The sequence below is a fragment of the Podarcis pityusensis genome, assembly GCF_964106645.2.
Source record: "Podarcis pityusensis genome assembly, chromosome: 9".
NCBI lineage: Eukaryota > Metazoa > Chordata > Lepidosauria > Squamata > Lacertidae > Podarcis > Podarcis pityusensis.
This window is the reverse complement of record NC_138034.1, coordinates 66,380,212-66,524,390: the sequence shown is the minus strand read 5'-3', so window position 1 is coordinate 66,524,390 and position 144,179 is coordinate 66,380,212. Positions and strand designations below refer to the sequence as shown.

The 144,179-nt window shown below is 43.7% G+C and overlaps 2 protein-coding genes and 1 long non-coding RNA gene across 6 annotated transcripts; 2 read left to right on the top strand and 1 right to left on the bottom strand.

Annotated features, from left to right (window-relative positions):
* Nucleotides 1–27,724: 27,724 nt before the first annotated feature.
* BMP2K (BMP2 inducible kinase) lies at nucleotides 27,725–71,689 on the top strand. 4 transcript variants are annotated; one of them, XM_081020711.1, is made up of 16 exons: nucleotides 27,725–28,254; nucleotides 39,473–39,591; nucleotides 41,757–41,862; nucleotides 42,236–42,378; nucleotides 43,949–44,070; nucleotides 45,016–45,097; nucleotides 45,834–45,966; nucleotides 48,237–48,340; nucleotides 49,587–49,666; nucleotides 52,536–52,693; nucleotides 53,333–53,514; nucleotides 54,033–54,125; nucleotides 56,580–56,752; nucleotides 56,987–57,144; nucleotides 61,057–61,170; nucleotides 65,547–71,689. In XM_081020711.1, the coding sequence occupies exons 1-16, from the start codon at nucleotides 28,065–28,067 to the stop codon at nucleotides 66,971–66,973; spliced, it is 3,384 nt and encodes a 1,127-aa protein (XP_080876837.1). In that variant the 5' UTR covers nucleotides 27,725–28,064; the 3' UTR covers nucleotides 66,974–71,689. The 4 variants fall into 4 exon arrangements, with proteins under 4 accessions (XP_080876837.1, XP_080876835.1, XP_080876836.1 ...); XM_081020709.1 differs by having other exon boundaries at nucleotides 56,571–56,752; XM_081020710.1 differs by having other exon boundaries at nucleotides 27,727–28,254; nucleotides 56,577–56,752.
* A 770-nt stretch (nucleotides 71,690–72,459) lies between these two features.
* Nucleotides 72,460–84,098, bottom strand: PAQR3 (progestin and adipoQ receptor family member 3). The gene is made up of 7 exons (XM_081021154.1): nucleotides 83,949–84,098; nucleotides 82,035–82,297; nucleotides 81,267–81,429; nucleotides 80,034–80,189; nucleotides 78,357–78,554; nucleotides 76,680–76,770; nucleotides 72,460–76,146 (listed from the first exon to the last, which is right to left on the bottom strand). Exons 2-7 carry the CDS (start codon nucleotides 82,217–82,219, stop codon nucleotides 76,007–76,009), a joined length of 933 nt encoding a protein of 310 aa, XP_080877280.1. The 5' UTR covers nucleotides 82,220–82,297; nucleotides 83,949–84,098; the 3' UTR covers nucleotides 72,460–76,006.
* Nucleotides 84,099–97,722: 13,624 nt separating this feature from the next.
* On the top strand, nucleotides 97,723–108,006 carry LOC308485496. Its single transcript, XR_013990571.1, has 2 exons — nucleotides 97,723–97,775; nucleotides 107,144–108,006. It is a non-coding gene; the product is annotated as an uncharacterized lncRNA (long non-coding RNA).
* Nucleotides 108,007–144,179: the final 36,173 nt, after the last annotated feature.

The following is a 144,179-nucleotide window of genomic DNA, read 5'->3' as shown; positions in this document are numbered from 1 at the left end:
ACTGCTTCTGCCTTTAACTTTCCTTGGTTTCGAACGCTAGCTAATGAAATGGTCCACGGAGTTTTCTTGGCAGGGATACTGGAGTGGCTTGCTAGTTCCTGCTCCAGGTGGATCACGTTTGGTCAAAACTCTCCACTATGACCTGTCCATCTTGGGTGGCCCTGCACAGCATAGCTCATAGCTTCTCTGAGTTATTCAAGCCCCTTCGCCACGGCAAGGCAGTGAGAGCTGGACCATAAAGAAGGCTGATTGTCGAAGAACTGATGCTTTTGAATGATGGTGCTGGAAGAGACTCTTGAGAGTCCCATGGACTGCAAGAAGATCAAACCTCTCCATTCTGAAGGAAATCAGCCCTGAGTGCTCACTGGAAGGACAGATCCTGAAGCTGAGGCTCCAAGACTTTGGCCACTTCATGAGAAGAGAAGACTCCCTGGAAAAGACCCTGATGTTGGGAAAGATGGAGGGCACAAGGAGAAGGGGACGACAGAGGACGAGATGGTTGGACAGTGTTCTCGAAGCTACCAGCATGAGTTTGACCAAACTGCGGGAGGCAGTGGAAGACAGGAGTGCCTGGCATGCTCTGGTCCATGGGGTCACGAAGAGCTGGAAACGACTAAACAACAACAACAACAATGAAAGGGTATTACTTAACCCTCAGCCCTACAGCCCTACACCAGGCATGCTGAATCTCAGGTGCAGGGGCCACATGCAGCCCTCCATGCCTCTCTATGTGGCCCTTGAAATCCTCCCAGGCCATGCCCCTCCCTGGTCCTTCTTTCACACCGCAAGCATTTTGACCTGCGGAACTCCCTGCTGGGGAAATCTAGCTGGCTTCATCCTTTCTTGCCATCTTTAGATATTTGCTTATTCTCCAAGGCTTTCTATGAATAGAGCTTTAGGCTTCATCCATGCTTCCCTTTGTGCAACATTTCCAGGCACAGGTTTGAAATTTAAAGCTCCATGTCTGAGGGGTTTTGTTTGTCTGTCTGTTTTGGTTTTTTGTCCCAGTGCTTTCTCTGGGAGAACCCGCTTTTTACCACTGAATTGGAGCAACCAGCAACTGGGTTTTCTGCAGACTGAGGTTTGCTCCAAGTCAAAACACAGGTTTTCCAGGGGGAAGTGCTGAGACAAACAACAACGTGCTCAGATGTGGAGCTTAAAAGCACAGACCCGTGCCTAGAAAATGCAGCACAAAAGGAAGTCTGGATGATGAGGGTGATATATTTATACCCCACCCATCTGACTGGGTTTCCCCTGCCACTCTGGGCGGCTCCCAACAGAATATTAAAAACACTATAAAACATCAAACATAAAAAACTTCCCTAAACAGGGAATGAGCCCTTGCCGTCTCTGCGCTGACTTGTAGATACTGTTTTAAAACCTTTCTCATGATCCAAATATCTCTGGTGAGCCTTTAATTATTGTTCCTAAACCCTAGGAATGAATAAATATTAGGATTTTGATTAATTGGGATATGGATTAAAGTGCAGAACTGTGCCATACAGGGAATTCAGGAGGCTCCTGGGCTGGCTTATGCAAACCAGCCCGGCCAAGATAGAGCCATTAAGGGAACAATTGCTGGGCCATTGAAGAGAGGAATCTTTTAGCGGGGGGGGGGGGTGAGATGTTACCAAGGTGATAGATGGAGCATATGTTTGAGGGGACAGGAAAAGGGAGTTGGGAAGCAAGGGGTTTTCTGGGAAGAAGGAGGAAGAAGGGGTGAGATTCATCTTGGCCAGTGAGAGGGAATGTTGCCTGCAATGCCACGGGCCATGCTGTAAGCTCTGGTCATAAGTGTACCAACCAAGCACGTACATAGATGGGCACAGGAAGACCGACCTGAAACCATTTCTGATTCCCAAACTGTCCCAATGTTTTCTCTGCAAGGTCAAAGGAAAATGGAAAAGCCTCCCCATTGTCTTTTCCTTCACAAATCCTGTCTTAAGGGTATGTCTGTGTTTGAATAGGGTGAGCCTGTGACCTGAGTATTTATCATTACTAAGTATTTATCATTACAAAAGACTGGCCAGGCTCCCCAGGGTATCCAATCAAGTAAGCAGGCAATCCAATCAAGTGACCATTAAACAGGTAACCTGTCAGAGGAGACAAACAAGTCACTCAGATTTCTGTTTTAGACCACCTTTTCTGTGATGTAGGTATGATGTATCTGGGGGGTGGTGGTCTTGAGCTACACCCTTGAGCTCCAGGGCAGGGAATTTAAAATGTCTATATAAGGCCTTGCATGCCATTGTTCTAGGTTCCTCCTCCTTTCCTGCATGTGAGGGGAGCACCCTGTGGCAACAGATCAATAAAGATCAGGCTTACCAGCTGCTTTGCTTCTCAATATTCTCTGGTTGGCCTCTGTTATTTTCTCCTACCAATAGAGAACCTACATAAGGATTCTATATGGGCTCTTGGATACCCCATAAGGGGAAAAAGGGCAGATTTTTGTTTACAACAACTCCCTCCATGCAGACTGAAAGTGTAAATAGGTGAATAAACCATATTTCTTAAAGCACGACAGTCTCCGCAGTGTACAGTATGTGCCTGGGACCCCATGGGACTGCCACTGTTTGGCAGACAGAGGGACAGGCCCCTGGCTTTTGTAACATTATTATTTCCTGTTGTTTTTACTCTCTTTTAAGCCAGCTTGAAAAGATACTAGCTTGAAAGGAAGGGTGTATATGAATAAAATACTAAATAATGCATATGTTTCTCAACAAGACAGATAGCACCACACACACACACACACACACACACACAACTATAAATAGCAACAAATTACTCCATTTTGCCTAAGTCTTTCATAGGTGCTGTGCGTCCACTTATACAACATTGCCACCCTACTCTGCTGGGTTTCCGACCCACCCACCCATGGCAGCCACCTCGCAGTTGGCTTCTCGTCTGTATTCCATCTGGCTTTGAGAAATACAGCACCTCGTGGGCCTGTCAGGATGGAGCCCTCTGCCAGCTCAGTCAGACGGGTGGCTTTGCCAAAGGAGCAGAAGAGAATCAATGAGATTTCCAGAGCCCGTGCAAGTCTGCCTTACGCACAGATTGGAACTCCCCATCCAGAGGGCAAAACGCCACGGTGTCTTGTGCCATTTCCCTGGAAAGGAAAACAGCTTGTCTAGCACGGCTGCTACGCAGCATCTGGGGGGGGGGGCGCGGAATAGAGAGGGAGAGATGGTCTATGTCTGTGCTCTGTGTGAAGCACAACCAGCAAAGCTGCTCTTTTTATATTGTCCAGGTCCGGAACGCCCAAGTCCTCCAGCAAACACATGCATACGTTGTTTGCAGTTTTCCATTTTTAGCAGAAAGCTTGTGCTGTTAATTCTGGTCTGCATTGCTGTGCATCAGGAACAAACTGCATAGCGCAGGACTTCCGGGGTGGCGCCATCGGCAATGGCGGATTCCCTCTGAACTGGAGGGACCAGCTCCACGGGAAACGGGTCTTTACCGCTACGGCGAAGCGGGGACCCACTCAAAAATCACAGGCGGATGAAGCCTGTGACCATGGGACTCGGCGGGCACCCTTAGCGCCCCCCCAACTCGCTAAGGAACCCACTAACGGGCTCCGAAGTGAAGAGGGGGAAGTGGTGCGGTGCTGTGAGTCAACTGCTATTTCCGTGGAGCGAAGCCGCATAGCCGTTGCCGGAGAGCGCTGCCTTTTTCCTGGGACAATTTGGACTTTAAAATAAGCACCCGTGAGTACTTAGACTTTGAACAACTGGACATTAAATAAGGACTTGCGAGAGAAAAGAATTAGATCTTAAAAACCTATTTTAATTCGGTACGGAACGGGAAGGTCTAAACAGGAAGTCAGCCTTCCGTTCTTTTGTAAACAGAATAAAGCAAAGACAACATAAACTAGAGCTCAGAAAATCGCCTTTAAAGGATTGGATTTCATCATTTAAAATTGTGGAACCCCCCCTTCGACAGCAGGAGAAGGGGGGGGGGATCTTTTTCGGACTGTTTAAAGTGAGTTTAAAGTAAAGTAACTTTCCTCCGTCCTGATCCTGGAGAGGGGTGTCAGGACTGACGTTTGAAGTTCATTGACCAGAGACAAGCATTTTTGACAGATAGCTAAAAGAAGAGAAACATAGTGATTCCACTGTTTCCCTTCGCATTTTAAAGGAACAAATATTGACAAAGTATCTCAAAAAGGGAAACTTTGTTGCAAGAACAAATAGAAGTTTTCCCCCTGGAGGGAGACTGTGAAACTGTAACCAACTCCAGGGAACCGGCAGCTGTTACAGATTACAATCGTGGGAACAGGCATTTGACCTTGCAGGACAATGTACTCAGAAGCTTTGTTGTGTGCTTTCTATAAAACAAATGCCCTACTGGAACAGTTACATGAGAAGGTGAATTGGATGGCGACTTCGACTAGAAATTTTGAACAGGCAGTGGGAAATTTTGAACAGACAGTGGGAAAATATGTGGAGCCCACTCAGGAATTAAATCAGGAGTGTGTCCTGACAGAACAGGCCCAACAGGAATATGAGTTTTCGGATTTGACAAATGAACTTGGAAAAAGCCAGATTTGGAAAGAAAAAGTTTGGTTTGGCTTGGAAATGGGGGGCTGGATTGACCCCCCTATGCTGGGATGTTTGGACTTTTCAAATCTGGCAATGGGCCGTGAGATGTTTGGGATTGTGGGGGCTCTTAATTTTGGAGGGCCTTTGAAACATGCTTTTAAATATCATATGGAATTCAGTGTTGAATATGGAAAAGGAGCTGATCTGTCGAGAAGGGCTAAAAACATTGCCAAGCTGGAGTTACCACGAGCAGGAGACAAGGGAAAATACAGTTACAAATATGAAGAAGAGCTGCGGAAGGGACATGGAAGAGACTTGAGGGCCTCGGATATAAGGTTGCCAGGTTAATGGGCTAGATCGACGGGATAATAAGGACTGACAAAACCCGGAACCAGGAGGAAGGGACGTTGGATGAAGATTGGACCTCTTTGTATCTCTTTTTTCTACCATTAGAACTGTTTTATAAAATTGATGAATGTTAGAAAAATGTTGGAATGAAATTACTTGGCTTTAGTAAAGATGTTTAAAGAATTATGAAAGAATATTATGGTTATGAGAAGTTGGTAAGGATAAGATTTAAGTTTTAAGCTTTAAGGTTTATTTTATTATAGAAAGATAAGTTTAAAACAGTTTAGGGCAATGTAATGACAGAATATTTTGAAAAATGGAAAGGATTTGCTGGGATAATTAATAACTAGGATACAAAGAAAGGGAGGAGGAGGAGGTCAAAGAAAGAAGGCACTGACAGTTGAGGATTTGAAAATAATGAATTTGTTTTTAAATGTTTTTAATTGTTTGTGATGTATTTTTGTATTTTTCTTTTTTTTGTCACTTTTTTATTTTTGAATTTGTATTCATATGATTGGAAGGGGTTTTTTTTTCTTTTTCTACTTTGTTAACTATTTTTATTTTGTACTTTCTTCTGCCTTTTGTTTTATTTTGTAACACTTTGAAAATTTCAATAAATATCTTATTAAAAACAAAAAACAAACTGCATAGCGCAAGCCTTTCAAGAATAGCTGAGGCCACCATTATTTGAGGCTAGGATGGTGTAATGGTTGGAATGTCAAGTTGACAGCTGTGGAACTGGGAGCCCAGGGTGAGAATCTCTGCTCAGACGTGAAGATCATGGCTACCTTCCCAGGTTGACAAGCCCCACCTGCCCCTCACTCCCTTCTTCTTTTTTGTAAGTATTATTTTCTTAAAGTAATAATAATACAACTAAAAAATGTGCACCCCATCCCCGAGACCATTATTCATCATAGTCAGCCAACTTTCCAAAAATGTAACACTTCTTGAGATGGTTTGACCCCTTTCTGTTTTAACAATACAAATTCCGCAAATATTTTCCCTATTTCCTCAAAGTCATTTCTCTTCCATATTCCCTATCTTCCTTTAACATCACACGCCAATTTGTCATTATCGCTGTATCACACACTACTTTGTGCCATTCTTCTATTTGATATCCACCTTGCTTTCTTCATTTCCTAGCTATGAGGAAACTCTTGCTGCTGTCAACAAATTTGTGAGTTACCGTATTTTTCGCTCTATAAGATGCACCAGACCATAAGACACACCTAGTTTTTGGAGGAGGAAAACAAGAAAAAAAATATTCTGAATCCCAGAAGCCAGAACTGCAAGAGGGATCTGGCTTCTAGGATAGCCTCTTGCTGTTCTGGCTTCTGGGATAGCCACGTGAAGCCTCTCCCAGGCAGCGGGATGAAGGCTGTGTGCGGCTAAGCTGCTCTCTGTCCCTTCTCCCACCTCCCGCAAAAGCCAGCCAAGAGCTGCACACTCTTTAAAGGGAGTGAGGCTCTTGCAGACTTTCCTATGAGGTGGGAGAAGGACAGCCCATCAGTGACTTTAAAGAGCGTGTGGCTCTTGGCTGGCTTTTGTGGGAGGTGGGGGAAGGGACAGAGAGCAGCTTAGCCGCGCGGAGCCTCTTCCGGGCAGGGGGAGCCTTCATCCCCTACCTCCCGCAAAAGCCAGCCAAGAGCCGTGCGTTCTTTAAAGGGAGCGCGGCTCTTACAGGCTTTTTGGGGAGGTGGGGGAAGTGACAGAGCCGCACGCTGTTCTGGCTTCTGGCTTAGCCACGCAGCCTGCATTCGCTCCATAAGACGCACACACATTTCCCCTTACTTTTTAGGAGGGAAAAAGTGCATCTTATAGAGCAAAAAATATGGTAAGTCCATCCTAGTTCCTTCTCCGGAATGTGCAGTAAGCACCTGACCATTCGACCCCCTATTGGTCTCATCTGCTCAATCCGCCACAGCCTGTCTTTGCAGGCAGCCTGTGCTTAACCACTGTAATAGATGCATCTGGGTCTTATGCACCAATAATGGGAGGAACATAAGAAGTGTAGACCAGCAATCAGTTTATACAGCAAGAAAAAGTTACAGGTGTGTATGGGCTGTTGGCAGGCAGGCATCAGGCCTAAACATTACATACTAGAAAAACAACAACAACTTGATTGTCATTTTGAAAACAGCTTTACATGCTTTAAATTTTCTGCCATACTCCTGACAATCAGTGCTTGACTGTTTCACTACGCATGTTGTGCCCTATTTTCTGTGAGGTATATGACACTCACCCAGATTTATAACGAATATGAATATTCATGGCAATGCAATCTGCCTTGCCACCTGTCAGACCATTGTTTTCTCGTTCTGCTTTTCACTTGATGGCAATTTCACAGTTTCAGTGCATATTTTCTCTCCAGTTTCTTTTTTCAGAACATTCAGAAATCAATTTATAATGTTGAGCCAGCAAGAAATTTGGAAGAAGTGTGACTGCGTGCCACAGACCATTGACCCCACCTGCTTATCGCAAGTATTTTTTTTTATTAATTTCATTTCTATACCACTTCACATTTTTAAGAAAAATTCTCAAAGTAGTTTGCAACACATTGAAACATAATATAAAACAATCCAGAATAAAACATTACTGAAGAGAGTCGACCATAAAGTATACATTCAAAGTAACATAATTAACAGGAAACTAAAATATTATTTGAAAAGATTTCAAAACAAAGCATTATGAAGGAGATTGACTACAGAATGCGTATCTTGAACATTTCAAAATAAAACATTACTAAAGCAAGTCGAACCTAAAATTCACATTTAAAACAGTATTGCTATATATATATATCTATATCTATATATATATATATATCACATAAAAATTAAATGCCAGATGCCAGGGGAAAGGTAGGGGCAGGATTGTCAACTTGGTGCTAAATACTGACCATTAGACTTAGTTATAAAACTATATTTTTATATAATCCTGTCAAATTCTGTTTCTGTAAGAGACCTGATCACACACCCTTGAGAACTGGAGAGTCAAGATAGGACATGTTCCACAGTGCAGAGCTATGAGCCTTACAAGAGGACTAGAGAGACAGGTGCTGTGCTCATGCCTGGCTTTCACTGAGCAATTGAAGCACCAAGTTGACAAGATGCCTTCCATACAGACTGAGAAGTGCTCTGGTCAGATTAATACGGCTGCTTTTCAGGTACAGGAGACCCTCTTTTGGTAAGGAAAATGTCATATATGTTTCTATATTATACAGTAATGCATATTTGACGCTCACCATTTCTCATTGTCGGTTTCCTTGTGAAGAGAAAGCCAGAGATTTAAGATGATACTTAATGAAACTTTTTCTAGCACACAATTTGCTTGCAAAGGGACAGGGTGAGCAGAGGGGAAGCAAGCAGGCAGACAGACAGTCCCAGTACAACATCTATCCAGCACCCCAACATTCTGCCAAGCTGCAGCTGCAGCCACAAACATCCCAGAAGGGAGAAGGCTTGGGGTAGCCACTTGTCTTTTTTAAAAAATAAATAAATAAAATACAATTGCATAATAGGAATTAAAGAGCCAACTCTAGTGTCTCGAATACCTTTTGACCCAATCACTCAACCATGGGGATGGCTGAGGTGTGACTGGCTGGGTGCTGGTTAATTTCCTCTCCCTTTCCCAGTTTAACGGCCCACCACAACCTCCTATTTACCTTATGGGACAAAACATACAGCTGGCAGTAGAATGCCTACATGTTTTGCCCAGTGTGGGCAAATGGTAGTCTTGGGGAATGGGAGATTTTGATGGGAAAATAATTCAAGAAGGAAGGGTCGCTCCCAGAACTACAACCTCCTTCTGAACTAGGTACTCTATTGCTGCTATTTACTTTTTAAAATTTTGGAAAGATCCTATTTGTGCATCTCCCCACATCACCAGTACTTTGATATTTGGCAATAGCAATAGACCAGGGAATACGTATGGGTGGGCAGGGGGCTTCCAGACTGCCAATATTTTCAGGTGGGATTCAATCACATACTGGCAAATTCAGGTTTTGCAATTCAAGTTGATGTGGAGGTGTTGTGCAACAAACCCACCTTCCCAAAAGATCAAACTTTTTGTGATAAGGAAAGGGACAAGGAACTGCACAGGTAAGCTGCAAACCAATCATCATGCATGCTCAATAAACAAGACATTTGGAAGCAACTTGTGCATTCTCTAAAACAGACACTATTTGAAAAAATCAACAAGTTCATCAGGAGGGCGTTGAAGGCAAAACAACAGCTTCCATTGTGACCTGCAGAACTATGTCAGCCAGGAACCAGAGTCACTCGTGGCATCTTCATAAACTCACAAAACACCATGTGTAAATAATTGTGCAACTTGACAACCTGCTTATTTTTAAAATTTAAAATAATGAGCGCTTGTTTAAAAATCCAAAAAGGCAATTCAGAGCTCTCCTCTTGATGTTGAAGGAGAAGGCACAGAGCCCACCCATGTAGTGCAGAATGAGGAGGGGGGTGGGCTGAGTTAGGGAGAGTTTAGGGTGGGAAAAGAAAAAAAAATCTACCATACCCAATTCCTCCTCCCCTTTCCCATTCCAGTCCACTCTCAATCCCATCAGAGATCACACTCACATATTTCTCTTTTGTGGAATGTATGCAGAAACTAGATCATGCCCCCCTTCCTTTTAAGGCTGAGGTCTGGGAAACATTTGAACTGAAGGACACAAGTCTTGTAAGACTCACAGCTCAGTGATAGAATCATAGAAACACAGAATTATAGAAGAAGAAGAAGAAGAAGAAGAAGAAGAGGAGGAGGAGGAGGAGTTTGGATTTGATATCCCGCTTTATCACTACCTGAAGGAGTCTCAAAGTGGCTAACATTCTCTTTTCCCTTCCTCCCCCACAACAAATACTCTGTGAGGTGAGTAGGGCTGAGAGACTTCAGGCAGAAGTGTGACTAGCCCAAGGTCACCCAGCAGCTGCATGTGGAGGAGCAGGGAAGCGAACCCGGTTCACCAGATTACGAGTCTACCACTCTTAACCACTACACCACACTGGCTCTATAGAGTTGGAAGGGACCCCAAGGGTCATCCAGTCCAAGCCCCTGCAATGCAGGAATCTCAGCTTAAGCATCCTTGACAGATGGCCATCCAACCGCTGCTTAGAAAAAGAGCACATGCTATGCCTGCACAAGGCCAAGTCCATGGACACTAACGTTAACGGATCTCACAAAGCAAATAGAGAGAGACCTCCGACTGGGAATTCTGTAGCTAGGCACTGTCAACCAGCCTGCTCCAACCTGGTGCCATCCAGATGCAGTTAATAGAATCAGAACTGTAGAGTTGGAAGGGGTCACAAGAGCCATCTACCCCAATTCCCTGCAATGCAGGAACCTTTTCCCCAATGTGGGGCTGGACCCTATAACCCTGAACTACAACTCCTGTCATCGCTAACCATGCTGCTTGGAGCTAATGGAAGTGATGGATGAGGTTCCAAACATCTGGAGAACATATTAAGAGCCCTGCTGGGTCAGGCCAGTGGCCCATTGAGTCCAGAATCCTGTTCTCGCAGTGGCCAACTAGATGCTTATGGGAAACCAGCAAGCAGGTCTTGAGCAGAAGAACACTCTTCCCTCCTGTGGTTTCGGGCAACTTGCATTTCGAAGCCTTGCTGCCTCTGACCATCGAGGCTGACCACAGCCATCATGTCTAGTAGCCATTGACAACCTTATTAATGGTACCTGGTTGGCAAATATTTCGGCAGGCACCGTATTTTTCGCTCCATAAGATGCACCTGACCATAAGACACACCTAGTTTTTAGAGGAGGAAAACAAGAAAAAAAATATTCTGAACGAAACAGTGGATGTCTGATTTTTGTGGTTCATGCTGTGGCCACAGACATGATATGTGATTTGACGGTGAGTTTGGGGTAAAGGTAAAGATACCCCTGCCCGTCAGGGCCAGCTGTGACCGACTCTAGGGTTGCGTGCTCATCTCGCTCAAGAGGCCGGGAGCCGGCGCTGTCCGAAGACACTTCCGGGTCACATGGCCAGCATGACGAAGCTGCATCTGGCGAGCCAGCACCAGCGCCACACACGGAAACACCGTTTACCTTCCTGCTAGAAAGCGGTCCCTATTTATCTACTTGCACTTAGGGGTGCTTTTGAACCGCTAGGTGGGCAGGAGCTGGGACCGAACGACAGGAGCTCACCCCACCGCGGGGATTTGAACCACCGACCTTTCGATCAGCAAGTCCTAGGCTCTGTGGTTTAACCCACAGCGCCACCCGTGTCTGAGTTTGGGGTAGCCCAATGCAAAAATCCTGAGAATCCATGTGGATCCGTGCTTTGAAATCCTGGAGAGCCTCTGCCAGCCAGTGTAGGCAACAGTGAGCCAGCGGGAGCAATGGTCTGACTCAGCTTAAGGCTGCTGCTTCCTGTATTCTTCCTATGCTTGACAAAGTCTTGGTTGCTATCACTCTAGCAGGACTCCAAGCATCAAAATGTGCAAGGCAAGCAGGAAGGGAAGAAGTCCCAGAGAACAGTTTGGCCACAAATTTGGGAGACAGAAGAAAACAGCTGCAAGTAATTCAGGAAGAGAGAGAGAGAGAGAGAGAGAGAGAGAGAGAGAGAGAGGCCCATGCCAACCAAATTGCAAGCACAGCTGATGATGAGAAGCCTGTGTCCCAGGAGACTTCCTTATGACTCACGACGACCAACCAGGAATGGAGACGTGTAACTACACCAGCTTTGTGATTCCCAGCAGTACCCCATTTCCAGGCAAAACAAAACCTTGGCTTATTATAAGCTCGTGAGGCACCTGTCGAGAAGAACACTGAGAATCTGAGGCTGGGGTGTGCACCCCAACAGTGTGAGAAAGGAGAGCTTTGGGGATCCTTCTCAGTGGACGTCACCAAAACTCACCCAAAAAGCCCTGCAGGATTTTGGTTGTTTGGCAATCCTGCTCCGAAGATTTTGCAAGGCATGTTCTTTTCTTTGGGGGAATTGATTTTGCTTTAAAGCTGAGCATTGTCTGTCCACCCCATTCCTCCACCCCCTTGCCTAGGAATGACGCTACATCAGAGTCTTTCCCTGGGGCATTTTATCCCAGGAACATGGTGGAACAGTGAAGCTGCCACTTCAACTAGCAGTAAGACTTAAAAAACCATAAAAATAAAAGGAACAGGGAGAGAAACCCAGGCACTTGAACAATTCTCCGGCTCTCAGAAAAGCTTCTGAATATATTTTCCGCTTGCTTTGTGGGGGCTAAATGGTCCTGAGAAAGTCGTGTGTGGTATTCAGCCCAGTTTTAATACAAATACGTTGAGAAATAAATGTATTTCATGCTATGAAGCTTAACGTCTCATGAAGTGGCAGGGGAGGACCATTTGCATAACAAAATACCGTATTTTTCGCTCTATAAGATGCACCAGACCAAAAGACGCACCTAGTTTTTGGAGGAGGAAAACAAGGAATCTCAGAAGCCAGAACAGCAAGAGGGATTGCTGCGCAGTGAAAGCAGCAATCCCTCTTGCTGTTCTGGCTTCTGTGATAGCTGCGCAGCCTGCATTCGCTCCATAAGATGCACACACATTTCCCCTTACTTTTTAGGAAGGAAAAAGTGAGTCTTATAGAGCAAAAAATACGGTACATTTCTGGCTCCACAGTACAGCTTGGAGCAGCCTTCTCCAACCACCAGATGTTGGATCAGGGCCCCCATCACCCCTGACTATTGGCCATGCCGTCTGGGGCTGAGGGAAATGGAGTGGGGAACATCTGGAAGTCACCTCCAGTTTGCCTGAAGGGTAACTTCCTGTCAGGACTGCATCTGCATTTTAACGAGGACTTAAGTACCTGGCTGTACAATAAGTATACCTTATTTACATAATAGTCAAGATTATATCGTTAGAAACCTCATTAGAGACTTGTTATGCAACACATTCCAATGCTGACGGTTAATTGTGGGTATTTGCCAGTAATGATGTGTTCTCTTGTTTCCTTCCTTTCTCCTTTAACAGAAGCAGCAAGGTTTGTTTTCTAGACTCCCTCTTTCCCTTGCCATGAATGTCTTGTTTTAATCATTGAAAACCTGATCACTAACCAGTTTAGTGGGAAAGTAACACATCATTCAGCTCTCTGTAGCTACTCATTAGCTCAAAAATGGTTTGGGAAACAAAATTTCCTACGCGGATGTGTGGGAATTTATCATTCACTTGTTTATTTAAGGTATTGATCCATCCAGATTTTCAGGCAAATCTTACATAAAAAAAGGAAGAATTAAAATCTAATACAGGGGATGCTAACCTTTTCCAGTGGGAATGGAAGGCCACTGAGTGGGAAATGGTGGTTTTAAATAGCAGCAGAGGATTGAATAAAGCATGGAGGTGAAAAAGTGGCAATTTTAAAAATGGCAGAGGTCTGAGTAGAGTGAGCAGGTGGTGATATTGTGTGAGGGAAGTGGAAGTTTAAAACAAGGTTTGAGTACAGTGAGAAGCTGGTTTGGAAAGGCTCTGTTGTGTTAGCTTTTTGGTGTTTGTTGGCTTCTGCGCTGTCCCTATCTCTGCTATTTCTCCTTGTTAAACCTGGTTTGTCTCCTTAAAAAAATACACATTCCTCAGTGCCTATACACCTCTGCTTTACTCCAATTTTGTCATTGTTTTATCAGCCACTATTTTCCTTTCAGTGTCCATTCCTTCCTGCTGTACTCAGACCTCTCCCTCTTCCATTACTCACCTTCCCAATGTGAGAAAGATAACAGACGTGAAATCCTCAAATATTCCATAGTACATACATACAATGTATTTCACTTCTGGTACCATGTGTTGTCTTCAGCATAAAGTTTTGGATTCAATTTAGTGATTTAGAAGCGATAATTTATTAGCAAGCAAACACCCAGGTATGTCCCCTTGCCATCATCTGAACTGAACATTCTCCAAATTAACAGGCTAGCTCTTAATATTATTTTCATCTTAAATATACAGTGACATGTATCATCATTGGCGGAGGGAGTTGTGCAAAGGGGTGGTCAGAATAGGAGAGAGGGCAAGGCATGGAAATGGGGTTGGTCTGTGTGCAAGGAGAGCAGAAAAAAGGAGGAAGGAGGAGGAAAAGGGAGGTGAAGGTGATAACTCCAAATCATGGACTGAGTACCTGCCAGGAAACATTTAATATTCTACAGATGGGAGATTAATATACATGTATTTGTGGACCAGCTCCAGTGGTTATTTCACAAATGATTGGGACTGATCGGTGCTGTGATTTATTGAAAAATGCATGCCAGTCCTCAAAAATCCTTTGGCTTACATTTTCTGCCTTATATCAAGTCAGCAGGACTTGTTTCAGCAGGATGTGCTGGGGATTGGAATGCCCAGGTGTTTACATAATCACCTGCTGCCTTTGCTGTTCCTAAGGAGACAATCAGGAAGTTAATAGGCTAGGTAAGAAGAGACTTTCATGTGGCCTTTGGCCAAGGTTGAAAGATAAAGGTGGAAATTGTGTTGGAACTGCACAGTTAAATAAAAGAAAACAAGTTTATGAGTGCAGTTCTGCCGTAATCTGTCTAAGGCTACTGTTGGGGACGAAGTGCTTTGGGTTCCTGAAAGCATGTATATTCTGAGCCAGAATTCTGCAAAACTTGTGACCTTAATACTTAGGGCTGCCAAGTAAGTAGAAATAAACCAGTCTACCCTGCTCCTGTGAGTGAAATATAGAGATCAGCACAACACAGGGATAAGCATTCGGGGATTCAGATAACCTCTCCCACTCCAATAGAAGGCAGAAGGTTTGAGCAGGATTGTAAGGCCACTGTGGGCACAGGAGGCCTCTGGGACGGGACTGTATTTGGGGCTGTATAATTTGGTGCCAAAGGCAAGTTCTGCTGGGTTTGATTCAGCTGGGGAGTTCCCAATTGGCATTCCCAAGTGGAGCTGATTCCAGACCCTCCAAGTGTCCCTAATTTCCAGAGACAGTCCCGGATTTACAGAAACCGTTCCAATTTCTGATTTGATCCCAAGAAAGTCCTGCTTTTCCTTAGGATGTCCCTATTTTCATCAAAGAAGTGTTGGAGGGTGTAGAATAGGACATCACTACTGGATAAATGTTGGAGGGTATGTGATTCCTGCCCAAAAGCCAAGATTCAAGACAGTGCTTATCAGCTGAGTAATGATGGCTTCAAGCACTGCTGGGATCAACTAAACTCAGAGTTTCTGATCAGCTGATTGGCAGTAACTTCAAGATTGCTCGGATTGGGGGCACTTCAGAGTCCTGGTTGGAGAGAGATCCTGGAGAGCCACTGTCAGTCAGTGTAGACAATATTCAGCTAGATGGACTAATGGACTGAGTTTATATCAGGCAACTTGCTATTTAGCTATTCCTTAAAAAAATAAAATCAAATCTCAGTTTTGAAAAACACAACACAGCTAGCAAAACAAGATTAAGGCTAGGAGTAAAACCTTTTAGATTCAATTAGCCTCCCTTCTGAGCAGACACACATAGAATTGCACTTTGAGAGAATAACCAATTTCTACGAATGACAAACAAACTAACACAACAGCAGAACGAAGATAATAGCACACTTAAAACAGCCCATGCACATCACCATGCAGTAATGAATGAAAAGGGAAGGGCCATTAGAGCTGGAAAGCAATGAATATAGAGGTCAGAAGATCCCCAAAGCTTTCTTGAAAGATCCCAGATTTTATCTGGCTGTTGAGGGCTCTCCAAGTTGGGAGCAGGCAGGCCTGCCTGGGGCACACTTTCCAAAGAGATGGTACCACTAGTAAATAGGCCCTGCTTCTAATGGAAACCCAATTAATTTAAGTTGCCTTAGGCACCTGCCGCATAAGCTCAGGTGTTTAACAGAATGCACAGGGCCCGGAGCTCCCCTGTACTATATTGCTTCGTGTTTTGTGGCAACATTTCCCATCCTCTGCTTTTACAGCTTAGAAGGGAAAGAATTGCCAGCAAATGCACTTTGCTTTTCAGCCTGCGAACTCTCCTACTCCAGTTCTTGGGATCTTCTGCTTTTTGCTTGTAAGTTGCTGTGGGCAGAGCATGTATACTTTTGGTGAAATGTTCATGTGTTGCATAAATCAATAATATATTTAAAGGTGTCAGTATGACAACATCCAAGTGACAATTTTCCTGAACTATGGGTTGAAGACAGTTCCGGTGCCAGGTTTTGTGGGGCCCATAGAAAGGGATATTTGGCCCACACTCTTTAACTTAGAAAATGTGGTGCCTGAAAGCTTGGGAATCCCTTCTGATTTTCTTGGGATGCTGTGCGGTTGCTGTTGGGGCAGTAGGTTCCTCATTCTTCTTGAGTTCCCAATAAATTCATGATCTCACTCATCTCTGGAACAGGCCTTGATAGGAGGAGCTGTAACTAAGTAAAGAAACAGGTAGTTCTGCATGCAGAAGGCACCAGATTTGACTCAATATTTCCACTAAAATGGACCATGGGAAACAGGGATAGGAAAGACCTCTGCTAGTCAAAATTGCATTAGTGACATGAGCCAATAGTCTGAAGTGGAAGATTAATATTTTCCACTATGCTAAGGAGACAATGGATGTATTAGTTGTTGCTGTTGTTTTCAAAATGCTTCATTTCTCCACTTCTCCACAACAGAAAAAATGATTTATTATTATTTTTTTACTAGCCAGGAAGCATTATTATTACAGTGTCTTTTGGTAAATTTAGGTCATTTGGATAACAAAGATTTCCGTGGACATTTTAAGTTTAACTGTATCAGAATAGTGTTTCATGTTGAAGTTTTTGTATTTAACAGTCAAAACACAGAGCTCTGTCCATTCCTTGCCACCTTGTTACTCACTCACTTCCCAAGGAAATGAGTTAATATGCTTGATGGCTTTGAAGATGAAAGGGGCTATAGAAGTGTTTGGTGTCATTATGTAGCTGACACCCTGTTCTAAACAGTGATGGGTTGAACCACAGCTCCTTGGGGATTGATGAAGGATAAAGAATTGCTGATGGCACAGCAGGCTGAAGCGAAGCCATGGCTATTATAAAGTGAAACAAGAATAAATAGTAGGCACGGTTTTAAAACTGAATGGTGTGTATGTGTGATTTTACTGGCTGGTCCTGGCTTTTCTAGGTATCCTTTAAACATGCATCCAGTCCAGAATTAAACTTTTAAAAGCCTGCTTTAACCAATAGTTAAGGCTGACTAGATTATACAGGTATGTGCATCCTTTGATACCTGGCCCAGAATGCAGCAGCCTGCCTTTCAATGGGAGTAGGGCAGTAGAGGTGCATTAGCACTGGTTTTCATTTCCACTGGCTTTTTCAAGTCTCTCAGGGACAATTCAGTGCTCTGGTTTGAACATATAGCACTTTAAATGGGCTAGGTTTCACATTTTGCAGAATTTACCTGTTTCCCAGCTGTAGCATAGTTTACAGATCAGCAAGCTTTAATGTCTCTGGCTTTGATCTCACCTTAGCTAGGAAATCATTTGATGTCAGTATTAGGGCTGGGTGAGAAATTCGACTGATTTTGAAGTTGAACCTGCCAAACCCACACTTTCTCACACAAGATGTGAGCTGAAACATAGCTGTCCTTTGAAATTTGCCTGCCTCTGAATTTTGCAATGCAGTTCTGCTGCCAGGGAATGTGTACACAGAAACGATGCGATATTTTCTGACCTGGCCAAATTCTGACCTTGATATTATAGGAGTGCATAGCTCAGAACTTTCTTCTTGTCGGCTTCCTTTCCATGGAGAAGGTCCCAGTTTCAACTCTGACGCTTCCAGGATCAAGTAGTCAGTTATGTGGAAGACCTTTGTAGGGAGACTTTGGAGAACAGCTGCAAGCCAGAATATGCAATATTGGGATGGATGGACTTATAGTCTGACCTGGTAACGGCCAGTTTCCTATGCTTCAAGTTACATAGAACAGAAACATGGAAAATAACACCAAACACACACACCAGAGATCTCTCTTTTACATGGCTTTATAAACTTCAATATATCATCATTTAGAAATTAGGCAATAATAGATGGGGAGCAGCTGTCAGCACAGCAATGCTAACTCCTTAGCTAAATCACTGTGGAACCTCTAGAGGCCATGACTAAAAAATAACTCCTCCATAGAATTACTGTTGCCAAGTACTTGCATCCCACAGGAACCAGCATCAATGTGTTCCCCAGGTTCCAGTCCACATCTGTCCTCCTTGTGATTAATAACTATAAAAAGTATTTCCCAAGTGGCTAGACAGCCAAGCGAGTACAGAGGGTCTCTTCCCTTAATAAAATGATCACAAGTAACTTGCAGTAATTCAGTATACCACGCTGAAGACGGTCAAAAGGTAGCAGAGCTAGTAGCAACCAGAGCGTCATTGCCTTCCTGTGCACATCCTATAAATACCTAAGTAAAAAGGTGTTTTTTTAAAAAAAAGCACTTGGGGTTGCAAAAACCCAGCTAGCTTGCCACAGGACTAAAGCCTTTGCCTTAGAGTCCCAGCTACACTCCTGGTTTGAGGCCTCCCTTACATCATGCTTGCTTTGTGCAATGTGAGCTGGATGCTTATTTCGTTTACAGATGGGAAACTGAAATTGACAGATAATTTGTCTGCAAAGCCCATTGAGTATGCCTGCTTGCTATGATGTAATTTGAAGTAAGCCTGGGCTCTTGTCTCTTGGACCACACTGGATCTTTAACATTATGCTCCCGACATGAGCAAAAACCGTAGGACTCCTGTGTGTTTCGTTAGTTGCCGCAGTAAAAGTAAACATTTGATGTGGAGGCTGGTAACTGTAACTGAAACTGTACATAAGCCAGGGACATCAGCAAAAGAGCTAAAGAAGGAACATTTGATAAGCTAAGGGAGAGTGGATTGCACCATTTTTGTTCTTTGTGATTGTATAAAAGTTATTTCTCAGAACACAAAGAGAAAATGCAGAAGAATGCACATTGGTATATGCTTATTTGCAGAAAAAGTAGCTTTGCAGAACTGAGGTACTGTATATGAAGGAAACTATTCTCCCTAACTCTGTATGGGACTCTAGAATAAAAGAGAATAGTTTAAATTAAGGAACACGTGTGATTAATTCATAATGCTCATTTTTTCCTATGGCAGTAACTCAAGTTGTGCACCATCCAGTTCCCCTCTTGTGGCAAGGAAGCAGGTGGATCACACCCCATCTCTGGAGATCCTTTCAGCAGCTGCAACATTTCAACCAACCAGCCTGGAAGTCTCCTTGTAAGAGCAATTGTGAAATTTTCAGTTTATCAAAAAACAAAAGTGTGATGTAACACACGTTTCTTTCCAGCAATCTTGGGTCACTGAGCCTGACACTGATGAAATTTTGTTTCCTAGGAATAAGTTCTAGTTGCAGAAGGGGGAAAAAGGGTAAGTTATTTTAAACAACTCAAGACTACACATTAAATATAAACATCACAGATAAGATCCATAATGAAGACAGATGGTCTTAGTTTTTAATCAATGTTTATATTCCCCTTATAAATTCCAAGTACTTTATTGATGCTGTTTAGAAAAATGTTGCTTTTTTCTGATTGAAACTCACAAGGATAGTTATCCAAACTGTTACAACGTTGGCTGGTATATTTATTGGCAGGAATACCAAGACTATTACAGCAAAACTGGGACTTGAGGGAAATGTACATTTCCCCCCTTCCTCTAATGAAATCTAAGGATTCTTGTATTTTGTTGGCACTAGAACTGGTGCTTTCCCCATCACTAACTGCAGCATGGGGTAGGTAATGTTCATTGGGATCACAGGTGGGCTGGGAAGGGTTAAATCCTCCCAACTAGGGTTGCCATATGTCCTCTTTTTCCAGGACACACCCTCTTTTTCATGATGAGAGTCATCATAGAGATCCATAGTCAAAAGTGTAAGTCGGCAAATGTGTCCTCTGTTTTGCCCGTCAAAATATGGCAACCCTGAGAACTGCACATATAATTAGTTTTTTTAAACTCCTGACATGACTGCAAGTTACACACATAATATAATGTGGGAATGGGCCCTATGTTACATTAAAAAAATTTAAGTGGAAGAAGTCCCATTGACTGTTATGGAAAATATTCACATATTCCTGCCACCAGTGCTTGTGCTATGCATATGTTATTGACAGTTTTGGGGATCTGATATACCACCAAAATGGAAGCAGCATTCAATAGGCAATCAAAGACAATTTAAAAAATATTCTGATATGGGAATTTTGTAATTCCAAATATGATAGCAGTAGAAGTTTCATAGTCTAAATATCTTCGCTGAGGGACTTCCGGGTCAGCGCCATCGGTGAATGGCGGAGTTCCTCCGATCGGAGGAACGGGCTCCGTGGAAACTGGGTCTTCCCACCGCGGCGAAGGTGGGGACCCGCTAGAAATCCCAGGCGGAGGAAGCCTGGGAACGTGGGGTTCGGCAGGGCACCAGGAGCGCCCCCCCACTCACCGGGAACCTCATTTTGGGGCGCCGGAGCGAAGTGGGGCGAGTGGCGCGGTGCTGCGAACTGATTGCTATTTTCACGGAATGAAGCCGCACAGCCATTGCCGGAGAGCGCTTACATTTTCCTGTGGACAATTGGATTTAAAACAAGTACCCGTGAGTAGAAACGGAAAATTGGATTAAGAAATATCTCAATTCGGCATCAAAGCCGGAAGGTTCAAAACAGGAAGTCCGCCTTCTGCTTTTTGTATATAGACTAAAGCAAAAATTTTGTAAGCTAAAGCCTGAAAAGCTGTTTAAAAAGTCTAAATTTCCTTCATTTAGAATTACTGAAACCCCCTTGGAAGCAGAAGAAAAGGGGGAGGGACTTTGTTCAACCCTAGCAGGAGAGGGAGTGAAGAAGGATAAGTTTCCACCATCTCTAACCTGGGAACGGGGTGTCAGAGACAGAAATCGTTGGAGAGGTTCATCGACTGTGAATGGAATACTTTGACAGATAGTTAAAGAAGAGAAACAAACTGATTCCAATGTTGCCTTTTGCATTCTAAAGAAACAAAATATCTGAAAAATATCTGAAAAATGAAAGTAATTTTCCTTTGTTGGACTTGCCTTAAAAAAAAAATGGATACAAATAGAAATTGTCTCCTCTAGAGGGAACTTGTTAAATTGTTGCTGCAGCATACTTGAAGACTCAACAGCTGTGAGATTAAGATCTTGGGATCAGTCTCTTCTGACCTTGACTAAAGATGAGCTGGGAGGAAGATTGGGTGCTTGCTCTATGCAAGACAAGTGCCTTGCTGGAACAGATGCACGAGAAGATGGATTTGATGAATGAGAAAATGGATTTGATGACTGTTGTGGTTAAGAACTGTGGACAAACAGGGAACATTGATACAGAAATCATTCAGGGACCAACTCATGAACCTGTACTGTCTGGGCAAGTGCAGAAGATAATGGAGGAGGATGCGGTTGCACCTCAAATAATACAAATGGAGAGACCCGAGGCCCTACAGGAGCATAAGCCGCTGTCATTGAAGATTGAAGTTGGAGTGGGCCAGGGGGAGTTTGGAGCTGAGGAGGTTCCTAACTTTGGAGAGATCTGGAAATATGCTTTTAAATACTTTTTGGATTATATCGATGACTGTGGGAAGTGGGACTGTGGGGAATGGGCGGGTTTGATGAAGAGTGATGGAGACAATTTTGGGTTGGAATTCCCCAGAGACCTACTCCACAATGAGAAAGGAAAGAAATTAAGAAAGAGACCAACAAAAGACAAGGAAAAGGGCAAGTATAAACAAGAAGAAGAAGAACTGCAGAAGGGACATGGAAGAGATTTAAGGGCCTCGGACATAAGGCTTCCAGGTTGATGGACTAGATGGAATAGACAGTAAGGACTGACACGATCCGAGACCAGGAAGAAGAGACGTTGGATGAAGATTGGAAAAAAAATTATAAATAAAAACTTTCTATTTAGGGAATTAGCTTAAAATTGATGAATATTAGGGAAAATGTTGGAATGAAACTATATGACTCTAGCAGAAATGATACCAGGAGTTATGTATATTTGAAAACTAAGATTTAAGTTTTAAGGTATTTTAGGGTAAGATAAGGTTAAATAAACTAAGGTAATTTGAATAACAGAATATGGGGAAAGATGGAAAGGATTTGTTGAGCTAATTATTAGGTTAAATTGTTAAGATAAATTTTGTAACAAAAATTGAGAAAGATGGAAAGAATTTGCTGAAATAACTAATTGAACTAGAATGCAAGAAGGATAGAACTTTTTTTATGTATGCCACAACAGCAGCAAGAATACTCATTGCAAAGTATTGGAAGACACAAGATTTACCCACTTTGGAAGAATGGCAGATGAAGCTGATGGACTATATGGAACTGGCAGAAATGACTGGCAGAATCCGAGACCAGGGAGAAGAGTCGGTGGAAGAAGATTGGAAGAAATTCAAAGACTACCTACAGAAATATTGTAAAATTAATGAATGTTAGAATGATGTTGGATAGAAATTAAATGGTTTCCAGCTGTAATGCTTTAAGGGAATATGAAAAATGGGTTGTTAATAGGTAAAAATCTAACGTTACTATTTTAAGACCAAAGATTAGGATAAATAAAGAGGGTAAGGATTTGCTGAACCAACAAATTGAACTGGAATACAAAAAAGGGACGTATTAGGAGGTCCGGGAAACAAGCTAAGGAAAAATAAGTAATGGAAAAACTGAGTGGTTTTTAATCATTTTTATTTTGTATTTTCTTTTTCATTTTTATATTGTAATTTTGTATCTTCTTTTTCTTTTTCTTTTTCATATTGTAATTTTCTGAAAATCTTAATAAATATCTTATTAAAAAAAATAGAATGCAAGAAGGGAGGTGTGAGGAGGTCAATGAAACAAGCAAATGGAAGTTATAGATATGTAATTTGGGATTTGTGTTTTTTTTTGTCTTCCTTTTTCATCTTTTTGCTATACTGTTGTATTGGTTTCTCCGTTTTTTTCCTTTTTTATGTATTATTGTGTTGTTTTTTGTTTTTTCTTTATTTTCTATAATTCTGAAACTACTAATAAATATTATTTTTTAAAAAATAAAAAAAATAAATATCTTCACTGAGATGGGCCTGTGGTGGATATTAGTAACCTATTAACATCTGATCCTATAACCCTTGTGTATCAGATTTTAAACTGAAGATTTGGCTTCTTCCAGTCTTATGGTACTTTTCAACAAATGCGGGAAAATATTAAGCCAGCTCCTGTGGTCCCTGCTTCAATAAACCAATTTTCAAACCTTTATGATTCGATAATGTGCAAATCAGCTAAGAAAGAATAGTCCACCAGGGTCTTAGAAAGCAAAAAAGGAATAAAAATTTCTATTGAAAAGCAAGGTTGATTACCAAAGGCAGCTTTGGGCTTCTCTCGGTGCTGAAATTCAAACAGTGCCAACATCTGAGAAATTGTTAATTATGGTTTTTATTATTATAACAATATTTTAACAACCGGTGTTTCACAACCTGCCTGGAGATCACACTTCCTGTCTGTATTTGGTAAGACTTTCCTGATCTAGCTTTGCAAGATTTTAATGTTAATTTCCGTGATACCAATCTATGGACCCATATACCAGTAGATAAATCCTGACATAGAGAAACTAATTACAAGCTGCTGTGTGATAAGGCCCCAGGGGAAGATGCGATTCCTGGAAAGGTACCCTATAGCCTCCATTCTGATTATTCAATTCTCAGAAGACCATCACTTATGTAGCCAAAATGGCAACAGTCACAGGAGGGGAGTCTCTTTGGAAATCTCTCTCCCCCTGCACCAGTAACAGTCCAAAGAGCACGTTCAGTAGCTATGCAACACTGTTTACAACAGGGATTGGGGAACTTTGCGTCCAGTGGCCTAACACAGGGGACAGCAAACTTTTTCAGCAGGGGGCTGGTCCACTGTTCCTCAGACCTTGTGGGGGGCCAGGCTATATTTGAAATTAAAATTAAAAAGTGAATGAATTCTACTCTTGTAAAAAATACCAGACAGGCCTCACAAATAACCCAGAGATGCATTTTAAATAAAAGGACACATTCTACTCATGTAAAAACACGCTGATTCCCGGACCGTCCACAGGCCGGATTTAGAAGGTGATTGGGCCGGATCCGGCCCCCGGGCCTTAGTTTGCCTACCCATGGCCTAACACGATGCTCCAGGCTTCTCCGTCTGACCTTGAAGACTCTACCCATGCCACCCTCCTTCACCTGCTCTGCTCCCCACCCACTCTTAACCCCCCAATAGCAAAACAGTGGCAGCGATCATCCCGATTCTCAGCCCAAAACTGCATCTGAGAAAGGCCTTCAATGTAAAGTAGCATCCTGTCAGGTACACAGGTTCGGGGTGGGAAGAGACATGGCTGTTTCCACCAGTGAACTGCATGGCAGTGTGGTCAGTCATGCTTCCCTCTGCAATGCACCTGGTAGGATGCTACGCCATGCAGGGTGAAACCCTTACTTTGCTCAAGGTCTGTTGGGTTGATGAGGGCTCTTCGCTTTCAAAGCCTTTGGAGTGGCATCAAATCCATCTTGGTTCCTGGTGCCAGTGGACCTCCTGGAATGGCAGAGATCTTGGGCAAGCAAGCTGGAGCCATCTCTCTAAAGCAGGGGTGTCCAAACTTTTCCGGTTTTACACCAAAGTTGTTGAATTTTTGGGGGGATTGAAATAAACTGTTCCCCTGGGCCGGACTTTGAACATACCTTCTCTAAAGGCATTGACGGAGGATAACACGACATACAGATTGTTTAAATGTAACCATGGCTCCCAGGTTTAAGATTATACTGATTTGGCAAGTATTTCTCCTCTTGGGTATGACTTGAGTATTATGGTTCCTGTTTTTAAAGGGAGGGCAATAGGAAGCTACCTACCAATTACAGATTGATAATTTTGATTAACACAGCTGTAAAACTGTATGCAAAGTAGTTGAGAGAACTTGAGAACTGGGCAATAAGAAATTGCATTTTTAATGAGGCGGCTGGAGTAAGAAGAGGCTTCTCCCCAGTGGATTAATGTTCTGTGCTCAACCACAAGAAGAAGAAGAAGAGTTTGGATTTGATATCCCGCCTTTCACTCCCTTTAAGGAGTCTCAAAGCGGCTAACATTCTCCTTTCCCTTCCTCCCCCACAACAAACACTCTGTGAGGTGAGTGGGGCTGAGAGACTTCAAAGAAGTGTGACTGGCCCAAGGTCACCCAGCAGCTGCATGTGGAGGAGCGGGGACGCGAACCCGGTTCCCCAGATTACGTGACTACTGCTCTTAACCACTACACCACACTGGCTGCATAAATATTTTCATTAAGGAAGCCTTTGCCTTTGCTGCTTTAGTTGATGTATGGAGAAAATTGATTTTGTTCAGGCATAATATTTTGGTCAAATATAAGCTTTGCCATATTTATTACAACCCCCTTAATAGTGGTACTTTTAAAAAAAAACTTTAAAAACCTTAGGCTTTCTTTTCAGGCTCTCTAAATCTACTTGTTACCTGGGGAATTGAAAGAGGGCTTGCTTCAACCACTCTTTAGCTTCTTTATAAATATTGTTCTGGAACCAGCAGTTAACCATTTTTCTCCTTGAACCTGGGAATAGGAAGTAGATTTTGGAACACTATAAACTTTTGCTTTTGTGGGTATGCATGTGTTTTGCACAGATCAGTCTTAGAGGATTATTACAAACTCTGGGAATACATTGCAAAAACTACTTACAGATTTGGGGGGGGGGGAGGGGGTGATATTTGGATGTAAATCCAACCTGCATATGCTGCATCTTATTTCCAAGGCAACTGAGTAGGTAAAGTGCCATTAGTTCCTTGAATTTTCAGAGCTGCCAAATGGAAAACTGAAGGCAGCTGCTAAAGCTCTGGCAAAGAATTGAGGGTGTACAGTACATTCTTAGCTTATCAAAATCAAAGTTTTGAGTCAGAGTTTTTTGGTGTTTCTTTTTTAAAAAAGTTTGAGGGACATATGGAACACCAGCTTTTAACTATTTTCAGAAAAAGTAAATGAGAAATATCAGGTGTTCCTAAAGGCAAACCTGCATTTTTTTTTTTTTTTTTAGGGGAAACTGACATATTCCCGGTTGAAACTAAGATCCATCTATCAATTTTTAATTTCTGGCTTGATGCCAGAGAGCAGACTGCTTTTTAGAGCAGGTGCACACTAAAGAGTAAAGTCCATATTCTCTGCATCAGTAAGTAGTACAAATTATCTATTTGTATGATTTTGAAGAAATGCAGGGAAATCTGCTGCCATGCAGTATTCAATACTAGATAAATGTTAAGTATGTATTCTGTACTTGACCTCCTTTGTAATGTTTTATTTTGAAATCTTTTAAGATCATATTTTAGTTTTGTGTTATGTTGCTTTGACTGTACAGTGGACCCTCCGGATACGAACTTAATTCGTTCTGGGGGTCCTTACATACCCCGAAAAGTTCGCAACGAGGTGCCGCTTGTGCGCACGCGTGTGGTGTGATAGAGTGCTTCTGCACATGTGCGCAGAGCGAAACCCAGAAGTATACGGAAGTTTGCAGTGCTTGCAACCCGAAAGTTACGCTACCCACAGGTAACGTAACCCGAGGGTCCACTGTACAGTCATACCTTGGGTTAAAGTCGCTTCAGGTCGAGTGTTTTCAGGTTGTGCTCTGCAGCGACTCGGAAGTAACGGAGTTACTTCCAGGTTTCGCCACTCACGCATGCACACTCAAAATGATGTCACACGCATGCACGGAAGCGGCGAATCGCAACCCGCACAGATGCGGGTTGTGTTCTGCTCAGGATGTGAACAGTGCTCCTGTTTGCATCCAGAGGTACCACTGTATACTCTATATTTGACTTTCTTCAGATGCTTTTATGTTTTATTGATTTAATATGCTGTAAACCGCTTTGAGATTTTTCATAAAAATATAAAGCGAACGAAAATACAGTGGTACCTCGGGTTAAGAACTTAAATCGTTCTGGAGGTCTGTTCTTAACCTGAAACTGTTCTTAACCTGGGGTACCACTTTAATAGGGCCTCCTGCTGCCATCACCGCACAATTTCTGTTCTCATCCTGAAGCAAAGTTCTTAACCTGAGGTAATATTTCTGGGTTAGCAGAGTCTGTAACCTGAAACGTCTGTAACCCGAGGTACCACTGTAAATAAAAATAAAATAAGAAAATCAGCAACACCAGCGGCCCAGAAACTCCATTATAGTCTTTCCACCCCAATCCCCTCCGCCCCCCCCCCTTTAGCCTAACGGTCCTTTTCCAACGGCTCCATCCAACGATTTCGAACGTCCGCCTCGCAAGAGGGGGAAAAAAATCCCGGCGGCAGCAACAGCAGCACGTGAGCGCCCGCGCCTGCTGAAGCAGAGATGGGCGGCGCCAGCCAAACCAAAGCGGTTCCCCCTCGAAGCTTCCCCCACCCCACCCCTCCCAAGCACGTGCTACCCAGGCGTGGCAACCTCACTTCCGGCAGCACAGAGCGGCGTTGCGAGGAGGGCGGGGACTTGTTAAGAAGAGGAGGAAGAAAAAAAAAGTAACCAGCCAGCCACGCGCGTGCGCAGACCTCCTTTTTTGGGGGGGGGGGCGAGGCTCGCCTTTCCCTCCCTTCCCTCAGGGCAATGATTCTTTCCCCCGCCCCCCCCACAACAACAACTCCTCTGGCTTGCGCGAAGGGGTTAAAAAAAAAAAAGCAAGCAGGGAGACGTTGGAAGTATTTGACAGCAGGGCGAAGGGGGGGGGGGCATGAAATCCAGTTCGGGTTTTCCCTCTCGTCCTTCCCCTCAGCCGTGCGCGCGCGCGCGGCGGAACGTTAAAGGGCGGCGTGTGTGCGCGCGCGCGCCTGCAGCCTGGTTCTGGAGCGGGAGGGGGAGGGGTCTCTCCGTCCCTCACAGCGTCTCTCTTTTTTCCCCCGTGAGGGAAGAAGCGCGGGCGCGAGAGCGCGCGCGTGTGTGTGAGAGAAGGGGAGAGATACGGCGCTGCAGGCGGGGGTGGCCGAGGCTCGGCTCGCCTCACACACATAACACGCCACTTTCCTTCCCGGAATGTGAGGCGCGGCGGAGCCGGGGTTGTCAAGCGCAGGTTCCCACAGTAGCGGCGGCGGCGGCGGCGGCGGCCTGGGGCTCCCCAGTGCGGGGCCGGGCGCCGACTGACTGGCGCGAGCCTCCGCGGTCCCAGCCCTTGAGGGAAGAAGGGGCGGCTCCTTGGGCGGCGGCAGAGGCTTCTTCACCCCCTCGCCCCGCTCCTCCTCGGGTCTACTTCCCCGAGCTCCTCGCCCGCCATGAAGAAGTTTTCTCGCATGCCCAAGTCTGACGGCACCGGAGGCAGCACGAGTAGCGGAGGCGGCGGCGGCGGAGGGACGTCGGCGGCCGTGTCGGGCTTTGTGGCCGGAGGCGGGCCGGCCGTGGGCAGCAGCAGGGTCTTCGCCGTGGGGCGCTTCCAGGTCACGGTGGAGGAGCTGCTGGCGGAAGGTGAGCTGGGGAAGTAGGCCGGGCAAGGACCTTCAGGCGGGGTGGGCTCTCGGAGAGGCCTCGTAGGGCGCCCGGGGCTCCGCCGCGACCCCCCCCCCTCGGTATCGGGTGCAAGGACTCCTTGGGGTGGGGTCTCGGCTGTTGCCATGACTCGCAAGACCAGCTGCGTTCAATGCCAGCTGTTGGTAAACCGAGGGTGGGTGTGGGTGGGAATCTCCACGGAGTTGCTGAACCCGTAAGTTGCGATAAGTGCTGCAGACGTGTTCTTCCTCCCCCCCCTCCCCGCCTCTTTCTCACTCTTCCCCTCCCTTGTGTTTTTCTGATGTAAGAACCCCGCATGCTACTCTGGGGGAAGAGGTGCTACTACGGCCAGATGCGGATGCCAACAGCGCTTGGTCACACCTGCACACCTGGTAGCCTTGGCCGTAGCTGCCCCCTTGAGCAGGATCGGCTGCAAAGCCAGGAGGGCGCATGCATTGCTCTCAAAAGCGCACCTTTTGACACGCCCAAGACCGGTGCCCTCATCCCGGAGGTGTCGTGTGAAGTGGGGAGCAAGTGCGACAACAGTGTATATGATAAGGCTCTGTGCCGAAGCAGCTGCCTGTGGTGTAGTTTTCTCCAGCTGCGGGCCTCAGAGAGGCACTCTTCTTATCTTTGGGGAATAGGGAGGGGATCTAAGGCCCCCAAACAGAGTTAGACCCCACCCACCTTTTTGTTTGGTTCTGTGAAAGCCACCACAACGTCCATTCTAATTGCCCCCCCCCCCGTGGGTCATGATTGCCTGCGCTGATGTTCTTTAACAGTGGAGTTGTGTGTTCTTGATCGTCAGGGTCAGACTCCAGCTGCATGCACATACATAAGAAAGTACTGTAAATCCTATGGAACACAGTTTTGGTAAACATCATTTAGATAAGGATGTGTTTTTTTCAGGGAGGGTGGAATACTGTGGCAGGTGAAAAGCACTGTGAGGAATACACAGGAGTGTGTTGTCTTGGAGGACCCAGGCACATTAGGTTTTATAGAGGGAGAGGGGCTGTGTGTGTGTGCACTTTTGCCCTAGAATGTGAGACAGAATTTCTTGCCATATTGTGGCATTCACTTGTAAAAATTCACAGTTTAGTTACAGCTGTAAATAGAATAATGAAACTGAAAGGATTATCCTGAAAAACGGCTTGCAGGAGTATCCCTTTAATAAAATTTAGGGAAGTAGTCCTGAATTTGTGTGTCCCTGTAATACACACAAAACACAACACTTGTGTTGTTTATGGTGCGTTTAGAAGTTTAAAAATGTCCATATCTTTTGACAAAAAAGAGTTGCTGCTGCTGCATTTGAGACATAATGTTAATCAAGTAATGAATGTACAGTATTGTGTGTGTGTCTTCTTTCTTGAGGGAAAAATTAATTTTTTTAAGTTTGCAGGCAGTGCCATTCATCTTGGGGCATGGCTAACCCAAACATAAACATGTGTCTTTTGGGGGGTTATTGTAGATACATCTGTCATTTGTGGGGATGATAGGAAGGTCCTATATTGTGTTGGGATATATTTCTGCTCTTTACCCCCTAGAAAATGGACTATTTTATTGATGTTGAAAAAGAACTTTAGGATTGTGCTATTAGCACTCACTTGCCAGTCTATGCAAGCTTTAAAGCTTATGAGTTTCTTTCTTTTTATAGAGATTTAGGAAATGCTGTTTATAAGCAATGATTGTAATAGAACTTGTAGTCCTCTTTCCCCATGGCTGGGGTATAGGTAAATTACAAGTGGCTTCCTTTTAAAAAAAAGTTTGTGTGTGTCTTATGTGTAAACTTATCTGTAAAATAAACTGTATTATAAAGTATCTTCCTGAAAAACAGATTATTTGGAGTTACTTCCCTTAGATGGTAAAGATCCTGTAAAATACTCCTGTCATTTTAGGTGCCTAAATGGTGCATTAAATAATATTTAATATTTGTTAGTCTTATAGTCCTTACTGTGGGACAAAGGTACCATAATCCATGCCCATTTAAGAGCAGCTAGATGGCAGCTTCATTGGCACAGGTGAAACCTTGTCTCAAGTCTAACTTTTATCCTGAAATCTTAATTGGTACCCACTTAATTCGCGAAAGTGCCTTTCCTCCAATATATTTTCTGTGGTCATTTAAATGCTTTCCTGTGTGAGGTATAAATGCCATTCACCAGGAGTTAGTATACATGTCTTGTGGTTTTATTTAAGATATGCTGGGGAAAGTGTTCAAAGAAACAAACAAACAAACAAACAAACAAACAAACACCTGAGCATTCTTCAGTTCAAAAACATTTTGCAAAGGATCCATTTGCACCATGGATAGCACCCATGCATGTTAGAACCTGATAGACTTAATAGAGCTCTGTTTCTTCTCATACCTATGTGCGTACTGGCAGTGCATGGGATGTTAGGAATGGGAAGCCTGTTCATGGTTCCTTTACATCCATCCAGCTCTTCCTTTTTGCCTGTGGATTGAAGTCTGAGGTGCTCTTTACTTATATGCTAGTACTCAGTTAAGTAGCTGGTTTATAATGAAGTTTGCCATTAGGTCTCCCCCATTCTCCAGTTTTTGTTAATAATCTGTAGTATCCAGAATCTCTGAAGTAGCCAAATAGCTTGTGTTGATTTTTTTGTTTACATATTTTAAATGACATAGAACTGAGAAGTCTTCAAGTGAATAACCTGTTACCTGCAAATACTTGTTTGTTAGCCCTATTCTGTGGTTGTGTTTGAAAGTAAGTCTCAAATTGCATAATATAAGAGTGTAATTTATTTAGTTGATTTAGAAAATAAATATTAGCAAAGCTGATAGTAGCAATTTGCCTTTCTGATATGCTGCAGATAGTTAAATTTGATAAAGTTACCACAGGCACGAACTAGCTAGAATTAAGCATATGTCTCATTGACTTCAGTGAGCCAGAGTTAAACTTCTTGTATTTAAATAAAACTGAACTTGAAGGTGCTTAACTTTATTGGATAGATGCGCTATTCTTATTACAGATTATCTTCAGCTTATTTTTTCCAAAATTGTGTTGGATAAATTTTGCCAAAGTTGTGAATAATGGGTATTTCCCAACAGGCATGAATTTGATGCACAGTATTTCTGAGTAGTTTTCTGTCTTGCATGGTTGACAGTATTTGAATAATCATTGCAAAACAAACTGCATATGGTCAAATAAAAAATACTGGTTTGTTGTGTATTGCTGGGGTGCGAAATCTCTAACCTAAGGGCTAAATTTGGCCCACAAGGCCTCCCCATTTGGCCTGCAAGGCTGTTTCAGGCAACCCGTACCCATCTGTCCTATACCTGATGCCAAAATGACATGAGGCTGGGCTGAAAGGGCTTTATAGGCACTGCTTGTTGGTTGTGTATGTAAAGCCCCTTGTGCAGCACTTCTGAAGTATCAGACAATCAGCTGATTGTCAGATACTGTGCAAATAACTTTGCAAGCCATGTGCTTGGAAACCACTTAGCACAGACCTTGCAAAGCCCTTCGTGCAACACTTTCCAAATGCCCGACAACCAGCTGATTGGGGAAACGCTGCACAAGTCACTTTACAAGCCTGTGTTCAACACTTCCCAAAAACCTAGTGCAGGGCTTGCAAAGCTTATTCAGCCTTGTGCGCAGCACTTCTCAAACGTCTGACAATCATCTGATTGTCAGGTGTTTGGGAAATGCTGTGCCCAGGACTGAGCAAGCCTCGTTGACCTATCTCTCCCATCCTCATGGGCCAACTTTGACAGGTGTCAGTCACCTGACATAATTATGATGTCTGATGATTGTGCACAAGAAAGGAATTTAAGCTGTAAACCGTTAAAGGTACAGAATACATAGAAAAATAGTAAATAATGTTGTCCAAGGACTTGAACAAAAGAGGGCTGCCTCTGGATTTCAATTCCTTTTTCTTAGGCAGTGTTCTTGTACTCATAGGAAAACACCTTTGGATTCAGTTGTGGGTGAAGATTTGAGTGGCTGAATTAAGTGGTGTAGTCTCTTTTGTGAGAGGAGGGAAAGTAGTGAGTTTTGATGGAATTCAAATTCTCCCACAGGTCCCAGGATAGGAATACTTTGGTTGGGAAGCTCAGAAACTTGAAAGAGCTCCCAGGAGGAAGGGAAGCCATGAGGCCCAATATACATGGATTTTTTAGTTGTGGCTTCGACATTCAGGGCAGCCATTGTGACCTAGCCAAACCAAAGGCAGTAATGAATACCAAGAAGTAAGGGTGGTCAAAATGGGCTCAGCAGTGGGGCAGGGAAAGAATCAAGTACTGTACAGGTCCAAGCATAGAAATTATTGACTGTTACACAGCCTTATTGTGGTTCCACCTGAATGCAGCTAGTCATCAGACAATCTGAAAACCTCTGCTCTAGTATCTTTTAATGCTTAATAGTCAGCTCTCTGAAGTTCAGATATGTTTGATGCCCTCAGCACTAGTATAGGGTACTAAAACCTTGAAATGTGGAGGATGCATTCTATTGGGGGGGGGGGCAGAGGAATGGACTTTTAAACTTTTCCTCTCCAGTTTCCTCCTGCCCACCTCTAGATGCCAGATAGGTGTTTAGGGGTGGGGAGGGTTTTTTAAAGTGGGAAAACACTGGATTGGAGGAAGCAAGGAGAGGAGTAGAAAAACTGGGTGAAGTGGTTTTGTGTGGGAGAGAGGGAGAGAAAGAGAGAAAGAAAAAAATGCTTGGATGGGAGAGGAGAGGGATTGTATCTTGAGGAGAAATGTGTGTACAGAGAAAGAGCTAACACCTCAATCCATATTATCCCTCTCACAATTGTTTTGATTTAAAGAAATATTACAGGAGAAAGTATGACAGAATTAGCAAACAAAGTTTATTAAGGGAAATAGAAAACAGAATGAGTGCATAACTGACATTGTATTTATGATTCCGAAATAGTTTCTGTGTTCGTGTCATAATAAACATTGGTTTATTGAGATAGTAACAAGCTTAGGCAAGCCTTGAAAGATTGGAAAAGGGGGGTGGAGGTGGGTGCTTGCCACGGGGAGACTTCTGCGGGTGGGTAGACAAAATAGGTGCCTTTGACTTTTTCCATCTTCAAGAAACCTTGTGCTCACCAGCAGCAGAGGACTTGGGATCAGATCAGGAAGTTAGCCCTGCGTCTTAGTGTATATAGTGCAGTAAGGGGAAGTTTTCAGGAGTTCTTACTGTCTCTCCTAAAGGCCTCCCCTCAAGTTCTGAACACTGCTACCTGACTCTTGTTCCAGATTGACTGGAGCCCAAAACAGGAACAATTATGTTTAAGAGCTGGAGCTGTATTGCAGCATTTTGTTTGAGGTTCTTTATGTGTGACAGGGGTAGGTAGATTTTGTTTGGCCTCCCCCCCCCCCATTTCCCCATGGTTAGATGGAACACAGGCTATGATCAACAACATTACTCTAAGTAAGATCAACTTGAATCTAAATATGGAGCTACATGCAGAGGTAAACTAGCTAGCTCTGCCTCCCCCCATCAGCTTGAAGATCAAGAAGGTATAGAGACTAGACTCCCCCACCCTCATCCTGATCTGTCAGAGACAGAAGCTTGTCCCTTTCCACCACCCACCCTGACTTAAGCTTAGAGCTGGATAGAGGATCAGATTTTCCTCTGACCTTGTGCTGTGTTTGAGATATCTGTTTGCCCAATAGATTACCCTAACTTAGAGAGGGATATGGGGGTTTAGGATTTGGATACAGACTTGTTCAACTTAGACCACTTTAAAATCAGTGTGAAAAGTTGTCAGTCATTTCAGTTGGGTCTCATAGAGCCTTTTGCCATACAAACAACTTCTATCACTTTTCGGAGCCACTCACTATGAAGCCAGGAAGTTTCTTATTCACCATAGTTCATTGCTTTGCCCAAACTGGGAAACTGTAGTTACCAGTTTCGGAGCAAGCCAGAAGTATTAAACCATGGTTTGAAGTTGGTCCTAATAGTCTTGGCTTGTTCCTAATTTGATAGCCATACTTTTCTGGTTTGGATAAAGGAGGGAAATGTCACGGCTTACAAATCTCATGGCTTAATTACAGCTTGAACAAAAGGGCTGTGTATATCTTAATACAAGATATGATAATCTGAACCAGCCCAGTGTGTCCTGAGATTTTGGCATAGCTGGATGTAATGCACACTGTATGGTAACCAGGCCAATACAGAGACACTTAAAGGAAGACATTCCATGTTGCTTCCAGCAGGTTAGGAGCTGCTTGGAGGTGGTTGTGCCTTAACATATAAATAAAAGGCTCCTAATGTGGTAGGAGTTTGCAACATTCTATACATCTCCTTTCATGCTGGCTACAAAACTAGTGTTACTCTTAAATTCTATTTAAATTAGAAGTTCTCTGTATTTATACAATCTGAATACAGGCAGTTTAAAAATACTGTAAGGTTTTCACTTAAGTATCTTTTCTAGTGAGGTGGGCTGGGAAGCTTTCAATAATGGAAATATTCTGTTGTTATATTTTTGTACAGAGTTCTTATTTTCTATGAAAGCATTGTTCCAGAAAATGAATAAGCAACAGAAATAGACACATTATCAGATTTTGCTGTTTCAAAGTTACTAACCATTGTAAATCATGTACAGTGTGTGTGTGTGTGTGTGTGTGTGTGTGTGTATGTGTATATACCGGTATATATATATATATATGTATGTATATGTATGTATATAGAGAGAGTGTGTGTTTGTGTGTGTGTGTGTATAAGGTCTCTATTTGTAAATGTAAGTGAATTAAAACCAAAAGTATGCATAATCCAAGTGTGCTGAATCAGTTTCAGGCTCCTATTCTCTTTCGGTGTGTTTTTGAGTACCCTTTAATTGCCATACGTTGCATATTGAAAGCAAAATCTTTGAAAACTTGTGGGAAGGATTTTTGAGAGAATGGCCATATTTTTTTCATGCCACACTAAACAGGAGCATGCCGCCGGCTTACGTGCTCCCCTTTAAGCTCATCTTTCCTATGCAGGTGAGAAAAGGAGTTTGGGAGCATTTGTTCCTTTAGTTTAACTGCATTTTGTCATGTCATCCAAACCAGCAAGTGTGTGTTAATGGAGACTACATCCTCCCCTCCATCCAAAGCAAAGGATTGCCCCAATGCCCAACCAGACGATTGCTATGAGGTAGGCAAAACCACCGGATGAGGTAGGCAAAACCACCCGGTGAGCAAATTCCTACCTGGCTGCTTAAAGAATGGCGACCACTGTAGTCACAGCATAGTCATTGTCTATCAGCTTAAACCTAGAGTGGGCGGGCAGGGAAAACCCCTGGAAAGGAACAAACAGGTAGTGCCCCAGGTACAGGCTGCTTAAATGGGCAAGGGGTGGATTGAGGGAAGCCTACCTGCTTCGTTGGCTCCACCCCCTGGCACAGCCCGAGTTCCCAGCCTGCATCCCCATTTTCCAAAGCTGGGTGCCTGCTAGGATCTGTTCCTGATAGGCGGAGGGGGTTTAAGCCGCCTACCAGGAAGGGCACTGCTGTTCAAGTTCCCTCATCAGGGCCCCAGTGAAGCCTCTGCCGTCCTGCAACGCTGTTGCACCAAGAGGGGTGAGCAGACTTGTCATGCCATCCAAAACAGCAAGTGTGTGTGTTAAAATTAATGGGGGGACTAGTCTCAGAGAGTTTGCTTAAAGCTATACTTGCTGGAGCTGACTCATTTAAACTTGCCATTGTTAAAGTGAACAACAGTCAGGTGTGCCTGCAAAAGTTTATTTTGGGGGGTGGCGGCTTGTACACTATGTTGATTGGGCCTTCTGCCCCACTTGTATTTTTACTGGGTTTGCGTGTAGTAAACCAAACCATGGCTTAATACACATGAGCAAATGTTAAAGTTCTCAGATCCTCTTCTCCAGTCCTGCTGCTGCAGTACAGCGTGGGGCTGATGCATATCCAAATCTATGGTTGTGGTTTGTCTTCCTCCAGACAAATTATGAGGCAACCAAGATTTGTTCTCAGTTTACCTTTTTTGTTGTTGTTTCCACTTCTGCCACGCTTTCTAGGCACGGGTCTGAGTGGTTTTTTGTTGTTCCCATCACTTTCCCCAGGAAAACCTGCGCTTTAGCACTGAATCAGAGCGAACATCAATTGGGTTTCCTTGCTCTGATTCATGAAAGCATGGGAGAAGTGGAAAACTTCTTGAAGCGGAAGTGTGTGTGTGTAGGAATACAGGCTTTGATATGAAGAGTCATGTGTGTTCAACTAGTACTACTTTTTTGTCTTAGTTGTTGAGAGTCTGGAAACTTGAAAACTAATATTGCATAAATGTTAAGTTGCTATGCATACTACAACTTAAGTTCAGACAGTGCTCCTAAGTATTAAGGAACAACGTTGCATATCAGTGTTTGTTATGAATATGGGTTTGATGTCAAAAATTGTCTGAGAGTGTATTACTGTGAATGGAATTTGGAAATTTGGGAAATGGCTTCATTCTTTGAAGATATTTGGACACATGCTTTAAGTGGAAAAAGCTTTGATATCTCAGTTTTTTCATAAACCTGAACTATCTTTCCATGATTTATAGTAAGGAATGTATCGAGGATATTAAAGAGCCCACAGTTCTCTAGTAAATGTTTTTTGTTGTTAAAAAGTAGGTTGTTTATACTATGCAAGTTATATTCTACAGTTGTTTTAATTAGGAGGACACTCAACTCTACTTATAGTGATATAAGCTATATCTACATAGTGATATAAGCACTTTCTTGATTAGACTGATAGCACTTAAATAATGTATAGCCTTTTTTGTTTACCTGTGAGCAACAATAAATTATCATTTTTCAGATCATCACAATTGATTGATTGATTTAAAACTGTATATGTTAGGCTATATTGCCACCTAATGGCATAAGAGTAATTGCTTGCATTTCCCCTTCAATATTTTCCATGTTGCGTGCCGTGGAACTTTGCAATTTCCCAGTGAGAAGGTGAAAACTGGTGGACAAACTTTCCTGAAAAACAGTTTGCTCACCATTACTGCTCTTGCCCTACAGTGCACAGCTGCAGGTGTGTGGTTCATGCAGGGCAAGGAGGAACTATATGTGCCCATGAAATGTCCTTGGCACTCTTTGGCAGCTTAAATCTAAAAATGATTGTAAGATGTAGGAAGCTTGAACTAATGTTGCAGTTGAAAAAGTGCAACGTGTCTTAAGCTTTTATCTGATTTGCTTTCAAAACAATATCTTAGAGAATTTCAGGCACGTTCAAAATATCTTTCTTAAATGCTTTGGCTTGTATCCAGTACTGTGGATCTGTTTGTGCAACAGAACTTCCTGTTCTCTTCTGTGCCCTCCAGTCCTGTGTTCATCCTTAAAATCAGTTTTGCAGGGTTAGGTTAGCATAGCCTGCCGAGAGACTATGGGAGTGCATGAGGGGGAGATAAAAGGAAACCGAAAATCCATTGGGTGAATGGAACTCAGCTAGTGCAGCATTGGATCCAACCTTTCCTTGCTAACATGTCCTTGATTATCTGATTATGCCCAGTAAAGTTTCTTTTCTCACTTTGCTTTATCTGTACAGTGGAACCTCAGGTTACGTACTGTCCTCCTTACGAATGCTTCGGGTAACAAGCTCCACTAACCTGGAAGTAGATGCTCCTGGTTGCGAACTTTGCCCCGGGATGCGAGCAGAATTCGCACGGCATGGCGGCAGCGGGCGGCTCCATTAGCGAAACCGCACCTCATGTTAAGAACGGTTTCAGATTAAGAACGGACCTCCGGAACTAATTAAGTTTGTAACCGGAGGCACCATGATATCAGATTCCATAAGTGGCAATGGCAGCATGTTTTGATCTTGGTTTGTAGGGCAAAAGCAGACCATAATTTGTCAGTTTAGCTGAAATGACAAATTGGCTTTCTGCAAAGCAGGGAGGGGTTGGAATTTTTGCATGCAAAGGAGGAGGGAAATACAAGCAAGCCTGTGGATCTTTGGGGTTCATTCATATAGGGCCAACCACAGCTTAAATCTTGTTTCATGTGAAAAGTTACTGGATCTCTTGAGGTACATGGTCTCCGTAAGTGTTGTATATTAAGCTGTACAAAAGCTGTTGAGATTAGGGAAATTGACTGATTTGGGACAGATAGGTGTATTTGCACGGTCAAATTTGCTTCCACGCTAAAAGCTGACTGAAGGTAAACCATAGGGCATAATGCAGTGAAGTGTCTTGCTGTCTATAAATAGCAGAGACATGACTAGTTTCAGAAGTTAGGTATAATATGCTTTTTGCCTTTTGAGGCTTACTTTTCTGGCAATAGGACGGAAGTCCATGGGGGTAAGTTGGTACAGGGTAGATACTTGTTATGAGTTGTCAAATATAGCCCCAAAGTTATTTGGACAGTAATTCCAGAACCATGCCTGTGACATGAACTGAGCAGTGATAGTATGCATATCTAGTCTTTTAAAGTATGTGTTTAGTCTTTATGCACTGCTGAACATCTTGTAAACAGATAAAAGCAAGTCATAAACACTATTATGTAGAATGGTTTTTTTTTTCATACTGAAGATGGTAGGACATAAAAATACTTGAATGGTTTAAATATTATAGTCCAAAGAGATAAAAAGTAGTTCCTTGATAGATGCTAAAGATTTAAAATTTGTGGTTTGTATTCAAATCCACCTGCTGGAATGCATTTGAAATTTGCAGTGTTTGGATGTGAGGGTACAATGGCAGCTTGGATTTTCAATCTGTTTTTCCAGATAGTGTTAAGCTTAGCTGAATCCATATTAAATGTTTCCAGAACCATTGTAGCAACATTTTTCTTCTTTTGTGTCCTGTTCAATCTTTGGAGCCATCATAGAAATCCAGCATTTCACATCCTTCACGCAACTCTGCTCCTGTTTTATTTGGACATTGGTGTAATAAAAAATGTCAACAAATATTGGTTTGCTTACTAGTCAGCTGTGACTTCTAGGTCCTCTGCCTCTTCTAGGTCCTCTCCATATGCACAGAGGAGGGATGAGGTCTTGTTTTGTTTAGTAGCAGGAGGCTGGCTGGCTGTAGGCATAGTAGAGGTTTTGTCTGAGGACCCACTACCAATCTTCAGTTCATTCATACCGGGTGTGTGTGTGTGTGTGTATGTACAATAATAGTCTCTTGTCCTTTATTTTGTCATTCATTTCAGATTCTCATTTATAACTCAAAAATAATATTTTAAAATCATTTGTTTATACTTAAGCATCTTAATATGTTTATAGACCTAGTAAACTTTAGTCTCTGTTCTTTCAGGTGGCTTTTCCACAGTGCTACTTGTGCATACACATGGTGGAGTCCGATGTGCATTGAAACGAATGTATGTTAATAATGTGCCTGACCTCAATATCTGCAAAAGAGAAATAACAATAATGGTAAGTAAAATAATACCTTATTGTCAACATATTTTTTCGGTATATATTACTGATTTTCAAGAGAAAACAACAACAGCATAAAAACATGCAAGTTCCACCCACTTGCAGAAGAACAAGGAGTTGAAGGGCTTTTGAAGATATCAAAAGTGAAATAAATTGGACTCCAAATGGCAGTGGACAGAAGCCACTTCAGACAGTGTTCTGTGGTCTTGGGAAGGCAGACAAAAGATGAAGACCCTGTATATATATGTCCCATCACATATTCCATGAGTGAGCCTTAGGCAGCAAAAAAGTCAGAAGGTTTTTGCCTTTCCTTTGGCCAATTCTATATTGAAAGACATTTTTTTCTGCATGCACAATACTGGCAACTCATTTTTTATACCAAGCATGCATTAGTATAAAAAAGTTTGAATATGTTGGCTTCACTTGTATTACTTTCAAACAGACATAGGAACTTCTGTGGGCAAAAGCTTCAGAACCCCTGGCTGTGCTGGAAGAGAAGAGAGGGGGAATGTGTGAGCCTGGGAAAGGCTAGGCTTATTCATTTCTTTCTAAATAATAGTTGAATGTGGTCTAAACATAGTGTTAAAACTAATAGAGGTTAACATAACATTCATGGGCAATACACAATACAGATTACTCTTTGCAGTCATTTCACTAGGATAGTGTGAATGTAACAGAGGCCAGGTTTGACCATCACGTTAAAGCATAATTAAAATTAAATTGTGGTTTAATGTGGTTCAAAAGGTGTCACTGCACTCTTTCCCCCACTCCTTCCTTTGGTGCGCTGGGAAGGAAATGAACCAGAGGCTGACTTCATCGTACCTACAAACCAGTACTCATTATTGTTTTTTCTCCTTGGCGTCTGCCCATTGTTTGCTTGTAGAGAAAAAAACTACAGGGGTAATGCAAAGCCAGTCTGTGGTCTGTTTTCTCCCCTGCGTGATGAAGGAAGCAGTGGTGGAGTGCAATGAGACCTTTTGGCCAGCACAATTCTCATTCATGTAAAACCATAATTTAATTTTAACTATGGTCTAATGTGACTTCGGAACCAAGCCATAAATTCTATAGTTTCCCTCCTCTTCAAATCTGTAACCCACCCTTTTAAACCTAACCTGCAGTGTGGGACGCGTATCCCTCTTGTTCCGTTTTCTCACAACCTTTTCCTTCCCCTCTTTCTCAGGGCACACTTGCAATCCAGACATACTGGTTTAACAGTCATTTTGTCTTCCTTGAGAACCCTGGGAATTGCAGTTTTGATGGTGAGACAGAGATGTTGAACAGAACTTCATCACCTGTATCAAATAACAGGCAGAGGAATCTTAAACTGCTCATGCAGGGGTCCTTATTGTGGACAGTTCTTCCCACTGCAGCACATTGTCCCACATTGTTCAGTAGCTCCCTTTGACCCTTGGTCAAAGGGGGGTTCTGGTGGTGGTGGGAAAGGGGTCTTTATGGTGGAGGAACAAAAGAAATCAGTTGTACAAGCTGCCTTCTGCTTGCACAACATTGGATATGATCTTAAGCTATTTACTTAGTCTCTATAAATTGATTTGTCAAACTGTTTAGTCAAGATAATCATGAGAAGCAAATGTTTTAATGTGCTGATAGACCTATAAAGCCATACATGGTTCAGGTCCAAGCTATCTGAGAGAACATATTCCCTCATACGAAACCACTTGTGTTTTGAGAACTTTGGGAGAGGCCTTCTCTCAGTCTTGCCACCCTCACAGGCATACAGGGCCCTCTCAGTGGCTGCTCCAGGACTTTGGAACTTACTACCTAGATAAGTTAGACTGGCTCCCTCCTTGTTCTTCTGCCGGCAGGTGAAAACTATTTTGTTTCAATAGGCTTGGGGGGAGCTGCTTTTAATGAAATGTATGGTGCCATGCTGCCTTTATTGTAATTATCAGCAGCTTTAATAGATTTTAAAATATATATAGTCCCTCCCCCTTTTTAGTGATTCTTATGTTAATTGTAAACTGCCTTGAGTCCTGTGAGGGGAAAAAGAAGAGATATAAATAAATATATAATATTAATAGTTATATTTTAGATAGCTTTGACTATGGCATTTTAGGCTAATTGCAGTAATGCATGTATACTATTTTTTCCAGCTCTTAAAAAAAGTTTATTTCTTTATTCCTAAACTATTATTTCTTTTTCAGAAAGAACTGTCTGGGCACAAGAACATTGTAGGGTATTTGGATTGTGCTGTTAATTCTGTTAGTGATAATGTTTGGGAAGTGCTCATCTTAATGGAATACTGTCGTGGTAAGCCTCTGTCACTTTAAATATAAAAAATTGTCTAACACACAATAGTTACTTTCATATGATAGTCCTTGCTATATTAAAAGTGCAATCTTACTCACTTTTTTATTCTGTGAACTGCCCTGAGATCTTTTGATGAAAGGTGTTATATAAAATTAATTAATTAATAAAATGTCTGTTCAGAAGTAAGTCCAACTGAATTCAGTGGCGTTTATACCCAGGCAAATGAGAGTCTTAAGGTGGTACTTCAACTTTTTAAAAACAGCGCTCATAGTTGGTCAGAGATTTAAAATGTTTGTGTTTTGAATAAGTAGTGTTTTCACTGTGCTAACATCCTCTTTAATGTAGTATTGTAATATCTGCCTTCTTTTTGTAGCTGGGCAGGTAGTGAATCAGATGAACCAGAGGTTGCAGACAGGCTTTACTGAGCCAGAAGTGCTAAGGATATTTTGTGATGCCTGTGAAGCTGTTGCTAGGCTGCATCAATGCAAAACTCCCATTGTTCATAGAGATTTGAAGGTGAGAGGAACTGAGAGGAATTCTTCTGTTCTTGAAATAAAATCTCTGTATTTGACTCCTGTTTTATTGCATGTAACAACACTAAGTTTGAATTAGATTTAGGTACGTCTGTCCCTTTTCTTTTTAAAGCTATTCACCAATTTTGAAAATCCTTGAAATAGATGTTTATGCGGTGATACAGTAGGGATTTCTTGTTTTGAACAAGAGTCTCCAAAAGTTTAAGAACAACTTCATTGTTTTTATACATTGTTTTTGAGTAACTTGAATGAAATAAGATATACTTTGGTATTACTGTAATAGCAAATTGATATGCATTGCTTAGGAGATCATGTGCAACATCCTTAGATTTCCTTTTCTTTGGATTAGGAATGGGGATAGGAATGAAATTTTGCTCAACCTGGGAAGAGCTCTTCACTCAAATATTTGAAGATCGCAAAGGTCCATGATTGTCCCACTTGCCTGAATCCAGCTGTATTGCCCTTTAAAGTTGAAAGAGGCAGTGCAGAGAGCCTTTTTGTGCTACTCAGCTAGGAAATGGCACCTTTGTGGGAGCTGTATTTCTGTACTTTTCATTCTGGCTTTAAAGGGCTAATGACCTTCAAGGCCAGGAGAAAGAGCTCTTCTGCTAGCCTTTTAAGTTCTGAGAAGAGACTGCCCAAATTTTTGCAAGGGATGTGTGGGTATGGAAAAATAGCAGGAGGATGAGTGGATTATTACTTTTGGATAAGGTATGAGAAACCTGTAGCTTCCAGGTGGAGTTGGATTCCATCTCTCAGTCCTGCTTGGTATGTTCAATGTTCAGGGACAGTGGGAGTTGTTCAGCAACTTTTGGAGGACCATAAGTTATCTATCCCTGGTTTAGAGTGTATCAAACTTTGCTACACCATAGGAATAACCACCAATAATGTGTTTGTAATTGAAATAAAAAAATCCTTCCAGTAGCACCTTTAAGACCAACTAAGTTAGTTCTTGGTATGAGCTTTCGTGTGCAAGCACACTTCTTCAGATACCAGAAGAAGTGTGCTTGCACACGAAAGCTCATACCAAGAACTAACTTAGTTGGTCTTAAAGGTGCTACTGGAAGGATTTTTTTATTTTGACTATGGCAGACCAACACGGCTACCTATTTGTAATTGAAGGTTAGCCATTGTTGAATAATGGCATCAATCTGAACAAAACATGGCAGTGTAACATGCTGTGCTTAGCTTCTTCATTTGGTTAACACGCTTTAACAATTGGATCTACAGCTTACACGCATTTGGCAATACTTTTTTTCCTTTAGAGCAATCTTGGGTCCCAAGATGTTGGACTACAACTCCCATCATTCCTGACTAATGGCCCTTCTCACTAGGGATGATGGGACTTGTAGTCCAACAATATATTGGGATCCAAAGTTGAGTAAGGCTGCTTTAGGGTATTTAAGCTTGGTCCTTCAGTATTGGTGCTGAAGTATGAACACTTTAAAGTGCCATTGACCCTGCCAGATTAAGACATTAAAGGAAAGGTGACTGCTTGAAAATTAGGAATGCCTTCTATTTTATATGCGTGTGCTTTTTTCTTTCTTTCTAAGGTTGAGAACCTTTTGTTGAATGACAGTGGAAACTATGTCCTCTGTGACTTTGGCAGTGCCACTAATAAATTCCTTAATTCTCAGAAAGATGGAGTTAATGTAGTTGAAGAAGAAATTAAAAAGTAAGTTCAATTTCTTAGGGCAGCTTTTTAAAAATCAGTACTCTGACAATCCTAGAATTATCTGTCTAATAACAATAGGAACACATGCATGGCAACTTCAAAGTGTCGTTCTACATATGCATAGGTATTTTAGAAGGTAAACATCATAATATGGCGAAAGATCCAGTTTACCACATGGATATATATCTACATCTGGATATGAGCTTGTATCAGTGTCTTTTAAAGCAGGATAAATACATTAATCTCTCTCTTGAGTGCTAGATGCATGATTTTCTGTTCCTTTCTCCCTTGTGTGTACTGTTATGGTAATCCTTTTCATGGTCTCTCTCCTTCCAAGGGTCAGTCCATGAATAGAGATTAGTTCAGTTCTTTGCTATTTAGAACACAAATTTGTATACGTTCTGTGATTATAGTGCCCTTTTTCGATGGTATGTTATAATTGTGGTTTGAATTCCCAGTTTCAAATTTACTGTTTAAAATCAGTACATTCAAAGAGCTATAATAACATAATTTTAAAAATTGCATTCAAGTGCCATTGGGCCTCTAAGATGCTTTTTCCCTTTTCCTTTTTGTTACTCTGTTGCAGCTTGCATTTTATTAAAAAAAGAGTGAGAAAGCACTTGCCCTCTAGGCTGCAGAGGTCAGTTTAAAAATCTGATTTCAAAATGGTAAAGGCATGAAAAAGGGGCAAGTAGAAAGAAAAAGCAACCCTATTGACTTTACAAGTTCATAATTTTGTTACATTTTGAGGATACTTTCAGGATAATAACAAAAGTGCTATCATCATATGGTGATACATAAAAGAATTGTTACTCTTTGATACGTTTAGGCTTTTGCCCATATTGCTGAATTGCATTGCCCCAATCTTAGTGCAGTAAGTCTGAAAATTCAAAACAAGTCTATATTTTATTGTTCACCTTTAATTATCCAATTATATGTTCATAGGTATACTACGTTATCATACAGAGCTCCTGAAATGATTAATCTTTATGGAGGGAAACCAATTACTACCAAGGCAGATATCTGGGTAAGAAAACTGAATACTTTTACTGTTGTTGAATAGTATAGAATTTGTTGCATTTCCCCCAGAAAATGTTCCTTTATTAAGCATAGTATTTAAGTAAAAGCTTTATGAATAACACCGAAATGGCTTGCATATCTGAATGTTTGTTCAGTCAAATATAGGGTAAAATACATAATCTCAATTAATAAATCATTATACTTGTTACTTGTTTCTTTGTGCTAAATCATGGGGAAAAAATAGGATTCAAATTCTTGTAAAGTGCTTTAAATGAAAGCACTCCATTAGCAAATCTACTGTATATTTTGAAGTGCAAAAGGTTGAGCAATTTACCATCTCTATGAAGCTTGACTGTGTGCCAGCAGCAGCAAGAGATGCTCTTAGCAAAGCTTTTTGTAATGAGCGAGCAACACTACCAAATTTCCGCTTACTAAATCTGTGTAAATCTGATGCTTGGTGTGCAACAATGTCACAGTATATAAATACGTTTATAAATAAATAAACACAAGTGCTGAGATGATCAGATTAGCAAAAACATTTTAACAGTTTTGCTGTTCTTGCATTCATTTAGAAAACTGTGAAACACCTCTCATTAATTAGTTTGGAAGCTGTGATACTTCTATTATAACTGAAGTGTTACGTTTTACACTTAAGTTGTTAATGGTCAAATGCTGCTTAAACAGTCTTGGTATTTGGTGATTTCCCCCAATAACTGTGTTTCACCTGCTGTTTCACTCCATAGGCTCTTGGTTGCTTGCTATATAAGCTTTGTTTCTTCACACTTCCCTTTGGTGAGAGTCAGGTTGCCATTTGTGATGGAAGCTTTACCATCCCAGACAATTCACGTTACTCCCATGGTATACATTGTTTGATAAGTAAGTAACTGAGGCAACTTTCAAATTACATTGTCTGTGAAATGCTTTAATCTTTGATGGGGTGCTAAACCAAAAGTGAATTACCTTGCTGATTGAAGGTTTCATTGCATAGAACTTTGCTGAGTACATCTGTGGAAATAATGTATGTTTGCTTTCAAGTATATGATCATACCAATATTAAGATAAAAGGACAATCCTTCCCCAGGCCTTTTTGAGTGTTCATTTCATTTTATTTTCTGCTCAGTGCTTTGACAGCAATATACATAATACATGTTGCATACATTATTGCATAACAAAATACATATTCTAAAACGATTCAATCCAAAAGTGCCTCAACAAACACTAATCAGTATATTGGGTCAGATCTAAATTTTGCCTTCTGCAAACAAAGGCCTTTTTCATCTACGGAAGCTTTTTGTGTCGGCAGAGGGTTCTCCTGATGGACAGTGAGGAGTTGGCTTTGATGATATCGCTGTCCTTCTCCCAGCACCATCTCTCACACGGTTCTGGAAGGTTCTTTCCAGAAGAGGTTGAAGGGGAAATTGGTAGAAGCGTTTCTCCCTTTCCACCAGAGGCTTCTTCATGAGAAGAACTCTGTTTGGGATACTCCTGCTTGTTGGAGTAATGCTAGGATCCAAGCCCCAGTGCCACAAAAACAAAATCTCAACCATAGCCTTAAAATGGAAAAATATAAATTGATGAGAAAATTTAAGAAGGGAAAATAGGCCCCCTCCAAATGTTAATGCATAAAATCTGTTTAAAAAAACCTAAGGTTTTAATATAATCAAAGGGATTGCCAACCTGATTTACCAAGCCAGGGACATTTAGAAAAAGTGCCATGGACACTAGTCAGAAATTGACTTTCATGGCGTAACACAACATGGCAGCTGTGGGATGTGTGGCATAACATTGAATTAGACACAGCCATTTCTCTTTTCTGGTGGTACGCAGGGGTAGACATACTCTTAAAGATTTTGTGAATCCAAGTTTGGCCTTATTGAGGGGCAGTATTTCAGTATGAGTAGGAAAATGAGAGTACCCCAAACTTTTTTTTTAGAAAAAAAGCACTGGATACAGCGCAGTTATTACTACTTTTCTTTGCCCATTCCAGCCTGGGACTAGCTCAGGTTTGCCATGCAGTCAGCAATGTCCTGTTGGTCTTGATTGTGGCGGTTACGCAGTAATGCAGTCTCTCACTCTCACAAACGCACACACACACTCATGAACACAATAATGGTGTTGCTGTCCAATAACAGAGCATTTACCGGTACAGTGGTACCTCGGGTTACAGATGCTTCAGGTTACATACGCTTCAGGTTACAGACTCCGCTAACCCAGAAATATTACCTCGGGTTAAGAACTTTGCTTCAGGATGAGAACAGAAATTGTGCTGTGGTGGTGCGGCGGCAGCTGGAGGCCCCATTAGCTAAAGTGGTGCTTCAGGTTAAGAACAGTTTCAGGTTAAGAATGGACCTCCGGAACGAATTAAGTACTTAACCCGAGGTACCACGGTACTATGAAAAATATACAAGGTGGCCACACCACACTCACACTCCAGCACACACATACATACTTACTGTGCATTTACAGATCTTATACACGCATGCATCTCTTTCTCTCATACATACCCATTTCACATATACATCTCTCCTTCTCTGCCCAAGTGCACCTCTCTCTATGTTTCACATACCACATGTTCATAATCTCTCTCTCCCTTTCACCTCCCCCCACCCCAAATGCATCTTCCAAGTGCATCCCTCTCTCACACACATGAACTGCTATAGGATTTTTTCTGGGGGGCATGTGGGCAAAGTAATACACTGAAAAGGGTGATACGTGCTAATTTCTCACAAAAAATGAGAAGAATGGTATCTGTATATTTTACTTTATATAATGCAACATAACAGAGAAGGCAGTTTTTTCTAGATTGCATGGTGCCCAATTAGTTTTAGGACCTGGCAGATGAAAACAAGAGGCTTGCTGGATCTTGTTTTAGCATTCAGTTTCCCACAGTAGGCAATATATGCCTTCGGGAAGCCCACAAGTGGAATATGGACAACAGCAGCTGTTTCACGTTGTTCTCCAGCAACTAATTTTAAGGCATAGTTTTACCCCCCTGCCTACCACAAAAAAATGGTTGTGCGTTACCTGTCTGTCCATAGAAACAATGAAAGCTGCACTACAAAATCTATTTGATTCACTTTTATTCTACTTTGCTAAATCTAGGCTTCTTTCTTGCTGCTAATCTTTTAATCTGCTGTAATCTACAGGGTATATGCTTGAACCAGATCAAGAACAGAGACCTGATATCTTTCAAGTTTCTTACTTTGCCTTTAAACTTGCCAAAAAGGACTGTCCAATATCCAATATAAATGTAAGTAGATCTTACATAATGCTAATATTTTTAAGGTTAGCAAAAGGAATGGCACTAGCTTTTTGACTTTTTTAAAAAACGGGAACTCCTTCCCCCCTGTACAAAGTGGCTCTAAATTTGGTAACTTCAGATAATTTTTTCGAAACATTGCCTTCATGGCAATTCAGAAAAACACACTGTACCTGCTTTGAACAGTAAATGACATTAACCTATGGATTTTTTTTATATCAAATGCAATATAAAATTGTTGGATGGTCTGGGCACTTTCTCCTTTTTGAGCTTTCCTCTTCGAGATGTCAGGAATTGTTAATTCAGTCAGTTAATGCAATTGGGTTGGTCCCCCCCCCCCCAAATGTATTCAGAATTCAAGGACATAGTAAAGCAGAATGCTGCTATAGACACAATTTAGCCTACTGCATGATGAACTCTGCAGGTGCAGCAAAGCTTTTGAATTTGTTCTACTCATTCCCACAAAAAATCCCAGTAGTCCTTTTGCTCCTAGGTGACATAGAAAGCTTCTAAAGGGAGTTGCAAAAGCCTTGGTCTTTAAGCTTAATTAAGATTCCAGACTATGGTTTGTATTTCTTGGCATACCAGTGTCAGCTTTTTACTAAGTAGGTATCAAAAATATTATTTATTTACTTATTATTTAGTAAATTTATATACTTCCCTTCATCCAAAGATCACAGGGCAGTGTGCAACATAAAAACACAAAACCTGTAACATAATAATAAAATGTATCACCCTTCCAAAACATTTAAAATATATTCATCCATAATTAAGGAATTCATTATGAAACCACCTCTAAATTTTAAAATGGTGGCTGCAGGAAATGTAGCTTTCTCTCCCCGCCCCCACCCCCGGCGAAGCATTAATCAGTCCCTGGACCCACCTCGGCATATCCCCCTGTAGGATATTCAATTCTGTCTCTCCCCACTGCATAGTTTACCGTTTTGCCTCTTCCCAACAGTAAGCCAGTATTTCAAGACCACTGAGCATTCTCAGTTCTCACACTGTTTTGGGGTACCCTCTTGGATTTTTTTAACGTTTTTTGTACTTCCACAAACCTTGGGGGTTTCTTCTTGTTCATGAATGGCAATGTTCTAGGTATAAAAGGACTGGCTGTCAGAGAATTGAGCTCGATATTGATAGGTATAATTATTTGCTACTGGTGCTACTTATTTTGGAACTTGCTACTTATTTTACTTTCAGAAGTCTAATAACGTGGTTAATTTATTTCCCCAAGAATTCTCCTCTCCCTTCAACTCTTCCTGAGCCCCTGACAGCTAGTGAGGCTGCTGCTAAGAAAAGCCAAATAAAAGCTCGGTGAGTATGGCAGTTTTATGCACTTTTTGCATTAAAACATTGTACCTTAAAATCTATTTTTCCTCACCTAACAAAAATTGTTTGAAAACATTTTTCCTTTTTCAGACATTGTTAAGCCTTGCTTGTTAGGTTGTCTTTTGTTCCTGTGCTGCTGTAGACTAGTACCAAAATATAAAGGATAACTGAATTCAGGAATAATCTCGAAGTATTTAAGACCAGCCGTGCACATGCGTAGTCACAAATAAAAAGAGATACCTAATGTTGGCTAGCAAGTATTCTTATTATATTTAGAAGAGAATATAAATACAAGCCAAATACATAAACTCACCAGAATAGTAGTGGAAAAATACTGGCTAGACTGGTGTGATTGTTGAGGTTGAATGTCATCCACAAACTTCTCAAAATTGCAGGTGTATGAGGGGATCATAATAGTGGGTGGGAGTCAACTAACTTTTACACATAGTAGACACATTGAATCTAATTTAGCTCTATTTAGCCTGGAGAAGAGGAGGTTAAGGGGTGATATGATAGCCATGTTCAAATATATAAAAGGATGTCACATAGAGGAGGGAGAAAGGTTGTTTTCTGCTGCGCCGGAGAAGCGGACACGGAGCAATGGATCCAAACTACAAGAAAGAAGATTCCACCTAAACATTAGGAAGAACTTCCTGACAGTAAGAGCTGTTCGACAGTGGAATTTGCTGCCAAGGAGTGTGGTGGAGTCTCCTTCTTTGGAGGTCTTTAAGCAGAGGCTTGACAACCATATGCCAGGAGTGCTCTGATGGTGTTTCCTGCTTGGCAGGGGGTTGGACTCGATGGCCCTTGTGGTCTCTTCCAACTCTATGATTCTATGATTCTATTCCGTGAGTCTACTCAGGGTAAAATTTAGTTGAAAATCACCCAGTGTTTCTGCTTTTCCACTGTGCTCTGTCCTCCCCAAACAGCTTGGGATCAATCTTTGCTATGGGCCAGACAGGAGGAAAAGTTGATAATAATGGTGCTTCTGAAATGGGTCCCCCTAAACAACAACAAAAGATATGATTAAGTATTATCACCATCATCCATATGATGCCTGGGTTCCCACCCACAAAAAACATTTGAAACAATGCCTGCTGTAGGGCATGCAGCAAAGACAGGAAAGGATTTCCATAACCTCCCTCCTCCCCAAAATCAACTAAGGCCCCTCTCAAGCAGCTTCCCTGCTCCATGTGCATGTAGGGAATAAACTACAGCAGCAATGGGAAGATTTGCATGTTTCTTCCACACACCACATTTTCAAAAAGTGATGCAAGGAGGTACCTGCTCCACATGCTCAGCAGGCAACAAAACAAGTGACATACAGTTCCTTTGTTTCTTCCTTTACCCCACATTCTTTAAAAGCGTCTCAAATAGCTGGCCACATGACCCAGAAGCTGTACGCCGGCTCCCTCAGCCAATAAAGCGAGATGAGCGCCGCAACCCCAGAGTCAGCCACGACTGGACCTAATGGTCAGGGGTCCCTTTACTTTTATTTAAATAGCTAGTGGATCCATTGACCAGGAAATGGTTTCTGCACATGTTGCATCATAACTCTTTTCCTTGGAGGACTAGAGACATTTTTGAAACAGAAAAATGCATTTGTGGGCACTGATGCAAGTGGTGAATTGATTACTCCCACTACAAGAGAATGGAGATTGTGACAGTATGAGGTACACACACCCACACACACCCACACCCTTCTTAATCTACTTGAACTAAACGTGCTTGCACAGGTCTACAGTAGTAAAATGCACAACTTGGATCACACATTGCACAAGAAGAGTGAGAAGTTGCACAAATTCATAATATTACTGTCTCTACGTCTAATGTGGAGTTTCAACAAAGAACTGCTTTCAATGACTCATTTACCTGTTCTCAATGGAATATTGCTTTGCAGAAAGGAGAAAACTGAGATGGATCTTAAATTGCTCCTCCGTTCTCATAAGGGAGGGAGCAGTTTCTGTCCACTTCAATCCACCTCCTCCCTACACAATGTACCGCAGCATTCGGAAGGGTCTCTCAACTCTCAGCACAAATGTGTGTGTGTGTGTGTGTGTGTGCGCGCGCGCTTGCAAGGATCTGCAGAGGGAAGGGGAAATTAATGAAAGTGAATTCCGTTTCTGGAAGGAAAGTTAGGATTCAAGTCATTGGAGTGTAGTAATTCAGTTAACACTGGTTAAGAGCTGTTTTGAATCAGCTCTTAGCCAGTGTTAACCAAATTACTAAACCATGACTGACTGAACTCTGTGAAAAATTTAGTCCAATGATAGTTATTACTGAAGAAACCTTATAAATTACTTTATGTAATGATTGCAGACTGATCCAGTTTCAGAGATCTGTGAGTGCAACAGAAGTCTCAAGTCAACACTGAGCTATTGACTACCTGAAATAAGTTTGGCACTCTAGATCCCTCATGTGTTAGTTATGTATTGCAGTCAAATAACTTGTGCTGGTTATGGGCTGGGTCTGCAAAGAGGAAGACAGGAGACATTAAGGAAAGTGGCAGATTGAGCAGAAGCAGAGACTGGAATGAAATGAGAGGGAAATTCATTAGAGCACTTGATTTTGTGGATAGCAGTATTTTCATACTTGAGTGTACACTTGTTAGTTAAATTTACTGAATACACACCATAAAGATGTGTTGAATGGCACATGGAAGAATGCTGAATCAAGCTGTTGCTTCCTGGAAAGGAAAATATTTTTCAAGACCCTTCTTGTGGTAATTGCACACATTGAGAGAATATATGGAAAGTTATTTTTGTATAAATGACAGTGCAGAAGATATGCTTCTAATCTTAACTATACCCTTCTTTTTGAAGTTCAGAAATTTCTAGAATCTCTTTCATTCTAGAATAACAGATGCCATTGGACCAACAGAAACCTCAATAGCACCACGACAAAGACCAAAGGCCAATACAAGCACTGCCACTCCTAGTGTACTAACAATTCAGAGCTCAGCAACACCAGTCAAAGTGCCAGTCCCTAGTGATTTCAACAATGGACAAAAAGGTAACTCTTCAAACTAATGGAGTGGATTTGAGTGAAAAGCATTATTAAGTGTGGAGATTAGATAGCACCTTTTTGCAAAGCCTTTGTGAATCCTTTTGACAACTATTTTGTTTTGATTCCTGTATATCTACAATTATGAGTTCCTCCTTTGCTTAATTGCCCAGTTGCATCATGGTATGAGAAGAGTTGCTACACAAAGTTGTGGTGACATACTGCTTTGGAAAACTCAGTGCGTGGTCCTTTTGACAGGTAGCCTATTCATTCATGAAAATGAACACTGGGATTGACGCACCTTTTTAAGGAGATATGTTAAATTGCAAATGGTTGTATTTGCATATTGTTGTGGTGCTGAAATTTCAGCTTAACAAGGCCAGAATCACTGGAGACTTAACTCCAGAGTTACAGCTGAGATTTGTCCCTATGAGACACATTCACGGGTGGGGTGTGTGTGCCTTAAATGACTTAACTAAAGAAATACTTGCAAAGCATTCTGTAGAGGAATACGGTACAGAGTTAATGGGTTTCTGTGGTGGTTTTATCTTGGAATAGAGAAGTTAAATGTGTAATTTACTATGAAGCTTTCCGTGTTCAGACTTTAAAAATGCATTGAACAGATAATGTGCATTGAAAATATCCTAGGAGCCTCAAAATCTGGAAATAGCCAAGAGAGTATGTTGTCCCAGGGAACTAATCAGGCCCCACAACAAAATAGAGTACTGCAACAACTACAGCAAGGTGACTGGAGGCTACAGCAGTTGCATCATCATCACCACCAGCAGCAGCAGCAACAACAATTGATTCAGGATGCATACATGCATCAGGTACCAATGTGTTTTGGCTGTAGTACAAACTAGTTTTCAGGTTTGCCTCTTCTGTTATCAGTACAACTTTATAAATATAACTTGCTAACATTCAGTTGATGGTTGTGCTCACTTTGCCCTTGGAGAAGAATATCCTGCCCGTGTCAGACTAGTTACTTTGGGTGTTCTACTTCATTTGTAGCTTGGCTAGATTACATTTCTGGAGCTATTTGTTCTGCAAGTACCCTTCTATTACATGTTCTCTGCTTATGGCATGCTGGTCTGGTTTATATTGGATACTGGGTGGGAAGAGAGTGAGGATAAGAAGTTGGAACAGTATGGTCCAGCTCTTATTTTGGAACAAAAGTTGACTTGTCTGACTTTTTCCTCTCTTACATAAAATTAAGCATTTACAGTAAAAGTACTACTAAGTGCAGCATCTCAAAGTTCTGCACATGCCCCAAAGACAATTATTTGTGTAAAATCACTTGATCAGCTGGTATTCATGACTGATAAGATTTTGTCCCTTTCTAAAACAGTATCAACAAGCAATGCAACAGCACATGATTCAACAACAGCTTTTGATGCGCTCTGCTTACCAGCAGCAACCTTCCCCATCCTATCCAGCCATGGTAAGTTAACCTTTGAATACAAAATTCTGTTTACTTTGATTACTGATAAATATTACTACACAGATAAAGAAGGGTAATAATTAGCCACTTAAAAATTGACTACCTTAAATAGCATGACTCTGTTGGTGGCATATTTTCTTAACTACAGTTGCTGCTTTTTACAGAAACTGAAGGGAATAGGAGGTATTTCTTACTCTAAAACAGCAAAAACTAGCTCTCACTCCAGTGGTTCTTAACTTGTGCGCTGGTACCATTCAGTCTCACTTATTGCCTCTGAACCATTGACTTACAAATAACTTGGTAATTGTGTGGTACAGACATGGTACAAACCAGGCACAGATATTGTAGGTAACAAGGGTATTGGTTTGTTTGTTTGTTTGTTACAAGATTATTAAATGGTGCTGCATCTTTAAATGAGTATAGGATTTGTTACTGGTATTTTAAATACCAACAGTTGATATTCAACTAAGATAGCTTTCAAGAAACAGCTACCCTGTTTAGCCAAATTGTCCTTTTATTCTCTTTACTCCAGTTAATCTCACCAATACTTTAATGGAGGACTCCCCTAGAAGTCTGTTTTTCTATCCCTTAGGTTTGTCTTTTTGTATTGTCCTGGAAATCTTCCCTCTAGTACTCCTACTAGTAACCAGAGTGCATCTTTTTAAGCTACTTCCCACTTCTTCCCTCAGCACTGCAAACTGGCGTGGAATCTACACACATTTAAAAACCGTTCTGAAAACGCTTTTTTAAAAAGTGTATTAAAAATACATGGAATTTTCCATAAGGCACACCATTGCCATCTAGTGTCACATTGAATATTGCACTTAAAATGTTTTATTTGCAGCTGTATAGCTGAGTCCATGTTCTCCATTCATCTCTTCAGTCTAAGCCAGGTGATTTCATCTATATAGCAAGTCTTCAGCCCCTAATCCACTCTACCTACCCTTTGGGTTCTCTTTCTTTCCCAGTCTTCTTCCTCTGCTGTCTTCTGGCTGATTCCACAAACACCAATCACCAGCAACTACAACTACAACTAGCCAGCTTCTTTTAACTGCTGGCCAGCCTCTAGCCATATATACCCTCCAGTCCAGCCCCAGCCAATCACACTGTCTAACTAAAAATTCTGAATAGGCACCCACCCACCAATCAAAATTGTATACTGCCTTTCCTTCTTTTGTACACTGAGAGTTCTAATCCACAGCTGTAAATTAAGGCTTCAGCCAACAGGCAAACGTAACTGTCACCGGATCAAATCATCTTTGCACCTCAAATACATTACAGTATAAATGTCTGAACACATTCCACAATACTTGTTAAAACATAATTCAAAGTAACAGGTTTTCTTCACTGAAACATTGGTGCTTACTGAGCAAAGCAATGAAGGGTGTATAGTACAGATAACATATTTATTGTTACTGGAGGATCCTCTGTGTTACATTTTATTTTTCATGTAATTTTTTGCTTATGAAACAACAGGCATCTACCAACAAAATGCATGCCTTATGAAATGTTTTAACTATGGAAGCAAGAGTTTCATTTCAGGAAAAATGAATAAATCAAAGATCTTGAAGATCTTGAGTAAAACACTCACATATTTATTTGAGTCCATTCCTTGCTTAAGACTGTACCTTGGAAATATGTCCATTTTGGAAGCACTAAAATTAATGGTATTGATAGCTATAATATATAGTTACTTAAGTGAAGAACAAATTCCCCTTGTGTTGAATACTGGGATACAAGTATTCTTGCCCATATTCACAAACAAACAAACAAAACTATTTTGGCCATGTTGCCTCAATGTCACGTTGAATTGAAATATTTTACTGTGCTTACACCAGGTGAAAGTATAGTCGTATTTCATGTTTAGCATAATATAAAATCAAATGGATGTCAAATGCTTAGTTACTTATGTCACACTTGTCAACTGATCTCACTCTTCCAAGTAATTCATTTTAATTTAATTGAGGGACCTAAGGAGCAACGCTTTGTTTCCTTGGAGAGGTGCTCTAGGCTGTTGTGGAGCTACCTCTTCAGTCATAGGAGTCTGTGATTGAGGTCCACCTGGATGGTCTGAGTGAGGCCCTCACTGAGGATGAGGTAGCCAGTAATGGAAGTGCTCTGAGGGGGTTTTCCAAAGCTCCCATCTCAAGAGGGTCTCCATGTCAGCCACACTGCCCACACCACCTGCTCTGGCTGCTGCAATCCTGGTGTGGTTTGGAAAGTGGCAGTTCCTCCACCACAGACTCCCCACCTCTAACCTCAGTAGAATGGCTCTGTTGATGCCATTGTTTAGTGTCAGTAATGGTAAGTACATCTGTGTGGTCAATTCAATTTAGCTTTGATAATGTAGTTAAAGGTTATGTTTCTGCACACAATGAAATTTAATTGTTTGTTGAAGGTACCATGATTTTCGGAAGGTTCACATTTTCTCCCTCTTTCTTTGAGGTGCAGCAGTACCAACAAGCTCTCCTACATCAACAAGCCCTTGTGAAGCAGTTGCAACCTCCGAAACATTCTCCTGAATTTCTTGCCTCTCCTCAGGAGTTCTCACCAGCCTTAATACCCCATTCTAAATCCTTTCCAACTCATGTTGGTGCAGCGTTGGACACACCTTATACTACAAACAGGCAAGCCCCCTCAGTTGATGTTTGTAATAAGTACAAAGATGTGCTGTATGATAACCCTCCCCAATCTGATTCTTAGAATGCTGCTCTGATTTCTGTGGGACACCTTAATTGTTCATTATAGAATAATCATTACAGAATAAAATACCTTTTCCTCACAATTACAAAAGTGATTCATTTAATGTATTTTTAATTATATTATCACCACAAGTAATTTTCTCAAATCAATTTTTACAGGTCATCTGCCGCTGATGCTGAGTCTGTTTCCAGTTATCCAAAACAGAACGTCAGTAACCCTCCTGATATGTCTGGCTGGAACCCGTTCGGAGAAGACAATTTTTCCAAGCTAACAGAGGAGGAGCTGTTGGACAGGGAATTTGACCTTCTGAGATCAAGTAAGGGACGCTTGAAGGCTTATTTCGCTTCACAGTAAATAAGAGCTCTTTAGGTTCAACCGGCAGTGCCAAAGACTGTTCTGTTCCAGGGTCACACAGTCTTGTTGTAGAAAACATTCTGAGCGTTTGAGGACAGAACTAGGCCCGCTGTGTGTCTTGTCCTTCTGTCACAAAAATGTGTGCAATAGAAATTAATTGTTTAGCATTTGTATTAATACAAAGAATGTTAAGGTCATCTCTTGAATACTTACTTTTCTTGAGTGTGAAATTCAAAAACGGAAAATAATGGGATGTACAACAATGCAGAACACCAGTCAGCTGCTTGCATTGCTTCACTTCGCAATTGTTCCCTTGCACACTAGAACAGAAGATTTTTGTCAGTCTGGAATGCTTTTGAAAATGACTGAAAGAGGGGAAATGACCTAGTACATTATGTTAATGTTTTGTAATGTCTTTTGAGTGGCTTAATGTAAGGGCTGCTTTATTGTTTGGACACAATAGTTGAATAAACTCTCTTAAAAGTCAAAAAGCTAACGTGTTTACTTGCAATCACTTGCACCTCTGCTTGTTTTCTTCATACATAATTTTCACAGAAATGAGTTATGGAGAAGGTATTAGGTACAGGGCAGGATAGAGATTCTGAATTTGGCAGAAAACAAATCACTCAACACGTAAATGACACTTACAGTATATGAAATCGGTGATGCATTCTGGTGTCCTAAGTTTGAAAGTAACACTAGTTTGAAAGACTTGTAATTCAGTCATAAAGTCATGGTTTATTCTGAGCACAAGCCTTGAGGATCCATTGCAATTTATTAGGGAAGGGAATTATTTGGACTGGGGAGGGGGACAGGGTTTTATATTTTGATTTTGTTCTGTGAACTGCCCTGAGACCTCCAGGTATAGGGTGGTATATAAATTTAATAATAATAATAATAAATAATAATAATAATAATAGTAAGTCATTATGTAGCATGCAGACAAAGAAATGTTGATTTTTCTGCTATGTTAGTATTTTCTAAAGTTTTTTCACATAAAGGAAAGCATTAAAAAGTCAGAAAGGCATTTTCACATCATATTTGGAGCAAGAGGAAATGAAGTTTCCAGTCCTCAGTGCAACCATTCTGTAGGCAGTAGTTTTGAAAATCAGGCTAATTTTGGTAGGCATATTAAAAATATGATTGGGGATCTTTCACATTTGCATTGAAATTCTGCGGATAAGCTGACTAGAGCTGATCCTTTCAATGTCTCAATAGTGAGTTTGAAGATTTGGCCATTCTCAACTGCCAATTGCCACATTTTGCCATATTGTGCTTGACATCCTGATTACGTTTTGACATCTGACATTGCCATATATTCTTTACGTAACTAAAATATACTAAAGAAGAAAGTATAGAAGACTTGACAGCCCTCAGCTTTGCAAGAATGTTCTTTATTTAGCTGAACCGTTACTGGATCAAAAAAGAAGTGGACAAATCATATATTCACAGTGTTTTCTATTGCATGCTGAGAATTTTTGTCTTGTAGAACTGGAAGGCTATGTGAGTGAGAGGCTTTCGAGTGTCCTTTGGAGTTGTTAGATGAACAGCATATCCAAACCCCGAGTATTAATGAAATTAACATTTACACTGTGGGAGAAAACTGCAACAAAAGTGTAGTACTGATTTGTATGTATCGGATAAAATGTCACAAGTTTCCTTGTTTCTGATGAACTACCGTTATATCTGGAATTGTAGTTCCCCCACTAAATTAATAGAAGATTCTCTCTAATTATTGTTTATGCCATAATAACTTTTGTATGCTTCACTGTTAGTAGTTGTTTTTTGATCCCGATCAATAAACAGAATGTTATTTAAAATGGAGCTACTAGAACTACTTCAGCATTTTTGCTGAACTGTATGTACTCAATAATGCAGTCTAAATGAGCTAAGTAACGTGTGGAAGTGAGACAAATAAGGATCAGTGTTGGCAAATTGGAAAAAAACCTCCAGTTTCTGTTTTGCCCCCTAGTTTTAGTGATCTGAGAGCAAGAAGGATACATTTTAATTGTGGTTTGACTAGTGTACACAATTATTTAACACTAGAACAAATACTGTTCCTCATAGTGTGAAGAAGTCACGCATAATAGCCTTGAAATGTACATTACTTAAATATTTCTTCATGAACTTTCTGTATTTAGTCTGTCCTCCCCTCCCCTTTTGGTGGTCACACTTGAATCAGGTCTAAGACAGCACACCAATCTTCTCCCGTGGCTTTTTTAGTGTTTGCATAGAACATGAACCTTTATAAAAGCCTCAGTTGGCCAAATTACTTTTATATAATTAGCAACACAGCATAATAAGCTGACTGAATGTTTTAATAAATCCTGTTTGTAAATTGCGCTTGTGTATTCCAAGAATGAGAATTAGTTATGCTCATCAAAAAGCATTTTGATATGTATGTAGAAGAGAAACTGTGCTGTATCAAAAATTGGTTGGCTGTTGAGTTTCTTTCTCTTGTAAAAGAAAGAATACAAAACTTGAGGAAATTGAAGCACCTTTTTGCTTTGCCAGAACATGGCTTTGCTGTCCACATATTTAAATAATTGCTTAAGGAATATTTTTCATTCACTGTGTTTTTTTTAAAAAAGGTTGAACATACAACCTTACCTGTATTGTCCCTTACAATGTTACAATTCTAATTAAAAGTATTTACATTTTGTTGTCTTCGTTCATCACTACATGACCTTGGCTCTGTGAATACTCAACATCTATATTTCATTCAGCAAATAGTAAAGATTCCTAGACAATTGGGGCATGTACAAGGAAAAGTGCACTTGCTGTAAGGTTGCTTTTTCAATTTTTATACTGTTGTTTAATTATTTTAATGTGACAATTTTGATGCGAGTAGCTGAAACTGTCTTTAATGACTATGGCTTGAACTCAGATTTGCTTGCATAGGTGGCAGTTTCCCTTTCTGTCCCCCATTATGTATCCTCCTGAAAAGTAGCCTCTGTGGGTTTGGGGGATCCTTCAGAAGAACATGGGATGGGGCCTGGCAGACTGCAGTGTGCAATTTGTCAAAATTGGGAAAAGGTGCTCAGAAGTGGCATGGGGGTGGGCCCTGGAGGTTGTGGTATAGGGGAGGGAGCAGGAAATGCCACTGTGTGAACTACTCTACTTCTGCAAGTCCGGTTTCAAGCCAATATGATCTGAATCAGAGTTGGAAACTTGTTTAGAATGCTAAGACGCTTTTTTCGAATTGCTAATTACGGATTTTTTTCAGAGGGATATTTGAAAAATACATGGGCTGGAATCTAAACCCTGACTTGGGTATGCTCAAACACTTGCACGTTTCTCATAGTTTATGTTGAACAGCAGATTAGAACTAAGAGAAGAGCTGCAGCAACAAAAAGGCAAATCCTCTGATTCAAGGAAAAGTACAGAATTTTAACCTCACAGACTTTTGAGCAATTTTGATTGTTCTTCTTTTCTTTTCTTTGCTAAATGTCTGTTGGTTCTCTGCGGGCTGCTCCATATTTGTGTGATGGAAACCTTGCTGGAAGTGGTGGTACAACTTGCTATTTCACCTTACTAGCTGGGTTGCAGGAAGTCAATGAGTCTTGAGTCAGTCATTGTTTTTATAAGACCTGTTTGTTTTTTTAATAGTGTGGTCTACCTTGAGTCTTTAGGTCAGGGCTACCCATATTACCATTTTAGGAATTTATAGACAAACCCCACTGAAACTATTGAAACATGGACGTGCATAATCCCCCTTCTATTTCTGTGGGGCTTTCAATAAGAGTCTTGGGATGTTGTGCCCATGAATTTTTTCAAGAGCTGGTAATAAGATACATCTGTTTATTTTCAGCTGGCGTAAAAACTGCCATTTTTATTTTACTTTTTTGTTCTGTTTTCATTTTTATCCTTGCAGATAGGCTCGTGGAGAGGAGAACTTCCTCAGATAAGAATGTGGAGCCACATTCTGTTCCACAGAACCATCCTCCAGAAGATCCCTTTGGTTCTGTACCTTTCATTTCTCACCCAGGCAAGTTACATAATGTAACATCACTGCTTTTCATTTAAATATCTCTTGATAGTGCATTAGGTTCGTTCTTGAAATCAATACTTGCTTCAGTATCTTTCCTATTCCTGCTGCTTCTCTAACCCAGAACATGCCTGATAACTAACACCAGATACTGAATTTAGAAGACTTTCCCCCTCTATTAAACTTACTGGCATGTTCATTGCAGTGTTAATCCTTACAGTATTTCTGTATTTTCATATTTCTACTGCATATTCACAATATTCAACAGCTGATCAACTGCACAAGCTTTGTGCTGGTCACCTGCCATACATAATTCTGAAATGTGTTTTAAAGTGTCTCAGGATATTGGGAAGATCCTATTACCGTATTTTTCGCCCTATAGGACACACCGTCCCATAAGGCGCACCTAGTTTTTTTGGGAGGAAATAAAGGGGAAAAAAATATTCCCCCCCCCAGGCGCGGGGCTGGGGCGGGGGAGGCCCGAGCTTCCCCCAACCCCAGCCCCCAAACAGGCAGCTCTCTGCAAGCCGTGGGAGCCCAGCGCTGGCTCCCGCTGCTTGCGGAGAGGTCCGCGAAGCCTGGACGCGCTGAGCTCAGCGCGCGCAGGCTTCAGCATGCAGGCACCTCTCCGCAAGCAGCGGGAGCGCTCCCGCTGCTTGCGGAGAGGTCCGCGAAGCCTGGACGCGCTGAGCTCAGCGCCCGCAGGCTTCAGCATGCAGGCACCCCTCCGCAAGCAGCGGGAGCGCAGCGCTGGGCTCCCGCTGCTTGCGGAGAGGTGTGCGAAGCCTGCATTCGCCCCATAGGACGCACACACATTTCCCCTTCATTTTTGGAGGGGAAAAAGTGCGTCCTATGGGGCGAAAAATACAGTAAGTGATACACATGCTGTTCACAGTTAGTTGAAACTTGCTGGACTCTTGCCCTTATTTCTATCTTAATTGGAGTCCAGAAATAAAGATTCATCAATGCCTACTGAACCCTAGGTGCGGAGACTCTCATGTACCCATATAGATTTTTGGTTTTTTTAGGGAGGTGGCAAAATCACCCTTAGCTGTACCAGTCTTCCTATCTAGGACGAACCTTTCATTTTTGTGTTTTGCTAGAATTTAGTTGCATTTCATTTAAATTTAGTTTTATCTCTTAACTGGTTGAGCTTCATTGGGTGACATGCAACTGAAAAGAACTTAAATGGTTTTAAGTCCATTGAGTATGTCTTGGATGTCACCCTTTCGATTTGTTTCTGTATCACAAAATCTCAATTAAAATCAAACGAACATAACAAACTCAAAGCAAAGTACATTAAGAAGTACAAAATGAGTCACCTGACACTGATGGGTCATCAGTGCCTTGTTCCATTTTGTCCTGTTCTTCCTGGATTCCTAAGCTCTTATATCACTATTCCATCAAACGCTAAAAACTTTCCTGAAGGGCTGTCTTCAGATGTCTTCTAAAAGTCATATAGTTGTTTTATCTGTTTGACATCTGATGTGAGGGCATTCCACAGGGTGGGTGCCATTACCGAGAAAGCCCTCTCCCTGGTTCCCAGTAACTTCACTTCTCACAGTGGGGGAACTGCCAGAAGGGGGAACTGTCAGAACTGGACCTCTGTATCCGGGCTGAAGGATGGGGGTGGAAACACTCCTTCAGGTGTACAGGGCCGAAGCCATATAGGGCTTTAAAGGTCAGCACCAACACTTTGAATTGTACTTGGAAACCTACTGGGAGCCAGTGTAGATCCTTTAGGACTGGTATATGGCCCCAGTCGCCGCTCAAAGGGAGCCCCACGTAGAATGCATTGCAGTAGTCCAAGCGGGAGATAACCAGAGCATGCACCACTCCGACGAGACAGTGCGCAGGCAGGCAAGTAGGGTTCCAGCTGGCATACTAGATGGAGCTGGTAGACAGCTGCCCTTGACACATAATTAACCTGTGCCTCTGTGGACAGCTGTGAGTCCAAAATGACCCCTAGGCTGTGTTACCCCATTCAGGACCAGGCAGTCCCCCACACCTGCCTACCCCCTGTTCCCCAGAAACAATACTTCTGTGTTGTCAGGATTCAACAAAAGACAATGATTGAGGCATGTTTAGAGCCACCCTCTAGCCTCACTTTGTAATATTTAAATTACAATAATGGAATCAAGACAAGAAGATTCTCACTGTTTCAGATGACTATAAATTCAGTTTGTCTTTTACTAGTTCCTTATTACTGAAAGAAACCATTTTCTCAGATTCTACTTGATCAATTTCATCATCAGTGAATAGAATACAAGAGACTTCCATATTATAGACAAGTTTAAAGTCCAGCTGTGTATTTGATAAAGATACACAGAAACATACATAATTTCCAGGTTTCGCCTGTCCCTCAAAATAAAGAGCAGTAAGCAGCCCCTAAATCCGTCCGTGTTTGTCATCTGCCTCTCTGCCTGTTGCCAAAAAACAGTGCAGATTTAGTTGATGTGTCTCAGTAATCCTTGGTGCTGACATGTGGCAAATTGTTGTGAAATGATGATGGCAGTATGTTACCAATTCAGAAGGAGATTTAAAATGGTTATGCCTCTGCTTTCTCTCAGTCCCTGAAATGATGAACTAGCAGAAGGCATGTAATTACTCCAGTTGTTACAAGCCATTCATCCTCTTATAATCGGATGTCTAGAAAAAGAACATCAGAACAGAAATATTCCTTGAAGATTGGGATCTTATGATTAGATGTTCTACCTGCATTGAATTTGAAGGAAGAACAATAGCCTTATACAAGAGGCAAACCTGATTAGAAGAGATGTAATCTGCACAATACATTACAAGCAGATGTTATGCCACAAAGTTCTTCAGCTCTTCGTAAATTTAGATTTGAAATGTTCATTGCAGCAGTTTAGAGATTACTTCAAATCTTTTCCTACATGTTGATCTTAAAGCGCCTTATTACAACATTATCGTGGCATTAATTTAAAAGTGAACTTGAGATTTTCCTCCTCTTGAGCATTTGCCCAAATGTAACAATGTTAAATGAAATATGGATTTGTTTGGTCTGAGAAGCTGAATTGATTTTGAAATAGGTTAGTGCCTCTTGTGTGTGGAAACATTTTAAAAATAGCATTCTGTGAGAGAATTAGTCCTGAATTACGTACTAGGACTTTTACTTGGGCCTAGGATAATTTTGAATGTGGTGCTCCTATAAAGTTAAATTAGAAATCGGTGTTCAGAATCATAGAATTGTAGAGTTGGAATGGACCATGAGGGTAATATAGTCTAACCCCTGCAACGCAGGAACCTTTGCCCAACATGAGGCTCGAACACACAACCCTGAGATTGAGAGTCTCATGCTCTACTGACTGAGCTATCCCAGCTTCAAAGAAAATGAGGTGGGCCTTTTAAGGTATGCAGAAGAATAGAAGCACCTACAAAGCTCTATATGAGCTCTTGGTTCAGATCTCATATCAACAAAGAACTTACTACATCTTAAAAATTATCTGCCCTAAGGGAGGAAGAAATAGTTTTCTGTTTTCCACATGTGAATAAAAGAATGCTCGTGCTGATAGCCATTTGAAAATTGGTATTCCAACAAGAAGGTTGTGTTATACTCATGTGGAAAGATTAAGCTTTTTAATCTTACAAAATTACATCCATGTAAACAAGTACAGTATCCGCGCAAATGTTGAAAATGGCAGGATTTAGATGGCATGGACATCTACATTTCTGTTATTACAGCTATTCCTTTGGGAAATCTACATCAAGAGATGAAATCTACATTTTAATTTGACTTAGAAGAACCTGACACTGGGAGTAAACCTGAAATAGCCTGAAGATCTAATCACCTGATGTTTCTACTCATTCCTATTTTTTCTTAAAATGCATGTGCAGATTTATTTTGAATTATTTTTATGAGACTGTAGAGAGCGAAGGTTCTTGAATATTGAGATCAGAGTGCAGGTTCTCCCCCCCCCCAAAAAAAAATTCCTCGGGTACTAAACAGTTAAGAATGGAGTGCCCATGCTATGCCAGTATAGGATAGTTTCCTAGGGGCATTAGATTTCCCACTATTGAAGGGATAATAACTAGCTATCATCTAATGGACTGTTACCTTGATTCAGCGAAGCAGGTATTTACTTAGGTATTTTTTGCATGTCCTAGGGTGGTTGAAATGGGGTCCTCTTCACTTTACATAATACATATGCAAATCCCACAATGCAGCAAATGCTGTACAATGAAAAATAAAATTTTCTCATTTGCCTTCATTTATTGTGAAGTCTAGCACCACTATCAAAAAAGGAAATGTAGTCCATCTCAATGTGTAGTAGCAGTGTTAAACGTATACAGTATGTTTATCCGGAGTGTGGAAAATTAAGAAGAAATTGAAGTTCTCTTGCATATTCTTTCAGGTTCCCCAGGAAATGAAATTAATAACTCAGACAGCAGTCTAGAGAACAAGGTAGGGAGCCCAACCAAAAATGAGAGGTCAAGCCAGGCTATTGGGGACCATGAAAATGTAAAGAAGGTGGGAGAAGGAAACACGAAAAAAGGAAATGATGAATCAGAGAGTGACTTTGAATCAGATCCTCCATCTCCTAAGAGCAGTGAGGAAGAGGAGCAAGAGGATGAAGTCTTGCAGGGTGAGCATGGAGATTTCATTGATGACAACGATACTGAACCAGAGAACTTTGGTCAGCATCCTCTTCTAATGGATTCTGATGAAGATGCAGAAGATGATGATAAACCAAGTTCTGACTCTGATTCTTGCCATGCTAGGCCTGTGGATGAGATGCCTTGCAGCAGATACAGAGAAGGGACTGGCAGTGTTGAAAACAGGGAGCCTAATGTAACATTTCCTGTGTTGACCGAATTGCCAAATACAGTAACCAAGGTGAGCCCCAAACAAGAATTTGATGTCTTTGGAGCAGTTCCATTCCTTGCTCTTCATTCTCAAGAGCCCAAGCAAAACGATAGCAAAGGTTTCTCTCCCCAGGCTACGCTCCCTGGCTTAGACCAAGATCAGGATGATTTTGATGTCTTCACCAAAGCCCCATTCAGCAGAAAAATATCTCAGCAAGATGACTTGATTTCAGGTTCTGAAAACCAACCTTCTCCCATATCGCCCAAAAGTGTGGATGCTTTTGGCTGTATCCCATTCCCTCATTCCATCCCAAAGAATGACGAGAGTAAGGAGGACCTGTTTGGGCTTATCCCGTTCGAGGAGATAGCAGGGAGCCAACAGCAGCAAAAAGTGAAGCAGCAACGCAATCTGCAGAAACTCTCCTCTCGCCAGAGACGCATGAAGCAGGAAGTATCAAAGAACAATGGGAAGCGCCACCATGGTACGCCAACTAGCACCAAGAAGACCTTGAAGCCCAGTTACCGCACACCAGAAAGAGCCCGCAGGCACAAAAAAGCTGGCCGTCGGGACTCCCAGAGTAGTAATGAGTTCTTGACAATCTCTGATTCCAAGGAAAATATAAGTATTGCCCTTTCAGATAGCAAGGACAGAGTCAACCCTCTGCAAGCAGATGACGGTCTTCTGGATCCCTTTGGAGCCAAGCCTTTCCACCCTACGGAACTGCTGCTTCTTCCACAGCATCAAGGTTTGGGTGATCATTGTGGAGACTATAACGCAGTAGTTCCTGGTAGACCTAGACAGAGTTCACTACTTGGTACCATTCATTCTGGCGATGGGATAAAATTAACAGATGATTTTGGGGCAGTTCCTTTCACGGAATTTGTTGTGCAGACTGTGACATCTCAACAAAGCCAGCAGCAACAGACAGTAGAGTTGGATCCTTTTGGGGCTGCTCCATTTCCTTCCAAACAATAGATTGAACCAGGAGCACTGTTGCATTATTTAAGGATTTTCTGTACCACCATAAACTATCTGGTTCAACTGAGGAGAAACTTTTTTTCTTAGTACAATTGATTCATTTCTCAGTAGAGAACCTCATATTTTAAAATCCGCTATCTTAAGCATACAATATTGAGATGGAGAAGAGGTAAAAGAATTTCACTAAGACCTTCTGATCTCTCTTCAAAATCTCCTATCTGTTGTTGCAGCTACTGCCTATTACTTTTTCAACAAACAGCCATGGTGTGCTTTTTACCATGTACTCTTCACCAAAGAGGTCGTTACAAAAAAGATCTGATTTGAGGTGTGTTATAACTGGCCTGAGGGGAATGAGAAAATGCCTAAATATGTAAGAAGCTGGATTGATCTGGGACTGCTTCACTTGCCTGTTGTGGGATCCCTCCTAAAACATCTCTGAACTTCTGAGGTTTCTGACTTGACATTAGATTCCTAAACATCACAAAAAACCCAAACCTTTGTAGCTGTGGTTCCCAGAACTCTGCTTCCTGCCCCCAGTAAGTGCCATTAATCTAAAACAGGGATAGTTCTAACTCTTAAGATCTCAAGAACTTAGTGGAATACAATATTAGATAAAGTTGGGAGTCAAGGAGGAAAATAAAAATACATAGCTGGATTCTGCAACACTTCGAAGATTATATAGTTCCAGCCTGGTTTACCTGCATATACAACATTCGACAGACAGAGAAGACAAAAGCCGGAAATTTGGTGGCAAGTTCTAACCTGTACAGCTCTATTATAAAGTAGGATTTTCACCTAATGTATTTTTCTAGGGTTTTGTACTCCGTGGTATACCCTAGAAATGTCTTTTGAATCACTCTCACTTAACTCGTCCCATTTAATATTTTTGAGTGCATTCTGTCTCACAATATTGTACTTATCTTGAGAGTTCATACAAAATACACGTAACTCTAAAGAAACTTTTAACTTGAATTTAGGCAGTTTCCAGCACTGGAGGTATAAAACTGAAGCCTTTAAAAAAAATGATGCTGATTTGAGTCTGCTACTAGTAAACTGCATAGTAAACCACCAATGCCTTACAGCCAGGACCATTGTCCTGTCATACTTTTACCTCTGAGCCATTTGGTGCCCTTGAGACACAGTTTAAAAACATGTAGAACTTAGAAGGTGAGTATTTGATGCTTTTCTGAACTTCCCACGTGGACAAAGGTGTTCATAATGTCCTTGGCTGTCTGTGGCCCATTCTTGACTAGCCGCGGGAGCTCTGGCTTGAATAAGGTACACATTTCAGTTCCTTGGGCTACAATCTAGCCCAGCTTGGCTTTCTTTTAAACATGTAGGTGTGAAAACACTGCAGTAACCAGCTGCTCCTAAATCATACAGAAGTGAGTGGTCAGGATCCATGGAACACTGCAATGTAGTTCCAGTGCCTATGCAGAAGCAGCTGACCCCTTGCTCCCATGAAATATAGCAAACTATTTCTGAAACTGAAATGTTTCATATGTATTGGGTCAACTGTATAAAAGGGGTCAAAATCCTACTTCATGCATGCAAGCCTGAAATGTTTCTGGATCCTGGGCTTTGCATAGCCATTCACATTGTAAATCTGACTTTACGCAAAAGGTGCAAGAACTGGGCTTTTCAGGTATTGTTTACCTGACTTGAATATGAACTTGTGGGAGTAAGAAATCTAAAAGAGTTACTGCCCTGGGTGAATGACTTTCCGTAAATGCTTTCCCAGCAGTGGACTCTTGCTCTCCAGCTGCTGTGCAGAAGCAAAATATCAAAAGAAACTTTTTTTGTGTGTAACATGATGCTAATACAGGATAAATTTGACAGAGGCAGAACAAGATGCTTTAAAAAATGAGAACTTTAAGAAAATTTGATGGGGTTTTTGGGCGATCAAAATATGATTGGACGCTCTCTCCAGATATATGTTTCTAGTCCTGCAATGTTTCACTCTTTTGTCATATCAAGCACAAATCCCAGGTTAGTTAGATGTCTTGTCATTCTAAATATTTCTGTAAAGCACATACGGCAAAAAAATGGCTAACTGTGCACATACCTCAGAATGCCTGCTCTTTTATTCTTGTGCCAAAGCCTCTTTGAGCTAAATCCAGGTTTTGTAACAAAGGTTTATTAAAACTGTAACCGGACAGCTCTATTGAAGTGCTGCTTCAACTGTGACAAGATTTCCTACCCATAAAGAGATCAGCTGCATGGTCCCAGCAAATGAGCACACAAATAGACGCAGAGAGCAAACATGTATATGTCCCTTGTGATTGTTTCTTCTATGGAAAGGTTTTCTGTGGATCAAACGTACAATGTTTGAAGCAGGTTGGAGTTGCAGAGTTAATCCAGAGCTGCCCACAACTAGCTGATTCCAATGTAATAACTTCTACTTGTGCGCTTGTAAGGTCTTAAGTGCTTTCAGGTGGCACAAAATAGGCACAGCAGCTCTGGTAGTCAAGTTAACAGTCCCATTAAAAGTAGTTGACTTGTCCTGTTGATTTTGACAAAAAAAAATCTGGCTCAGGAACAGTATCTAGTGTCTGATCTTAACCTGGCATCCGGTTGGTAGCCAGCTTTTATATTCCAAGCTGTCTGAAAAATCCTTCCTTTCCACAAGACTCCATGTGCTGTGAAATACGAACACTAGATTTAGAACAACCTGGTCATTTAATTATTTGTAGTAACCTAAAACCATTGCCTGCATTTGTCAGAGGGGTTTTCCATATATCTGTGCTACATGCCTAGTTATTGGCAGATAATTGAATTCTGAACATTTTGTTATTGAGATATGGAATGCCTTTGACCCAAGATGAAAGTAAATCTTATCCTGCAATAATTCAAAGGCAGTGGGGAACGTAGAAGCAACACATTTGCATTGTTCTAACAATTTCCCTACTATTTATCCTAAGAGTTTGTTGGTATAGAAAATATACACATTTTTCTCTGTCATCACCTCAAGTCCTGAGACACACTTTTCAGCATCTCTTGGAAGACACCTGCACTGCTCAGTTCATGCTGTTAGCTTGGCAGTGTAGAGTTAATAATGGATGCAACTCTGCAGGACTGGGCCATAGGCAAAACGTCTGTAGCATAACCCTTTAAGGCCAAAATAAACGTGTGGCCATTGAGATTGTTGCCAATATTCTTTGCTTTCTCATAGGGCCTTGCTTCACGTATTACTGATTGCATATGACTTTATTTTCATAGGTTTTTGTAAATAAGAACTTTTGTTGATTTTCCTTTGTGGTTGCCGGGGTATACTGGCAGACCCCACAGAATTAATTTCTCCCTATGTTTGTTTGTTGCTAAAGAGCTGCAGAAAGCAGGTTTAATAATTTCCTTCAGTTCTGGACTTCATTGAAAGAAGTGATTGGTAGTTTGGGAGAAATGTTTTTGCTTGCATTGTGTACGTGTACATATATTTGAAATCCAGCCTACCATGGTCTTTCCTAGAACCATAGGAAGATTGTGAAGTATTAGTTCATATCAGTGGCCGCCAGATGGAGGATTTTTCACTACTCCAATGGTTTGACCTTTCCAATTAGCATATAGCAGACAGCTGGGTGCATCTTCTAAAATCAGCTGCAGAATTAGTTCATCTTGAAGCAGTGTTGCGTGTTACTTCTGACATGATGGTCACCCTAAGGTGCTTTTATTGTACAGATTAATATAGCAGACATGCTCCTAAAGGTTTAAAAGCAACAGGATCTGGTTCAATGTTAGCCATCACTGGTAAAATCAGTTCATGGTTACTATACCATCACCCAAATTTGTGTGATTCAGTTCTTTGAAGGTACAGTTGTTGATCTTGGTGAAAGAAACTGAATCCATACCCCTATCCAAATATCAGTGAGGGTGGGTGCTTACTACTTCCATAATTATTCTGTAGAAAAGGAGGCCTATATCTTACAGCTTGATCCTGCATCTCTTGAACTAGGTTACATGTGTCTGGTAATTTTAGAGGGACAGGAGCAATGCCCAAGCTTCGGGAGGAGGGCTGCCTAAAGTCTGTCCTTTTCACCCAGAAATAACTACTGTGAGATTGAATGGCTGTAGCTACTACTGTGAGAATTGCAACTAGAGTCTATCTGAAGATTTTTTTTATATGATAGGGCGTATTTTTATAGAGAGAAACATATATAAAACATACATGCACACATCACATCTCTTGGGAGTTTGTGATCTAAAACAACATTGCAGTCACAATCATAGTCATGGCGTTGGAAAAATAAGTATAGCCAAAAGCTGCTAAGAGTAACAAGGAAATGCAAAGGACTGGCTGCCCAGTTATTTTTCTAAAGCACTTCATTGAAAAGAAATAAATAAAAGTAATAGTGTCTATAGCCAAGTTTTGTTTCTGTGACTAAGAACATCACTCAAGAATAAAACAATGCTATATTTTAATTGCTGGCAAACAGCTTTAAGTGCACTTTTCGAATGACACTTCCATTTATTGTCAAGACTCAAAATTTCTAAAGCTTTTTTTGTTGTGTGTGTACCACTAAAACAGAACTTTTGTGTGAAATTAATGTAGCTGAGAACTGTCAGTTGTTACTAAATAAATATACCAGATGCCATGATTCTGTAAACCTGTGTAATTTTTACAACAGAGCCGGGGTGTTCTAGATCTTGCCATGCAAAATGCTAATTGAGTTTCCTGTGTATGTTGCCTCATATGAAAAAAAACAACTTATTACATTATTTACGCCTCCTGTTGTTTCTTTTGCTGCAGTCAATGCCAGTAATTAGCTCGTTTTGTGAACTTATTTAATGACAATCAACAAACCCATGAAGACGTTTCCCTAACTTCAGCATCTTGTTTTGATACTTGTTCCAAGGACTTGGGCTACCATATCCTAAGCAACACCGGACATCGGTTTGGCTTTATATCACATCAAGTTTCGTCGTACCATCTGACAGAACTTTGCGAGATTTAGTGTTTTGTGACAGCTCTGAGGCTGCCGATACCTTTAGTGCTTTTCAGAACTACAGCTTAAGAGTTTCTTTGAGGGAAGCAATGCCAGTGGTAGGACAGATGTACTGCAGAGTCATGGCCTGAGACAAGGGGGGTTGCAACAGGAGCACTACCACAATGCAAAATATTTGAGTAAAGATTAAGAAAAGAGTTCCCAAATAAATGTTTTTGTTTAAAGCCGGCCCTGAGTCTGAAAAAAGTTGACAATACCTGGTGTACAGAACCCTGTTTTCTTCCATTGGCCCCTGTTGAAGCATCAAGAAAGCGGGCTTAGAGACCATATATATGGAAGGTACAGAAATAATACTGAGAATATGAACAATGGTTCTGCATAAAACTGCCTTCTCCCCATTGGTTCTTCTAATCCAGTCTTGATTAGCAGCCATTCTGCAAGGTAATCTTCAGCTACATTGAAAGGAGAGGCCGTCCCACCCGTGCAGCTCAGGCCTCTATAGAGCCCAACACATTGCTTGTCTCTCACAAACAGAAGAGCAAGTACATTTGCCAACAAACAATTTTATTCACAGAGGAGCTATTTACATAATACATATTGGTACAACTTGAATAGATTGCAGCAACCTTCCTTTGTACATCTAGTTGAACACGGATAAAGGAATCAAAACATTTTTTAAAGGCACAGCAGTATGTGTCACTGTACTTAAGCAAGGCTTATAGTGTAACTTAAAAATGAGGCTCGAACAGCAGATAATGGTACATGTTTGCTGGCTGACAATCACAATTATTAAGCTTAGAAGGCAGAAAATCTATAGTAGTGTTTCACCATTCTGCATTCCATTTTCTATTGTCTTGAAGAGCTCTCTCGTCAGAAAGCTCATTTATAATCACAGCTCCTTAAAAATAAATATTAGAAACGACGCATGCACAGGTTTGACATTTACAAAAGGTTTTTTTTATACAGCTATACAAACTGGAGTTCAATTGAACTCAACTCTTCCAATTGCAATACTAAACTTTTATATCCTAGACTTTGTTTTTAGAAAAACAATGCATTAAATGCAAAATTAAAACAAGGATGGTGGTGCGGGCCAGTGGAAAAGTGAATTCTCAAAAAGGAGTTGCTTCTCTATAATGCAAGAAGCTGTAAACAAAAACTTAGCATTTTATTTAAAAGCACGTAGGTTTTGGGGGACCAGTTCTCTAAAGCTTTCTAACTAAAGCTATATAGTATATACTTTTAGAGTTCCTTGACTATACAAGCAAATTACTACTTTTACATCCCACCTTGCCTCTGGAAGTACTGCTTTTCTGAAGAAGAAAACCCATAGGACTGTTCCCTAGCTGTTGTTACTTTTTTCCAAATTTGCCATGCAAAAGGGTAGGTTTACTTCTGTTACACCCTAGCAAAGTCTACAATTCAAGCTGAGATGTGTCAGCTGGAACTTCGAAACGAAGTGGCTACACTCCAACATCTGCCAATGGCTAGGCAAGGAGCAGCTGCTCTGCGTATGTCAACAGATAAATGCTATTCTCTTAAAATATCACTCAAGAGCAATTCTCCTTAGTGCCATCACTGCTAAAATGTTGATTTGTGCTTCATGTCAGTATAGTCATACCTTGGGTTACAGCTGCTTCAGGCTGCGTTTTTTGGGTTACGCACCCGCCGAAACCCGGAAGTACCAGAGCGGGTTACTTCCGGGTTTCGGCGGTCGCGCATGCACAGAAGCGCTAAATCGTGCTTTACGCATGCGCCGAATCGCCACCTGTGCATGCACAGACGCACCGCTGTGGGTTGCAAACGTGCACCCCGCACGGATCACGTTCGCAACCCGAGCGTCCACTGTATTTGACAAAAAACCTTGGGCACTGAGACATGTTTAATCAAGGGACCCCAAATTTCTGACTCACTGCTAAACCGCATTTTGAAGAGCACCCCAAAATTTACAATTACTGGGGCATCCCAACTTCTTTTCCAAAGATTAGTCTATGATATAGACTAACAGATACTGTTCTACAGAAAGGGAGGGGGGAATCAAGTAAAAATCCATGTTTAAATTATAACACAGACATCAGTGCAAGGACACAGAACATGTTGCACATACAGTAGACATAATATATTTTCAACTTATAATGTTACATCCTGGAATGAGAATTTGTCACGGGAACCGCACATGCATACTGGGGGATGTTTCCTCAGCCTATCAGAAGAAATAGTTTCCTGGCAATTTCTGCCATTTGTTTATCAGTAGTTTGAACAAATTTGATTTGTTCTACTGTGGCCAACAACAAGAGTTCACCAAGCTATTTGGCTGCTGGTGACCTCTTCCATGGTCTTTGGCATGACTGCTAAACTTATTGCCTCTTAACATGTGAAGGGAAAGAGAACAGCAGCTTTGGGTGCTGCCTCTGAAATTGGCGTACAATGATAAGACTGAAATAAAATAAATAAATAAAATTAATCAGTTTCAAAAGACTGCAAGTAATCTCATGATCAACCTCCCGCAGCCAGTGAGGTAGTGGGGATGGTCAGCCTCTGCAGGGGTTTTTTTGAGGTGGGGTGGGGAAACAAAAGTAAATGGGTTGGTCAGTCATTGGGTTTCCTCATATTTGGTCTGGGAAGATGTACAAAATAGGAAAAGGAGGATGAGGGATCTACAATGTACCATAAATGGGTACTAGGCATAGGGTTTTCTCAGCGATGGTTCCTCATTTGTGGAACATCATTCCCAAGGGGTATATAATATAGTTGGGCTAATCCGTTCTGGCTTTTAAATAGGCCTTTTAGAAGATGGGCTGGTTTAGAACAATTTTGAAATGGCTTACATTTCATGGATTGCTCAGTTGGACTTTCCAACTGCTGTGCTTTAAGTGGTGACATTTTGGTAGCAAGTTTAGTTTTATATATTTATGTAAACAGCATTGGTGGGACTTTTTGCCGTGAACATAGACTGTAAACAAAACAAAGGAGAGATCCCTTGGGAAGCAGTAAAAGAAAGTTGATGCCACCATCAGCAGCTGTTATTTCAGAAAAAAAAGTGGAACAAGTTTTGTAGAATGCAGAGTCTTCAATATGTGCAATCACATTGTGGAAAGTCCTCTCTTCCCAGCATGCAGTGAAATCAGAAGTGGCAGGGTTTAATCCTTCACAAAGGGGCCTCATAAATCATACAGAAAACCGGTATTTTCCTTGCCTGTTACGCTGAGCAGTAAAACTACTGCAGTTTGAAAAAGTTAGGCATCGACACGGTCCTGGACACCAATGGGAAAATATTTTCCAAGAAGGTTTTGGGGACTGGAACGCGCCTGTTGTATACTTCAAAATGCTCCCTGTTCCTTCACAGTGGTAGGCCACATTCCAGCACCGTCCCTTCCCTGGAATTTCTGTCCCTTAAAGTAGAGCTATTAAATAGCAACCTAAGGGGAGTCAATGCAAAATATTTGGGTCCCCATCACTTTCCTCAGCAGGGGCCATCTGACTTTAGACCCACCTGTGAGCCTATATAGTGGAGTCTGAATTCAAAGAAGTGAATTCAGGGATTCAGGTGCCACAGCACTGCCACATGATTTAACAGCTGTCCCGGTAAGAGAGGCTGTTGAGCCCAAATACAAGGAAGCTAGGAGAACACAGAATTAATACTGCAGGGATAAGGTCTCTAAAGAGGAACTGAAATGCTCATTAGTGGAGTATATGCTTTGCATGCAAAAATATATATATACCCCAGCTTCAATCCCTGGCATCTCCTGCCAGTTAGGGTACAATTCCAAGTTTAGGCAGACCAATGGTCTGACTCTGTTTAAAGCAGCTTTCTATGAATCAGGAGCAGCAGAAGCACAAGTGAAAAGGGAAGCATGCAGCACTCTGTCTCCTTTCCAGCTGGTGACCTAAGAGCTCCAGGGCTTTTGTTACTGGCCAGTTTACCCCCCAAAGGACTCCTCTTCCTGAATAGCCAGCTGGAGACCCTTTATGACTTCTGGGCAACCACTGTCTTTTTAACTGTGGCAACAAAAAGGCAAAACCCCTTGCCCATCACAACCCAGTCCATCTTCATCTCCTCCTGCACAGGAAACCGCCATACCTTTGCGTGCTAATGTGCACTATGGTCAGGGCAAGGTTTGCTGTGTCTATACTGCATGATGTAGACGGTAGACTGATGCCACCAGTACAGCATCACTACTGCAAGGATGTGCCATACTTGGTGGCTCGAGCCGAGGTAGTTTAACTGCCCTGTTGGAAAAGAAAAACACACACATTAATTTAGCTAAAACATTCAGTAGCAGAAGCTACTTCTATGCGTTGGGACAGTGCTTTGACGCACCAGGGTAGGTTTATTCCAGTGTAACACAAAGTGGTCTGGCTGAGATAAGTCTCCTTCCCAGTCAGAATGTGAGACAGATTCCCAGCATCATAATGTATTTCTGGGAAACAAAATAATACTAGACCTTCTCAGACAATTCTCTTTCCAAGAGGGGTGGCATTCCTTTCACGTTAGCTACCAAGCCACTTAGAATTGTACTGTTAGAAACAAGAACACTGGGCAAGATGTACCTTTGGGTGCATTCTGGGAGCTGAATTCTTAGGCAGGTATTTAAAAACTTGTGCATGGAGGCACATGGCATGCTCCTTTATTATACCATACAGCTGGGAACAACAGCCATGGGGAAGAGAGGTAGAGGGCAATAAGTGCTCCCACAACCTTTAATTAACAGTGAATGGCCTGTGCCCTGGATAATTCAGCTACCAAAAAAAATCAGCCCTACCTGGGAAATATCTTTCTGGGACTTTAGAAATATAAAACAGAAATGCTATGGCAGCGATCAAGTACATCACAATCACACGGGGAGCAAATTCCTGAAAGAAAAAAGCAGCAGAAAGGGGTTAGCAAGATCCTCATCCATCTTTCTTTCTATCTATCTAATACCTGAGAGGCAAGACAGCAATCCATTTCAACAGATTTAAAATCTTAAGTAGGTCCCTAAATTGTTAAGTAGGTTCCTAAAACCAGGATGCAACCCAGGTCTACTAACTTGATTTTCTTGTTTCTAAGCAAAAGGCACAAACAGAATTTATGCACCTTGAACATTCCTGAGCCACCTTCTCCCCATAGCTTTTCTCCAGAGTCAATTATGTTCCTAAAAAAAGAAGCCAAGGTGGATACAAGCTTCTTTACAGAAGAACTCTCCCACAATAAAGCTCTTCTCTCCACACCCTTCATTATGTCTTTGTAGCTATCAAGCTAACTACCGTGGATCAAGGCTAGTGATGTACACAACTGAAAAACAAACAATGCAATCTAACAATGCAATCTAAGTTTCCATTTCTACTGTTCTTTGTCATCGTGTTTGTTTATAGAAAATGTTCCTTTAAAAAAAGGATAAAGTAAAAGGTGCCATTCCTAAACCAGCTGATCATGAAGTCTTAATAAAGTCAATGGAACTTACTGTATTTTTCCATGTATGAGATGCCCCCATGTATAAGACGACCCCTATTTTTTTGAATCCAAAGTTTAAGGAAACACAACCCTACAGCAGAAGTGGGGGCAGAAAGTTGTTGAATTTTTGTTGGGCAGGTAAATGTAAAGGGACCCCTGACCGTTAGGTCCAGTCGTGGACGACTCTGGGATTGCAGCGCTCATCTCACTTTACTGGCCAAGGGAGCCGGCATACAGCTTCCGGGTCATGTGGCCAGCATGACTAAGCCGCTTCTGGTGAACCAGAGCATCGCATGGAAACGCTGTTTACCTTCCCCCTGGCGTGGTACCTATTTATCTACTTGCACTTTGATGTGCTTTTGAGCTGCTAGGTTGGCAAGAGCTGGAACCGAGCAACGGGAGCTCAACCTGTCACGGGGATTCGAACCGCTGACCTTTTGAACAGCAAGCCCTAGGCTCTGTGGTTTAACCCAGAGCGCCACCCGTGTCCCCCTCAGCGGTGGCTGTTGCTGGATGCAAGCAATTGGCAAGAGGCTCCCAAGCAGAACACTGAGGCAGAGCACGGGGAAGGCAGCTAGGGCAAACTGAGCCAAGGAAGGCAGGAGCAGGCCAGGGGCAGGGGTTTGAGGGCAAGAGGAAAAAAGGAAAGAAGTGTAAGAAGAGGTAGCCGAGCAGCTCTCGGCAGCTGCTGCTCTTGCTCTGGTGGTCAAGCTGGCAGGGGCCGCAGGAGGCGAGCCAGTCACCAGCATGCAGCCAGCATGGGGAAGAGAGTGAGGGGACAGTGGCTGTAGGGACTGCCTCAGTCCACCCAAGCCAAAATCCTGGGCATTTGTTTAAAAATGGAAAAAATCCCTCCCCTGTATGCCCATCCTCCGTGTATAAGACCCCCCATTTTTTAACTAAAATTTTAAAGCAAAAAACCTCATCTTATACATAGGAAAATATGGTCCTTTGGAGCCAAACCCAGTTAGGTTTGGGATGCAAGCCTGGTGAGTCCTTAGCTTACCTGCACAATAGACGCACCAACACCTCCGTTGAGCCAAACCCAGTGGATGGTAGGAATGATTCCGTAACCTGACACAGAGCAAAAGATGACTGAGCGCAGCCTGTGCCACTGCTGAGTGAGGTAACTGGGGTGGATCTGGGCAAAGAATACTGCCAAGATCATAGCAAGGACAGTGATCAAGTATACTTGACGCCAGTACTGGAAAAAGGAGGGAAACAAAGTAGGCAGCCACTAAGTGATAAGAATAAAATATATGCATCAAAATAGAGCAAAATGAAATGGATTTTCCCCAAATTTTGGAATGTGCTTTTAAAGCAGCCTTTTCCAGATTGCAGCAGAGCTACAAAAGGCACAAAGGTAGCACTGTATTCTCTTTTGGCACATACAATAAAAGTGTGTTTTACATCTAAGCAACAGAATTATTTTATTTTTTAAAATCCAGATTCAATTATTTATTTCAACATGTTTCATTTGATGCCACATGTTTTGAAGTCCCTCTTGAACAGGGCTCTCCCTCAAAACGTGTAGTAGTTTTACAGGCAAGCTTCTTCATTCCTCATTATACAGATTGGAGTAACAATTTAGATCCCTGCATTACAGGGGGTTGGACTAGATGACCCTTGGGTCCCTTCCAAATCTATAATTCTATAAATCGCTCTAAAGCAGATTTCAATTTAGTCGTACCTCGGAAGTCAAACAGAAGCTCCTGCAGCCAATTGGAAGCCACGGAACCCGAGTCGGACGTTTGGGTTCCAAAGAACGTTCGCAAACCGGAACACTCACTTCTGGGTTTGTGGCATTTGGGAGCCAAAATGTTCGACTAGCAAGGCGTTCGACTTCTGAGGTACGACAGTATTATGAACATTAACACACTGTTTAAAATATATAGAAATACTGACAGCTTTTCATACTGACAGCTTGGTCACTTAGTCACTTTTTCCTTGAGAAAATGCCACACATTCCAGGGTTTATACTGGTATTTAAAATACCTTCCACAGGCAGGATTTATTTTATGCTGATGCTAGCAACTGCAACCAACTATTAGATGCACCCACAATTTCAAGCAATGAACTGCATGATTAACCAAGGCAATCAAATTATCTACTGCAGGATTCTTAAAGAACTGACATTTACTCTGGAGAACTGTCATTTAATATATAAAAACACTCCACTCCTTCCTATCAGGAAAGATTGCCTTTAATATTTTCTTTTTCCTTAGAAAAGAAGTTGGAAATATAGTTGAGCTGCCATTACAGAACAGAATGATCATAAAACATTTCATACCACACAGTATTGTGGAAGATCCAGTTTAGGAGATCCATGGACATTTCTTCAGCTGCCTCTTGTTAAACCGGCTGAGAAAAGTGAGGCTGCTGAGTAGTTTGATTCCTTGCATGCAACATACTGTCTCTCTTGGACTATGAAATACGGTACACTTGTTCAGGACAAAAATTCTGCATTTCAAGCTAGAACACTAACCTGACCTCAAAGTCTGTTTTTTAAAAAATTAAAATAGCACATGCATACTATAACTATATCATCTATAACTCTATCTATATACACTTCTATTAAAGCAAGACTAAAACTGCTGAATTTTTCAAAGGAAAGGAGATCTACTTTTTATTTGATTTTTAGCCATGGGAAAGCTACACCAGTCAACCTGACTGTTAAACTTACATTATTGCAATAAAATGCGTAAAAGACTCCAGATACATAACAGCCCAGGATACCAATGGAAATTCCTGCATAATCCAGTGCCATCCACCGTCGACCGGTCTTCTCTGAGCGATGACAACAGAAGAGGTGATACCCTACTGAGCAAAGCATACAGACCTATAAAAACATTCAAACAAATTGCATTAATTTCCTCTAGTATCTTCAGCGTCAAGCAGTAACAACTTTAAAAGCAACTGGATTAAATTTTAGGATTTTGGATCTGCAAGAGGAAGATTGGTCTGCTGCTAGAAAAGAATTCTGGTCTGATCTCTGTTACTTAATTGACTAAAAAGGTAGCCCTGATTAATCAGGCAGCAGATTTTTAAAGACTCATGTTTTAATACTTCTTCCTTTGGAACTATTGTTTTTACCCAAACACAGATATGCTGCATTGCTATTTTACAACATTGTCAAAATGATTTCTTTAGTCAAGTGACACCCCATATATCTTAAGAAGTCTGCTTTACCTCAACCAGAAGTGGCAGAGATCAAATCTTCAGCCTCACCGCAGGTCCCGCTTCAGTACAATCCTATGCATGCTTACTCCGATGCAAGGCCCACAGGCTTTACTCCCAGGTGAGATTGCAAAGCTTGTTTTGTCCCTAGCCTCCTGAAGCACCCCAGGCACCTTGGCCTCAACCAGTAAAGATGCTTGACTCCACTAAATACTCACAAAGGCATGGGGACATTTTTCAATTTGTTAGGAAATGTATATCCACTCTCTCAATGCATTTGCCTCACTCAGGACAGCTTAAAACAGCCAGCTACAGTGTGAAATGAAGACAGGCTCAGCAGCTAAGTTTAAAAAATATCGTTGCATCACAAAAAGCCATCAGCCTGGAAAAAACCATAATGTATGGGGCAAGATATTCTATAATCTAGGCCCTAGTAACAGTCCCCCCCTTTCAATCTGCAGTGGAGTGAAGCCTGTAGCTTATTCATAGGTTGTTTGGTGCAACTGATTTTAAATGAGAACAGGAAGCAAAATGTTTACTTAAATAAATACAATATAAGGCTGAGGTGGCCTGAACGCAGGTTCTCCAACCACCAGTGTCAAGACACTGTAAGTGGGCTAGAGTTAGCAGAAAGAATCTACAAGCCGCAGCTTTTGACAGAATGCAGACCTTTTTTCCTGTCTGTTGTCCCTGACACAAGCACAAAAAATGTTTGACCGCAATTTACCAAGGGACTTACTTGAAAGCAGAAGAGACAAATAGAACAAATAACAAAATCTTCTCTAGAGGCACTCGCTGAAGGCAACACAGAAGTCATGTCATATATGCCCAAAGTGAAGAAGAGGAAGAAGCCCAGTAAGTGACTCCAGATGTTAACTGTTTCATTGGATAAAATGAATAGGCTGGGAAATGGAGAAGAAAACAGTAATGACTATGAGCAAGGTCAAAGGAACAATTTTTGTAACTGACACCCTGATCATGTGTTCCAGATTAGACGCTTGCTGTATTCTCTATTGCTCTTATGCAAGCTAGTCAGTATTCATCCTGCTCTCTTGTGTGGCTCATTTCTACTAATGCTTGGTTGCATTCACAGAGCTTTGCATTCCTAGAACTGCAGAGTTGAAAGGGACCTTGAGGGTCATCTAGTCCAACCCCGTGATGCCGGAATATGCAGGTGCCTTTATGGGGATTGAACCTGCAATCTTGGAGTTATCAGCACCACACTCTAACCAACTTAATTTATTGCACTGGCAAAAGTAGCAGGACATCTGGCTCTACACTTTGAAACAGGATCAGCAGTTGGGTCAGCAGAGACAAAAGGCTGTATAAACTCTCATAAAGAAGCATATTTAATGAAATGTATGCCCTTACTTTGCTTGCTTCTTTGATTACAGAAAAGCAAGACATTTAGTGAAACAAGTGGTTTTCAAGTAAAAGTATTAAATCCATCAACTACTTAGGCCTGATGTTGTACTTCAAAGTTGAACCATTTGGATCAATTCCATACCTTTTCAAACATAGCCTGGAAGGTAGGTATGCTCTGTAGCCATCTGTGATGTATGGATTGTCCTTAAGGAACACTGGAATCTGCTCATAGGTGTATAAGCGAATTCCCCGAGGGACCAAAACCGGCCAGTACTGGTAACTTCCAAGCTCAATGTAATGAGCACTCTTCAGGAGCTTCTGATGCATTCCAGCAGTATTTCACTCACCAATTAAGGCAAGAGTAAAAAACACCTAGTAGTACTGAAGGCCTCTGCTACAGTTTACCTGCAAACACATCAAGACATATGATAACATCCATCTACACGTTTCACCTGTCTATCACAAAGTAGTTCTCTAAAGTTATACAGAGACCTTTCAGCGCCTTATCAGTTCAATATACTTAGGGAGCTAACATGCAGCAGCTCTTAATATCTCTTTTTCGTTGTAAACCACTTTGAGGAGTTATTTTTAAATCATCAAGTGGCTTACATATTTTTGGAAAGAATATAAAATAAGGTCATCTCCCCCCCCCCCCCCATACATCCAACTTGGAGAAGTTTAATAGTTTCACACTATAGACAAGACTATGTGCCAAGGTATTTTTCTTTTCCTGAGAAGAACGCTGAGACAAGAAGTTATAACCCAGAAGTTATAAAGCACAGGAGAAACTTTCACCAATAGAGCCCGTTGGATTGATAAATTGAACCCAAGGCAGCAATTGGATATACTTTTTTTAAAGGCAAATAGGTTTGTTAACAATCCACTGTTTTAACTACTGAATATCACCACCATCTTGATTATGAAATACATAGGGAGCGAGTCTGGTTTGAACTCTGCAGGTAAACATTGTGGGAGTCTCACAGCTGCCACAATTATAATAATTATATATTTATTTATACTCCACATTCCCCACCCCACCGCCTGACAGGGACTCAAGGTGGCTTATAGATAAAAAATAAGAACAGGTAAAAACATAGAAATCCCCCCAATCAATTAAACATTGACAGAATTAAAACTATCTATGTGGTTTTTTAATGTATGTTTTGTTGAAAATTTTCAGTGGACAAGTGAAAGAAATGCAAGAAAAGAAACAAAAAAGGTGTTTGAAATTAATACAATGCAATATACAGGTCTATAAGTAATGATAACAACAGAATTAAAACTATGTGTATGTGTGTGTATGTGGTTTTTTAAATTTATGTTTTGTTGGAAAATTTTAGTGGACAAGTTAAGTGAAAGAAATGAAAAAAACAAAAAAGATACTTGAAACTGTAATAGGATACTATAGATAGGTATATAAGCAGTGCTTTTTTCTGGGGGTACGCATACCCCTACACATTTTGTGAATCTAAGTTTGGCTTCATTGAGGGGCTGTATTTCAATATGAGTAGGAAAATGAGAGCACCCCTAAACATTTTTTTAAAGAAAAAAAGCACTGCATATATGACGATGATAATAATCCATCTGACTAGGTTTCCCCAGCGAGTACACAATTGCTAACAAGCCACTGCATTTTTAATAAACGCATTCCAAGCATCCTTACATTCATGCATACACCATTTGCATCTATTAAAACCCTATCAGTGTGACTTTTTAATGTATTTTTAAAAATCTTTGTTGGAAGCCGCCCAGAGTGGACAGGGTACAAATAATAAATTATTATTATTATTATTATTATTATTATTATTACTGCCGGCAGTTAAATAAGCACCAGCCCTTTCATTGGGGATCATGCAATCTCTCTACGACACAGACATGCACGCGCTTCCCTGGGAGTTAAGCCCCGCTGGAAGCAACCGATGCCGAGCAGAGGACGCGCGTCAGGCGGCTGCCCTGCGCGCCTCACGCGAGAAGAAAGGCAGGCGGGCCATTGGGAAGGCGGAGGAGTCGCCCCTAGCAACCCGGCCCGCCACACAGCCCTCGCCCCGCCGCTCACCCCGGTCGCCGCCGCCGCCTCAGCAGCCCCAGCCCTCCCCGCATCGCGCCGGGCAAAGGGCCGCTCCCCGCCTCAGCGACGAAGAACGAACGCCGCACCGCGCCGCTCCCACTTCGCCGGCCGGGCCCACTGCCCCGCCCCCCTCGGACTGCGCCGTCGTCGCGCGAAAGCCGCGTCGCCCGCACGGCGGCAACCAATCAGGCGCCGAAGCCCCGCCTCGTCAGCGGCGCACGTGCCGGGCGCGCGCTCGCTCGCTCCGAACCAAACAAACCAAGGGGGCGAGCGGGCGCTTCGAGCCCTGACGTTGCGTAGCGACGGGAGAGAGAGGGGCGGGGGGAGAAGAGGGTTAAGGACTCGCGCATGCGTAGTCGAAAGGGAACCGCGGTGCCCGTCGGCACCTGGGGCTTGGGATTTTGAATCCTTTGGGAAACCGGGAGGCGTGGCTGGAAGGGAGCGGCCTGATTGGCTGGTGCTTCTCTCCCCTGTAATCGGTTCCTATTTCACCTGAAGAGAGATGAATGGCCGTGGCAAAGTTAGGGCCGTTAATTTCTTATATTTATTTTTAAATTCTTCTTATTCTTCCAGTCGGTTCCTATTCACCTGAAGAGAGGTGAATGGCCGTGGCAAAGTTAGGGCCGTTAATTTCGTATATTTATTTTTAATTTGTATTTGTTGTTGTTATTATTATAATTGTTGTTTAGTCGTGTCTGACTCTTCGTAACCCCATGGACCAGAGCATGCCAGGCCCTCCTGTCTTCCACTGCCTCACGCAGTTTGGTCAAACTCATGCTGGTAGCTTCAAGAACACTGTCCAACCATCTTGTCCTCTGTCGTCCCCTTCTCCTTGTGCCCTCAATCTTCCCCAGCATCAGGGTCTTTTCCAGGGAGTCTTCTCTTCTCATGAGGTGGCCAAAGTCTTGGAGCCTCAGCTTCAGGATCTGTCCTTCCAGTGAGCCCTCAGGGCTGATTTCCTTCAGAATGGATCAGTTTGATCTTCTTGCAGTCCACCTGACTCTCAAGAGTCTCCTCCAGCACCATAATTCAAAAGCATCAATTCTTCGATGATCAGCCTTCTTTATGGTCCAGCTCTCACTTCCATACATCACTACTGGGAAAACCTTAGCTTTAACTGTACGGACCTTTGTTGGCAAGGTGATGTCTCTGCTTTTTAGCAGAGGTATTATTATAATACCCCGCCTTTTTACCTGGCTGGGACTCAAACGTTTTATTTTATACTATAAGTATTTCCTGTAATATTTTACTATAACCAAGTAGTGTGTAATTAAGTAAAAGAAATGATTTCCATGAAAAGGCATGCAGCTGAGAGGATCTGAGCCCTCCTTTCTCCTCTCCCCACCTTTTACTCAGGCCCTTTGTCAAAGCTGAGCTCCAATATTGGGGGTGAACCACCAGACCTCCACACAGAGCCGTCTTTCCTATTGGGCTTACTGGCGCGTTGCTCCCGGGCGCTGGCCTCTCAGGGGTGCCCCAGCGAATGGGGGAGCTGTGCGGCTTTGCTGGCGGACTCCCCTTTCCCTGCACACCCTCCAGCTGTGCCCCATCAACCATATGGTTGGTGGGTGTGCAGCTTCCTTCCCAAGCCTCTGTGGGAGGAGAGCAAACCCCACAGAGACTTGGGAAAAGGTCGACAACTCTGGGAAACCGGGGGAGGGGGTGCCCAAGGGATCTTTGCACCACGGCGCCAGATATGCTTAAGACGGCCCTGCGCCCGCATGCCTTTTCATGTAAGAATTCCACATCAGCTCCTGTTTTATATGTGAATAGATAGATGGGACATGAAGTAAACAAATTTGGTGGCTGCTGTCGCATAAGTTTGGCTTTAAGATTCTGGGAATACTTTTTAAATAATGCCTTCTAAAGGGACGGTCCTTTATTGCTGGACTGGAAATAATGATATAATAATGATAATAATATCTTAAAGGGCATAAGATGCACCCCTTGTTTTCAAGCAGAGATCTTCCCAGCACCCCGCTGCCCTCTGGTTTTATCATGGAGGATAAAACTATTGATGGCTACAAATTATGATGATATTGTTATTATTTAGACACGTATACTGCCCTTCATGGGACACAGGTGGCACTGTGGATTAAACCACAGAGCCTAGGGCTTGCCGATCAGACGGTCAGCGGTTCGAATCCCCGCGACGGGGGTGAGCTCCCGTTGCTCGGTTCCAGCTCCTGCCAACCTAGCAGTTCGAAAGCATGTCAAAGTGCAAGTAGATAAATAGGTACCGCTCCGGCGGGAAGGTAAATGGTGTTTCTGTGCGTTGCTCTGGTTTCGCCAGAAGCGGCTTAGTCATGCTGGCCACATGACCCGGAAGCTGTACACCGGCACCCTTGGCCATTAAAGCAAGATGAGTGCCGTAACCCCAGAGTCGTCTGCGACTGGACTTAACGGTCAGGGATCGCTTTACCTTTATACTGCCCTTCATCCAAAGATAGGGAAACTTCCAGAGTCAAAGGTAGTAGGCTGCTGAACAATAGGCAGTAGTAGGCAGCAACTGCTTTCATGCCTTTTTTGTATGTTTCCCAGAGGCATTTGGTGGCTTACAGTGGGGAAAAGGATATCGGACTGCTACATATATGACATACATTTAAAGTACACCCTCTGCATCAAAGAAGAACCCTAGGAGCTGTTAAGGCTGCTTGGAATTGTAGGGGTGAACGACAGTTCCTAGAATACTTGGGGGGAAGCAATGTGCTCAAAATGCATGGTGTGTACCCAGCCTAAATTGGTCTGAACCCAGCTGGTATCTTTGTCTGTTTTGATCTGGGAGATTTTCTGAGCATAGAAGTTGCTTCGAAATATGGATCACTAGAACACCAATATAATTACCTGGGTACACAGGGACATCCTTCCCATGCGCTCTGTATTTCTCTCATTTGGCAGCAAAAGCGGTTTCCCCCCCATAAGACTCAACCTCAAATGTGAAAACTCTTTCCCTACCCAATCCCCACCCCCACCCAACATGACACAGAAAACCTGGACTATGAAATAAAAAGATGGAAAGACAGCTGCCAAGGGCCAGATGTTGTGGCCTTATAAATTGCAATTAAATTACACTGCCAGCTATGCTACATAACCCACCAGTTTTTATATTCTGCCATGCTGTATCATCTGATGCCACCATTCTGCCAGTTCCAGCCACATAATGACGACTTTGAGATATTTCCTGCATTCAATCACGCACTTACTTCCCCTCACCATGTGAGTGTTTTGAAAATGTCCTATCACGTTCCCCACTCCCCGCTGATAATGACTTAAGAGTTTTTCCACATCACCATTTGCAACAGCATCTTCCTGCTCTGTTAGTTCATATACTATGTGAAATACACACCCTTCTACAGCATCTACTCAGTCTGTGCAGTTCCTGTTTGACACAGTGGCTGGGGCTGTTTTTCAGCATTGTGATACATCGTCAGCTAAACATTGCAACGAGGGACGCGGGTGGCACTGTGGTCTAAACCACTGAGCCTCTTGGGCTTGCAGCTCAGAAAGTTGGTGGTTCGAATCCACGTGACGGGGTGAACTCCCATTGCTCTTTCCCAGCTCCTGCCAACCTAGCAGTTCGAAAGCATACCAGTGCAAGTAGATAAATAGGTACTGCTGCAGCGGGAAGGTAAACTGCATTTCTGTGTGCTCTGGCACTCGTCATGATGTCCTGTTGTACCAGAAGCAGTTTAGTCATGCTAGCCACATGACTCGGAAAGCTGTCTGTGGGCAAACACTGGCTCCCTGGAACTGAAAAACGAGATGAGCACCTCGCCCCGTAGTTGCCTTTGACTGGGCTTAACCGTCCAGGGGTCCTTTACCTTTACCATTGCGATATACTGATATACCACCATGTTTGAAATAAGGATGTACGAGTGTGTGTGTGTGTGTGTGTGTGTGTGTCTATCTACAATGGTACCTTGGGTTAAGAACTTAATTCATTCCGGAGGTCCGTTCTTAACCTGAAACTGTTCTTAACCTGAAGCACCTGAAGCCTCCCGCTGCTGCTGCGCTGCCGCTGTACAATTTCTGTTCTCATCCTGAAGCAAAGTTCTTAACCCAAGGTACTATTTCTGGGTTAGTGGAGTCTGTAACCTGAAGTGTCTGTACCTGACGCGTCTAACCAGAGGTACCACTCTATCTATCTATCTATCTATCTATCTATCCGGAACTCATAATACACATTGCATTATGCTATATCTTAATGTGTTTTTTGTACTTTCTTTCACCACTTTGTTAAAAGAAAAAACCAACAAAAATCTAGCTGGAGTTGATGGGAGTTGCTGTCCCCAAATAACTGGTGGGCACCAGGTTGGTGAAGGCTGATCTTAAGGCTGCTAGCTCTTGATTTTAAACATTCTTTCCAATGCATTCAAGCTACTTGAAAGGAGATTTCCACCAAACACCAGGAAGAACTTTCTGACTGTAAGAGCTGTTTGACAGTTTCCCTTGGGAGGTGGTGGACTCTCCTTCCTTGGAGGTTTTTAAGCAGAGGTTGGGTGGTCATCTGTCATGGATTCTTAAGCTGAGACTTCTGCATTGTAGGGGGTGGGACTAGATGGTTCTAGGGTCCCTTCCAACGCTATAATTCAATGATTCCCCTGCCCCCCAAAACCACGTGAGCCAGAGGAGAGTCTGGATGAGATGACTCTGAGAAGCTGGGGTAGAGTCGGAGTTGAACCTGGTGCCCACATTTATGGGTGAAGCTGAAAAAACTCTTGACAGGTCTTGGACAGAACCTGGAACTTACAATTTTACTGGCCACTCAGAATCTACTTTGTAACCCTGTCTTAAACTTAACATTTCCCTTTACATTACCATTTGCCAAAACTTAGTTTTCCTCACGCTTTCCAGCAGATGTCACTCTGTCTCTGCATAATTTCCATTGGAAGTAGTGCTTTCACTGATAGAGGAACAGAAGGGCTGCCCTGGTAGTCCCTGTTCTCAACAAAGGCCACAAAGAGAGTTTTGTTGTGGCTTTCTAAAAACTACCAGATTGATTGCGGCAGAAGCTATATATCAGGCATAGGCAAACTCAGCCCTCCAGATGTTTTGGGACTACAACTCCCATCACCCCTAGCTAACAGGACCAGTGGTCAGGGATGATGGGAGTTGTAGTCTCAAAACATCTGGAGGGCCGAGTTTGCCTATGCCTGCTATATATCTATGCATGAGTCTAGATTAAAAAGCAATGCAAGCAATGCGAAGGAAACGTGTAGAAATCAAGCTCCAAGCTCTCTTCCCCGCTGGTCTTCCAGGACCAGTAGAGGCATAATGTGCGAGGCGCAAAGGCAGACACGCAGGCACTGTCTCAGATTCCTTGAGAAAAAACTGGGAGAGGAGGAGAAATAGGCAGCTGTGGGAAGGCAGGAACCTTAAGTCTTCGCAACTGCTTCATAGGGGCAAAACCTGCCAAAGAAGAGTTGCTGTGCTCATTAGGCCTGACACTCCTGTGCAGATCCTGTTTTTCTAATAACTTCACCTACTCTGGGTGATCTACTGCTGGCTCACTCCTGACATGCCACCTGGTCCATGTAGACCATACTGGAGTAAGGGAACCCAATGGTCTAACTTGGTATGCAGCAGCTTTTTCTCTTAAGTATAGTTCAACATAGGCTGTGCTCCTGCTCCATCCACCCTGCTCACCTAACTTGTATATCGGGAATGAAATTGATGCTGCCAAACGACTGTGGCATTGCTGATGCCCGTGAATTTATGAAGGGTGCTTCTCAAATTTCCCTTTGGTTGGGCAAGAAGCGAGCCTTGAAAGTGGTCCATTAATGTGAATGGGGCACTGCCCCACCAAATTCAGTGTGCCACCAGGCAGCCCCCTATCCCTGTGTTGACATTTCCATTCCACCTTAAGGTGGGATTGTTATGTGTCACATGTCTGTTTACATTCCAGCACAGTATGCTGGGAACTTCCGTTGTGTGTATTGCTTTTAGCTGTTCTCTCTGAGACGACATGAGAGAGAGAGACACAACATGTTTCTTTGTCCTGATTTATGATTGATAAATCTGTAGTTGTAGTGTGCTTCCACAAGCCTCACGCCTATTCTGTGTGCGCAGTTTTATCTGCTGATAGTGTGCCCTGGCTGTGAAGCCCAGGTCGCTGATTTACATCGGAGCAGAGGTGGTGGTCTTTGCACGGATCGGTGGATGGAAATGGCCAAGCTGGGGCTTGCCAGCTGGCCTCCCAGCCCTCTGCATGCCAACACCCTGCCTGTTTTACAGACAGCCAGTCCAGGGGGTGTCATTACCTGCCAGCTTCTTCCTCCTCCTCAGTCTCAGCATTGGCCCTTGGAGGACTCAGCAGGGAAGTGGATAAGGATGAAACTAGAATTAGTTGCCTCTGCCTGCCGTTGGATCTGGCACCACCGACTGTTGGGCTCCCTGCCTTCTGCCCTACCCGTCCCCATCAGCACCCGCCGCCCCTGGAAGGGGGCATTTGTGATGCTTTTAATAACTGTGGACTGAGTTTGAATGCTACCTCTAGAATGATGGCTTTCCTTTCAGTTCTGCATGGATATCTTTTAACTCTGCACATTATGGGGCTGTCTATAGCAAGCTGACATTTTCGCCTGATGCATCTCCCCAAGGAAGCTGAGGTCTGGGGAGGGGGGAGCCCTTCAGATGCTCCTCTCTTGAACAGAGCTGAAATTTCAGAGGGCAGCTGGATTTGCTAATATTCTGTGTTTCGACACACTGAGTGTGAGGCGCAATTATGGGACATGAGGCAGAACAGCTTGCTCGATTGCCGTTGTATTAACTCCACAGAGCTGATGGTAGTTTAAAAAAATGGGCTCGCTCACAGACTAAGCCAATATATAGGGTCTGGAAGGTAAATCCAAGCCAACTGTAAATTGTGCCATAGTATCTTTCTAATTCATGGAGCCATGCCCTCTACTCCAAAATGCTCTCTTGTTTTAAATCACTTTGGAATTATTACAGTGGGAAGAGGAGGCCATTTGTTTGTGCAGCATTAATAGAAATAACACCACCCACAGTTTGCAATGAGGCTGTGTGCTGTCACCCCCTTGGCTGGCTCAGATTTATTTTGCTGGCCATTAGGCTTAATGACAATTGTCCTTTTATGTTAAAGTGCGATCTAGTGCAAAAACAAGCGCATACGCAATGGTTTCTGGATAATTGTCTGGGAAACAGGGCTGGATTCAACATTTTATAGATGAAGGCGAATTCTTAAAGGAAAAGACAGTTCTGCAGTGATGGTGATGAGTCAGTCAGCAACACTCAGCAGTGATGGGGTTGTGGTACAAGACATCTGGTGGCACCAGGTTGGGAGAGGTGGTTGTAGCCTATAGACCCATCTCCTTAACCCTGCCCCATAATGATTTGGGAGGGCACTGAGCTGGCTACCGCTGACTTGGAGTTTCTTGTGGTTTTCAAGTAGCGCAGGAAAGACACAATCTTTAGCATCTTCCATGCCTGTATGCCTCTTTCTGTAAGCATTCATGCAATGGCATAGCGTGCAGCCACAGGGGCAGTTGACCCGGGCGCAAAATTGTTAGGGGTACAAAATTCCAACTCCCAGTGCTGCCTCAATACAGCTGCATGCTTCCATTGCTGGGCTCCGTTGAAAATGCTTCTCCATGCGAACCAGGAAGTGACCTCTCCAGGCAACAGAATGACTCTTATTTTCTTATCTCTGTGGCTGTGATTTCCTGGGTGATGCAGACGCAGTTAGGCACTTGAATGCACATGCATACTCCATCCATTCCCTCTCTCCCACCCCTCTGCGCAGCCCTGGGTGCTGGCAACCCATGCTACAACACTGAGCTCATGTGATATTGGGTATCTCAGCAGAAGCATGGGAGCTGAGAATCAAACGTTTCTGATTGACATCAACTCAAGGAATCCCCAGGACCTCTTTTCTGTCCTTCTAAGGCCTGGCCCGCTGCCCCCCTTCCTGCAGTAGGATGGGAAATAATGTTTATTTTTGTATGCTTCCATTTTACTTAGATTTGAAACATTTTTCCTGCTTTTTCTAATTGCAAAGTCTTTGATCACATCCTCAAAACTAATCTTATGTAATACATCTGCTTCTATGCTTAGTAGAGATAAGGCACCCAACAGTAGTTCTGTTGGGATTTTTAATACACACACAAATTCTTTATTACGGTCCAAAGACCCGCAAAAACAATTTCAAAAGCAAAGTACAGCAGAAATGCAGAAGAGACAAAACTAGGCAGTCACTGTTTTATCCAAGACATGTTGATTTGTAATTCTTTCTACCTCTGTGAGATATTTTTGCCACGGCCAGGGTTATATAATTTTCCTTATCTTCAAGGAGATACTTGAAATAAAAGATAACAGGGTTTCCAGGTAAATTGACCAATAAGGGCTTAATTAATTGGTTCCCGGCTTGTTTATACAGCCCACAGTATAGTAAAATATGTTTCGTGCAATCAACAGCCTGAGAGCATAAACAGAGTCTATTCTGGTAAGGTGTACCACTCAGTCTGCCGTTTAGGGGATTTTAAAAATATACTTCAACTGAGAAAATGAATGTTTAGCTGAGCAATTTGTGACCATTAATGTTAGAAATCCAGCAATGGAAAATTTCTGTGGTGCCCCCTTCCTATGATGTTCTAAGCACATGTTTATTTTGCTTTTTGGTTAATCCAGCCTTGCTTAGAACGTAAGGAAGGATAGAGCAAAAACCCAGCCAGTTTCTTTTCTCTCTTCCTCCTCTTTGGCTGTTTCCTGGGCTCCCAAGCTCTGACAGGGACCCCTTAAGGGTCCATCTCCTCTTCTCCCCATCCCAGACCCCCTGAGACACCCCCCAAGCAATGCCCCAACTACCAGCTGCTGTGATCTGAAGAGATCCAAGACCCCGATCCTAATGCACGAGGCAGCAGCAACAACAGTGGCATAATTCAGTGGGGGTTGTTTCTCCTCTCCTCTTTCTCCCCCACTGCCTCTCGAAAACACGGCAGCGTTATTATTCATCTGTACAACTTCAGACGCGAGGCGAAGATGAAGCAATTACTACCTTTTGGACTGTCAGGCCTCGTTGCAAGTTTTGAGTGACAGCGGAGAAGCCGCACGCCAATGCTCACCCCAAGTTTATGGACAGGCCTACTGGCTGAGAGGCTCCGGTGATTTAATTTCTGGGAGTTGAAATGTATTTATTGTTTGATGGCCTACTAAATTATGAGGCTGCGGGCTTGTCAAACACATTTGCCAGATTTTTCTGCGCATCATCCCAGGTGGAGAGCCTGATAAACAGCCTGGCATCACATCACATGGAATGACCGATGGATGCGTCATATATTTTTAATAGACATAATGTTTTAATAAACATCTACCCACACGTTACTAAAACACTGGCTTTAAAAAGAGGGAACCGAGCGGGGGGGACTTGCCTTGAGCCATGTAGCTACCCAGCTGTGAATTTTATAATGCAAGCATCTCTACATCATTAGATGTTATGATGGCTCTTCCAGCTACCCAACTAATAATTGTCTAGGCACACTTTAAAAAAACAACAACTGAAAAAGTTTCACACAATAGGACTGTGGCTTAATATCACCCAGGGTTTGTCAGGAGTCAGCCCCATATTGTGCACTGTGCTCCAGCATATCTTCAGAGCATGTGCAGAGTGTCACTGAGAAACTGAAACATACACTCACTTTTACCTGAGCACAGGGGCAGAAGGTTTGATTTCCAGGTAGGTGTGAACCCATAACACCCATTGTTTTAGCCAATTAAACACTACACAAAAGTGAAGGAAAACCACTATGTTTTACACATGCATGGAATTCTATCCAGAATTTAATGCTTGGCACAGAATTTGTGTTTCTGTGTATCTCAGTTTTTACTAAAACAGGCAAGGAAGAGTTCTTAGTCCTCAGTGATGTTTGGAAGGGATGTTTGAAAGCAAACACAAAAGCTGGGGTATTGAAACTGGAAAAGTAGTTTTATAAAAGTGAGGTTTTTTTAGGATTTGATTTAAAAGCAAAACCTGTAAGCCTATTTCCATGGAATCAAGCTGTGCTTGAGGCTGTAATCGTACGCACATTTGTTGGGAGTAATCCCCATATTCCAATAAATAATACACACAAGATCGGGCTGTATATTCCATCGACACACAATGCGCAATGCAATCTGATGCATAAGACCTACTGATTTCAATTGGACTGCCTTCCTTGAGAGCGAGACAAATTGGTTCCTTGCATTAGTTGTGACTTCCAGAAAAGGAAAAGGAAAATCCAGACTCTGATCATTATATTGTAGATAGCAAATCAAACACAATTTCTCCCAATATTTCTGTGCAGAAAAATTTCTGCTGTTTTCCCTGCCTAGCTTTGCAAGTTTGGGTCAATAGTATATTGAGGATTGTACTGTTAAATTGCCACTTGATCTTTCCATAGTTTCTTCAAGCCCAATTCCTCTCCTCCACCAGCCCCTGATTCCTAAGGGAATGTGGTTTCATTAACTAGCAAAGAAATATGTTTCTTCCCCGAAGAAAATATGAGCTGCATTTGCTGCTGCTTGTTTTTGGCTTTGATGGCTGTGTCTATTAGAGAGTGATTTCTAGTGCATCCCTCTTGTTTCTGTCACCGTTCATAAACTCCGCTGCCAGAGGCTCTGGAGAAACTTGATCTTTGTCTTCTTTTAAATTATGCTGTGGCTTCCTAGATGGGAAACAAGGGTTGCCACCTTGGGCAGCAGCCGAGGTGTGTCTACTCAGAAGTAAGCCCCACTCACTGCATTCAGAGGGATTTACACCCATGCAGAGGACTGCAGCTTGGGATGGAGGAATATCTCAATTTCTATCCATTTTCTCATTTTTTAAGCCTTCAGTTCAGCTCTCCACATTCTTGCACATGTTTGGGATTTTTTAAAAAAAGTCCTGATGAAAGTTTGACAGTATTTTAGTATACATGTCTCCTAATGTACACAGTTTATTTGGTATGCACTTTTGTCTTATGTTAATTTCATTAATCATAGAATTGTAGAGTTGGAAGGGACCACGAGGGTCATCTAGTCCAACCCCGAATCTTTTGCCCCACATGTGGCTCAAACCCACAACCCTGAGATTAAGAGTCCAACCCATGCATTTCTTCTGCATGTTGCTTTTGCTAACATATGCGATTTTATGCACACTTTCCACTGATATGCACATTTTTGGCACACATGACTTGGCTGAGAAGCGCATCATGAAACATGAAGAAATGAGAATTTCAAAGTATAGCTCGATTTTCACAATGTTTCAGGAAAGTGTGAATTAGGTCATTCAAACTGAATGGAAATTATGGAAAGTCTAACTATCCATTATATGGTTAGTATCGCTATTCATCAGTGGAGCAAAACAAGGTGATTATTGCCACCCCCCAAAAAATATTATGGGATAGTAAGTAAAGAGAACTAGTGTGGTATAAGTGGCGGAGTCAAGCGCAGAAACTTCTCCCCTGGAACACTGAAAATCTTGTTCAGCCTCCCGATATTTCAGCATTCTCAAGCCAATCTTCACCTTCATAAGGACTAGGAACTTGAGGGAGTTGTGCTCCATCCAGACCCTCCAAGTGTCCCTATTTTCCAGGGTCAGCCCCAGCTTTACAGATGCCATCCCTGTTTCTGATTTGATCCTGGAATGTCCCGATTTTCCTTGTTGTTGTTTAGTCATGTCTGACTCTTTGTGACCCCATGGACCAGAGCACGCCAGGCACTCCTGTCTTCCACTGCCTCCCGCAGTTTGGTCAAACTCATGCTGGTAGCTTCAAGAACACTGTCCAACCATCTCATCCTCTGTCGTCCCCTTCTCCTTGTGCCCTCAATCTTCCCCAACATCAGGGTCTTTTCCAGGGAGTCCTCTCTTCTCATGAGGTGGCCATTGGAGCCTCAGCTTCAGGATCTGTCCTTCCAGTGAGCACTCAGGGCTGATTTCCTTCAGAATGGAGAGGTTTGATCTTCTTGCAGTCCACGGGACCCTCAAGAGTCTCCTCCAGCAGCATAATTCAAAAGCTTCAATTCCTTAGCATGTCCCTATTTTCATTGGAGAAATGTTGGAGGGTATGGAGTTTTGCGACCCCCGAGCCAAAGAGATAAGTAACTATCCAATCTTTAGAAAACATCTGATGGTAGCCCTGTATATGGAAGTTTTAAAAAATGTTTTATTATGTTTTTATATATGTTGGAAGCTGCCCAGAGTGGCTGGAGCAAGCCAGTCAGATGGGCAGGGTACAAATAATAAAGTTGTTGATGTTGTTGTTGTTATATAGGGTGCCCCTATGTTCATTGGAGAAAATGTTGCAGGGTATGTGGTACATCTCCCATGAATTACGCTTTGAAAGCCACTTTGGGCTTTTCCTGCCACCAAGCGGCATATGAACTTTATTAAATAAATAAAAAATGTGAGCTTTTTTGTGTCAGGTTGCACACCAGGAATGCAATAAATGTCTGTTTTGCCACCTGCCTGGAACTGAAAACAAGGGCTTGTTGGCAGATCAGAGCCCTTGACTTTTGCATTGGTAGCCCTTGCCTGATCTCCTGATGGCTGAGTTGCTGCTGTTTGCAGGGAAGGAGTGAGAGAGAGCGCTGTGTGAGTGCACCAGCAGGATAACGGCATTGTGTGAACGCAGATTAAAAACACAGTTCTGGAAATGCCGTGAGTGTGTAGCAAGCAGGAGGTAGAACGCAGCCTAAATTAGCGTCTTCTCCAAAGAGAAAACAACATCTTCTGATACCACCATTCCTCTCTGTTGTTTAACCTAATGCAAGGGCCCACTTTTATGGCAGGGCGGCTATAGTTTTTAAGCAAAACGAAACGCTGTCGAATTTCTCTGACCACCATGTTTACACATCGGGAGCGTGCTGTCAGGGCAAAGTCTCGAAAGTCTTTGTGGGTTATGACATTCCCTCTTAAATGTGCTGAGCTTTCTTTTTAACCTTTCATAAAACGTTGTGATCTTTATGGACTGTATCATATTGTGCCGTAATGTGCTTTATTGTCCACAGAATAAGCTTTTCTTAAAGATAATTGGAAAGCTGGAAATGGCTGCTATCGGATGGTGTGTTTTTTTTTATTTTAAAAAAAATACATTATTTCTGAAATGGGGCTGGTGTGTAATAATGACCCTATCTGTTCAAGATTTAAGATTTGCCTTGGCAGAGAAAATTGATCCATTTCACCTTTGTCTAATGGAAATTTTTATCTTGGATTATCTGTTTATGTAAATGAATGTTCCTATGAAAAGAGAACTTGAGGGGGCTGTAAATCTCACTGACACTTCGGTTTCATGGGGGGGAAATTGGAAAGGAGGCTAGTATTTATCTGTCTGAAATTGGTTATAAAAACAAAATTATCTGCATGTACTTCAGCATCTGATGTTCTCTGGAATTTCATTATGCTTTTGAATAATGTGTGGCTACAATATGAACAGGAAGGATTCTTTTCCCCCCTTCCTTTTGACTAGGTTACAAGTTCCAGCCGCAACACGCATCCCTTACTAATACCAGCAATTTCATGCTTAACGCTCTCTGCAGTGCAGCCATAGTCAACATGGTGCCCTCCAGATGTAGTGGACTACACCTCCCACTATCTCTCACCATTGGCCATGCTGGCTGGAGCTGATGGGAATTGTAGTCCAAAAGAGCACCACATTCGCTATCCCTGCTGCAGTGTCCAGCTAGGAGAGCTTTAGTATGTTGTGACATCATGACATTCCACCTCCCTCGTGACAGCCAATCACACGTGGAGCCCTGCTAGTAGAACTTTAATATATTGTGACATCATGACATCCAGCCCGCCAGGGCCGGATTTAGGTTTGATGAGGCCCTAAGCTACTGAAGGTAATGGGGCCCTTTATATGTCCAGCTGTCCTTTGTCAACAACAAATTGTCACTGTTTTTTTGTGTTGAGTATATGCTAAATGGGAATTTATGGACCTAAGAGGTATCTAAAGCCATTTGCACATAACAAAACAGGTATTTTATCAAAGTAATTGTTGAACTGAAATACAGTTAAGGTATATTAATAGTGAAATAATTATTAAGCTCTAACTTAAAATGATTTTTTTATCCATAACAGACTTATTAATGCAAACACATTGGCATTTGGCAATAACAAAAGTTCCTTTAGAAACACAGTTTACAAAGACTCATAATCTAGTCTCTAGAAGCTTGCTATAACATGATATAATAATAGCAAATCAGTGATATTTTAGGGAGCAGGTTAGCAGGCGGGGCCCATTAATTATATCATAGGAGCCTACACAGCACAACACAAAACAAAACAAAACACTGTTGCTGTATGTAAGTTTTATTTTATTTGTTTTTTTTCTTATATTTTGGAAATGTACATCCAGGTATTTTTCCTTTAATTTTTTTTAGGGCCCCCAAGAGAGTGGGGCCCTAATCTATAGCTTGTTTAGCTTATATATAAATTTGGCACTGCTGTCTGCTCCCATGACAGTCAATCATGTGTGGAACAAGGACAGGGAAACTCGGAAACTGTTTTACAGTCTGCACTGCTATTGAAGGTCTGAGAACTGCCTGTCACATTTTGCATTTGACCATCTTGTTTCCAATGGCTTCCACACTTCTTTCCAGAGCTTTAGCACAGTGGGGTCTTTGGGGTTTTTGTTTAGCAGAGCATCTTGGATACTCCCAATTACACTTGGCTACCAGAGTTCAACTTTCCACATCCCCCCCCCCCCAGGGAACTGCAATGACACTCAGGCAATGTGGGCAGCATTAATTGTCACCTGAGCGCTTGGCAGGTGAGATTGAGATCGATGGAACGAGCAAAAAGCAGCGTTGAGATCATAGAATCATGGAGTTGGAAGAGACCACAAGGGCCATCGAGTCCAACCCCCTGCCAAGCAGGAAACACCATCAGAGCACTCCTGACATATGGTTGTCAAGCCTCTGCTTAAAGACCTCCAAAGAAGGAGACTCCACCACACTCCTTGGCAGCAAATTCCACTGTCGAACAGCTCTTACTGTCAGGAAGTTCTTCCTAATGTTTAGGTGGAATCTTCTTTCTTGTAGTTTGGATCCATTGCTCCGTGTCCGCTTCTCTGGAGCAGCAGAAAACAACCTTTCTCCCTCCTCTATGTGACATCCTTTTATATATTTGAACATGGCTATCATATCACCCCTTAACCTCCTCTTCTCCAGGCTAAACATGCCCAGCTCCCTTAGCCGTTCCTCATAAGGCATCGTTTCCAGGCCTTTGACCATTTTGGTTGCCCTCCTCTGGACAATTGGCGGCTTAACATTCCATTTGTGTACAACCAAAAAAGGAAGCTGGGAAAGGACAAAGGGGAGGGACAATTCCTGCAATTTTCTTGAGCTAGTAGGTTTGCCTGCCGCAGGGACTCTGCAATGCTGCAAAGAGGGATGGCCAGCCTGCTGCTAGAGATACTTCTGACTACCACGCAGCTTCATATTAACTTGCCACCAGCTGACCCATTCATTGTAAACAACTTCCTCCAGGCACAGTTTTAATCTGGGCTCCTTAGCTTGTTAAGGAATGAGTTAACTCTCCATAATAAGGTAAAGGGACCCCTGACCATTAGGTCCAGTTGTGACCGACTCTGGGGTTGTGGTGCTCATCCCACTTTACTGGCCGAGGGAGCTGGTGTACAGTTTCCGGGTCATGTGACCAGCATGACTAAGCCGCTTCTGGCGAACCAGAGCAGCCCACAGAAACGCCGTTTACCTTCCTGCCAGAGTGATACCTATTTATCTACTTGCACTTTGACGTGCTTTCAAACTGCTAGGTTGGCAGGAGCTGGGACCGAGCAGTGGGAGCTCACCCCGTCACGGGGATTCGAACTGCCAACCTTCTGATCAGCAAGTCCTAGGCTCTGTGGTTTAACCCACAATGCCACCCACATCCCTACCATTCTCCATAAGATGGTACAAAAGCTTTTTTCCCAGGATGCAGCTGCAGAGCATTCATGACTATCATATCTCGCTGTGCAGATTTTCATGTAGCGTTGGCTCTTATCAGAAGCTCCACCTACAACATTCTGGTGAAGAATTGTGGAGAAGAGCTGGAAAGACTTGTGCAGAAGAAACAGAGGACTGAAGTTGCAGGACTTTGGCAACTTTGGAGCAAGGACTCTGAAGGCTGATAACCCTCTCTGGGCTCAGAGAGAGGAGTTTTCTTGAAGCAACTAGGCATAGTGTATGTCTAGTGCAAGCAAGGCCAAACTTGGCCCTCCAGATGTTTTGGGACTACAGTTCCCATCACCCCTGACCACTGGTCCTGTTAGCTAGGGATGCTGGGAGTTGTAGTCCGAAAACATCTGGAGGGCCAAATTTGGCCATGCCTGGTTTAGTGTGTTTTGCGTTTACTAAGTAAAACAGCCTCTGCTACACTTTGTCTGCTGTGGGAAGTTGAATTGCTTCTGATTGTGCACAATCACCCAACAGGTTATTAGGCACAAACATTCAGCCTAGGAGCAGGGAAGGAAGGAATTGGATTCAGTTTTGCATGTAAAGGTGAACCTAGTTTGCTCTTTGAGGATCAATACGTGAACCAAAACACTGCCATCCTTTATTAGGGCAAAGTGTGAAAATATTGGTGAAAATGGCATACAGAAATGCATTATATTTTTTTGCAAAAATGTATATATTAGGCAGAACTGCATACAAATGTGTATATTATGAGAAATTTCTTTTAAAGTGTTGAATTGTCATGAGGCCTTTTTAAAAAAAAGCAAACTGATGTAGAAATGTAGAGAACTGAACTTAAGGTTAGAAAAATGGAAAACTGAGAAAAATCTGAAATTGACAAATTTGCTCATTCCTACTTAGGGCTAAACCCTGAAATTTATTTTCAGTGGTCTAATTCAGCCCTTGTTCATAAGGAAAATGAAAATAGTGCTCTTAAGCACACACAGAGGGCCTTTCTTTTACCACCTCATAACTACCATCATATAGCGTACATAAATATTTCTGTCTGGTTTTTGTTTTCTAAAACAGTGTTGATTTGATGTGCTCCAGACCTTAAATTCATTTTTTTTACTGATGTTAGCTAGGAAGGAGGGATGGAAATATCAAAATCAAACAAACAGTACCCAGGATTAGAGATCAAGGCTTTGGGTGGCGGTCAAGTAAGGTTTATACAAAGTAGACCCATTGAAGTTAATGGACCTTAACTTAGCCACGTTCATTAATTTCAGTGGTCTACTCAGAGTAAACCTTAGTTGAATGCCTCTGAGCATGTGCAGATTCTTTTCTTCTTAAGAAATGGCGAATGGCCACCATTGCTCAATAGTAGAGCATCCATATTCCATGCAGAAGATCCTAGGATCATTCCCTGGTTGGCATCTCCAACGGGACTGGGAGGGACCCCTGCAAGAAACCCTGGTGAGTCACTGCCAATCAGTGTAAACGGTACTGAACTAGATGGACCAATGGTCTGACTCGATGTAAGGCAGCTTCCTATGCATAATTACAACCAGCTGACATTTTGTGGGCAGGGGATTGGGTGAAAAAAGGCTGATCCTTGGCCTCTTCCATTGCAAAAATAAGAGTACCGTTGCGTTCTAGGACATTTCTGCCAATGAGCTATTAAAAATGGAGCAGACATGCGGAGGTGGAGAGCTTTGGATGGGGAAGAGACTAAGCCTGGCTCCTTTCCATGGCTAAAGACTGGGAGAAAGAGGTCCATCATTTCTTTGAACTCATCTTGCATTCAGCCAGCTGCATATAAATTTCCTCCGAACTCATCAAGCCCTCACTGTTTGGCCTCCACTGACTGATACTGCCTCATCATACTTAATCTAGGGTGAAATTTCCTCGTCTGAGCTAAATTACTCGCAGCCATCAAGGGAAGCGATATTTATTTTTCGCGGGGCTAATGACCTGTCCCCTGGACCCACCCACTGATGGTTATTTACTAGGCCCCAGATGCTTGAACTCAAAATGAGTGCTAATGTCAGCAGGAACCATCCCTCATCCAGCCCTCTGATTGAATTGGAGCCTTCCCATTGACATTGACTCGGTGACTTTTAAGGCCATTAGCCTCGGTGAGAGATGAACCTCTCGTCATCGCTTTGACGCTGACAGCTGATTAGCAACAAATGACAAGCCGGGAAAGGGGGCTTTTCTTGGGCAGGGGGGCAGAGGGGCAGAGGGAGAAGAACGGGTGACCAGAGGCAGAGGCTGAGAAAGGCAAAGAAAAACCTGGGGGTGGAATAACATGTAGCCAATATGCGCATGTGTTCGAAGTGCATGTTTTGCAACCGCAGCCCTATAGGGTAGCCCCCATCTTGCAGGTGTCGGGGCTGAGAGATAGGAGCTTATGTATTGCGTTCAGAACTGATGCAGAATTTGAATGAGGGGATTTCCCCTTTTATAGCTCAGGGGCAGAGTACCTGTAAATAGTGACAGAGCTATTTGCTGAAACCCCAAGCTGCCATGATGCACATGCAAAATTGAGAGCTGGGGGATGGTTGTGTTCAAACGAGATGTGCCAGTAAATGTGTGATTGCATACAACACAGCAGCCATGGGGGTTAATGGCCAATGGAGGCATCCCTCCTGGCCTAACACAAGGTGATTTGCAAATATAGCTTCACAAGTGGGATCTGAAGTGAAAAGTCGAACCACACCTTATGTTAAATGTGCAACATGCACTCCCTTCCCTTTTAAAAAAATGCAAATTGAGTGTGTGTGTGTGTGTGTGTGTGTGGAGGGGCAATGTGAGTTTTAACTCTCTCCTAGTGAGCCATGACCCCCTCCAAAAATACCCTTGCATTATTTTCCTGGAAGATGTTTAGTAGGACCAATTCTGGGGTGATTTCTAATACTTGCTTAGTTATTTTACATATTTCTCATATGGTTGTTGTCCAGAATAGTTGGATTTTGGGACACTCCCACCACATGTGGAGGTATGTGCCTGTGGAGGTGCACCCTCTTCAGCATTTTGGTGAGGTTCCTGGGCATATTAGCGCTGGCTTCCTTGGTTTAGGTACCACCTGTAGGTAAGTTTCAGAGTGAGTTCTTTTCTTTTCGTTACAAATCAATATGGCGAACCTGATCCAAAACACCCACCCACCCCACTCACACATGAAGACAAAGATCACCACAGCCAATCACAAACAAACAACCACACCCTAGGCAACCCCAACCTCTCTCACCACCAAAGAAACACAAGTGAATAGCAGAGAACCTGCGCAAGCAACGATGACACAAAACCTCACATATATTAAGTAAAATAGAAACATCGCCACCCGACCCCACCCCCACTCACCTTTCCCCCCTCCACCTCTTTCCCCCCTTTCTTCCTAATGTTTCAACAAATGAAACTGATCTGTAAAAAAATTGTTACTTGAAAAAAAGAGACATTGCACACACTTTTGTAAACCAAGAAAATCTTTAATAAAAATACATTTTTTAATAAAAGTTCTCTGTGGTGCCAATGATGGCATTTTTCTAAGGCTAATTGCCACAGGGGGCAGTTTTCATGGAGGTGATGTGGTGGAGGAGGGGAGGATTAGACTTCCTCCATGGGCTGCGTTCCCAGTAGTAACTGTCCCTCCCCCACTACTCAATATCAATTAAAAAATAAATAAATCTGATGCTAGGCTGACACTGTGGCTGTGTGAAGTGCTCCTCTTCAGTGTTCCAGCCAGCCATGCCTTCCATCAGAATACTCCAATCCGTCCCCACCCCTGACACTTGGTGTGTTCGCTCCTCATTGTGCAATCTTTTTTGGGGCGGCTCCCTCTCTGGAGTGCTGCTGCTTCCTTTTAATATTTTTATCTACATAAATTTATGTAGACAAAGATTCAATGTGAAGTATTGGTTGTGTTTAGAATAGATTTAGGAAAGATTTAGAAAACTTATTGATTACAATATTCGTGTGAGATTGTATGGGAATAATACAGAATAACAGATACAATCTTGCACAAAATGTATATAGGAAGTGCAGTGTAAGCGATGGAAGTCAATCAATGAAATCTTATTAATATTTTCATATTAAGATATTTGTAGAATAAATTTGGAAGAAATTCTTCCAACTTTTCTTCTTTTTTCTCTTTATTTCTTCTTTTTTCTTTTCTTCTTTTTTCCTCTTTTCCTCTTTTTATATATGTGTGCTTATCTGAAATATGTATGTATATTTGCAATATTTTGCTTATATTTTGTAATATGTTAAATACATTAATAAAATAATAAATTTTTTTTTTTTTTTACTTCTGCAAGAGCCTTGGCTTTATTTATTTATTACTTTTATATCACACCAAGGAGTTCAAGGGGATGTAAACGGCTCCCAAATCTGATCCTCACAACAGCCCTGTGAGGTAGGTTAGGTGGAAAGGTATTAACTGACCCAAGCTCACTTCTCTGGTGTTCATAGCTGAGCGACTCATTCAGGCCCCATGACTGTGTAGCTTCGCTTGGCCTCTTGCCAAGAGGATGGGGAGCTGTCCAGCAGGTCAGAAAACTGATTATTTTTTGCAAGAGCAAAGGAGCTGTCCAATTGTAGGCACAGTGAGCTGAGCTAGATAGAAATAAAAACGCTGATTTATAGGCCCTGTCTTCTTCTTCTTGGCATCTGTCTGTCTCGACAGACAATGGAGTGCACCTTTGGGGTGAAGCCAAACCACTGGAGAAACGCAGAGCCTGCTATGGCTGCAGAGACCGGTAACTCGTAACCACTGCCTTCTGTGTTCTTTTGTGCTGCTTTAGCAGGGTTGTATGCGGGTGGCACTGTGGGTTAAATCACAGAGCCTAGGACTTGCCGATCAGAAGGTCAGTGGTTCGAATCCCCACGACGGGGTGAGCTCCCGTTGCTCGGTCCCTGCTCCTGCCAACCTAGCAGTTCGAAAGCACGTCAAAGTGCAAGTAGATAAATAGGTACCGCTCTGGCGGGAAGGTAAACGGCATTTCCGTGCGCTGCTCTGGTTCGCCAGAAGTGGCTTAGTCATGCTGGCCACATGACCCGGAAGCTGTATGCCGGCTCCCTCGGCCAATAAAGCGAGATGCGCGCTGCAACCCCAGAGTCGGCCACAACTGGATCTAATGGTCAGGGATCCCTTTACCTTTACCTGGGGTACAACCCTGGGCAGTGTGCGTGGAGGTCCCGGGCTGCCCATACAACACAAACCACCTCTCGACTTCATTGATGTAGGCATATTACATTGATCCTGGTCCGACTTCACTGGCTACCAGTTAGTTTCTGGGCCCAATTCAAAGTGCTGGTTTTGACCTATAAAGCCTTAAACAGCTCAGGACCGCAATACCTCAAGGACCGCCTCTTTCCATATGAACCTACCTGGACCCTGAGATCATCTTCTGAGGCCCTCCTTCGTGTGCCTCCTCCTTGAGAGGTCCGGAGGGTGGCAACACAAGAACGGGGCCTTCTCTGCAGTGGCTCCCCATCTGTGGAATGCTCTCCCCAGGGAAGTTCGCCTGGCACCATCATTACACACCTTTAGGCGCCAGGCAAAAATGTTCCTTTTTAACCAAGCCTTTGGTCGATCTGATCAACATTCTATACCCTTTTAAAATATGGCTTTTTAAAGGGGAGGGGTGTTGCTGGGTTATTGTTCTTATTTTGATTTTATATATTGTGATATTTTCTGTGAACTGCTCTGAAACCTCCGGGTATAGGGCGGTATATAAATTCAATGAATGAATGAATGAATGAATAATAATAAATTTTATTTATACCCCACCCTCCCCAGCCAAGACTGGGCTCAGGGCGGCTGACACCAGGTATAAAAACAATTGATTGAAATACAACTTAAAAACAAGATTAAAATATGACATTAAAACATTAAAATGCAGCCTCATTTCAGTAGGAACTCAAATCAAAAACTTTTGGGGGGGATGGAAACATCAAGTCTTCACCAAGGCCAACTATCCAGACTGGTCCTATGTGGGCCAGAAAAAAGCCAGGGAAGTCCCCAAATAGGAGTTCCATCACAGAAAGAGAAAGAAAAAAGGAAAGAGGGGGAAGGGATCAAGTTGATTCCAAGCCAAAGACCAGGCGGAACAACTCTGTCTTATAGGCCCTGTGGAAAGAAATCAGATCCTGCAGGGCCCTGGTCTCATGAGACAGAGCATTCCACCAGGCTGGAGCCAGTGTTGAAAAGGCCCTGGCTCTGGTTGAGGCTAATCTTACTTCCTTAGGGCCCGGGACCTCTAGGGTGTTGCTGTTTATGGACCTTAAGGTCCTCCGCGGGGCATACCAGGAGAGGCGGTCCCATAGGTATGAGGGTCCTAGGCCATGAAGGGCTTTAAAGGTCAAAACCAGCACCTTAAATCTGACACTGTACTCCACCACTGGGTGAATATGCTCCAATAGCAGGGACCCCGTGAGGAGCCTCGCTGCAGCATTCTGCACCCGCTGGAGTTTCTGGGACAGTTTCAAGGGCAGCCCCGCGTAGAGCGAATTACATGAATGAAAGCTGAACAATACGTTTGGCACCAGCATGGCTGAATGAGTTGCCGGAAGGAGGCATACAAGGTGCACTCCAACCATCTTAGGGACTCTACTCCAGATTTGTGTAATGTTTACTCCTTACCCCTTTCTTCTTCTGAAGATGTTCTGCAAGGCCCCGTCTGCACTGTACAGTTGAAGCACTTTAACAGTCCCAGCTTCCCCTCAAGACTCCCGGGAACTGTCATTTGTGAAGGCTGCTGGGGGTTGTTAGGAGGCTCCTCCTATTTCCCTCACAAAGCCACAATTCTCAGGGTGGTTTAAAAGCCAGTTCCTCTTCACAGGATAAAAGGTAAAGGGACCCCTGACCATTAGGTCCAGTCGTGGCCGACTCTGTGGCGCTCATCTTGCTTTACTGGCTGAGGGAGCCGGCGTACAGCTTCCGGGTCATGTGGCCAGCATGACTAAGCCACTTCTGGAGAACCAGAGCAGCGCACGGAAACACTGTTTACCTTCCCACCGGAGCGGTACCTATTTATCTACTTGCACTTTGACGTGCTGCTAGGTTGGCAGGAGCTGGGACCGAACAACGGGAGGTCACCCCGTCGCGGGGATTCGTACCACCGACCTTCTGATCGGGAAGTCCTAGGTTCTGTGGTTTAACTCACAGTGCCACCCTTCACAGGATACTCAGGGCTATATGCCAGTGGTGGGTGGAGCCAGAGATATAAGTAGGTGGAGCAAAGCATCTAATAGGCTATTTTCTTTACCCACACCCACACCCATCCTCTCACCCACCTCTGTCTTCCATCTAGGCAACCAAGACACATTATCTGAGTTCAAGGACACAGTCCAGACAGGTGAAAATGCTCAAGGAGAATGAGAAGCAAGACCAGTGACCTTGGGAGAGACCTTGTGGCCTGTGGGGAGATTCAAAGGCCAGGTAGAGAGATCTGGAGGGCACCCGTGTCTGAGGATCCCCTCTCCTGGTATAGACACCCTCCCAGAAATCATATGTAAAAATATAAATATATATTTCAACGTTTTGCAAACAGCAGGACTTGGGTTGCATCCTACGAGCCGATCACCATTTTATCACCCCAGCTGCATTTCTGACCACATTTGGCTCACGACAAACTCTATGCAAATCAGTCCTAAAGTAAGAGATCAGCAAAGAATGAGTGGCTGGACTTTGGCGGGGATTTTATGAACGGTGGAATGCGCACATATTTTCAAAGGAAGCGTAGCCAGCTTCCCACCGTCCTATTGAGAGAATCTGTTATGGGCTTCCTTGCGTGTGGCCATGCAAATCCTGGATGGGGTTTTTATTTCGCTTTTCAGAGCGGTGGCAAACATATTTATGGGGCTCAGCACATCAGTTTGTTTTCAAGGGCCAAATCGGATCATTTCAGATGGAAGGCATAGCCAGACTCAGCTGTGCTGAACTTGTACAGAACCAGCGAAGCCAGCCGATTGGTTCAGTGGCCGCAACAAACTTATTTCAGCGCCCAGAGGTGCTCTTCCGAAGTTGGGATTTCTCAAGCTTTTTGTTATTTATTAAATTTATTTATTAAATTAACAATCCCAGGGCAGGTTACAGCATATAAATATAGAACGATACAATCGCATTCAATGTAAATGACACCCATAATTAAAACCACCACAATATGCCTCCTAAGTTGTCATAAAACTTCTCCCTTTATCTTCTGCCCACCTGCAGTGCCAGCCTCTGCTACCGCTATGGGCCTATTGTGTTACGGCTGTGGCTTTGCACATTATTGTGCAGAGAGTTGTATGTCAGGGGGTACAGGGGTACAGCAGAAAGTACCAGGTTCAATCCCCAGTATGTCCTGATAGGGCTGAGAGAGACTCCTGGCTGCACCCCCCGCCCCGCAATTCCCCCAAGGTTTGGAAGCACTGCTGGGCTTGCTTACTGGTCCCTGGAGCCTCATAAATCCCTCCTGCATTGAGTTCATTTTGAGCAGAGATCATTATTAGCCAGGACTTGCCCTCCACCCAAAAACAAATAGATAGAATGTGAAGCCAACCCGATAAAAGTGAAACCAATACTATGTGACCGCGATTTCCAGCGTCTGCGTCTGTGCAGATGCAATTTCCGGCACCGTGGAAGCGAGTCTCTGTGCCGGTTTAGCGCAGCATGTGGGCACTTGCTGAGCAGGCAGCTCGGTTCAGGGGTGGCTTGTGGGGCAGTTAAATGACCCCCATGGAAGCTGTACGCCGGCTCCCTCGGCCAATAAAGCAAGTTGAGCGCCGCAACCCCAGAGTCGGCCACGACTGGACCTAATGGTCAGGGGTCCCTTTATCTTTACCGTTCAATGCTAATGCTTATGGAAGATGTGAGTAGCTTTGTCTCACTGCAGCAGATGTTACAGGCCTCTTTCTGAAGTTCCCCATTGCAGTCCTTTTTTTTTAATTGGAGGGGGCTTCTGAAGGCAAAGCATGCTGCCATGGCCCTCCCACTGCCAGCCATTCAGCAGCACCGATGGCATTACATTGATAAATAATAGCCAGGTGTATTAATCCCTTGTGTTTGCGCACGAGCTACTAGGCGAACAAACCACCAGCAGCCATCCCACTGATGGAGCGGGTGATGGTGATAATGATGAATTAAGTGTCAGGCAGGCAGGTACGGCATGCAGTCAATCAGCTGGCGCTTATGAACTTTTCCTTGAATGAAAGTTGCCTTTCATCATCAAGGGAAATGGATTGGAGGCGCCGGGATCCCTCTAAATAAACATGGCGGGGTCGTGTACCCATTAATTAGAGGCCAGCCCGCTGCGTCTCAACATGTCGGGCAGTCACATGCTCGGGAAATTGCCTTCAACGCGGTGAACCAAACAGTAACATTTAAATCACGAGCAGAAGCATGATGGAGCTGATGGACTCCGCTTGCATTTTGCTCTATCTCTTGCCTGGTTAGGCTTGTTTATCTCCCTCCTCTAGCGCAGCAGCAGCAGCAAAAAAAAGGGAGGCAGGTACGTGTCAGATATAACAATCCTGAAGAATCAAATGCCCTGTTGACTCAGGAAGATATTGCTTGTGTGTTTCTCATATGGGCATCCGCTTGGCCACTGTGTAAGGCTGCCATACATCCAGATTTTCCCTGGTATTACCGGGATTTCAAAGGTGGAATTGATGTCCAGGAGGAATTTCCGAAGGATGGCACTTTGTCCTGGATCTTAGGCAAGTCAGTTTTTAAAAAGTCATGGGTTTTGGCCATATTCATGACTGAGGATCACAAGTGTTCATTTCTCCTCCTCCTCCGCTTCTCTCCCCACCCCTCAAAAGCACCCCCCTTAGTGTAATTTGGAAGCTGTGTAGCTTGCAGTGGAGCCTGAGGTAAATCATCATCATCACACCACCTTATTTGGTGTTTTTGTAAAAACAGCTGAAGCTCAACAACTTTGGGGTTTGTCTAAAAAACAACTTTCAGGTTTTCCTAAAAGAAGATCAACAATTTTGGGGTCTTCCTAAAAAAGAAAGAAAAGAAAAGCCTAAAATATGTGAGAACAGGATGCTGGACTAGACAGGCCACTGGCCTGATCCAGTAGACTCGTCTTGTGTAAGGGGAGATGTGGTAGATGCCTTCAAATATCTGTTGGAAACTATCAGGTAGGATCTGAGCACAAAAACATTCTCCCCTCCTGTGGTTTCCAGCAACTGCTATGCAGAAGCTTTACCTCCTCACCTACCACAGAACGATAGCATAGCCATCATGGCTGGTAGCCTTCAATAGCCTTCCAGAGATGAGAAACTCTTTTCAGGCTGAAGGCCACATTCTGTGATGGACTGGCTGGTGGAAAGTATCAGCTGGGAACCCCAAAGGGAAGAAGGGTCAGAGCCAGGGGACCGGTGGTGGGACAACAACGAGTGGTTTGAGGGAGAAGACACCCGCCCTGACGATCCTCTTCTGGGAAACTATCCAGAGGCCACATGACATTGGTGGGCGGAGCAGGAAGTGGATGTCGGTGGAGCAACATATGCAAATTTTATCTTTGGACAGTAGTCTAGCTTCTAGGCACACCCTTCCCTCTCCATCCAGACAAGCCAAGGGGTGTTTGAGGGCATTCCAGCCAGGCACAAACATTTGGGGCATGAAACCAGGGCAGTGTGAGGTGCGGCCTGAGGAGAAATTCAAGACCTGGAGTTTTCCTGGCTGTCGACTTCCCGCTGCACTCAAGCACCACCGCTTCTGCATAAGCATGCACATATTAACTGCTTAAATAAAGCACTGTACATATAAATTCAGCAGCTGTTGTCCCTTATATTCAAAGCACAAAGGTAAAAATAGATGATATAAATTTTGCCTGCGCAAGCAACACAAGACAACATATTTTACCGAGGGCCCTTAGCAATGCACATACATCTTGCCACCACCCTGAGCTCAACATCGAGTGATTCAAAGAATAAAGTATAGTAGCTAAGGAGAGCAAGACTTGTGAAAACTCAGTCGCACACCTTTATTCTCTGTGCCGCTTGATGGTGATTAATGCAGACACCCAAACACCCAAGAAATGTTGGTGGGTTTGCTTGTTTTCTTCCTGTCGGAAAATGCCCTAATGCTATAGGTCACAAAGCATAACTTTAAACACATCTGATGTCCTACTGATTCCAGCTTGTCTCCAGAAGAAGTTGAAGCAACTTTGGCTTCCTGTAGGTAAGAAAATTAGACGCTGCTGCCTTCATGTCCCGCTCTGAGGATTTCCAGAGATATCCCAGCACCGGAGGCTGCTCCTTTAGGGCAAATGGGGCACTCTGTCGTCCCACACAGGGAACGAGTTGTGTCTAGTCCCAAGCTGTGTCAAGCTGTTGGAATAGCTCAGTCAGTAGAGCAAGAGACCCTTAATCTCAGGGTCTAGGGTTTGAGCCCCCGTTTGGGCCAAAAAACCATGTATTGCAGAGGGTTGGACTAGATGACACTCAGGATTCCTTCCAACTCCGCAATCCTATGATAGTGCCCTTTTTCAATTGCAGTGGTCCGCTGGGCAGTGGACCTGTGGGGTAGCTTTAAACAACTTTCTGAGGATGGAGTGTGATTTTCCCTCCATGTACGCAGCCAAAGGCAATTCTTCTGTTGCCTTTTTTTGGTGTTTTGCACTTGACACCCTGGCTCGATCCTCCTTGGACACAAACAGAACTGGAATAAACACCGCTGTTCGTTGTTGTTTAGTCATTTAGTCGTTTCTGATTCTTCGTGACCCCATGGACCAGAGCACGCCAGGCACTCCTGTCTCCCACATCCTCCCGCAGTTTGGTCAAACTCATGCTGGTAGCTTCGAGAACACTGTCCAACCATCTCATCTTCTGTCGTCCCCTTCTCCTTGTGCCCTCCATCTTTCCTTGTGCCCTCCAGCAGGGTCTTTTCCAGGGAGTCTTCTCTTCTCATGAGGTGGCCAAAGTATTGGAGCCTCAGCTTCAGGATCTGTCCTTCCAGTGAGCACTCAGGGCTGCTTTCCTTCAGGATGGATAGGTTTGATCTTCTTGCAGTCCATGGGACTCTCAAGAATCTCCTCCAGCACCATAATTCAAAAGCATCAATTTTTCAATGATCAGCCTTCTTTATAGTCCAGCTCTCACTTCCATGCCACTACAGTGGTACCTTGGGTTACATTTGCTTCAGGTTACATACGCTTCAGGTTACAGACTCTGCTAACCCAGAAATAGTACCTCAGGTTAAGAACTTTGCTTCAGGATGAGAACAGAAATCGTGCTCCGGCAGCGCGGTGGCAGGAGGAGGCCCCATTAGCTAAAGTGGTGCCTCAGGTTAAGAACAGTTTCAGGTTAAGAATGGACCTCCGGAACAAATTAAGTTCTTAACCCGACGTACGACTGTACTGGGAAAAGCATAGCTTTAACGATATGGACCTATGTGCACCTAAAAAAATCTGCACTTCTAACAGCATGCCCAGAATGCTCCTAGGAAAGCTCCCTTCATCTAGCACCCTGTTGCCCCTGAGAGCTGTCATTCTTACCTGTGCTCTTATTCAGCAGGTGGTGCTAATACATTTTGGGAGAGGAGGGGAAGCAGCAGCCCACTCACAGGCCAAGCAGAAAGACGCCCGAGGCAGCAAACGCATCCTGCAAAGTGGACTAAGCTGTCCTGGTTTGCCTCAGGCAGCAGAGGCCCTGCAGCTGAAGCTCCACACTGCATGTCTACAGTAGGGAGTGAAGCAGGTGGATGGATAGCCTGTGATAATATTCCAAGAAAGGAAGCGGAAGGTGGGTTCGGGGTGGGGTGGGGAGGAGGGAGGCAAAGCAGTAATGCAGAGAAAAGGTAGAATAGAGAGAAGAAGCAGCAGAAGGAAGGAGGCAAGGCCTATGCCACATGGCCAGATGTATAAGAATTTAAGAACATACCCTCCAACATTTCTCTGATGAAAATAGGGGCGTCCCATTCCATAATGATCATTTTGATATTTATACCCTACACATCTTATTGGATTGCCCCAGCCACTCTGGGCAGCTTCCAACATACAGTGGAACTTCGGGATACGGCAGGGATCTGTTTCAGAGGCCCCGCTGCAACCCCAAAATGGCACACATTGAAGCGCCACGTCTGTGCATGCATGACGCGCGATTTAATGTGCATGTGCGAGCAGTGAACCTGGAAGTAACCCGTTCTGGTACTTCTGGGTTTGCCGTGGACGTTTGCCGAAGCGGATGCAAGCGGAGGCGGACACAGAATGAGGTTTGACTGTATATGAAATCATAATTAAACATTAAAGAAACCTTCCCTACACAGGATTGCCTTCAGACGGCTCAGGGGTCAGATAACTCCTTACCCTCCAACATTTCTCCAATGAAAATAGGGACATCCTAGTGGGGGGATGCGGGTGGCGCTGTGGTTTAAACTACTGCGCTGCTTGGCCTTGCCGATCAGAAGGTCGGCGGTTCAAGGCCCCGCGATGGGGTGAGCTCCCGTTGTTTGGACCCAGCTCCTGCCAACCTAGTAGTTTGAAAGCACACAGTACAAGTAGATAAATAGGTACCACTGGAAGGTAAACGGTGTTCCATGCGCTGCTCTGGTTTCGCCAGAAGCGGCTTAGTCATTCTGGCCACATGACCAGGAAAAACTGCCTGCGGAAGCGGACAAACGCCGGCTCCCTCAGCCTGTAAAGCGAGATGAGCGCTGCAACCCCAGAGTCGTTCGCGACTGGACTTAACTGTCAGGGGTACCTTTACTTTTTAAGGAAAAGTGGGACCTTCTGGGATCAAATCAGAAACCATGATGGCTTCTTTAAATCAGGGACATCTCTAGAAAATAGGGAGTTCCGAAGTTTATGTGCCACCACTTGAGATCTACGGATAAATGGCAGAATAATAATAATAATAATAATAATAATAATAATAATAATAATAAGTGTCACTTTCAGAGAGGGATTTTCCCCAGCCACACCAGGAGATGCCAGCGATTAATCCTGGGATGTTTTGCATGCAAACAGCTTGTTTTTACTACTGAGCTCTGGCCTGGTAGAATTCTCTCTGCACAGTGATCTCGCTTCTTCTTTGTGTGGCTGGGATAAATTGTTAGTAGCCGGTGGCAGATTCTTCCTGTATGCCTGGTGAAGTACTGCACTTTTCAGCTGAACTGTGTCCTCCCTGGGAGAGGGGAGGGAAGGAGGGAGAGAAAAAAACCCCCAATTGAGTGTGATGGGGGTTGGGGGGGGAGGGGAAAAAAAAGCAAGGAAAGAAATTGTCAGGTCAAACGATTGAGTACAATTTGGAATTACAGGGGGCTATTGATTTTTCATTAGTGTACCATGTAGCGCTATAAAGGTGGGAGGCGGGGCAGAGTAATTCATTGATTTGAGCTGAGGGCCATGTTCCCTTATTGGCTTCCTGCCACTTCCCATTATTCCCAGGTCTAAATGCACAGAGAAGTCAGTTTATTCTAATCGCTGCCTCCTGTCACCGCAAATGTTTCTCAGTAACTATTAGTTTAATCATCCTTTCCTTACAGTGTTAATGAGTGGCAATTCCCAGCATTACAGAAGGTATTGTTTGTGAGAGGCCAGCATTCAGCAGCCTGGTGCCCTCAAGATGTTTGGGATCACAATTCCCATCACCCCCAGCCAGCACGATTGGCAAGGGCTGGTTATTGCAAATAATATTGTGCAGTTTGAAGCGACTGGGTGTGTAAAAACAGAGTCCTTTGGGAATAAAAAAATTGTCCGGGCCTATAAATTTAATCCAAAAGTTTACTTGTGGAACTTTCTTCAAAACAGAACAGAAACATCAAATATACATCCCAAAATACCGCCTTTCTCCATATGAACCTACCTGGACCCTGAGATCATTTTCTGAGGCCCTCCTTCATGTACCTCCTTCTTGAGAGGTCCGGAGGGTGGCAACACGAGAACGGGGCTTCTCTGCAGTGGCTCCCTGTCTGTGGAGTGCTCTCCCCAGGGAAGTTCACCTGGTGCCTTCATTATACACCTTTAGGCACCAGGCAAAGATGTTCGTTTTTAACCAAGTCTTTGGTTGACCTGATCAACATCCCATACCCCTTTAAAATGTGGCTCTTTTCGGTGTGTGTGTGTATTATTGGGTTATTGCTTTTATTTTTATTTTATATGCTGCGATCTTTTTATGTGAACCGCCCTGAGACCTCTGGATATAGGGCGGTATATAAATTCTATATATAATAATAATCTTCTTCTTTGGCGATCACTTGTAGCCGAGTAAGATTGTCTTCCATAAACATGGTTTTAACAGTGGGTCTGTAAGTGACTGTGGAGGCCAATTCTGGATCCACACGTCCTTCCACAGTGGGGACATTGGTTTCCGGGCAGGAGTTGATCGCGGTGTGGATTTGCCAAGCATGCCTTGCTCTTAGCACGTTTCTCCCTTGCGTTCTGAGTTTGAGTGTCTTCAAAGCCCATGACACCTTTGGTAAAGGCTGTTCTCCAACTGGACCACTCGCAGGCCAGTGTTTTCCAGTTGTCAATGTTTATACTACATTTTCTTTTTTTTCTTTTTTTTTAGATTTGCCTTGAGAGAGTCTTTCAACCCCTTTTGTTGACCACCAGCATTACGCTTTCCATTTTTAAGTTCGGAATAGAGTAGTTGCTTTGGAAGACGATAATCAGGCATCCGCACAACATGACCAGTCCAACAAAGTGGATGTTGAAGAATCATTGCTTCGGCACTGGTGATCTTTGCTTCTTCCAGTACACTGGTATTAGTTCACCTGTCTTCCCAAGTGATGTGTAAAACTTTTCGTAAGTTTCTTTTATATATCTTAGAAATAGCTCCATGTGAGAGAGCTCATCTTGCTGTTCTTTAGCTACGATGGAATTCTCCAGTTAAACCCTTTCACTGACATACAACTTAGCTATTCCCATTTCAGTGTGAATTAAACCAGTTATACTCAACAAAGGTCCGCAGTGTTGCATTGAGCAACACCCACCAGGAAGGGCCTCATAAATCTCACCATTACAGGAAGTCTCTATTTGGGAACTGGAATGGGAATAAATTTCTCCGAAATGTTCAGCACCATCTGGAATGGGGCAGACATTGAGTCACACGATCCGTATGAACAGTGCCTTGTGCTGGTGCTATTGGAAAGGGAAAATATTGTTATGGTCTGCTAAGGAAAGGAAAAGTGTTGCTGCCACTTATTGATGGGGCTGGTGAGGCACTTGAGCTCAGTGGGGTGGGACAGGAGCACTGGATTGGCTCTGACGCACTCCATGAGGCCCAGTGAATGTGCACATTGGCCAGGTATTATGCACATTAACTGCTCAACTTACATTCCTCTTAGTACATCGTCATCATCATAATAGAATCATGGAACTATGGAGTCAGAAGGGACCCTGAGGGTTCTCTAGTCCACCTCCCTGCAATATAGTAATAGTAGCAGCAGCAGCAGCAGCAGTAGTAATAATTTTGTTGTTGTTTTTATTATGCATTTTGTGATTTTACATTGTAACTGCCCTGAGATCTGTGGGTATAGGGCGGTATACAAATTAAACAAACAAACATTAAGTGAATTTATTCTAATATACACACATAACGTAATTTTTTTGTTTTTTGCAAAGCCCTCTCCTCCAATATAAAGCATTTTTGTACACTATTTTAACGATATATGCATCTTTAGGCACACTTTATCCCAGTATATACATTTTTGCACACATTACTTGGCCAGAGAACTGCATTGCAGAATTTGGAGAAGTTTGGCATTTCAAAGATGGCTGTATTTTGGTTCGCGTACTGTTTCAGAAAATGCAAATTAGGTGGGCCTGTCCATCTCTAGTTACATGTACTTTGGGATTCACCAAAGCATTTGGGCAATTATGAATTCAGAGAAGCAAGGTGGCTCTTTACCATGGCTGACGAAGAATTCAGATGTTTTGCATAATGGAAGCCTATGTAAAAGGAAGTCTTCTACAGAATGGCAAATTATTTCAGGAATGAACTACATTTCAAAAACTTCTCAATAAAATGCATTAACGAAAAACTTACCTGAGGAGACAAATGTATTTTATGAGAGTTCTCAACCATTTATAGTTCTGTTTAATGGATTAACTCATTTGCTTTTACTGCTATTTCTTGATCATTCTATTGGGGGGAAAAGATTTCCGTATCTCAATGCAGGCAATATTTCAAAGCTATTGAATAAAGGTAACTTTATGCTAGTTCAAGGGAGAGAACAGAGAATTAAAGCCTTCCCAATGGAATTGTGCCCACTGGTGCACCTTAAATAGTGTTCTATGAAAGAGGAACAGTCTGCAAGGTAAAAGCAAACATCTGAAATGCATAGTGCAGATATGAATTTTTGCAAAAATCCAAAGTATTTGTATTAATTAATTAATTAATTAATTAATTAGGGTACAGGCATGTTGAGTCACATGTTGGGCATGTGTGTCAGTTGTCAGTGTTGCTTCTCTCTCTCTCTCTCTCTCTCTCTCTCTCTCTCTCTCTCATACCTCCTCCCCACACACATTTTAGGCAGACTGGCGACCTTAAAAAACATTTCAAGGGTCAAAGTGCTATTATGTTTTAACCCTCCTCCCTCTTTATTAAAACAAACAGCTGCAAAACTGGATCAGAGGAAGGAGTCTTGTTGACATGATGGATGCTAGCCAATTGGCGCTGTCCACAAATGGCATTTCGCTGCAATCATGCAGAACTGAGCTTTTCAGAGGTGGGCCTTGGAGAGGGAAGATACCATTGCCTTTGACCATGGTGAGGCCATTTCCAAGCTGACCCCACAGCTCTAGAAACATTACGCCATCCATCCTCGTCTTAATCTAACAGCACATCCTTGCCTTCTATTTTATACCTTAGTTTCCCCCCTTATGTTTAACGGCCACCCCCCTCCCCGTCCAGCCTGCTGTTTAGAGCTTTTACTGGGAGGAAAATAATAATTATAATTAAAGTCTTCTTCACATCTTTCAGCTGCCCACTCCCATCTGTGTCTGGGCTGTGTGGCTGGCCAGAGCTGTGCAGGCAAAGGTTTTTTTTTTTTTTTTGGTGTGTGTTTGTGTGCGGAAGAATCGCTGCATCATGCTTGTGTGACGTTTTGTCTCCAGGAACAAGCTGGCTGACTGACCATCGCAACAAATGAAGACAGTGCAGCCAGTGGAGATGAAAAGCGCCGACCAGCGTTACTTGTCCTGTCTACTCCTTCCATCCCCTTCCCACCACCCCCTTGCTTGATCTTCTGACACATTTTGGTGTCCTACCTATCCCTTTCCTCTACTCCATCTCTCTCCCCCCCCCCACACTTTCCCTCCCCTTAAGTAGAGCTGACACAGATCAATACCTTTGATGGAAAGTAATAATCAGGCCTATTAAGTGACAAAGGTTTACTCTGTAACAGCTGTGCTGGCGGGAGAGGAGAGCTTGTCTGCCTAATGAATCATGAAACAATCAGGCAACAGCCATTTGTGTTTAGATCTGTAAATATGGTGTGGTTCAAGTGCCAAACCATCTCCGGCATTCCAGCTGGGGGCACAGATGGTCCACATTCAAAGCCGCGCACAAGTGCAAAGAAAAGGAGCCCCCTCCCTTTCCCGGTTTCCCCTGCCTCTCCCTTTCTCCATCCCATATTGCGTCTCTCAGAGGAACAGGCCAGCGTGGTCCAGGTTGAGAGGGATGCATTAGGAAATACGCAAGGGCTCAGCAATGTGCAAAAGGGAAAGAAAAATATATAAATGGCTATGGGTCGGGGGAGAGAGATTCAAGGAGTTAAAGAGAGAGAAAGACAGAGGGGAGAGCTGCCACTGGTAGACTCCTGCACTTCCATTTTGTTAAAGCCATCAGTGTAATTCCTTTATGCCCCCCTGTTTTAATTTGCAGTTGAACAGATTGGCTTCCCTCCTGGTGGGACAGAGCAGCCCTTCGTGTGTAGCTCCTCAAGGACACTGAATGGCACATGAAAGAACGCAAACCCACCCCCAAACCGAAGCAGGCAGAGGCAGAAATGGAGAGGTCTGCTCTTGTTCTCTCTTTCAACCTGTGCGTTTGCGAACATGGCTGGGTTTCGGCCAGGTAAGCCAGCGCCTCGTCAGAAGAGACTCGCCATAAGAGACCAAAGGGCCACCCAGTCTTGCATTCAGTTTTGTAACTGATAACAACCAGGCAGTTACCTCTGGGAAGCCAGATTCTTCCACCATTGTTTTGCTTTTAAACATGGACGCTTTATTGAGAGTGGCCAGATGCAAACCAGGACAGGGCTCCAGAACCGTTCACATTTGTGGTGGCGCTGTGGGCTAAACCACTCAGCCTAGGGCTTGCTGATCGGAAGGTCGGTAGTTCGAATCCCCGCGACGGGGTGAGCTCCTGTTCTTCGGTCCCAGCTCCTGCCCACCTAGCAGTTCAAAAGCACACCAGTGCAAGTAGATAAATAGGTACCGCTCCAGCGGGAAGGTAAACGGCGTTTTCATGCTCTGATCTGGTTTGCCAGAAGTGGCTTAGTCATGCTGGCCACATGACCCGGAAGCTGTACGCCGGCTCCCTCGGCCAATAAAGCAAGATGAGCGCCACAACCCCAGAGTTATCTGCGACTGGGCCTAATAGTCAGGGGTACCTTTACCTTTATCTTTTATCCTGTCCTCTAAGGTTCACTGGCTGATATTCTACATGACGATGAAAGGTTCTGGACTCCTCTTTTTGACCTGAGCACCCTAGATGTCTCCCCCTCCTGCAGCAACAAGCTCCTCTTCCCTACAGGTCTCCCAGAACCAGGAGAGGCATGAAGAGGGCGGAGAAATTTGAGTCATGAAGGTACAGTCTCAGATTACTTGAGGAAAACACTAGAGAGGAGGGGAATTAGGCAGTTGTGGGAAGGCAGTCTCCACAACTGCTTCATAGGGGCAAGACCTACTGTTCTCATTTGGTCAGACACTCCTGTGCAGATCCTGTTTCTTCCTAACAACAACAACAACAATTTATTTATACCCCGCCCATCTGACTGGGTTTCCCCAGCCACTCTGGGTGGCTCCCAGCAGAATATTAAAAACATGATAAAACATCAAACATTTAAAAACTTCCCTAAACAGGGCTGCCTTCAGATGTCTTCTAAAAGTTCGATAGTTGTTTATTTCCTTGACATCTGATGAGAGGGCGTTCCACAGGGTGGGCCCTCTGCCTGGTTCCCTGTAACTTCACTTCTCACAGTGAGGGAACTCCCAGAAGGCCCTCGGAGCTGGACCTCAGTGTCCGGGCAGAACGATGGGAGTGGAGATGCTCCTTCAGGTATACTGGGCCGAGGACATTTAGGTCTTTAAAGGTCAGCACCAACACTTTGAATTGTGCTTGGAAATGTACTGGGAGCCAGTGCAGGTCTTTCAGGACCTGTGTTATATATGCATTGACTTCATGTGATTTACTGCCGGCTTGATCCTGCCAGATGCCCACAATAAGTGGAATGAGGGCCACCTATAGGCAGAGCCAACTAAATCTGCTTTTGTCTCTAACATCCTCCCCAGTGAGTTCTACAAAAGCAATACTGGGGCTAAGGTGGAGGAAGCTGACAGCTGGTGCCACTCTTTGGACTGGTTGTAAGTAGAAAGGCAGGCAGGTAGGGCATAGCTGAGGAAGACTGAACTTTGGGGCAGTGCTCCACTTCTCCTAAAGGATCAGCCTCCAATGCATGGCAGGCTGGGATCCTGAGAAGAAGAGGTCCACATTGCAACATTTTGTTGCAGACCCCACACTTCCTTATTCTTTTTATTACTGTTCTGTCAACTGCTCTGAGCTTTCTCCTATAGGGTGCCACAAATGCACCTTCACTAAATAGATACTAAGCTTGCTTTAGATTCAAAAGCATCCCCCCCCCCATCAATAGGTTTCAGGGCTCCCCACCCCCAGACAACTCGGGGCTTCCCATTGCCTACAAACTTGTCAGCGGGTAAGAATTCCCCGTACTGATAATATATGGAGGGCATAAAAGGCAGTTGTGGAAAACACACACACCCAAAACCTTCCCAAAGCACTGATTGTATGGGAACAATAGTGAGAGTTTCCCAGGCTGAAAACCCCCTGAAATACTGATTTTGAAGATTTTCACAATACAACTATTCTTTTCCATCCCAGCTCATTTGAACTTCTGAATGGAATATCATGCAAGAAAGAAAGGGGTGGAGAGTTAGGGGGCAACAGAGGGGTGTGGGGGCGTCTCCATTTGGGCATTATCTCCCTCCACCCCATCTCTCCAGCATGCATAGCAAGTAAGCAATAATTATTACAATAATAAATCTCAAAAGTTATTGCATGTTACTTCGCTACCATCACCAGTTTTGGCTGTCTATTAAATTGTGCCTCCCCACCCTGAAGCCAGGAGTGTTTTCGATGCCACTGTCCCATTTTCTCCAATTAGATTATTTTCTTTTCTGCTGAGTTTCAGTTATTTAATAAGGTCATCTTATTTGCATTGTTTTATTCAACCTTGCTTAGTTTAAGCTGTTGAATTAGGTTAACTTATTTGTCTTACACAATCTTGCATGGATTGTTTGTTTGGTGTGGTTGTTTTTTTTTAGGTTATTAACACTATGATGCCCTTGTGAGTCACTTTGGACACAATCATAGAGGATGAGGTGGCCAATGGCTACCAGCCACGAGGGCTAAGTTATGCCTCTACTGTCAGGGGCAGAGTTGGTTTGGATGACAGTTACTGAATATCACAAGTGCGGAGAGTGTGGTTGTGTCCAGGTACTTCTGTCCAATTTTGCGTCGACATCTGTTTGGCCTCTATGAGAACAGGATGTTGCGTGGCGAGTCCCCCCCCCCCCATGGAAATAATGACACATGACACAATTATTAAGGTTAATGGGCTAAATAAGGCCACAACTTTATTGGTTACAGGTGATGAGCGGTATTGGTTTAGGCATTAGTCCTAACCGACTATATCTGACTTCAGCCCATCCACTTGAAGTCTGGGAAGGGTTAACCACCATTGGGTGAGTCCTGCTGATGCACATCAACTAGGAACTCCCCCGGGGTCACCACTAGGGGGCGTGCCTTAGGCTCTCACCTCCCCAGGCTTCAGACAGGGCCACGCCCCCCGGAATCCTTTACCGGACTACCCTTCAATATGAGGGGCAGGCGATGGTGCTACCTCCCCTCTTCCATCTACAGAACAATACCAATGCCTAACCACCAATACCAAGAAAGTTGTGACGATTTGCCACGAGGTAGGTGAAAACCAAGTGGCTGGTGCCAATTTGCCAAGTGGAAAAATTCCTACCAGGCCTCTCAACGGTGACCAACCAAGGTCCATAGCAAGGTCAAAGAATGAAAACCTTAAAGGGTGGGAGGGTGGGAAAAGCAGGAACAGCTGGAAGGTGCAAAGAGGGAGATCCTCAGCCACATCCTGCTTTAAATAAGGCAGGCCACACCCCCAGAGCCAGCCGATTGGCTGGCCAGGAGGTGACACGGCCAGGAATCTCCCCAATCTCGCAGGGCCTGGGTTCCAGCCGCCGCGCACGTGGTGGGGCCTGAAGCCCGCAACTCCACCTCCTCCGAAGTGGCTCTGCCCTCGATAGGTCACTGGTTTGACCTGTGGCTCCTCTTCATCTGGTTCTTCCTGCCTAAGTGCAGAACCTTACATTTCTCCCTATTGAAATTCATTTTGTTAGCTTGGACCCAGTTCTCCAATCTGTTAAGGTCCTTTCGAATTCTGATTCTGTCTTCTGCATCATTAGCTACCCCTCCCACTTTGGTGTCGTCTGCAGATTTGATCAGCATCACCCTCAATTCCTTCATCCAGGTCATTTATGAAGACTTTAAACAACAACGGGTCCAGGACACATTTCCCCAAGATTACGAGAAACCAGTGATGAGTACTCCCAGGGTTTGGTCCGCCAACCACCTACAAATCCACCTAAAGTGGTATGAGACGGCTTTCAATGTGAGCCTTAGTTCCCACTAATAACAATGGAGTATACATTGAATCATAAGGGGGTTCATTTTCTATTGTTTTCAAACAAAAAGTGGTTATTTTCTTACTGCTCTTAATACAATTTCTAGCTGCTTTGTGGTATGTCTGTATGCCTTGCCATCCATTTAAACAACAACTTGTCCCATTGATTTCAAACGTTCAACTAACATTATTTTAATTTTGTCACCCGCACACCAGTGCTGATTTCTTTCTCCTGAGTAAATTCCTTTCCTTTTCGGCTGGGGAGGGCAGGATATAAATAAAATTTTACTATTTATTATTATTATTTCCCCCTTTAAAAAGTGAGCTCAGTCGCCTCAACCTCCCAACACCACCCCTCTTTCCAAAGGCCTCCTCTCAGGGAAGAGACAGCAAGCTGGCTTCTGAAAAACAAAATAAAACAAAAAAACTGCGGTGGAAACTTTCCCGCTGTTATCTAGACAACCTTCTTGTTATCAAAGTGGGCCGATATTAGGCTCGACCATAAACGCTCGTGGCAGGGAAGAGGCACAGGCTGGATCGAAGTGCGGAGTGAGCCGCTAACTACAATCCCCCCTGATGTAACAGCCATCAGAACTTCATATCCTCATACTGTGAACTTCCATTTCCCCCGGCCCTCTCACGGCTGCTCAGCACTTTCCCTCCTCACGGCCCAAACCACGAGGGTCGTTGGCAGAACGTTCTGCAAGACTTCAAACTGCAGGCCCTGCTGTTAATTGCTTCAGGGCAGGATTTCTGCTTTGCCGGAGAGTGAGTGATTTAACTATTAAACTGAGCTGGGCCGCGTGGCTTTTGAACGGAATCGTCTGCGAGGTTGTGTCAGGTTCAAGGTTGATGAGAGCAAGAGTGCTTCTCTCTTTTTCTCCTCTCGCTGTCTAAACAACAGACAAGGGTCCGATTTTCCAGGGATGGTCTCTGAATGACAAAAGCCACCCCGGCTTCTGATCTGATCCCGGAATGTCCCTATTTTCCCTTCCAGTGCGGCCGCCACTGGGCTCAGGGAGGAGGATGATGTGGCGCTTGTCTCGAGCAACTGCGGCTGAGAGGGAGACCCTTTTGCTTCTTCATGGCCTCTTCATGGCTGCTCCTGCTGGCCTCCTCCCTTGGGCAGCTTGTGGCAGCGGGCGAGGAGAAGGAGGGGCTGCTGTCACCAAAGGCCAGCCCCGTGTGACGCACCGGCTCTGAGGGACAGGCAGAGGGGTGGGCCTCCCTGGGTGGGAAGAAATGGGGAGCAGAACTCAAGGAGTCTTGAATTTTTAAAAATAAAATGCTTTGTGCATCTGGATCTAATCTTGCCCCTTTCTAAAATTTATGTATTTATTGGTGTGTGTTTTGCTTCTTGAAAATCCACCAAAGAATAAAATAAATAAAATCAGGATTAAGGAGTTTTCTAAGTACACCGGTGGTGGTCTAAACCACAGGGCCTAGGGCTTGCCGATCAAAAGGTCGGCGGTTCGCATCCCCACGACGGGGTGAGCTACTGTTGCTTGGTCCCTGCTCCTGCCAACCTAGCAGTTCCAAAGCACGTCAAAGTGCAAGTAGATAAATAGGTACCGCTCCGGTGGGAAGGTAAACGGCGTTTCCATGCGATGCTCTGGTTTGCCAGAAGCGGCTTAGTCATGCTGGCCACATGACCTGGAAGCTGTACACCGGCTCCCTTGGCCAGTAAAGTGAGATGAGAGCCGCAACCCCAGAGTCATCCGCGACTGGACCTAATGGTCAGGGGTACCTTTACCTTTTTAAGGTCAGTGGAGGGCATGAGTGCTGTGTCCCATTAGGGTAGTGGTGTTGGCCTTCGCCCTTCTTCTGATAGGAAATGCTCTGCGGGGTGGGGAGGGGACCGTACAAAAACAGGGGTTGAGGAGGATCAGTTGTTGGGGAGTAAGAAATGTCCCTGTTTTCATCTGAGGAATGTTGGAGGGTAATGAAAGACAGAGGGCCTTCTTGGTATTGGCACCTGCCCTGTGGAACGCCTTTCCATCAGATGTCAAGGAAATAAACAACTATCTGACTTTTAGAAGACATCTGAAGGCAGCCCTGTTTAGGGAAGTTTTTAATGTTTGGTGTATTATTGTGTTTTTAATCTTCTGTTGGGAGCCACCCAGAGTGGGCAGGATATAAATAATATATTATTATTATTATTATTAGTCAACTTACATAACAGCTGCAAAACTGCTTGATGGTTTTTTTTTTTTAAAGTAATTTTTATTAAAGTTTTAAACAACAAAGAAATAAAAGAAAAACATACACAATACATATAACAAAAACACAAAGAACAAAAAAACAAAAGCAAAATTCAACAATAAAAATACAAGAAACATAACGATTTAAAAACAATATCTCTGTTTCATTTCCGTTTTTTAGTTGCTTATTTTCTGGACTTCCTCATACCTCCCTCTTTTGTATTCCAATCCAAATTATTTGTCCAGCAGTTTCTTTTCCACTTTTTTAATCCCAATCTTTAATTTGATAAGATATTAAAATATATAACTTCAACTTCTTTAAACCTAATCCTTGGTCTTAATATCATATACCATTAAAATTTTCCCTCTTAATATCAAATTTCCATTTCTTTAAACATCTTTAATCTTAATCTTTAATCTTAGTCTATCATTAACTTTAACCTGTACAGCTGGAAACCTCTTGTTTTCAGTCCAACATCACTCTAACATTCCTTAATTTTACAGTGTTTCTGAAGGTAGTCTTTGAATTTCTTCCAATCTTCCTCCATCAACTCTTCTCCCTGGTCACGGATTCTACCAGTCATTTCCGCCAATTCCATATAGTCCATAAGTTTCATCTGCCATTCCTCCAGCGTGGGAAGTTCTTGTGTCTTCCAATACTTTGCGATGAGTATTCTTGCTGCTGTTGTTGCATACATAAAGAAAGTTCTATCCTTTTTTAACACCATTTGGCCGACTATGCCCAGGAGAAAGGCCTCTGGTTTCTTAGGGAAGGTATACTTAAATACCTTTTTTAATTCATTATATATCATTTCCCAGAAAGCCTTAATCTTTGGGCACGTCCACCAAAGGTGAAAAAATGTACCTTCAGTTTCTTTACATTTCCAACATTTGTTATCGGGCAAGTGATAGATTTTCGCAAGCTTGACTGGGGTTATGTACCACCTGTATATCATTTTCATAATATTCTCTCTTAAGGCATTACATGCCGTAAATTTCATACCTGTGGTCCATAACTGTTCCCAGTCAGCAAACATAATATTATGTCCAACGTCCTGTGCCCATTTAATCATAGCTGATTTTACCGTTTCATCCTGAGTATTCCATTTCAGCAGCAAGTTATACATTCTTGACAAATTCTTAGTCTTGGGTTCTAACAATTCTGTTTCTAATTTGGATCTTTCCACCTGGAAGCCAATTTTCCTGTCCAATTTAAATACCTCCATTATCTGATAATAATGAAGCCAGTCTCGCACTTTGTTTTTTAGTTTTTCAAAACTCTGCAATTTCAATCTATCTCCGTCTTGTTCCAAAATTTCCCAATATTTCGGCCAAAACTGCTTGATGGTTTGATAGGCCACATTTTGGGCCAGAATGCGCAGCTTCCTCTTTGCAGGATATCACTCACAGAATGAGTTGCATGGCCACATCTGCATTATGCATTTAAAGCATTTTTACAGTCATGGCTTCCCCCAAAGAAACCTGTGAGCTGTACTTTGTTAAGGGTGCTGAGTGTTGTTAGGAAACCCCTATCTACATCGCAGGTGTGTTTGTGTTTGTGTAGGGAAATATACTCAGCAATGGGCAGGACTCACTGACAGAACAAATGGGCCTCGTTCCCCCTATACACCCCTAGGTTGTAGCCACATTTTTGAAGTTTACCCTCAGGCCAAAATATCTTGAGGTATTATGGAAGGAAGCCAAAAAGGTTTCAGTAGGAGGAGCAGCATTTCTTAAGGGAGTAGTGAAGGTGGCAGCATTTGCAAAGTTGTTCATTTATTAAAATGTTTGTAGGCCTGCTCTTCAGCAACGCTCTCTGTGTGGCTGACGGTGAAATGGCAAAAACCACGACTTAGAAACAATGAATGAAGCAAAACGGCAGCAGCAATCAATGGGGGGGGGGGGGGAGACATGAGCATAAAACCTCCAAACGTGTCAGATTTGACAATGTAGCTCTCTAGTCGAGTAAAATGTGCAAAAGTGCATATGCTGAGGTAAAGTGAGTACATTTGGTGACAATAGTGGAAAAACAAAGATGGTGCCAGAAGTACCTCTCAGGATGGAGACTTCCAGAGATGGGCTGTTGCGGCCAAGAAGGACCTCACTCCTAAGGACAGGCAAATCTGTCACATTTCAGTTTTTCCCCATTTCTCATTTTTCCAAACTTAAGTTCACTTCTCCATGTTTCCACATCGGGGTGTGTGTGTGTGTGTGTGTGTGTGTGTGTTGTTTGTGTATATGTCAACACAAAAATTTTACCACAATTTTCTCCTAATAAGCATATTTTTTTCTAGGCATTTTTGCCCAGTTTTGCAAGCGACTTCCCCTAATATAACCCACGTTTGCATGTTATTGTCACCACCCTATGCATTTTTAAAATAATGCTTTGCCCTAGAGGATGGAGACGTTTCAAATTGCAAAATTCAGAGACGTTTCAAATTGTGTTTCAGTTCCCGCATTATATCAGAAAGTGTGGATTTAACCAGTTCGCCTATAAATGTGGACAGAACCACATTTCCACGCTGCCTAGCCCTGCTCATGCCATCGCTCACCTCACAGGGTGATGGATGGGTCCTTTGGCAGCTGATCTTAAGACATGGGCAGGTTCAGAGCACAGTCTCACTCCAGAAGCGTTGTCAGGGAGCACATTCCGGATTTATATACCAAATATTAGATATTGTAACAGAAGGGGAGCCATTTCAGCGAGCGAGCACCAGCTGTTTGTGTCGGGGGCATACCTGAGAAAAGACGTCAAGCTCATTCGAGCATTGCTCTCATCGCTGACAATATCAAGTCACCGTTTAAAATGTAAGTTGCAAGTTCCCAGGACCACGGGAGCTTGCCTCTTGTTTAACCCGCCTGCTGTCCTGGAAAAATTGAGGTCAGAGGGCACCAATTGGGTCTGTGCCTCTTTTGTCTTGCATATTGAAATGTAGTTTGATGAAAGGAGTAGTTGTGTTGCAGCCAGCGTCTACCTCCAAGCCATTTGATGGCCAAGGGTGAGTTATTATGGAGCGATCTTGAAGCTGGGTGGCCAGTTGGCACCACAGAAAAGGCCCTCCTTTCTCCAAACATGGGCGCAAGGAGGGACGCTTAGGTTAGGTTAGCCAGGGCACTGAGGTTAGCACCCTTGATCTTCCTTTGTTGGAATTGGTGGGATTTTGTAGCAGGCACAAAGCAGGGCTCTTTCGAGGCAGCAGAAGAAGTCAGCGCTCCTCTGAAGCCGAGATGCAAATGTGTGTGTGTGCCTGTCTGTTTCTCAGGGTGCCATTCATGTCAGAAAGAAGCAGGGGCTTTTGGCAGTGGAGCATACATCACCCGACTTTATGGACAGGAACAAGTAGAGCCTGGGGAGAGAGGGTTAAGAAGCCTCCAAGGTCTCGCCGCCATTGATCCTTGCATGCTGTAAGCCTTTCCTCTGCATATGACCCGATTTGAAGCTTCATTTCCCCCCTCAAACTACAGTATCTGTCTGTCTATCCACCTGCCCTAGTTCCCAATACTGTCACACTGTAGGGGCTTTGGAGTACAATACATACCCTCCAACATTTCACCGATGAAAATAGGGATGCCCTGTTCCATGATGATGATGATGATGATAATAATAATAATAATAATAATAATAATAATAATAATAATTTTATTATGTATACCCTGCCCATCTGACTGGGTTGCCCCAGCTGGTCTGGGTGGCTTCCAACATATATAAAAACATAACAAAACATTAAATATTGAAAAAAACTTCCCTATACAGGGCTACCCGCCAGATGTCTTCTAAAGGTTGTATAGTTACTTATCTCTTTGGCTCAGGGGTCTCATAACTCCATACCCTCCAACATTTCTCCAATGAAAATAGGGACATCCTAAGGAAAAGCAGGACATTGCAGGGTCAAACCAGAAACCACGATGGCTTCTGTAAATATGGGACCGTCCCTGGAAAATAGGGACACTTGGAGGGTCTGCTATAAGTGAGCAAGGGTTAAACTTCCTGGATGATCTGAAAATGCTCTGACCATTTCAGGGTGCCACCCATTTTGAGGGAGAGGCACAAAGATCGGGACCGCCTCTCCTGGTATGTCCCACGGAGGACCTTACGCTCTTAAAACAAAACCATCTTGGAGGTCCCGGGCCACAGGGAGGTTAGGCTGGCCTCAACCAGAGCCAGTGCTTTTTTCGGCTGTGGCCCCTATTTGGTGGAACGCTCTGTCACAAGAGACTAGGGCCCTGTGGGACTTGACATCTTTCCGCAGGGCCTGCAAGACAGCTGTTCCACAAGGCCTTTGGCCAAGGCACAGTCTGACCCCCTCCTTTGGTAATCCTCATAGAACTCTAGCCCAATGGTTGCCATTAATTTGATTTTGAATTGATTTTAGAATGCTGTGTTACTTTTATTGTTGTTAGCCGCTCTGAGCCTGGCTTTGGCTGGGGAGGGCAGGATATAAATAAATTATTATTATTATTATTATTATTATTATTATCATTATTATCCATTTTCAAATAATTATTATTATTATCCATTTTCAGCAGGTTAGAGTGTGGTGCTGATAACGCAAAGGTTGCGGATTTTAACCCCTTATGGGCCACCAGCATTTTCCTACATTGCAGGGGGTTGGACTAGAAGATCCTCAGGGTCCCTTCAAGTCTACAGTTCTATGATCAGGATACCTTGGGCTACACGTTCTATATCTTCCAGGTTTCTAGATCTTGTAGGGCTTTCTGACCGCTCTGTGAGTCAGTGAGGGAATGGGGGCAAAGCATCTACATATATGTTTCGCCTGCATACTTGCGCACATTCAAAGCAGGTACCCACCTTGCCTTTTCCCAGCATCCCTCTGACTGGCACATCATCGCCAGGTATACATCCTCATTAAATGGGCTCATTTTCTTTGGCATGACTTTACCAGCAGTCATTTCTGAAGCTCAAGGATGTGAAAAAGATGGAGCGGTGCCAATGCTGAATGGACTCAATGCAACTGCTCAATGAAATGTCAGCTGCCCAACTAAATATAACCCCCAAAAGTAGAATTTATGCCTCGTGCAGCCCTTTCCGCTTTATTTATTTATTTATTGGGATGATATGAGAGGACAAGGGGGGGGGGGACCCAACCAGGAAGTCAACGGGCTGTAAATGTAATAGGTAATTCCAGTCTCTGCTTACCTTTACAAAATCCCAGTTATGCAGGGAAGACAATACAGTGATCAAAGCAATGATGAGATTTTTTTAGCGGCATTAACCGTCATGACCTAGCAAAATGAAAGAAAATGGTTTAACAGAACTGTCAGATCCAATATAGCTAATAAAGGCATGGATAAATGTTTATTACATACCGGAGACAGATAATTTCTGTACAGAAATTGAGAATGACCTTTCCTGATAACTCTTATCTGCCTGATATCCTGAATATGAGGGGTGGAGTGGGGTGGAGAGAGAGAGAGAGAGAGAGAGAGAGAGAGGGAGGGAGGGAGATGTGGAACAAGGGAAGAGATGTAAGAGTGGAAGCGGGTTATACTTTTGGCGATGCTTATGAAAGATGGAAGGAATGCAGAGGGGAATTTCAATTCTGCATGTAGGCACTGATACAAGATAAAAGGGTGGGGGTTGTGGAGAAAGTAGAATGTCACCCACCCTGTTTTTGGCAAGACGCTGTAAGAATTAATGGTGTGGGCTGGAGAACCAAAAGAGAAATGGGAAACTGCCCAATGCTTTGGGCTTTCTATACATGTTTGTAGCCTCAAACCCATGAGGGCCGGAGAACTGTGTCCATTTAGTCTCTAGAAGCTCCTTGATGTTTTGGATTCTCCAAGGGCATGTAAGGTAAAGGTAAAGGGACCCCTGACCATTAGGTCCAGTCGTGGCTGACTCTGGGATTGCGACGCTCATCTCGCTTTATTGGCTGAGGGAGCCGGTGTACAGCTTCTGGGTCATGTGGCCAGCATGACTAAGCCACTTCTGGCGAAGCAGAGTAGCACGCGGAAACGCCGTTTACCTTCTGGCTGGAGCGGTACCTATTTATCTACTTGCACTTTGACGTGCTTTCGAACTGCTAGGTTGGCAGGAGCAGGGACTGAGCAATGGGAGCTCACCCCGTCGCGGGGATTCGAACCGCCGACCTTCTGATCGGCAAGTCCTAGGCTCTGTGGTTTAACCCACAGCACCACCCGCATCCCCCATAAGATGGTACAAAACCCTTTTTGTCCACCTGCTAGACCTGGATCCCACAATTCAAAGTGTTAGTGCTGACCTTTAAAGTCCTAAATGTCCTCAGCCCAATATACCTGAAGGAGCATCTCCACCCTCATCATTCAGCCTGGACACTGAGGTCCAGCTCCTAGGGCCTTCTGGCGGTTCCCTTACTGCAAGAAGTTACAGGGAACCAGGCAGAGGGCCTTCTCGGTAGTAGCGCCCACTCTGTCGAATGCCCTATTGTCAGCTCTCAAACAGATAAACAACTATTTGACTTTTAGAAGACATCTGAAGGCAGCCCTGTTCAGGGAAGTTTTTAATGTTTGTTGTTTTACTGTGTTTTAAATATTTTGTTGGGAGCTGCTCAGAGTGGCTGGGGCAAACCAGTCAGATGGGTAGCATAGAAATAATAAAATTAATTTATCATCATCATCATCATTATTCTGTGGCTGGAGATGACCAGTCGTACAATGGGTGGATTCCCACCCAACATCCCTCAGATCCACAGATCAAACCTTCCTGTGGATCAAGTCATAGCGCCAGTAATACTGACCGTGCCATGTAGAGCCTTCCTTGCAGACAAAATGCTGAACAACTTTGGGAGCAAATGTATACAGTTTGTGCTTTTGTTTGAAATGTGTTTTGCCTTTAGGGGAGTTAGGCATTGGTCTCATGCAGGAAGAAGAGTTTTGGATTTGATACCCCGCCTTTCACTCCCTTTAAGGAGTCTCAAAGTGGCTAACATTCTCCTTTCCCTTCCTCCCCCACAACAAACACTCTGTGAGGTGAGTGGGGCTGAGAGACTTCAAAGAAGTGTGACTGGCCCAAGGTCACCCAGCAGCTGCATGTGGAGGAGCGGAGACGCGAACCCGGTTCCCCAGATTACGAGACTACCGCTCTTAACCACTACACCACACTGGCTCCCAACCATATTGATGCTGCAAAATGGCCACTCCCTTGATGCCTCCTTACCCTCTTCCACACAAATTTCAATGTAGGATCTCAGCTGCACAGTCCGAGGGGCCCGGTACTCCATTTCACTAAAGATCTCGAAGCCGAGACCACCCTCTTTTGACTTTCAAGAGGATTATTTAAAGTGCCAGGGAAATAAGCCGCGGGCTTCAAACCAGAATATTTTGTCAAAATCAAATTTATTTCAATGAGGGAGACTCACTCTAATGCCTGGAAAGAAATGCGAAGATTCAATGAGGTATGAATAGCTGGAAGATGGGACAATTACCACCTCCTGAAACAATATATTTGTAAAGTTAATTCCTCCCGAACGTGAACAATCTCCTTACACTTGACCCTTTTCTATTGCCTCTTCCATGGTTGAACTCTCCTTGAACTTTGAAGATCCATCTTGAGAGCCTGAGATGGCCGTCTCTTTTGCATCTGGTTATTTTAGCTCCAATTTGCAGCCCTAAAACAGCAATTATAGTGATATACTGCCGAAGTCACCCGATGTGGATTAGTATCGGGATCAGCACATCTATGTACAGGAGTCATGAATGGAGGGACTAGGGCCATGATTTTAAATGACTTGATTAATTCTGAAACAACATTTCAGAGTCCATTAGGTCCGGCAGGTGTCCGGGTTCTTGTCTGCACAGCCCCCACCCCCCCGGCACCAAATGGCCATTTTACCCTCCCTTAAAAAGCTAGAAGTGCTTATATTTATTGCTCCCCTTCTCCTTAGGGCTTTTCCTTTGCTCCCTTCCATGAAAAGTTCAGTGGCCTTTGGGGTCAATGTGGACAATGCAGTCTTTTCCTAAATCACGTTGCTGGATTCATGTCACCCAATTGTAATTTGTCCCCTCAAATATCCAGGCGTGGTTAGTCCTGGAACTGGATCCTTGCTGAGAACGACTTCTTCATTCGCAAGATGCTTCCCTTCTCTACCCAAAAAGGAAGCAGGAAGCATAGGGTCCTGTCAGGGAGAGAGGCAGCTCCGCAGATGGGGAAGCTAATCAGCGCAACACCAGGGATAAAGAGGGGCTGATGGGAGAATCGGCGAGAGGGCTCCAGAACTCTTCACCGGACACCAGCGGGGAGAGCACGGGTCCCCCGCTACCCACGCCCACCCTGCGCAGAAGACTTCCGCGCAGAGAGAGTAGGAGGAGACTGGGTGTCAAACAACTTTTATGTTGGAAAATTTTTAAGAAACGCCCACTGACGGATTCTGCTAGCGACTGAGGCAGCCACGAAGTGAAGGGCTGCCCAGACTGAAAGGTTTAGCAAGGCAACAAAGCCTGGAGAGGCGGCAACTTACGCACGAGCAACCCATACACATTACAGGTCCGTTTCACACATGCATGGACACCCTTGAATTCTCTGGGATTGTTTGCTGTACCCTTGTAATGTGCACCATTGTTTTGTTGAGGATTGTAGGGAAAGACCTGCCAAAAAAGTTGAAAAACATCTTCATGCATGCGACAACGGCCGCGAGAGTTCTGGTAGCACAAGGATGGAAGACTGAAGAAACCCCAACTAAAGAATCATGGCAAGAAAAATTGATGGAGTATGCAGAACTGGCAAAACTGACATATAAGCTACGGGACAAGGATAACTGTGACTTTAAGGCTGAATGGGAACCCTTTACAAAGTATCTGAAGACGCAACAAAGCGAACTGGACTCCTTGACAGGTTTTGAATAAACATTCACAAACTTTTTATTGACAATAATCAGCTAAATAGTTTGAGGATCCATACAACTTTGTAACATGCAGAAAACAGCATTCTTAGAGAAACCAAAGACTGGAACTGAGGGAAGTCGGGGGGTGGGTGGGAGGGAGGAGAAATGGGGGGGGGGGAACAAGGATGATATGTTTTTGGATAATATGTCTTGTTATAATTTTGAATAATAATAAAAAAGGAATGTGCACCATTGGAAAGCATTATGTTTTGAGGTGATTTGAGGACACCTGAAAGGTCAGTCTGTGACATTATGTCCATGATATCCCATCCCCTCAAGTCATCATTCCAGGTTGAAGCCATTAATGTGTATGTGTGAACCAACTCACCAAGTCAAATCTTTTGGAACTCATGTGCATTCTTTCTCTATAAAATATCTTCAATAAGATCAATGTAGTCACCTAACCTTACAGAATAGCTCTTGTTTTTTCCATAGTGGGAGATAAACCCTTACTTACAGGACTGACCTATTACTCAAGAGGTCAGCAGAACACTCAAGGTGATAAATGGCTGTTGTTCATTAATTTTTGGAACAAGAAGTACCAGGAAAACATCGCCGTCGTCATTATCGTTAATTTGTCTGCTGCCCTTTTATAGTTAAAACCATGCTCAACATGAAAAGTTTCACATAATTACAAAAATATATGTACTCATAAGCAGTAAATAAAAAACATGACAAAACGTACACAACAAAATTAAACAATCCCCACACAAGTACCGTATTTCTCGCTCCATAAGATGCACCAGACCACAAGACGCACCTAGTTTTTGGAGGAGGAAAACAAGGAAAAAAATATTCTGAATCTCAGAAGCCAGAACAGCAAGAGGGATTGCTGCGCAGTGAAAGCAGCAATCCCTCTTGCTGTTCTGGCGTCTGGGATAGCTGCGCAGCCTGCATTCGCTCCATAAGACACACACACATTTCCCCTTACTTTTTAGGAGGGAAAAAGTGAGTCTTATAGAGCAAAAAATACGGTAATTATAAGATCTGAAAACACACATCCAACTATATCCAATCATATCTCCCCCCTGCAATATTATAACTGAATATCTAAATTCATAATTGTCAGGGGTTCAGGAGCAGAGGCAAGGGCAAGGGAGGAAACAGAGAGCGAGGGAGAGGAGGCAGAAGAAAAGATGAGTGATGACGACGACCCGAGATCTCCGAGTCTTTCCAGTGAATCAGAAGATTCACAGAAAGGAGCACCAGTGGCCAGGGCAAGGGGGGAGCCTAGGGGGACACCCCAGGAAGATAGAGCCAGAGGGGACTCAGAGGGGAGCAGTTGGAAATCAGGACCAGCGTCACCGCCAGAGAGCAGGGAAGAGGAAGGGCGCCAGGGATCAAGCGCTGGCAGCTCACAACAGGGGGGAGGGCACGAGTCAGGAGTGGCCACACCTCCATCGGGGAGCGAAGAAACGGTCAGACGGAAGGTGGAAGGTTGGGCGCGCGTGCCAAGTTCAAATGCACAGGAAGGTGGCGCAGTAGGCAGCCCGGAAAGGGAGCCAGGTCCTAAAGCCCGCCGAAAGGAGGGAGAAGAGTCAGGGGGGTCAGCGTCAGAGGAATCCCGGAAGGAAGAGACCCCGGGGGGCAGAGGGACCCAGAGAAGAACAGTCAGGCGGAAAAGGTGGAGCAAGGCTAGGATATTAAGTTGGTGTACAAGGGGCGGAGACTCAGATGGGGCTTCGCCGATCTAACCATGAGACGTAGAGTTGCACGCAGCAGCTTGAGAATGGAAACTGTAACTCAATAAAGACTTTTATTTAATGATCGCTGGCTAGCGTGATCCTCTGTGAGCTAGGATCTGGAAGCAGCTCTGACAGTAAGCCCCATCTCAAGATTGTGGGCATCTACGTCCTCGAGGAGAGGAGAGAAAGCGGGTGCCTACTAGCGAGCTCACGAACGGCAGACAACATGACGGCCGAACAGCAGATAGTGGAACTCAGAGAAGCAGTGACACGACTGAATGCCGAGGCTCTTGCATCCAGGAAGAGAGAGGAGGACGCAGCTGCCGCCTACAGGGATCTCCAGGTCAGGTTGGAAGTGCTTACGAAGCAAGGGCAACTGACACCCAAACCGGAGGGGATTGGGTTGGGGAGACGAACAGGCGGTCTGGTCTCTCACTTCGATGGGAATTTGCAACAGTACCCCAACTTTAGAGCAGATGTAATGTGTGCACTGCAACTGCTGAACAAAGACTTTAGAGATGAGCAAGAGAAGGTGGGATTCATCATGTCCCATTTGCATGGAGATGCTAAAGCATGGCTGCGCAATTTGTGGAGAGATAATGATCCAGCGCTCCAAAATGCGGATGCCTTTATTAAAGCGATGGATGGGTGCTTTTTATCAAGCATTGACGTGGATCTTGCTCGGCAGGAGATACATGGACTGAAGCAAGGGAGGGCCAGCGTAAGGCAGTACCATGCCCGCTTTTTCGCTTTGGTCAGTGCCCTGGAATGGGACAGAGATTCGGCTCCTGTAAGAGACCTGTTTTGGGAGGGATTGCACGGCTCGGTTAAAGATGAAATTGCGAGGGGGGAGAGACCCCGGACCACGCAGGAGATCGTTCAGAGGGCGCTGGCGGTGGGGGTGCGGCTGGAAGGACGTCCGTGGAGCAGGGACGAAGGGCGTGGAGGGCGCGAACCAGCCAGGGGCTCCTCCTTCCTTCCCAGAGAAGCAGCGCGTGCGCAATCCACGCCTCCGCCAGGAGGAGGAGCGGAACCTATGGAGGTTGGAGGTGCAAGGGCTCAGTCAGCAGCCAGAGCCCTAGCACCGGCAGCAGTGAAAGCGAAGCCTCCTAGAGGGAACAGGAAGTGTTACATCTGCGATGATCCACAGCATATGGCGAAAGAGTGTCCCCAGAGGCTCCACAAGCACACTGCAGCCTCAGCAATGGTAACTGCAGCAACGCAGCAAGGACAACCACAGCAGGGAAACGAAGGAGTCTGGTTGGAGGAAGAGGCACTGGGGCCCAACCAGACGTGTCAGTGAAGCAGTCCCCAGAGATTTTACAGCCCATGGACCCCCTCCCGCCCAAACCGGTAGTGAAGCTCACCGCGTCGCTCCAGCTGCCCAATGGAATCACCATGGACGTGCCAATCACCATTGACTCCGGAAGCAATGCGGACTTTATAGGGCAGGACTTTGTCGACCGGCACGCTATACAGTTGCTGCCTGCCACGCTGCCCATGCAGGTTGTCACGGTGGATGGCAGGGAGCTGCTAGGGGGGCAAGTGGTGAAGCAGACGCCACCAATGGTGATGCGACTTGGGAATCACAGGGAAATCATCAGCTTCAATGTCACTCAACTATCGGACACGCCCATTGTATTGGGCATGAGTTGGCTGGACAAGCACAGCCCGACGCTGGCTTGGTACCAGAGGCGGCTGACCTTCGGCTCTTCCTTTTGCGCTGAACACTGCATCGTGCCCAGGCAGGAAGGAGGGGAAGAGGAGTCACAGCTGCAGCTAGGCACGCTGCAAGCGGTCCCCCACAAGTACGCAGAATTTTTGGAGGTTTTCTGCGAGAAAGAGGCAGACAGGCTACCCCCCCACAGACCATATGACTGCAAAATTGACCTGCTGCCGGGGGCGGCGCTACCCAAAGGGAAGCTGTATTCCATGTCTGAGGACGAACTGCAGGAACTCAAAGAGTTCATAGATCATAATTTGGAGCGCGGTTTCATCCGAGAGTCCAAGGCAGCGGGGGGCAGTCCGGTATTCTTTGTTAAGAAGCGGGACACGCCCCAAAAAAGACTTGTAGTGGACTTTCGCATCTTGAACAGTGTGACCAAGCCATCGGACTTCCCCATGCCCCGAATCGACGACCTCCTCGCAAAGGTACGGAAGGGCAGAGTGTTCACCAAGTTGGACCTGCGAGGGGCATACAACCTCATTCGCATGCGGGAGGGAGATGAGTGGAAGACAGCCATGTTCACGCCCCTGGGCACCTACGAATATAGAGTTATGCCTTTTGGATTGCAAAATGGCTCCCACGTTTTTCAAGCTTTCATGCATCACGTGTTGGCGGGGCTCCTCTACAAGACGTGCGTCTGTTTCTTGGATGACATCCTGATCTTTTCGGAATCGCAGCAGGAGCATGACAGACACGTCAAGGAAGTGCTGAGCAGGCTACAGCAACATAGGCTTTACGCCAAGCTGGAGAAGTGCCAATTCGACGTGACCGAGGTGGATTTCCTGGGCTACAAGTTGTCTGATAAAGGGCTCGCCATGGACAGCGCCAAGGTCCGAGCAGTGTTGGATTGGAAAAGCCCACGCAACCGGAAGGAGGTCCAACGGTTTGTCGGCTTCGCGAACTTCTATCGCAAGTTTATCAAGGCTTTGCGATGCAGACAGCGGCCATCACGGACACGCTCAGCTCCAAGAAAAAGAAGTTCATCTGGACAGAGCAGGCGGAGCAGTCCTTTCAGGCACTCAAGCGTCTCTTCGCGTCGGAAGAGCAGCTGCTTCATGTTCAACCCCAGCAGGCCGATGAGGGTGGAGACAGACGCTTCGGACAGAGCCGTGGGAGCAGTCCTGCTGCAGAAAGACCCGCAGGGGGTTTGGAGGCCGGGAGCGTTTTACTCAAGGAAGCTCAGCAAGTCCGAACAGAACTACACCATCTGGGACAGGGAGTTGCTGGCCATTCATGCAGCGTTCAAAGCGTGGAGGCACTTCCTGATCGGCGCCAAGCACACGGTGCAGGTCTGCACGGACCACAAGAATCTAGAGCACTGGCGCACGGCACAGTTCCTGAACCAGAGGCAGATACGTTGGGCTGAGTTCTTTGCGAATTTCGACTTCCGAATAGAGTATGTCCCGGGGGACACCAACATCATGGCGGATGCTCTCTCCCGTAAGCCACAGTATCTGGAGGAGGCAACGCCAGCGGCCGCCATGCACATCTTCGCACCGACAGTGTGGGCGTGCGCGGCGGCAACAGTTGACCTGGATGCGGTGCGACGAGCGTTGCAGGATGACTCCTTCGCGCAAGCAAAGATGGCAGAGGTGCACAGGGGCACGGCAGCGACCGACGAGTTCCAGCTGCGAGATGGTTTGCTCATCCGTAAAGGGGCCATCTACGTGCCGGGAGACGAACTTCGCGCCAAGGTACTGCAGCAGCTGCACGACGCGCCCACTGCCGGGCACTTTGGCAAGGAGAAGACGGTGGAATTAGTAGCCAGAGACTTCTGGTGGCCCGGAATGAGAGGGGAAGTCGCGGACTACGTGGCGAGGTGTGACACCTGCCAGAGGTCCAAACCAGTGCACAGACCGCCGGCCGGACTGCTGGAACCGCTGCAAACTCCGTTCGAGCCATGGGAGAGAGTGGCCCTGGACTTTGTCACGGATCTGCCCAGCTCGAGGGGCAAGACGGCTGTGCTGGTGGTGGTGGATTTGTTCTCCAAGATGGCACATTTCATTCCGTGTGCGAAGGTGGCCACGGCGGAACAAACCGCCAAACTGTTCATAGACCACGTGTTCAAGGTTCACGGTCTGCCGCGGTCTATTCTGTCCGACCGAGGGCGACAGTTCATCTCAAACTTCTGGCAGAGGCTGATGGGCTTCCTGAACGTCAAGATCAACCTGGCGTCGGCTAGACACCCGCAGACCAACGGGCAAGCGGAGCGGGTCAATGCCATCATGCAGCAGTACCTGAGATGTTATGCGAATCAACAGCCTGCGACGTGGGTGGATTACCTGCCTCTCGCCGAGTTCGCCTACAACAACACGAAGCACGTGTCCACGGGGGTCACGCCGTTCTTCGCCAACAACGGGAGGCACCCTAGAACCTTCCCGGGACTGGAAAGAATGGGGGAGGGGGAGCCGCAGACAGCAGATGCGTTCGCGTCGGAGTTGCAGGAGGTCCACGATCAGCTGCGGCGGCACCTGGAGCTGGCTAAACACGCATACAAGGTACAAGCGGACAAACACAGAAGGGTTGGCGAAGAGATCCATGTGGGAGACTGGGTCTGGTTAGCAGCCCACGCAGTGCCGGCCAGGTCGTTGGCGAAGAAGAAACTAGGGCATAAACAACTGGGGCCCTACCAAGTCGACGAACAGGTCAACCCGGTGGCTTTCAGGCTGGCTCTTCCGGAGGGTTCCAGAATGCATCCGGTGTTCCACAGATCGGTGCTCACTCCCTACAAGGCACCTCACAGGTTTCAGGAACCAGGAACGGCACCGGGTCCGCTCCGAGAGAGAACCGGGCAAGGGGGAGTGGCACAGGAGGAGCGCATCAACGAAGTCACGGAGATTTTGGACTCCAGATGGGGGGAAGAGGGGGTAGAATACCTTCTCGCCAAGGAGGGCACCCCGGCCAGTGCCAACAGCTGGGTGCCGGGCTACGCTTTAGACGAACCTCTGCTCAAAGAAGAGTTTCATGCCCTCTTCCCACATAGGCCAATGCCAGCAGACTTTTTCGACGACTGGCTTTTCACGCCCACGCTTTCAGCCAGCACGTTCCGGGGGTTCGACTCGGACGAGGAACCGACACGAGACGCCCGTTCCCCAGAGGGGTCACCCTCGGGATCTGCTTCAGAACCCTCGTATTGGTGGGATGATCGACCAGAGGAGCAGTTCCGCAGAAGGTGGCTGGAGGGTCCAGGACGAGCAACGTCTCCTGAAGGCAACGAAGGAGAGACGGACATGGACGTTTTCGGGGACGACCCGGGTTTCGAGCACGGCGGCACAGAGATGGAAGCGGAGGTGACCGTCGTCAACGAGAGCAGGGAGGAAGAACCGGAAGACTTCGGATGGCGGCCCGCCACGGGAAGCGAACTGTATCCGACATTCGTCCCCCTGACACGGCAGCACCCAGATCCCGCACCGGAAGGAGGGGAGGGGGGAAGAGGGGGCTTCGAGGGGGGGATGGATGTCAGGGGTTCAGGAGCAGAGGCAAGGGCAAGGGAGGAAACAGAGAGCGAGGGAGAGGAGGCAGAAGAAAAGATGAGTGATGACGACGACCCGAGATCTCCGAGTCTTTCCAGTGAATCAGAAGATTCACAGAAAGGAGCACCAGTGGCCAGGGCAAGGGGGGAGCCTAGGGGGACACCCCAGGAAGATAGAGCCAGAGGGGACTCAGAGGGGAGCAGTTGGAAATCAGGACCAGCGTCACCGCCAGAGAGCAGGGAAGAGGAAGGGCGCCAGGGATCAAGCGCTGGCAGCTCACAACAGGGGGGAGGGCACGAGTCAGGAGTGGCCACACCTCCATCGGGGAGCGAAGAAACGGTCAGACGGAAGGTGGAAGGTTGGGCGCGCGTGCCAAGTTCAAATGCACAGGAAGGTGGCGCAGTAGGCAGCCCGGAAAGGGAGCCAGGTCCTAAAGCCCGCCGAAAGGAGGGAGAAGAGTCAGGGGGGTCAGCGTCAGAGGAATCCCGGAAGGAAGAGACCCCGGGGGGCAGAGGGACCCAGAGAAGAACAGTCAGGCGGAAAAGGTGGAGCAAGGCTAGGATATTAAGTTGGTGTACAAGGGGCGGAGACTCAGATGGGGCTTCGCCGATCTAACCATGAGACGTAGAGTTGCACGCAGCAGCTTGAGAATGGAAACTGTAACTCAATAAAGACTTTTATTTAATGATCGCTGGCTAGCGTGATCCTCTGTGAGCTAGGATCTGGAAGCAGCTCTGACAATAATGATGCCAGCTTAGCTGATATCAAACAAAATAAGCATAATGCTCATAATCTGAGACCCTTCACTGTGCCCCCCCATCTCCATAGGAGAGAAAGATTGTAAGAAGAGATAGAACCTGTTCTTTGCTTGTGCCATGCCAAAAAACAACCTCCCCAGCATCTACGTTACTATAGGCACCAAACTTTGTTTTATTTTCTCATGTGCCTTCATTTTGACCTTTGCTTAAAAGCTTGCTTTCATACAACCCTCTGTGACCCAGCTGCTGTTTTCATACCTCTGTGTTTGATTTCTTGATGCTGCTGCACCTGTCAGCGAGGTTATTATTTTGGGTTGTTTGGCAACTATTCACAATGCTTTGTTTGTAACCCGCTTTGAATGCCAAGAGAGCAAAATTTCAGAGCACATGTATGAATGAATAAATGTTATTCGTTCATTTATTTAAAAATTTATAGCCTGCTTCTCACTTGTGTCTCGAAGTGGCTTGCAAAGACAAAATAAAACATGCCCTGCTGTCCTTGTCTGACCCAGTCTCCCGAAGTACCCTTTTTTCTACCAAAGATGAGGGATTTTTAACAGCCAGCCAGATTCTCTGGAGACGTGGAGTTCCTACAATATAGGCCCAGTCCATATATATAAGGCTTCAGCATCATAAAAGTGGGAGGCTTTCTCTCAAAGACCATCATAAGGCACAGGGCAAGCTGCCAAGTATCTCTGATGCATGAGGGCAGCACAGATGCTCCAAGCATCCCTATTTTCTAGGGACAGTCCTGGATTTTCAGAAGCCATCCTGGTTTCTGATTTGAAATGTACCACTTTCCCTTAGGATGTCCTATTTTCATTGGAGAAATGTTGGAGGGTATGGAGTTATGAGACCCCTGAACCAAGGAGATAAGTAATTATACAACCTTTAGTAAACATCTGAAGTCAGTCCTGTATAAGGAAGGTTTTTTAATGTTTAATGGACTGGGTTTAAGTAATAAAATTATTGTTGTTGTTGTTGAATAGGACATCCCTATTTTCATCAGAGAAATGTTGGAGGGTATGACAGTACTAGCCAGGCATTTGATACCACCAGCCGGCTCCATAACCAAAACCACAAAAGTGGAAAACTTTGGTGACTTCACCTGAAGACACTAAAAGTTGTCTATAAAGTGCTGTAGTGGTCCTGTAATAGCAACATGTGGTCTTCCTTTTTTTAAAAAAAATAATCTTTATTATTATTATACATTAATTAACATAAACTCAACAGATACCATACAATATATTACATACATTACATACCCTACATACCTTCATGACCGACATTGCACCACACGTGTTAGGCTTCCAACTATTCTTTTTATGCTTTGTTACCAATCTTAACTCTGTACGCATATCACATTGAATCTTCTACTTTCCCCTTTTTCTTACTCTAAACATATTTTACTGTACCTTCCCTCTGTTTACAAGATTTAATCTGTATCTGCCAGGAGATTTAATCTGTATCTGCATTGTCCATATAATTTTTGAGATGTTCTTTGAAAATTGACCATTCTTTATTGACCTTTTGAATGCTATAATAATAATATAATAATAATTTATTATTTATACCCCGCCCATCTGGCTGAGTTTCCCCAGCCACTCTGGGCGGCTTCCAATCAAGTGTTAAAAACAATACAGCATTAAATATTAAAAACTTCCCTAAACAGGGCTGCCTTCAGATGTCTTTTAAAGAGAAGATAGCTGCTTATTTCCTTCACATCTGAAGGGTGGGTGTTCCACAGGGTGGGCGCCACTACCGAGAAGGCCCTCTCTCTGGTTCCCTGTAACCTCACTTCTCGCAATGAGGGAACTGCCAGAAGGCCCTCGGTGCTGGATCTCAGTGTCCGGGCTGAACGAAGGGGGTGGAGACGCTCCTTCAGGTATACAGGATCGAGGCCGTTTAGGGCTATTTCCTCTTATTCTCCTCTTATTCTCCCTGTTAATTTTGCAAGATGTAAGTATTCAATCATTTTTGCCAACCACAGCAACCTGTGGTCTTCCATCCCCACCTAAATGTAACCAATGGCTAGCAATGATGAGGACTGCAGTCAAGCAACATCAGGAGGGGCAGAGGTTTTCCACCATTTCCATAACAGGAGAGCTCAGATGTCGCCCTCACATTGAGCTTTAATCTGGAGCTGTGGCTCTAGCTCACTAGCTAGTTCTGGTCTCCATGGGGGAGGCCTCTTCACTTAAAGGGTCCCAGCCTGTTTCTCCAGCCATTGATTCCACTAGGGTTTCTGAGCTGCAACCCTCAAAGTCAGAGCAGAGCAATATACTGTCCTCAGGAGCAACAGGTGACTTTTTTCCAAATGTTTCTGGTTGGTTAGGTATATCTGGGACTGGCCTTGAGGACAATTCCCTCTTCTACTCTGATTCTTGGCCTCATCCCCTGAAGAATGGGAATCTGACTCCAGGGTCATGGCAGGGAGAAGAATGAACTGTTGCAACATCTTGGAAAAAAATCAGCACCCTAACTCTAAGATCAGTCTCGTATTAAAATTAATTACGTGATGTGCTTCCCTCCTGCAGCAAATGCTGTAAGGGTTTGAATAGTGCAATGTATCAAATAGGCACCCTAATTCATTATATTACTTTGAAGAGCCAATTAAGAGGCCTTATTTGTGAGGGGAAATAATAATAATAATAATAATAATAATAATAATAATAATAATACATTTTTATTTATACGCTGCCCTTCCCGGTTCAGAAAACCGGGCTCAGGGCGGCTAACAAC

What these genes read in the sequence shown, in the direction of transcription:
- PAQR3 (XM_081021154.1), bottom strand. Translation starts at nt 82,219, where the DNA reads ATGCATCAGAAGCTCCTGAAGAGTGCTCATTACATTGAGCTTGGAAGT. An exon ending in TTTGTCTCTTCTGCTTTCAA is followed by an intron (nt 80,190 to 81,266) that starts GTAAGTCCCTTG and finishes ATGTTTTTATAG; the next exon opens with GTCTGTATGCTTTGCTCAGT. An exon ending in TTGGTGCGTCTATTGTGCAG is followed by an intron (nt 76,771 to 78,356) that starts GTAAGCTAAGGA and finishes TTTTTCTTTCAG; the next exon opens with GAATTTGCTCCCCGTGTGAT.
- BMP2K (XM_081020709.1), top strand. Translation starts at nt 28,065, where the DNA reads ATGAAGAAGTTTTCTCGCATGCCCAAGTCTGACGGCACCGGAGGCAGC. An exon ending in GTTGAAGAAGAAATTAAAAA is followed by an intron (nt 44,071 to 45,015) that starts GTAAGTTCAATT and finishes ATATGTTCATAG; the next exon opens with GTATACTACGTTATCATACA. An exon ending in ACCTTTCATTTCTCACCCAG is followed by an intron (nt 61,171 to 65,546) that starts GCAAGTTACATA and finishes ATATTCTTTCAG; the next exon opens with GTTCCCCAGGAAATGAAATT.